Here is a 122,173-nt window from a genome sequence, read left to right as displayed (position 1 = left end):
AGGTACTACGGTTTCCTTGGACTTACTTGTAAGCTTTTGTGATTGCTCAGTACAGAATTAAACATCAGAGGAGGCATGTGTAAGAGCACACTGGCCATGAGGGGTGGCAGTGGTGCCGGACCGAGTGAGTCTGGGGACTCGTCCACGGTCCGGGTGCGCTGGGCTCTACCCGGGCTGGTGTCTGATGGGGGGCGAGGCCGGGCGCCCCAAGAGCCCTGAAAGGTCAGCTGGTGTCCACATCTACCTTGGGCTAGGCAGGTAAAGCAGCCGCCCAGCCCACCTGTGGACTGCAGTCACCCAGATGCCAAGGCCATGCCTATGGCCACCCATGCCACCAGGCCTAGCTGGGTCCCAGACTCGCCAGACTTTCCAAGGGTGTAGGGCAAGGCTGCTGTCCATCAGGTGTGTGCTCCACCCATGGAAGAACCTGGGGCTGGGCCTCCGGAAAACCCACCCTTACAGGCCCTCCTGGGCACAACCACCGGCCTTCAACCCCCAGGTGGGGGCGTCAGTGTGCGAAGAAGACTGCAACACTTGGGGGTCCCAAGATGTCACACACGGGAAGTGGGAAGTATCCAGTATCCAAGGAGTCGCGTCCTGTGTCTGCCCACCCCGCATTCCACTCAGGCTACCTCGACTGCGGGGGCCTCCCCTCCTCGGGCTCCAGTTCCCTCTGGCACTCCTTTGTCTGGTGTGCCCAGGCTGCTTCGTGGGACAGATGGGGAGGGGGCAGAGGCCCCCGTTGGACCTCTGTCCCCGTCCCCCCTTCCTTCTTTCCCACCTTGCAGTCCGCAGGGCGCTGGGGGCACGGCCGAAGTGTTGTGGGGGGAAGTGAGGCGGGGCCTGGGAGCCCCGAGATTTCCAGGGCTTGCCCCCTCAGGGCCGGGCTGCGGGGGAGGGGAAGGGGCGCTCTCAGCCGGCCTGGCGCGGGCTGGGGTGGGGGAGCAGCTTCCAGTTCCGCGGCTGTGTCACCCGGCGCGGTGGGGCGGGGGTCAAGGTGCGGCCGCAGGTGTCCGGGTGCGGGGCGGTGGCGCGCGGCGCGGCCATATTTGGCCATTTCGGCGCCGACGGAGCCCCGCCCGCCGCCCGGGAAGCCGCAGCCTGGGCTGCCCCGTCCCCGCCCGCCGCCGGCCCTGAGTCACCAGCCCGGCGGGGGGCGGAAGTAATGGACTGGGGGCGCCGGGCGCGCTCCTAGCCTTATTTAGTCAAGGAGGCCGCGGATTGGCCGGCCGAACAAAGGGGCGGTGGCGGGGGGGCGGGGCGGCCCCGGCGCCTTCGAGGAGTCGGGGCGGGGAGGGGACCGGCAGCCGCTCCCACCCTCACCGCGGGCCTCCGCGGGTCCGGGAGACCCCGCTGCATCGCGTCTCGCCCGGCCGCGAGAGTGCAGGGTGGGAATGCGCGCGGGCCCAGAGGTTATGTGGCCCGGGCGGGGGGACGCGGAGCTGGAGGCTTGGCGGTGGGGGGGCGGGCAGGGGGCGACGACCCTCCTGGGAAGCACCATCTGGAACCAGGAGTAAGTGGACGCCGTGGGTCCAGGGAACGGGCCCCAGATAGAGCAAGACCTCCAAGCCCCGCACAGGGGGTTGGGGAACGCCGCATTCTGCGCTGAGATTTTTCTGTTTTGCAACCGGGCAGTGCGAAGCCTCGCCCAAGGTCATTTCAGGGCTGTGCTCATGGAAGCGCACGGCCGCCCCCACCCCTCCTGAAGCTGGAGAGGCCCTGGAGCCCCTTGGGAGGGGACCACACGGATGTGGCAGCCCCTGGCTTGGGTGAGCAGGGAGGCCCTGGGAGGAGGGAGAGAGTCAGCAGCTGCACTTCTGCCCAAAAGTGGGTGTGTCCTTCCTATCTTGAGGATGGAGACTTGGGGCTCAGAGAAATATGTGAGTTTTTTAGCCCAGTGCTGGTTTGGTGCATTTATTGTGACTTTGCTGCATCTCGTTTCATCTTCCATCCATTTAAGGGCTGAGAAGACAGTGGTGCAGGGAGGTGGCATCACCTTGCAAGGAAGTCTGGCGTAGCTGAGACTTAGCCCCAGGCCTCCCCAGCCCTGGACACTGCCAGGCAACCTCAGCTCAGGGTCCTTCCCTTGTCCCTCCCTCTGACACCCACACCAGCCTGTCGTCTCCTTGCTCCAGCCTCCAGGGATGCTTCCCGGGATCCAGGTCACCTCTGCACCTGGTAGCCTGACCCCCAGCCCATCACCCCACCCCTGCCTCCTGCCTCTCTCCACCTCCCAACTAGCCAGTTACTTGCCAGGCAGACAGGGTAGGGAACTTGGTAATGAGTACCCCTTCGGGCCTTTGCCTCTGCCAGGAATGTCTTTCCTTCCCCTCCCTCCAAATACAACGTGGGATCCTGGGTTGGATCCTGGAACACAAAAGAAGACGGTAGTGGAAGAACTGGTGAAATCCGAATAAAGTCTGGAGTTTAATTAATTAAGTACCAAAGTCAATCTCTCAGTACAATTGTACCATGACTGTGTAAGATGTTAACATTAGGGGAAACCGGGTAGAGAGTCTGCAGAAATGCTAATACTGTCTTTGCGACATTTGTGTAAATCTAAAATTATCTCCTAATAAAAACTTCATTTTTTAAATGCCAAGGAGGACTTCCCTGGTGGTCCAGTGGTTAAGACTCCGCGCTTCCACTGCTGGGGGTGTGGGTTCAATCCCTGGTCAGGGAAGTTCCACGTGCCAAGCGGTGCAGCCAAAAAAAAAAAGCCAAGGAAAACCAAAGTTTCCCTACCCTCAGCTCACTGTCCTATTCTCTCAGGCTTGTGGATCAAATGCAAGATGAGTGTTCTGCCACCTAAAGCCTTCTCCAGGGCACTGGGCTGGCTCCCACTGGGGCAGGGGCAGCCTCTGGAGTGGCTCTGTCTGCTTGGAACAAGGATCCCCAGGCTGCCCTGGTAGGCAAGGTCAGCTTACTGCTGGCTTGGCCAGCCTGCCTCTGAGTTTCAGGTCAATGAACAGAGTCAGGGCCACACATTTCTGTCTCTGGTCTAAGTGTCCAGTGGGGCTTGTTCTCCTGCCGGCACTTTACAGACAGTCATGGGAGGTCCATATATCCCAAGGCACCCTGGAGGCCAGGGCTCCAGCCCCATGCCCTGCGGAGCCTCCCTGGCGGCCAGCTGCTCGGGCACTTAGGCATTGGTGAGTTGTCAGGTGCTCTGTGCTCAACCCTGCCATTTGTTCTGTGCCAGGATGCACTGGGCCAGGCCTCTTCGTGTGTCATCCAGTCCTCACTGCATAAGGCAGGGAAACTGAGGCTCGCAGTGTGCACCCCCCACATGAAGTTGGGGTGTCAGGTACACAGAGACACCCAGGCCAAGGCTTCACTGCTCCGGCAGTGGAGGGCTCTAGGCATTTTGAAGACAAGCCCCACTGGAGTTTATTGGAGGTTCCCATCTCCCCACTGTGGTGCAGCAGGAACCAAGGAGGCCTTTGGAAGAACACTGGGTTGGGAGTCAGGACCTGAGTTCTGAGCCTCAACTTCTGTAAAGAAGATGGGCCAATGATGTGAGGGGTGTGTGGCCCACCAGAGGCTCTGAAGCTGGTGCCCCTCCTGCACTGGATGATAGGTCTGGGGACAGGAGACCATTGGGTGGCCCAGTGAACTTTCCCCACGCCTCACCACTGAGGTTTTCCAGACCTCTGGCCTCAATGTCCCCAGGCATTCAGGTTTCAATGATGATTAAGCTGTACTCACTCAGCGCCTGTGTGTGTCAGACCTGAGATTACCAGGAGCAGTGGCCTCCTTACTCTGCTTCCATGGGCACACCCCCAGGCCTTGTTCCACTGGGCCTTGGGGGACAGTGACAGCGCTGCCTACACCACGGAGCAGGCTGCCGGACCTGGCACAGTGGTCCAGAAATGGGCACAGTCTGCTCTTCATCTTTGCTGCACACGCTGCCAAGAGCACACATTGCCCACCTGTGTGGGCCCTGCCCCCGGAGGTCACCACTTTTCACCTCTCTCTGCATAGTTCTTACTCTTGGTGAGCTGTGTCCACAGATTGCAAAGGGAAACTAAGGATTAAACCCAGGAGTCCAGGCCTCCAGCTGCTTCATGACAGTTCTACCTCACCATGTGGCTAAAGCCAGAAACCAGGGACTCCCCTGGCGGTCCAGTGGTTAAGGCTTCATACTCCCAATGCAAGGGGCATGGGTTTCATCCCTGGTTGGGGAACTAAGATCCCACATGGCCCACGGTGTGGCCAAAAAAAAAAAGTCAGAAACCAGGGTGCCCACCAGACCATGGCACACTCTGCACATCCCTGACCTGTGTCCAGTCCAGCTGCCAGCCTCCTGCTTCCCCACAATTAATATTACAAATCACATCACCCTGCTCCCCATGCCACCCACTGCCTCAGGATAGAACCTGAGCCCCTTACTTTGTTGCTGGAGGCTTTCATGGCAAGCTCTGCCTGACCCTCCACCCTTTCACCTACTATACCTCTTACTCACTGCCCTCCAGCCCAGGACCAGCACCTGCCCAGAAAGTTTTTCCCGTTGGCCACCTCCTCCCTGCAGGCCTCCAGGTCATCCCCTGGCCTTGGGGCAAGTCCCCACCTCCCACCTGAATGTTGGTTATTCAGTTTGTCCCTGCCCTCTGCCCCAGAGTGTAGGTTCTCTGGACACAAGGTGAAGCTGGTGTCCCCTGGTACCTATACAGGGGAAGGAAGCAAGAATGTAGGCAGAAGGAATGGAGAGAGTAGGGCTCCAGCCCTGAAAGAGGGAAGGGCCTTCCCTGAGAGTCAGAAGGGGGACAGGGGAGCTGCCGAGCTGTTCCCCCAACCCTGACTCCAATATTCAAAGAGAGGATATGGCTCTAGAGCTGAGAGGGAAGGGAGCAGAGGCCTGACTGCCCTCAGGGACCCTCTCCCAGCCCCCAAGCTGGTAAGCTCACGGGGGCTGCAGGGGACAAGGGTGGGGCACCCCTCCTGCACTTCCTGCTCTGGCACGGTGCTGCGGGGAGCTCGCCCGACCAGCCAAACTCTCTTGAGCTGGACAAGGTCAGGGCTGCCACGACAGGTGTCCCCACCCCCGGGACACCTGGCGCCACACGGAAAACCGGGAGGTGGATCCGGGTAAGACACGGACAGGAAGCCGCCGCTCTGGGTGCTCTGTCCTCCCTGCCACTGCTCCAAAGGCTGCAGCTGGAGTGGGCAGAGTAGAAGGAGGTGAGGTCAGGGCTGAGGTCAAGCCCCGGCTCCGTACCGGTCACCCAGGCCTTCCCGGAGCTCTCCTTCCGGGTTTCGGACTTCCCAGGGAAGCGGCGCCCAGAGGGCGGGCCCTGCTGCTCTCAGCCCCGCCCACTCCTGCCGGTTTGGGACGCACAGCCCTAGCGGGCTGGGGGCAGGACTTCGGGTACTCACACCCGGCCTGGGCCCAGGGCCGCATGTCCTTATTTGGTGCCGGGGCGGTTCCCGGGCCACGAGTCCTAGCGTGCATCTTCCCGCGCCCCGGCCCGCCTCCACCTCCGGGAGCCTGACCCCAGCACCAGCTTTCTCTGAGCCCTTTGGTGTCAGCGCGGGAGTCCCAGGGAGATTAGGTCCAGCGGGCGGCCGAGGGAGTGCGGAACAGGCTGCCACCGAAGCAGTGCCAACCAGGGCCGGAGGCCTGGGGCGCCCTGCCACCCGCGGCCATTCTGCGCCCCCTCTGTTAGCTGGTTTCAGACCTGGGGTCAGAGCCCCCTCCCCGGCACCGCACAAGCCGCATCTCCTCTGCCCCGGGGGTTTGCCGGCAGCGCACGGCACCCGGGGCCCTGCGACGCGGGGAGAGCTCGGCGGCCTGGGCCAGGAGATGGCGCTCTGGCCGGCCGCGGCGGCTCCGAGCGCCCAGCTCTGAAGCAGGCTGCTGTCATTCCCAGGTGGGCCGCCAGGTGGGTCCCGCTATCGCGGCTAAGCGCCCCGGGCCGGGAGAGGAGTCGGGGCCGCACCTGCCGCCCCATCCCAACTACCCCGGTCCTCCCCAGCGCCCGGACGACCCCCGCAGCCATTGACTCGGGCTGGGGAAGATGCTGCCAGTGGCCCCTGAGTCACTGCCGCCCGAGGGTGACAGGGAGCGGCTTGGGAGTGGCCGGTGACCTCAGCCGGTGCTGACACAGGGTGACAAGGTGGGATTGGGGTCAGCCAGCACCCAGGGCAACGGAAGAGGGGAGGGCCAGGGCCTCCACTCAGCCAGGCAGGGCCAGCCCACACCTATGTCCCTGTACCTTCCGTTCAGGGAGCAGACAGCACCCACAGAGGGACCCCAAAGCTAGGGCAGACCCTGGACCTGACTGTGTCTGTTGAATACACAGCTGGTTCCCTGGGAGGGTTTAGATGCCAGCTGCCATGCTGTCTGCTCATTGGACACACTGGATTATTTCAGCAGCTAGCCCACCTGGGCAGATGGCCATAGATAACCAATTCAGAGAGGAGAGGGAGGCTCAGAGAGGCTGAGGTTCGTTCCAGGTCACACAGCAGGATTGGAGGGGGTGGGACTGTGAGCCCCCTCCCCCAACTATACACACCCTGCTGGCTGTGGGGAGGCGGAGGTTGGGGGACAAAGGGGTGTGAGTTCATTCCACTTCTCCAGGGGCTGCCCAAGGGCTGTGAGCTGTGGGGCTAGGTCATTTGGGACTGGGCTAGCCCCAGGAAGGTGGGAGAGGGGGGCGGCAAGGATGCAGCCTCCAGGGGACCTGGATTGCCACACCAGGGCAGCAGAGAGACACGGAACACCCTGAAGGTGGATGGGTGGGGGGGCAGAGAGAGCCAGGTTGGGGTTAGGTCATTCCTGGGGAAGGACAGAGGATGCCCATGGGCTGGTGGCCAGAGCTGTACCTCTACCTCCCTGGGTGACAGGTGGGTCGGCCCTACCTGTGTGTCTACCAGGGCCTGTGTGAGTGAATTGTCTCAGGGAGCCAGCCCCCAGGAGCAGCCCTGACCCACAGGAGCCAGCCAAGGTCAGCAGTGCTGAGCAGACTCACAGACCCACTCCTGCTCACAACCCTCTCTTCCCCAGTTTGCCCGGGCACAGACTAAGCATGGGGGGTGGGGCGGGGAGCCACCCAGCTGGGAAGGGACAGGCCTGGGGCCTGTAAGTAGGAGTTGAGTTTGCATATCTGCAGGTGCCTGTGTTTTACCTACCTGGGAACAAGGGGGGGAGTTTAGAGATGATAATATTCCCTCAGATTTTTTTGTGTGTGTGGCCGCACCGTGCAGCATGCAGGATCTTAGTTCCCTGACCGGGGAACAAACCTGTGCCCCACTGCAGTGGAAACAATGAGTCTTAACCACAGGACCACCAGGGAAGTCCCATGTTCCCTCAGACTTTGAAGGCTTGACTCCCTGACTCTTCCTACAGTTGCTCTTGGGAAATGGTTGTCATTTAAGTCCCGATCCAGCGTCCATGGTTTTTTGTGTTTCTCCACAAGCGTTTGGGCGTTTCCCTTTTTTCCAGCCTATCTGAGATTTCTGGGGTACCCGTGCTGAAGACCTCATTCTTGTCTTGGTCACTTCTAGGCCCTAGGCCCTCAATGTCCTTCAGTTCTTGGGAATTTTCTTGTGTTATTTTTTTCATAATTTCCCTCTTTCCTGTTTTATTTTTTTTCTGTTCTTTTGTTTGGGGATTTCTATTAATTGGCTGGTCATATCTCCTAGTTGAATCCTTTAATAGTCTTATTTTTCTTCTATCTATTTATCTTTTTTTAACTTACTGGAATATCTGACTTCTTCTGACCCTGCAGTGGGATTTTAAATTCTAGTTATTATGGTTTTTAAATTTTTTTGAGAACTTAATAAAAACTTAATAAATTTTTACCATTTGTCACACTTGCCTTATTTTCTTTTTATCTTTCCCTTTTCATTTCTAAACCATTTGGGAGTCAGTCTCAGACGTCCTGCCCTTTACTCCTTGATATTTCAGTGTCTTTTTCCTAAGAACAGGGACATTGTCTTATATAACCACAGTACAGCAACCAAAATCAGGCAATTTCACATCAATACGGCACAGTTCATCTAATCTGCAATCTAAATTTCAGTGATGACAGTTGTCCCAATAATGTCCTACATAGCATTTTTCCCTGACCTAATCCAGGATCTGTATTGCATTTAGTTGTCCTAACCTATGACATACTTAATCCCCAGGGCCTCTCTCCTGTTCTCTACACCATTTATAGCATCACCTATAGGTGAGAAGATTTTTATTAGAAGCAGACCAGCAATAATGCCTCGAGCTAAGTGGCATGACACTGTCCCCATGGGAGCCATTTGACAAAGGAAGGTGACCACGTGCAGAGCCTGTTTGACTGTAGAAGGCAACGGTCCATTTCTGTTTTGGCCCAGAAGTCAGAGATGGAGTTTATTCCTTTTTGGATCCCCAGCAAGATTTCTGGCACAGAGTAGGTACTTAATAAGTGCCTGTGATTATTTGACATGAGGAATCTGGTTCTTTCACGATGAGCTGAGCCTCTGCAGATAGATTTGGCATTGTGCATGGGTGTCTCTGTGTGTGTGTCTGTGTGTCTGTGTGTATGCATGTCTGGGCATGTGTGTGAAGGTGCACATAGACAGGGGCTGGGCAGAGGCTGCCATGGTCACCTGTGGAGTTGTGAGCTCCTGATTGTCCATGCCAGGTATTGACACATCTTGGGCACCTGTGTGTCTGCAAGCCCAGGTGGGCGGTAAATATCCATATTTTGATGAAGTTGACCTGGTCCTCACTCAGCCCCATGCAGCCGGGGTTCACTCTCAGATATTGCAACTGGTCCTCTCTTGTCCCAGGAATGTGCAAAGGTCCTAAGGTTTGGGTGCTGGAAGATTGCCCAGTGGTCATGGGACATCTGAGCTTGCTGAGATGCCCTCAATCCTGTCCTTGTGGTCCCTTCGGGAACTTTCGGCCTTGCTGGGTTCCAGAGGCTTCTGGTCTCTCCCTCCCCTCTCCTGCCAGATATAGCCCTCATCTCCCCCTTCTCCCCGCTCCCTGACCTTATGGTTTTACATGAGACAGAAGCCAGGAGACTGCACCAGCTTTGTACCCTGAAAGCCCTAAGTGGGGGCCTCCCCAGCCCAGCCAGCAGCTCTCTGCTTGAAGCGGGAGGGGGACCAGGCAGGAGAGGTTTTCAAGGAGCTGCTTTGCCAAGACAGTGTGTATCTGGGTGCGTGTGTGTGAAGACGAGGGTCTTGAGGGGGGTATAGGGTAGGGGAAGGGAGGGGTCTTGAGAGATGGTGGTGGGTGTGGATTTCCACATGGAGCAAGTGGGAGGCACAGGCTGGGCACCCCCAGTGTTTGCACACACAGTGCAGTCTGAGATGTGCGAGCCCCCTCCCTTCTGCCCTGCTGAGGGGAACTGTCACCCTAAACCGCCTGCAGGCCTCTAGTAAACCAACCTAGGCCCCCGCCCGCCCATGTAAGTGGAACTGTGGGGCAGCGGAGAGCTCTGCCATGAAAAAATCATGAGGACACCAAGCTGTGGGCCCGTTTCAGGCACAATGCAGGAGGCTGGGCCCTGGGTGCCTGCCAAGCTGGACCCCAGGAGAAGGTGATGGGCCCAGGAGTGAAGAAATCAGGGCCTCAGGCTGTGCCCAGCAGCACCTGGACCAGCAGAGTGGCCCTCACCTCCTTGCGGGGCCAAGAAGTCCGGGGGCAGAGGGCCAAAGGGGGATGGCAGAGGCCTGGACATGGGAGGGGCAGAGTACCCGGGATGGGGTGGGACAGGAACGCCAACCAGAGCAGCAGCTGGTCAGGGCCTGGGGCTGAGGCGCAGGCTCTGGAAAGTGGGGTGGGGCGCCGGGGTTTTCCTCTGTGAGGAGTAATTCCCAGAGACTCACTGCCCTGCGGGAAGGGTCTGTCTGGCATTGCTCAGCACAGGGGGCCAAGACTTCAGTCTGGGAAAGGTGTGACCGTGGAGGTCCCTCAGCCGGTGGGGCTGTCCTGGCCTCCATCCTGGGCCATTTCCCAGTTTCCAGGCTCCAGGCCAGCTGAGGCGGGGAGGGCCCCTTCCCCCAGGCTGCACACACACAGCACCTGTGCCAGCTCACACCACCAGCATCAGTGTTGCCCGGGCACTGAGCCTGGTGCACGCGCTGGTCACCATGGCAGCAGGTAGTGTGCTGGCAGGAGCCCAGGCTGGGCTCTAGCATCTAGGGCTGGCCGTCTAGACATGCAGAGGTGGGCGTGCTTTCCCTGGTAGCGCCAGAGGGGCCTGGCTGGGTGGAGTGGGAGGTGGACCCTCCAAATGGCCAAGCCTGCCCATCCCCCAGCACCCCAGGAAAGGAACAGTTTCCTGAGAGCTCCAGGGTGGATGCCAGGGGCCTGGGGGGCTTTAAGGCCCTCTCTGCTCTTGGCCCTAGCTGGACACTAAGAGGGCAAGAGGCTGAGGATCGGCCCCAGCCTTTTCTGCTGGAGCCTCTGACAGCTGAGGCCACCCCTGCCTTCTGGACCCAGCTGTGGCCATAAGGATCCATCTGGCTGTGTCCATCTGCAGACGGCCACTCCCTGAAGTAGGGAGCCGGAGGCGCTGCTCACCTTAGGAAAAGGCGCCCTCCTCAAGTCAAACATATTAAAGTTGGTGTGTCAGGTGGCCTGACATCTGTGCCCAGGCCTGGTCCAGGTTGCAGATGCCAGCCCAGGGTGGTGGGGACACACTGGGTTTGTGCCCCCACCCCTGGGAAGGGACTGTGTCAGGTTCAGAAGTGAGCAGGGGCAGGTGAATGGGGGTCCCAGAGTGGCAGGGACTTTGGATGCCCCAGAGCGTAGGCTGGACAGGGCAGTGGTGGGCACGTTTGTGTGCCCCAAGTGGGTGGCTCTGTGGACAAGTTCTGGCAGGGGGCATGGGGTTCTGTGAGAAGGGTGCTCCCTATTGCCTGAGGATGCTGCCATGGGGCTGCAACACCCAGCCCACCACAGGATCTCGTAAGGAGTGTACATCTGGGGTGTGAGGGGCGCCCCTGAAACAGATTCCCTTATGCTGTGCACAGCCTGGTCGCCCTGCTGGGCAGACACGAGTGGGCTCTGAGGCTGGGATCCAGAGCACCTTCTCCAGACTGGGGCTGACTCAGCAGGTGGCCATGGCTCACTCTGTGAGTTCCTGTCTGTGTGTACTTAAACACACACACACACGCGTGTGCGCACACACACACACGGGGCCCAGACTTCCATGCACACCGCCCCATCTATCAGCAGAGGCTCAGCCCATCACATAAGAACCCCACATCAAACATTCACAGGCACTTATTAAGTACCTACTGTGTGCCAGAATCTTTCAGGGAATCCAGAAAGGAACCATGACCCTAGCAGGCAGCTGGATGAGGGCCTGAGATCCTGAGGGGGAAGGAGGGAGGAGGGACCATCTGTGCAAACTACCTCCCTCCAAGGAAGCCTGGGCTGGAAGGCCCGCCTCTCAGAGTCCCCCTGGGGCCTGAAAGGCCACCCCATGGCTCATGCCCCTGGGTTAGTGCCAGGGAGCCCCACCCCACCCCCACCTGGGGCTGTGGGGCCCTAGAATTGCGAGGCCACAGGCACTTCTTTCTGGCTCTGCTGCTGAGAAGCTGCCTGGAGCCAGGCCCACTTAGCGCCTGGCGGCTGGGCTTCCTCCCGTGGGGCATGTGATGCCCAGGAGCGCCCTGCCAGCACCAGTCAGCGCTAATGAGGCCGTCATGCTAATCGGAACAGGCCAGCTCCTTTGCAGCCTGACTGGGAGTTGGGGGTGCAGAGGAGAGACCAGTGCCCATGCCTGGAGGTGGCCATGGGCACAGCTGCCCCTCAGCCCACCCCCGCCCCTGTACACATGTGACCTGAAGTGTGGACAGCATCACGGCTGTACCTCCAAACCAGGACATTTCCCTGGCATCAAGGCCTGGGCAACCCAGTCCCATAGGAACTTGGGGCAACCCCAGATTGCATCTCCCTACCATGGGGTACCTGGTACACAGCCTAGCCAGGCATGCAGTCAATGCCCCATAAACATGTGTGGGTCACAGAGGTGGACAACACTAGCCCCCAGGGAGAGCCAAGACCAACCCCTCGCTCAGCTGACCTGTGGCGTGCACTATGCTGTCATGGGGATTTGTGTGCAGGCCTATCTCCCTGAACCCCAATCTGAACCCCCGAAGCAAGGGGTCGGGTCTCCTGGTCTCCTCCTCAGTGTCTGCACGTACCTGGAGAGGTCATTGCCCAGGACCTGGAAAATGGAGGAACGACTCCTGACCCATGTGCCCGTCTGCCCCACCCACTCCCTGGGGCCTATGCATGCCCGGCCCAGGGCCCCTTCATTCTGTTGGACCCCCATATGGTCTCGAAAGGGATGGAGGGGTGATGCCTAGAACATCAAGGGCAAGACTCTGGGGGCCGTGGCTGGAAGGGCCCTGTGGCTCCCAGTCCTGGTCCCCAGAGAAGGGAGGCCTGAGGGTCACACGCTGTGATGAGGAAGAGGACACCAAGGCTGGCCCGGGCCCAGGACAGGCAGCTCTGGTTTCACTACTTGGCTCCTGGCCCCTGAGGCAGGTGCAAGAGACAGACAGGCAGGGCAAAGCTGAGCAGGCCCGCTGCAGCTCCCAAACACAAACCCCTCAGGCTCAGCATCGGGGGTGCGGGGAGGTGCAATGGGGCGGCCCCAGAGGCTGGGCTGGGAGATGCCGGGTCAGAGGTAGCCAGCTCTGGCTTCTCCTAGCCTGCTGGCCTCAGCCCTCTGCTGGGAAAGCTTCGCCCTATGTGATCCCCGGACCCAGCCCATAAAGACCCTGCAGTCAGGCCAGTCGCTCTGGCAATGTGAACAGCAGTTCAGGGGTCTCCAAGGCCACCCATCAAGGCTGGCTTCACCAGAGCTTGCCCGTAGAAGACAGAGCAACTTTATGGGCCTGAGAGTTGCTCAGGGTACAGGGGTCAGGTCAGAGCCTGGCCCCGTGACTGACAGCCTGCCGCCTCCTTGTGCTGCCTGGAATCACGTCTGCTCTACGTTCATGCTCCCATGTCACCCTCTCGCTGTGCAACCTGCAAGGCGGGTGTAACTCTCCATCACGCAGCTGCCACCTCAGCCCAAACCAAGGGCCCTTTTCCCGGGGCCCAACACAACCGGGCTCCCTGGCCAGTGTGAATTCGGCCAAGCCACTGCCTCTCCACACCTGGTTTGGATCTGGGTGCCATGGCTGCCAGGATGGGGTGGGGGGCACCTGGCCCCACTCACTGGCACCAACAGCCCTGCCTGCCACTTTCCCAGCCACAGGCCACCGTCGGGAAGCATCAGACTCAGGGCTGCAGGCTGTGACCCAGGGGCCACTGAGGGGGATGGCGCGCGACTCGGCTGCAGCCGCCCGGGTTGGGGGCCTTGCCGCACTCCTGGCAGCAGGAATCAGAGAAGCAGTAACTGGATCTGGTGGCTGAGGGTGGAGGGCTGCGATCGGGTTGCGGCCACATGCAAGTTTTCCACCAGGCGGCTTTCTCTACCTCGGGAAAGAGCTGGGCTGGGCTGGGGAGTCTGTGCAGTGGGTCTGGGGGCCCGGAGGTGGGGGGCAAGGAGAGAGGCCAAGACGTGCAGGGGCCAGAGAGCGGGGCACAGGGCCCGAGTTGGGGCCCGGGCAGCTGCCAGCGAGGACAAGGAGGTGGTCGGCCCTGCGGCGGGTGGCGCTCTCCAGCCCTGCCGGCCCTGGGCTCTGGCCCCTGGGCAGTCCGGGAGTGGCTGAAATCCAAGCTGGGGTAACGAAAGGCTGCTGCTGTTCCTAAGCCGGCACAGCTCTGATCCGCCCTCCCACCCGCCCTCTGCTGCCCGCTGGCCATGTAAGAGCTGCCTGGGCCCGTGACCACTGGTCAGAGGCAGCATCCGATCGGGCAGCAGGTCCATGACGCCGGCTGGGCCTGGGGGCCACAGGCCGACCCCGTCGAGCCAGGCCTCTAGGGGACCTCGGGGGCCGTGAGCACACAGAGAGAGCTTCCCAGGCCCCTCTTGGGGACCTCAGCCAGGCCCGAAGATGCCCACCAATGGCCTGCACCAGGTGCTGAAGATCCAATTTGGCCTCGTCAATGATACTGACCGTTACCTGACGGCTGAGAGCTTTGGCTTCAAGGTCAACGCCTCGGCACCCAGCCTCAAGAGGAAGCAGATGTGGGTGCTGGAGCCAGACCCGGGCCAGGGCACAGCAGTGCTGTTTCGCAGCAGCCACCTGGGCCGCTACCTGTCAGCCGAGGAGGACGGGCGCGTGGCCTGCGAGGCAGAGCGGCCGGGCCGCGACTGCCGCTTCCTGGTCCTGCCGCAGCCTGACGGGCGCTGGGTGCTGCAGTCGGAGCCGCACGGCCGCTTCTTCGGCGGCACTGAGGACCAGCTGTCCTGCTTCGCCACAGCCATCACCCAGGCTGAGCTGTGGACCGTGCACCTGGCCATCCACCCGCAGGCCCACCTGCTGAGTGTGAGCCGGCGGCGCTACGCGCACCTGTGCCCGCAGGAGGACGAGATCGCGGCGGACAGCAACACACCGTGGGGCGTGGACGCGCTCGTCACGCTCATCTTCCAGAACCGGCAGTACTGCCTCAAGTCCTGCGACAGCCGCTACCTTCGCAGCGATGGCCGCCTTGTCTGGGAGCCCGAGGCTCGCGCCCGCTACACACTTGAGTTCAAGGCGGGCAAGCTGGCCTTCAAGGACTGTGACGGCCGCTATCTGGCGCCCGTGGGACCCGCAGGCACGCTCAGGGCTGGCCGCAACACACGGCCCGGCAAGGACGAGCTCTTCGACCTGGAGGAGAGTCACCCGCAGGTGGTGCTGGTGGCCGCCAACCACCGCTACGTGTCCGTGCGGCAAGGTAATGAGGGTGCGGGGCCGGCCGTGCTCTCAGTGTGGGGTTCATGCATCTGATGGGTGGGGACGTGTGTGTGGCAGCACACAGCGTAGGTGGGCAGGCCATGGGCCACGTATGGGGTCCCTGCTGAGCCTTGGGCCCGCTGGACAGCTGCTGGATGCAGGCTGGGCAGCACCCAGCAGGAGGTGGTGGAGGCCCAGGCCAGCTGCTATGAGGCGTAGGAGGGCAGGCCCCGCCCACACTGGGCTGGCCCCCTGCCCGCCCCTCCCCTTCCCTTCCATCACCCCACTTCTGAAATTTAAAGGGTTTGGGAGGCGACTAAGGGCAGGGCAAGGAGACAGCAGGAGTGGAGTGGGGAGGGGCCTTGGGGTTCCTCCAGGCCAGGGGGATGCAAGCGGCCCCTCCAGGGCCTGGACTCCTTGGTGGGGAGACACTGTCTCTACCCAACAGGTGTGGCGTGGCTCCCCCCAAGTCCTGGATCATCGGTCACCTGCTTCATGTGACCGGTGGGCCCTTCCACATGTGATCACATGCCTGTGGGGTGAACGTGGGCAGTTCCTACTTCCCCTCGAAGAAGGTGAGGTCCCAGAGTGGCCCCAAGCTGCTTGGGCTCCTGGCTCTGTGCACCCAGGAGTGGCTGGGCACACCCTGACCCGGCTCACTGTCACCACCTGGTCCAGAAGGCAGAGCCCCGGCCCTGAGCACCTGGAGGGGTGGCCCAGCTGTGGCTCTAGGGGCCCCTGCCTGTAGTCCGGGTCTTCAAGGCCAGTGCAGAGCAGGGACCGGCATTCAGCAAACACCCCCAAGCACTTGCGGCATGTGGTCGGGTCCTGGGGCGTGAGGGAAGACAGACAGCCCTGGTCCTTCCCATGTCAGGTCCTACTGTCTGGCCACACCACTTTCTGGCCTGGGCCAAGGCCCATATGCTTGGCTTGTCAGTAAAAGGTGGGCAGCAGTGTGAAAAAGCTTTCTCTGTGAGTCAAAGGAGATGCTGGATACAAAGTATTTGTCCCTGTTCAGCTTGTGAGTGAGTCTTATGGTGGTGGTAGTGGGGATGGTAGCTGGTGGTGATGGAGGTGATGGTAAGACCGGCTGTGGTAATAGAGACGGTGCTAGTATTCTGCTAGTGATGGTGGTGGTGTTGATAGTGATGGAGATGGTGATGATGGTGGTGATGATGGTGGTGGTGAGGGATGGTAGCTGTATAAACCATTTTTCATTCTCTGGACTACCCTGCATCTGACCCCATCCCTTTAATGGGGGATGTCCCCCACAAAGGACCAGATTTGCCTCCCACTATAGAGGCCAGAGGTACCGCACATTCGCCTCCCTGCTTTCCTTACAATAAGCCTGAGGGCACAGGACCTGGCCCCGAGATATTCAGATGTTGACTTGGCTACCAGTCATTCGAGGAAGTGGAGTGTGGCATCTCAGTGCTGCGGGAGGAGGGGAGCGGTGCCACTAGAGTCCAAGGTAGCTGTAGTGGTGGCTTCTGTGGAGTGGTGGTGCCTCGGTCCCTGTCATTTTGCTGGTCAGGCAGCCCCCAAACCCGTCTCCTTCCCCCTGGAGTGTTTGTAAGCACCCTGGCTTCTCCTGCCAATATTTTTCTTTTGCGGCCTCTATCAGCCAGGCTCTGCTTGTTTCTGCTGTGCCCGCTGCCGGCCCTCACTGATGTGGCATTGCTGCAGGGCCGCCCAGCAGGCAGTGTTCGTTGCTGCAAGTAACAATGGCCGCAAATTGGCTTAAGCCACAAGGACACTGATTATCTCACCTAAACGAAGTCTGGAGGCACGGGGGTGCTGGGATCCCCGGCAGGCACCACTGCCAGCTCAGTGGCATCACCAAAGTCCTCCACTCTTTCCTCTTCGAGGAACCTCTCTCCCAGGACAGCTCTGACCTCAGGCTGGTGCCCTTGTGGTCACAAGACGGCTGCTGCTGTTCCAGGCTCACATCCAGACAGGACAAAGTCCAAAGGAAAGAGGGGCACTGGCTCTTCTGTGTCTTCGCAGGAGTAAGGAAAGTTCTCCTGTAAATGCTCTCAGACACCCCTTCTTGCTCAGACACCCACCACTTGACCAATCCCTCCTGGAACAGTGGGGTCCACACTCTTTGCAGGCAACCAGGACTCCGTGGAGCCTCTCCTGCCTCAAGGTCGGGGCCCCAGGAGCAGCCGGCTGTGTGAGATGGAGCCCCTAGGCTGCGTCCTGTCTGGAAGGGGTGTGTGGGGGGCAATGCTGGGGACACCAATGGCTTGGCCTCAGAGATGGGGGTGGAGGTGCAGCCACAGCCTTAGACCCCTGGCCTCGCTCCCCCCTTAGTTCCTGCACGGATGGCTCCCTCACCTCCTCAGGTCTGCTTCAGTGAGACTGTCCCTGGCCAAAACCCACAGCATTCATGGGCACTGGATGTACCACCATTCTTGCTGTCCGCCGCTCCCCATGGACCAGTGCTAGAAGGGCAAGGGCCGCCGTCTGTTTTGCTACTGCTGATCGCGGGCCCAGGGGCAGCTGGCGCTCACTTTGTTCAGTATTGCTGATGGGACGGTGGGATTGGCATTGAGAATGCTGGGCCACCTTCTTTGGCTCTGAGCAATGATCTGTGTAAGAAGGGAGACAGACCCCAGCCTGGGGGGCTTTGGAGGGCACAGCCATGAAGGGTGACAGGTCCTGACCTCCACAGTCTGGGCTCTACCTACTCGGGGCAGGGCAGGACAGGATGTGGCCCTGACCCTCAGGCTCTGATGGGGGTCTGCCACACTCCCTCCTGCTCCCTCAGCTGGAGCCGCTGGACCCCAGCCTCAGGGGACCTCTGTGATCTGCCATATCTCTTGGAGTGGCCAGTTGCGATGGAACAGGGATGTGGTTTAAGGGAAGATACTGGGGAGGCTCCACTGCCTGCCTGCTGCACCCCACCCTGGTCATGGATGACCCCTTTGTCTCCCTCCCAGGAATCCCAGGCAGAGCCCCAAGTAGCCTTGCCCTCCCTCAGGGCTCTTGGGAGACCACGCACATGTGAGTGAGGGGCTGGGGGGTCCAATCCCTGCTCAGCGCCCAGGAGCAAACCCCAGGCCCCTGCTGTGTCCTGAGCCACAGCTGGGGAAGGACAGGGACCCCACTGTGTCCATCCAGTGGCTTAGGGGAGAGTTATAAATAGAGGCTGGTGTAAGTCCTGGGTCGAGAGAGCAGGAGCAAGCAGATTACCTGATGATTAACAGAGGCAGGGGATTTGCTGGCACGGAAGGGCCTGGTTCCTGGAGCTGTGGTGGGAGCTGGGCAAGTACCTTTAGGGAGCAGTGTATATGGGTCCATGACGCGCCCACATGGCCCTGGGGCAGAGCTCCAAATCTTCTAGAGTCCAGAGGGCTCTAGATGGGACCCCCGCTGACTTCAGGGTTGCCCCAAGAGCATGCCTCCCCATCCCTCTGCTCCCCACCCCACCCAGGGTGAGGCGTGAGGGGCTTCCCATCTCCTCCCTCCAGGGGTCAATGTCTCAGCCAACCAAGACGAAGAACTGGATCATGAGACTTTCCTGATGCAAATTGACCGGGAGACAAAGAAGTGCACCTTCTATTCCAGCACTGGGGGCTACTGGACCCTGGTCACCCACGGGGGGATCCAGGCCACAGCCACACAAGTGTGAGTGCACCATCCCCACCTCTATGACCATCTTCACCTCCACCTCCACCATCACCATCACCGCCTCCACCATCACCATCTCTACCATCACCATCACCACCTCCACCATCACAACCTCCACCATCACCATCACCACCTCCACCATCACCATCACCACCACCTCCAGAATCACCACCATCACCACCACCTCCTCCACCAGCACCAGCACCAGCACCACCATCATCTCTATTACCACTACCACCTGCATCACCACCTCCACCTCAACCACGGGGACCACACAGCAGCCCAGCCAGGGAAGAATGCCCACTGGGGTGAGGGACAGCTCTTAATGGTGGTGGGGGTATCAATGGAAGGCAGGTGCCTGTCCCTCCCCCTGAGGGGGTGGTATTGGACGTGAGGGGGATGGGGAGGCCTGACCCTGAGCCCCCACATCCTGCTCCTCTGAGGGGACCTTGACCTGTCCCTTCCAGTTCTGCAAATACCATGTTTGAGATGGAGTGGCGGGGCCGGCGGGTGGCCCTCAAGGCCAGCAATGGGCGCTATGTGTGCATGAAGAAGAATGGGCAGCTGGCGGCCATCAGCGATTTTGTGGGTGAGCACTTCCCTCATTCCCTGGGGAGACTGGGGCGGGGCCCTCTGCCTGGGAACACGGCCAGTTTGGAGACCCTGTCTCCACAAGGGCTGGCCCCTCTCCCTCCCTGTGAAGCTGCTGCTGTCCACGACAGTAGTCATACTTGCTGGTCCAGATCATTGTTCTTGACGTGGGGGAGCAGATCCAGAGCACCCTGATCACTGCTGCACATTTGGGGAACCGGGGGCTCAACGGCCGCAGGCCCCTGGCTAAGGCCACATAAGGCAATGAAGGTGGCAGATCGAGGCACACAAGCTGAGCAGTGAGTCCAGGCCTGGAGCTCTTCCAGGGGAGCCCCGTTAAGGCCCCTCAACCCCTTTCTCGCCACCAGGTGAGGACGAGGAGTTTATCCTCAAGCTCATCAACCGGCCCATCCTCGTGCTGCGGGGCCTGGACGGCTTCGTCTGCCACCGCCGAGGCTCCAACCAGCTGGACACCAACCGCTCCGTCTACGACGTGTTCCACCTGAGCTTCAGCGACGGCGCCTACCAGATCCGAGGTGCGGGCGTGCGGGATGGGAGTGGGGGGAGCGCGAGGAGCTGGGGCCCAGAGAGAGTGGGGGGCGCCTAGGGGGATGGGGGGAGCGCGGGGCCGGGAGCGAACCGCCCGCCGACCCCGCTCCCCTTAATCCCCAGGCCGCGGCGGCGGGTTCTGGCACACAGGCAGCCACGGCAGCGTGTGCAGCGACGGCGAGCGCGCCGAGGACTTCCTGTTTGAGTTCCGTGAGCGCGGCCGCCTGGCCATCCGCGCCCGGAGCGGAAAGTACCTGCGCGGTGGCGCCTCGGGGCTGCTGCGCGCAGACGCAGACGCGCCGGCCGGGGTTGCGCTCTGGGAGTACTGAGTGCCGCCCTCCTGTCCCCCATTAAACCGTGTCTGTGACCAGCGGCTCGCGGGTCAGTGGCGCCGCTCGGGGTGAGGAAGGGTGTGCGCGGAGGGTCTGCAGGCTCGCTGGTCTCAGAGTGCTGCACAGGAGCGGTCCCTGGCCCCTCCGCCCTGGGGCTCCTGCGATGGCCACTGGACAACTACTCCCCACCCCCCCCAATCCCTCATGCCCAGAAAATCCAAGGTCGGGGCTTGTCCAGGAGGGTCCAGCCGATTGAACGTCCCACAGCCCCATCCTGGACAGCCAGTCCCAGGCCTCCTCTTGTCCACCCCCCCCCCCCCGGGATTGTCTCTCCTTGGTGCACGTCTCCTCCCTAAGCCCGGGAGAGGGGACCCCCCACTCCACTCAGCAGGACCGGGGTGGGGGTGGGGGAGCTGGAAGGAGCCTGATCCCAGGCCCCAGCAAGTCAGGTAGGTCAGAGGGTCTTTGGAGTCTCCATAGCACACATCACTGCTCCCTTCCCCAAGGGCAGGGTCTTAGGGAATCCTGGAAGCACCTGATGGAGAAGTGACACCCACCCGTCCCAAACAGGGCTGTGTGTAGTCAGCCATGGGGGAGAGGGCCCTTCTCAGCCTCTGCACCAGCCTGCTGCCACCCAGCCCCACCTAGCCTAGGAAGGGTGGATGACCGGGACAAGGCCCATGGTTCACCCATGTGCCTCCCCAAACCAGCTGGCACCCAAAACCCCTGGGTCCCCAAGGACCCCCACCCAGGGCAGTGTCTCTTATGGGCTGGGTAACCTTGGACCATTGGAGGTGGGAGTGGGGTGGGAGGCATGCCCCCTGGGATTGGCCTGGACCTTGGGGACTGGGGTGATGGAGGGCTGGGGGTACAGTCTACAGCCTGGAGTAGGGGGAGACCACAGACACAGGTGACCTCACTGACCCTTCCCCTCAACCCATACCCCTCTCCCCACCCTTGCCTGGGGCCTGAAGCCCCACCTCCAGTGAGTCTGGCCAGTGTGAGGCACTTTGGGAAAGGAGGGCAGCAAGGAAGGGGTGCAGAGCTGATTCCAGAGGAGAGTGGACACATTTGGCCAGGGAGGACAGGAAGGGGTGAGGCATCCTGGGGGTGGGGAAGACCAGCTAGGACCCCTCCCCAGGGCCCCCCTTGGCTGGCTCCCTGCCTCGCTGGGCTCCCCTCACCTTAGGGATGAAGAAGGGCTGGAAGCCAAATGGGCCAACACACTTCAAGGTGGGCTCCAACTGACCCTGCAAGTACCAGACGCAGGAGCCTGGCCCCGGAAGGAATGAGTGATTGTCCTGAGCTGTGGTCTGCACTGCCCCCTGGTGGCATATGGGACAGGAGGGTTGGGGGCCCATCTGCGGGGCACTCTTGACCTGAAAGAAGCTGGCACCAGTGTTCAGGTGCTCCACAGGGTGCCAAGGAGGGGTCTCCTGTTTGCTGACCTTGGCCAGTGTACTTGGCTTGAGACAGTTGCTGAGTGGAGCCCGCACAGCCTGGGGCAGCAGCTGGAGAGGGCAGGCAGGGAAGAGTGCTTGGGGGTCCCTTTGGGCTGGACTGGCCACTCCATGCTCCCCCGTGGCACTCAGGGAGGTGACAGAAAGACGACCCTCAGAAACAGCCGGGAACAGGACTAAGGGGGTGCAGGCCCTTCGCTGGCTGGGCCACAGCTCCCCTCCAGGCTGCGTTAAGGACCAGCAGAAGCTGGAGGTGGACTGCTTGCTCATCCTTAGAGAAGGCAGCTGTCACACTGCTCCCAGCAAACTCAGGGACAGAAGGAACAGGACAGTACTGAGTGGGCTGGCCCCCCCCATCCTCCCTCCCACCCTGAAGAACCCTTCAGTGCTGGGTCCATGTGGCGATCAGCCACTCTCCCAGACCCCAACTCAGAGCACCCCACCAGCCCTCTCCCTCCATGGAGGGCGACGAGGAGGTGGCCTTGGTCCTCCTGGGCAGGGACCCTCATGGCCCGAACGGCCCTGCAGAGACCACTTCACCCCAGTGTTGAAGCTTCCTGCTGGCCTGAGGGCCCCCTAGAGGTCAGTTCAAGGCTCATCTGGGCCGTGCAGTGGCCACCAGACTTGTCGGGGGCTTGGAGCTGGGGGTGTGTCCAGGAATCCAGGTCAAAGCTGCCACCAGACTGAAGGGAGAGGGCTAAAAAACAGCCAAGGCCAAGGCAGAGCACCAGAAAGGGTCACTTTTTGAGGCAGGGTGCCTCGCAGGCCCTGCACGCACAGCAGGAAAGCACCGTGTGAAGTCTGGGGGAGAGACACCCTCCCCAAAAGCACCAGAGCCACGCCAGGGCTGCTGTCTGCCCCCAGGGACCCTTGGAAACAATGCACAGTGCTGGGCGCTGGGTGTGGCCCCGCCGGAGGCACCAAGTTGTTGTTTTGGCCACAGGGCACCTGCAGGAATGCCCCCTCCCCCACAGTCGTTGTGCTTTGGTCACAGGGAGCACCCTCCCACCCGGTAACCCCAGCGGCTGCAGAGAAGCGGGGCCGAGGCACCCAGAGCGAGGCAGTTGGACAGGTGTGGACAGTGCTGGACAACAGGTCTGTGGGTGGGCGGGTGGTGCTGCCAAGAGGGGCAGCCCTGGGCTCTGGGCACCACGGTGGGAATGCGACAACCACCAAAACACACCGCCCGAGGCTCAACCCAGAAGCCCTGTCTCTGCGACCTCTGCAGGCCGCTAGGGCAACGGTGCTCCTGCTCTGGAGTCTGGACCCCATGGCCGGGTCCCAGCTTCTGAGTGGAGGGATGTCCGTGATCCAGCCCCGACGTTCTGGGTGGGAGGCGGCGCAGCGGTGTTGAGGTTGAGCGCGGAGGCCGTGGCAGCTGCTGGAGGAAAGGAAGCAGTGATGCCGGAGGACGAGCAGGCCCCTGCCCAGCGGGGTCACGGACCGCCTCGCTACCCTGACACACCTGCTAAACGAGCTGCCTCTTCTGAGCACACCCACCCCGGGGGGGCACCAGGTGGCCATCTGGGGGGCCGGCTGCACTCACCCCAGACCTTCCCCAGCTGTAACCAGGCCCACAGTGCCGCCCAGGTCAGGAGACAGGTTTTCTCCATAAAACCACGAAGGTACTGTGAGTTGTTAGAGGGGCTGGAAGCAGGGACAGAGCCGGGGTGGGGTGGGGTGGGGCCTACCTGGCATCACAGCAGGAGGAGGCTGGGGCTGCGGAGCTGCCTGTACACCTGCAGGAGCCTCTGGGCGGTGGTGCAGGAGCTGGCTTCGTCCTCCGTGCACAGCCGGTCCCGCAGGGTCTGCACCTCCCGCAGCAGCGTCTACAGGAAGGAATGGGCGGCAGCAGCTAGGGCCCCACCTTCCCACTGGGCATGTCAGCGGGTCCCTCTGGGGGACACCCCCCACGTGCAGATCCTACTCGGACTGTAGTAGGTGGCCCAGGAAAAACACTCATCTGTGGCCTTAACGTGATGACCCCTCGGGACAGGAGGCGTGGCTGGGCTGAGGGAAGACCATGTCCCCAGGGGACAGGCGTGTCCTAGCCAATGTGGGACAGGTTGGAGGAGTGGCCGTGCCCACTCTGTCCCCACCTCACCCCTGCAACAGGAGCCCAGACCCGACTCGGTTGTGAGGACTGGGAGGCCCTGCCAAGCTGGGCAATACCCCAGTGCCTGTGTGTGTCCCCAGAGGAGCCCAGGCTGGTGGAAGGTTCAGGGCACGGATCCCTGAAGGACCTCACCTCATGGTTGGCCTGGATCTGGTGGAGATACTGCAGGCGGAGGTCAGGCGGGCTGGAGCCCCGGGCAGCCTGCTCCGTGACCAGCCTCTGGGGGGACACAAGGGGCACACGGCTGGAGAGGGTGCTTCTCCCGTGTGTCCCAAGGTAGCGCCCAGGGCTCCTGGCACCTGTCCTCCAGCCCGCAGAGCCAGGTGGCCCTTCCCCCTCCCCGAACCATCCATCAGGCCTCCCTGCCTTGCCCCCAGTTAACCTTCACCTCAGGCGGCAGGGCACACGAACCCCAGCCTGACGATCATTTACTTGGAAGTAACTTTCTTCTCGGCCCTTTCCCCTTACTACCCACCTCCTACCGCCACCCCTTCCCCATCCTTGGCCTCAGGCCTTGGCACCGCTGTTCCTATCTTGGCCCACGAGAGGGCTGCTTCATGTCCTGCTTTCTGGAGGCAGCCTGGCCAGCTCTCAGGGCTGGACCCAAGCTTGCAGACGGATCCAGGAAGCAAGGCTCCCGCTGGCCTCTGGGGCAGAGCAGAGAAGAGACCCCGACACCCCAAGGGGCAGCAAGAGATGCTGCCAGTGGCAGAAGCTGCACACCTGACAAGGCCGCCCAGATTCCAAGCGGCCAGGTGAATGAACGCCGGTTGTCATGAGAACACTCCCGTTACACAGCATAGTGTCAGCAGACGGAGGACAGAGGTCTGCAGCCCACAAGAAGATTCCCATCAAGGGCGTGTCCCCAGTGTTCCACTGGGGGCTGAATCATGCCTCCCAAATTCACACTTGGAAGCCCCAGCTCCCAGCACCCCCGATGACTGTTTGGAGAGAGGGTCTTCACAGATAATCAAGTTAAAATGAGGTCACGTGGGTTGGCTTTAATCCCACAGGACTGGTGTCCTTCTAAGAAGAGATCAGGACACGGATATGCAGAGGGATGACCATGTGAGGACACAGGGAGGAGTCGGCCATCCATGCGCCCAGAAGAGAGGCCTCAGAAGGAACCACCCTGCGGACACCTGGATCCCTGTCTCCAAAGTGAACGCAGTGTGTCCTGTCTGCGGCACTTTGTTCCGGCAGCCCCAGGACACTAACTCCCCTTCTTGCTGGAAGTCTGGTCCGTACGCTCCTCCCCCAACTTCTCACTAACTGTCCACCTCTCAACTGCCGCGCTCAGCGGGTCTGGAGACAGCCCTGCTTGTTTCAGGCCCGGCAAGAGCAACACGGGGTGCCCTCTGAGGGAGAGAAATGCAGGGGTGGGAGCTCTGCTCTGGGGACGGGGGACTCCTGAGCCCGGGCGTGAAGCCATGGGTGTGCCACAGCGGGGCCGTCACAGCAGTGCCTGAGGGGACCTCTGGTCACGGCTTGGCCGCCAGGCTCGCCTGGGTGCACTGGTAGGTCTAGAACAGCAGCCTCGGATCCCTGGCGGAGCTTGGACTGCAGGTTCTCCGACTCTTGGGGTCTGGGGTGGGGCCTAGGGACGTGCACCAAGTTCCCAGGTGAGGCTGACGCAGAGTCCACGTTTAAGGAAAAGCGTGGGAATCAGTTGACAGCTGCCACCTCGGACCCCTCTGCGCAGCCGAGGCTGCACACACGCAGAACAGGCAGGAGATGGGCCACCTGACCCTGCGCCCAGCCTGCCAAGGGCACCAGCTGACAGGCTTCCCTCCGGAACACAAAGACCTCCCCTCAGGTCCTGGGGTTGCAGCCCCAGTAGCCGCACACGGCAGTGAAGCAGCAGGAAGGGCCCCTGGGGCTGTGTGTATGGGAGGGGCTGGCTACCAACTCCCGCTTTCTTGGCAAAGACGTGGAGGCCCAGACGAGCAGACACCTGGTCCCGGGGCCCGAGCCTGGCCTCTCCATGCAAGTGTAGAAGAAATCTCACGCTGGTCGCCAGTGGACTGTCTCCCTTTAACCACGTGGGCTCACAGGCCACTGGGAGCTACTGCCAGGAGGGTGAGCAGCAAGTCCCCAACCCACCTCCCAACCGCCCACAGCTTACCTGCAACCCCGGGCAGGAAGCCACAGACCACCAGGGTCCTGTGTCCCCGCCACCCCACAGAGACTTCCCAAGCAAGCCCATGATGACCGACAGACCTGCAAACGCCCGACGATGGCGTGGTGTGCCCTGCACATGTTGGCCAGAGAGGAGCTCTCCACCTGGATCTCCATGGCCTGGATGGGCCCTGCTGGGCACAGGTCGGTCACAGCCACCTGCAACACACAAGGAGCCTCACTGGCCATCCACAGCCCTGCCCTGCCCGAGGGCAGCGTGGCCAGCAGGAGTGTCCAAGCTGGCAGGGGCATGTGAAGCCTGGGCTGCCCCTCTACATCCCACTGTGGGCAAAGCTCAGGGGGCTCCCGGGGCTGGATCTCCACACTCAACATGAGTTTTCACCTGAAGAACCAGCTAGCCAAGCAAAAGCAAAGCTGCTCCTTTGGAGTATCTGTCCAGGAAGACCCCTCTTCCCTCAGCATCCAGATCCGTGGCACCCACTCCAGAAAAAGTGCCTGCTGTGGCTGCACGACCACGGACAGCCCACACCCGGACCCACCCCGGCCCACACTGTGCATCTTGAGGCACTGGACAGCAGGGTCAGGGTTGCAGGTGTGAAAACAGGGAGGGGGCTGGGCAAGTGAGGTCAGCCCAGTGCCCTCCAGCCAAAGATGAAATCTGGCAACGATGGGCGAGAGCCAGGACACAAGGCAAGACCCCAGGGGCCTAGAGACCTTAGGAAGGACACTGTCCCTGGCAGCTCTTCCTTCTGGAATCGTGGGATGCACTGGGGCACCCACCCCTCTCTGCCACCTGCAGAACCACCACCAGGCCCCAGGGACACCCGACCTTGACACTGACTAGTCGTGGCCTGACCTGAAAGGGCTGTCCAGTGGGCAGCCTCCACCCACCACCCTCAGCAAGGTGTGCCCGGCCACACGGGATGCTCCGCCAGAGCCTCCAATGCTGTAGCACGAGGGTCTGCTGGACATAACCCCGAGGCTGCCAGGAGGGTCTCGGGAAGGAAGGTTTGTGCGAGGAACGGGGCTAGAGGACTGAGCTCCACCTTGGTGTCTCAGCGGCCCCTGCACATGGGGCGCCTGTGATGGGGCCTGGCACCCTGGTGGTCTAGGGGTTTAGTGGCCTGGAGCCTGGAGTCGCTCGTGCTGCCCCTGGGAGTACAAGTGAGCGACCCGCTCGGGCTGGCTGTGAACTCCAGCAGTACGCAGGGCAGGGGCCACGCGTTGAGAGCGCTGGACAGGGTGGTACTCATGGAGACCTGGCTGGGAGCTGACGCTGCCCCCGGCCCCACGAAGGCCACCCCATCACAGCCCGCCTCTCGAACTCGGATGCGTCGGAATCCTCTGGAGGGTGGGCCCCAGAATCTGATTCCTCTCGAGCAACCCAGGGACCCTACTCAGAACTGCTGCTGTCGAGGCCGATTTCCCCACAGGCAGGACAGCTGACCCCTGCTTGCCTCGCGGATGATGAGGTGGACATCAGTGCCATCTGGGGCCACTCCCTGGACAGAGGACAGTGCTTGGGCCCTCACGACGTCTGCGGCGGCATTCTCGGCAAGGAGCCACTGCAGGGTGGCACAACACAGGGACACGCCTGGAGGAGAGAGGTGCGGCTGTGAGGCTGAGCAGATCCTGGGAGAGAGAGGAAGGGCTCCAGGCCTCAGCGAAGCCAGCTGGTGCCACCAACCTGCGTGACTGTCCCCTAAGGTGGCCCTGAGCAGCTCTGCCGACACCTTGATGGTGGCCACTGACGGGGGCAGGTACTTGGCCCGCAGGGACGCTGGTCCTGCCGGCTGGCTGACTGGCCCGCAGCAAGTTCCCAGGAAGGTGTGGACGGGGTCTCTGGCAGGGCTGAGTGGGCCCAGGGCCTGCGTGTGGGGTGCAGCCAGGCCGGGGAAGCGCAGGCCCTGCAGCATGTCCACTGTGTGCTCGCTCAGGGGCAGGCACACGCCCTCCTGCTCAGGCAGGACGTCAGGGGTGCATTCATTCGAAGGGGGGTCCTTGAAAGGGTCCGTGAGGGCAAGGGCCCCACCCACGACCTCCCTGAGGCTGTAGAAGAGCGCGCAGGACACGGTCACGGGCAGGTCAAGTGCACCGTCCTCTCCCGGGCCCAGAGGCAGCGTCACCTCACGCTGACCGCCAGGGCCAAGCTGGTCCACGGGGATGGTGTAGGTGATGGCTGAGACAGCCGAGTCCAGGTCTAAGGCCCGGGAGCTGCGGAGCACCTGGATGCACAGGGCCCAGCCCCGGTCCAGGCAGAAGCCACTGCTGTTCTCCAGCAGGCACGTAGCTGTCAGCATGTCCTGCAGCTGCAGGCGGCTCCAGGAGGTGCTGATGGTGCAGGAGATGGGCCTAGGACCCTCCCGGCTCGACAGCAGGGCACAGCTCACGTTCATGGCTTCGTTGAGGCAGGTCAAGGCCTTGTCCCGCTGGTCAACCGCCTTCTTCAGAGAAGACACTCTGGAAACAGACATGGCTGCTGAGGGAGGGCCCAGACCTCGTTCTTCCTCCAGCATCAGGTGAAGAGCCCCCACCTCAGGGGCTCCTATCCCCTGTCCTGCCCATGCAATCGTCTGACCCAACCTCCTTCTCTAGCAGCAGAGGATGGAGCTGGGGCAGCCTGTACTTGGCAGCCTGGCCTCGCCCACCGGGCTCACGGAGACTTCACCCCCTTCAGGGCCACTGAGCCAGGGGTGCCCACGGTGGCGCTGGCCACCCCCAACGTGCTCCCCAACGTGTTCCAGGTCGGCTCCTTTGCTCCTCTGTGGTGCCACCGTGACATCCCAGAGGATGGCAGGCACGCTAGAAATGACCCTAAACCACAGGGGCTTGGCGCCCACAGCTGGCCTTTAGTGCCATCTTTGGCCAGGCAACACAACGTTTGGGGCTATCGCGGGGGCCAGAGGCAAAGTAACAGGCCTGTCCCGGACCAGCGCCACCACCCAGGACACCGCCTTCCGTGGACACCATGCCAGCCTCTGCCCGAGCCTCAGCCCACTGGTCACCTCTCAGAGACAGTGCCAATTCCAGACAGCAACTCCTTAATTTTTTGGCCAGCATTCGCCGAGGTCACTCTGGTGGGGTGAGGCGTCTCAGAGTGCGGGTCCAGGCTGCAGGTCATCAGCCGGCCTTTGGCAGACAGGGCCAGGAGCTCAGCACCCCCTGCAGGTGGACACACGTGGGGCCTGGTCAACAGGCAGGGAGGGGCATGCTGCTGGGAACATGCAGCAGTTCCCGGGACTCAGATAACTGTTGGCAAAACACCTGTGCCCAGGTGAGGAAAAGAGGGTTCTGGAGACATCCCCGAAGAGCCTGGGGCGTGTCCTGGGCTGGACACATGCTGTGAAGGCCCCTCCCTGGGACAGGGTGTCAGCACAGCAGAGGCGTCACCTTATACATGGACAGGACTAAAAGGGACCAGACAAGGGCCATCAAATCAGCTGGGTGCATCCCCCCCTCAACAGCCCCCCAACCCCCAGCAAAGCTGCTCTGAGATTTCCTAAGAGAAGCAGGTGCTACACAGGTCCCAGGCCTCCTCCACTGGCCAGTCGGCTCTCACTGGGGCCTTTCTGGAAGCCTGCCGCCTCTCCTCGACATCTTTCTGTCTCCTTTCCCACTCCTGGCCTACCAGGGAGCTCCCCGGGAAACAGGCTCCATCTCCTGTGACCTGCTGGTTCTCCAAGTCCAGTACCACTAGGCCCTGAGACCCGCCCAGTGGCTCCCCCATTCCCTGCCACACGTGTCTCTCTTTCCCTGTGGGAGAGACAGCAGTCTTTTCACTTCAAGAGCATTTCTTTCATATCGAGTATGGTCCACGGTAGGCCTTACAGTGCATTCTTGGGCTGTCTTAAGGGGAATATGCGCTAGGGGGAGGGGGGCTCTTATCCCTCTCCCCTAACATTGGGCAAACATGGCTGAAACTCCCTCCGGTTCTGTCTGGGGAGAACACAAACATCAGAGCTTGGCGATGCCCCCTGCCTTTGGTGCAGGGTGGACTCGTTGGAGGCCACATGGTAAGTAAGTTTCCAAAAAAACATAAAGGTTTGACCTGGACTGATTTGAATTTCCATTGCACTACTGGCCATGGGAAGATGCTCTTGCCCGGGGTCACTCAGGTGCAGACCCTACCCAGGCAGAGTGGCACAGCCCCGCCCCTAAACCCACCCAGGACCCCAAGACAAGGAGCATCAACCACGAGGCTATGCCAGAGGAGGGTGGGCCTGCCCGGGGAGTTTTACGGAGAACAGGAATGAGGCAGGGAGAGGAGGATGGCCAGTTCACAGGGAGGAGACATCAGAGCGGAGGCTCCACCCACCCCATGGCTTTGGTTTTTAGCTTTCAGCCGTGGTTCGTACCTTCAGGCGCCCTAGATGACACAGAGAGGGTGACGACGCTGCAGGCACGCAAGCTGGCTGGACACAGCAAAGAGGGCAGGCCTCCTGGGGCCCTGTCACGCTGTGTGAGGTCCCAGGGGGAGCTCTCCTGAGCCAGGTCCACTACACAGAGGTCCGAGGGGGTGCTGTGGTACACATGGCCGCCCCTGCCGCGGGCCGCACAGAGCACAGGCCCTGGGAGGCTGTACTCCCGCAGCTCTGGCACCAGATGCCCTGCCTCGTCCCAGCTGGCCTTGATGGCCAGTGTCCGGCCATGGTGACCGAGTGCCACCAGGCAGTCACAGTACGCGTCCTCCACGTCCTCGGACGGCAGCTCTGTCCTCAAGGCTCCAATGAAGATGACAGGCTCCTCCAGGTGATGGAGGATCTTGACAAGGGCCTTCGGATCACCAGGGGCAGACCTGGAGGTGACCAGGGTCTTGAGGACCACACAGCAGAGCTGGCCATCGGGGAGACCGCAGAGGATCACGGGCGACTCCAGGAGGGAGGCATCAGATCCAAAGAGTAGCCCAAAGAGAGGCCCCTCCAGCGTGACGCCCCCAGAGCCCCACGGGTGGCCATGTGGGGCCCTGGAGCCTGGTGGTGACGCACAGCACAGCACTGGGAGGAAGCGGGGGGCTGTGGGCTCCCCCAGGCTCCCAGCTGGGGGGGTGCAGGTGGACAACTCCACCTCTCCAATCTGGCCTCCGGGCCTAGGGTCCTCCCCTGGACATGGACGCTCAAACACCTGTACCTTCCACTGGGTGGGGCCCTGTGCCAGGGTGATGAGCACGTCATCGAGCACGGTGAAGGCATGCAGTGTGGCACTGGGGAGCACACAGGTGTCTGGGTGCACGGGGATCACAGGGGCAGGGAGCTCATCGACCTGCCCATCCTCACTGTCCTGGTCGTCCCTGTCATCCTCGTCATCCCGGCTCACAGACCTTTGAGAACACAGGCAAATGTCAGTTACAATGCTCACAAGCTCCCTTCATGACAGCCTACCACTGACATGATGGGCCTGGGGTCTGTACAAGGAGCGATCTCAGTGACTGTTATAGCCACCAGGGAGCAGCTGGCATGCCACAGTGCCTCCCACCTGCTCCACGGACTGCTTTGCTCCCCACCAATCGCCCAGGGACACATGCATAATAGGATCTACCAAGGCTTCCAGAAATGGGGTTTGGACAGAAAATTCTCATCAGTGCAGAACTGTCAGACCCCCAAGGCCTCAGCTGTGAATCACACCTGCTATCTTTTTATCTTCTAAACCAGTAGTGAATAGGTGCCCGAGTCTAGGCTCTAGGCTCTGCACTGGTTAGGCTCTGCACTGGTACTGGGGGGCGGCGGGGGAGGGATGGTGAAACTCCTTTAACCACTGACTCAGGGTTCACAGAGACCCACCTCATAGGTGTGTCATGCCTGACCCACCAAGGCCCATCAAAGCCAAAGGGGCAGCATCCTGCTCCCGGCTGCAGACTCAGCCGCTTGAACCCCGTTTACTAAGAATTCTCTGTGAGCAGGAGCCTGTTAGAGAAGGCAGGTGCTGAGGACAGGGGCCCCCAAGACTTCAGAGCTGGCCCTGAGCCCACCATCCCCACCCTGGAGGCCTGGTGAGTGCTCATTCTGAACCCAGTCCAGGGGTAAGCGGACCGTATAGGTCACAGGGGCAGTGTTTGAGGAGGGCAGGGAAGTACCTACCAGTCAGGGACAGCGAGAAGCCCATCTGAGGCCATGTCCGCCTCAACCCCGGAGAGGCAAGTGTGGACCCGCCCAAAGCAGTGCCGTCCAGCGACCATGCCTCACCTGCTCGCCTGGTCCAAAGACAAGCAATAGATGCCGCTCCGAGCGCACAGGACGTAGAGCGCCCTGCGAAGGGCCAGGAGCTCCAGGTGCCACACCTGACCGGGAAACTTGTACACGGCCTGGACGTCCGGGGAGAAGGCAGAGTGAGACCGGGCGCGTGGGGCCCAGGAGAGGTGGAGTACAAACTCCTCAAATACGCCGGGCCTTCGGTGGATTCCCGCCCGGCCCCGCCCCCTCCAGGTCCCAGGACCCCCGCTCCGCCCTCTCCCCCGGTCCCTGGCCCCTCCCCGGCCTGCCGGGTGCTCACGATCAGCAGCCGCCCCTCCCGGTCGTAGACATAGACCAGCTCGCTCCCGGTGGACAGGAAGACCTCCGCCCCGTGGCACAGCACGCGAGGCTTGCCGGCCGCCAGGCCCCCGAGCGGGCAGCAGAAGCCCGCCAGGTATTCGACCCGCGGCGCGAGGCCAGCCATCGTGGGGTCGCCAGGGAGCCCAGCCACCGGAGGGGTCTCGGCCTCGCAGCGCCGGTGCCGGGGGCAGGGCGGGGCGCGGCGCTTTACGGCCGCCCAGGTCGCAAGCGCGGTCTCCGCCGTACAGCGGCGTGGCGGGGGCGGGGGCGGGGCTGGAGCCGGGGGTGGGGCAGGGCCGGAGCCGGGGGTGGGGCGGGGCGGGGCCGGAGCCGGGGGTGGGGCGGGGCGGGGCGGGGCGGGGCCGGAGCCGGGAGTGGGGCGGCTGCGCGTCAGGTTTTAGAGGCTCCGCGGGAGCCCGGGCCCTAGGGCTGAAGGGGACGCCACTGAGGTAAAGCTAGTGGACACAGAACGGTTTGGCAAAGGGCCAACGTGTTTAAAGCCAAACACGGGAAGCCCAAGGGCCTTGGTCTCTCCACTCGTCCGTCCTCCCCCGGGGCTCCATTGGACCCGCCCGAAGTCGCGCTTTCCTCGTGCGCCCGAGGGCCGGGCCGGCTCCCGGACCCGGGCCAGTACACTGGCTTCCCCAGGGTGGCGGCCCGTCAGAACGCGTCTCCTCCGAGCGGACGGTGCACTCCTAAGTCGACCTTCTAGCGTTTTGCGGGGCGGTTGGATCTGTGAATTCCAGGAGGGGGCGGGCAGCGTCAGGTCTTGCCACTTCCACAGCCGGGGGGGCGGGGCTCTCGGTCTAGGGATGAGTCTCCTACCTCTGAGCTGCGGAGCCACACCCACGCCTACCCCGTCCCCGGGACACTGCCGCGTCTGAGCTTAACATGGACAGAAGTGTCCCTTCTTTCATGCCTGAGCGAACTGTCTGTGGGTGTGTTGGTCTGAACGGACAGTGGGGAAAAAGGGTAAGCCAGAGGAATTCTGGGTTGAGGGCAGAAAACCATGAAGAAAATGACTGGCTGGGCCTTGGTAAGGGGGCCAGCTCACCAGCAATCAGCCTGGAGGGTCAGGGTGAAGACAGGGCAAGACACCTCTCCTTCCCAACCCTGTCCTCCAAGGCTTTGGGGAGAGGTGCTTATCAGAGGGGCCAAGAGTTCTCCGAATGAGACAGACCCAGAGCGACCCTGAAAGATGCCTGCAGGCAGGTCAATCACACCCCTCTCCTTTAAGAAGCCAGTGGGAGAGTCGCCAAGGTCAGATACCCATGAATGAAAGAGGCATCTGGAGGGGTGTGGCCAGACAGGGCAAGTTGAAGGAGCCCAGCTGCCAAGTGTTTTCTGGGCTTGAGTTAAGCTGACCTCACCAAGGCTGGTGTACCTGCCAAAACAAAGAACCAGTAGCAAAAGTTCTAATTCCCCTTGTTGAGGTTGGTGCTCAACCCCCAGGGCAGTGGACAGCTACTGTTCCAGTGTTTCTGGGTTGGACCCAGCATCAGTATGGCATTTGCAGTCTGTCCTCTGCCCTCTCTTTCTTTCTTTTCTTTCTTTCTTTCTTTCTTTCTTTCTTTCTTTCTTTCTTTCTTTCTTTCTTTATGGCTGTGTTGGGTCTTCATTTCTGTGCGAGGGCTTTCTCTAGTTGCGGCAAGCGGGGGCTACTCTTCATCGCGGTGCACGGGCCTTTCACTGTCGCGGCCTCTCTTGTTGCGGAGCACAGGCTCCAGACGCACAGGCTCAGTAGTTGTGGCTCACGGGCCTAGTTGCTCCATGGCATGTGGGATCTTCCCAGACCAGGGCTCGAACCCGTGTCCCCTGCATTGGCAGGCAGATTCTCAACCACTGCGCCACCAGGGAAGCCCTGCCCTCTCTTGAGACCAGCTCCCATGTGACCTTTGGAACTAGAAGTGAGGACATGCTCCTTTCAAGAGACACACCACTCTGAATCCCACCTCCACCCCCCACCCCCCCAACCTGAGTGCACAAATGTTCTTGGCTGGTCTTATGACCACCAATCCTTGTGGGCCACTTGCTCACACCAATTCCCAACCTGGCCCTCTCAGACTATTTTCCAACACCAAGGACTGGGATTGTCCTAGAGAAAATGACTGCATGGGGAAGTGCATCTGGGAGGTGGGCTAAGCTGGCCAGGCCTCACCTCCCAGGTTCAGCCCTGACTGGCCAGGCACTGTAAAGTTGGTCACTCCTCTGTCCCACTCCCTTCTGCTCAGGGGGGCTAGCAGGCTCCTGGCCCCAAGTCCAGGCAAGACCCACACTCTGTGATACAAGGATTTATGACCATCAACAGTCTATCTAAACAGCGAGGGGGCCCTGAACGCTGATCCCCCTGGAGGTTAGAGAGCAAAGGGCTTAGCCAGCTCAGGGGTGATGTGGAGTGAGGGGCCCCTCATGTGGGTGTACATGGAAGGCCTGTGGCAGGAGGCCTGTGAGACAGCAGAGCCTGCTGTGGACAGTCAGTGGTCTCTATGCCACACGTGGGGGCTACATCTTCCCAAGGACAAACTACCACCAGACAGCATTAGGGGTGGGGAGGGACAGGACACAGCACGTGCAGGGAAGCTGCAGGCTGTGCCAGGCACTTATAGCAGCACAGCCTGCCAACATGTTGAACATGCCAGGAAAGGGGGTGGCAGGACCCCGAGTTATTTCCAAGCAGTACACTCCACTTGCTTGATTTCAGGGGCAGGGATGACGTTCCAGAACCTCATCACTTCACAGAACCAACAAGGTCAGCAGCCTGAGCCACAGAGAGGGCAGGACACTGCTGGTAAAAGTAGGCAAGCTCAGGGACAGGACTGGAGCCAGGTGCTGAGGGCCCACCCGCCCCAGTCCAGAAGCTAGGCTGGGCCTGCCTCTCCCCAGGGCCCCTTGGATATCAGTGGGCGGTGTTTCTTATATACTTGTTCAGAAAGCGATAAGCCAGTGGCCAAAGGACAGAGTGGGTTGTAAGGTGCGTGTGAAGGCTGGTAACTGAACATCAGGGGGAGCACCCCCTGGCTGTCACTCGACAAGTGTCCCCTCCAGGCCTTGCTCCCCTTGCATCTGTGCAAGTCTAGGGGCTTCTGGGCATTATCCTTCACCTGCTGCCTGGTGGAGTGCACCTCACCCCCCACGCAGAGGCCAGGAGCAGCCACATGGCTGACGGAAAAGGTGCAGAAAAGGCATGGAGGGAGGCCAGGCTCTGCTCCTCCAGTGGACGTTACACTGGGAGCACAGGGCCGAGGAGCCTGGGCAGGGGGAGTGGGTCTCTACCCTTCAGTACTCTAAACATGTCAGCAGAGAACAGTGATGTGTGGAGGGGAAAGTCATCAAGTCACCTGACAAGGTAGGCAAGTCAAGGCTCAGGGCAGGGAGAGGCCTTGGGGCCCAGGAAGGACAAACAGGGCGCTGGCGGTCGCTTCAGGTGCTTTTATTGGTTCAACTGCAGGGCTGGAGTCCAGGCAACGCTACTGCAAACCCAACTGACACACACCTGCAAGGCCCAAGTGGGAGCACTGGGAGCAGACTGGTTGGTGGAGGCCGGGCACCTAGTCCCCCCTCGCTGAGCTACGGTGCCTGGTGCCTGGTGCCTGGTGCCATGAGAGGGTGTGTCCACACAAGGGCAGGTAGGGTGAAGGTGGAGACGGGGGCCTCTCCCCTATGCAAGAGGAGATGGCTAAGCTGCCTGGGCCCGAGCCTGCTGGCAGGGTACCCCCACTCCTTATGTTGACCCCCGACTCTCTTTGGACAAAATAAAGTGCATTACTGAACAAAGAGTGACTCAAAACCAGAAGCAGAGAAATCACAACACTTTTTCTTTAGCTAAAAGACAAAAGGAAACGAACTATGCAGATGCCAGAACTTCAGGGTGAGTAGGACACTGGTCAAAGAGAAAAGGAAATTAGCTCGGTAGATAAAGACCAGAGCAAGTACAGGAGGAACGGCGGGGGCCGCGAGGTCTGAGGTCAGCGCCCTCCTGCTCCCCCTGCAGACTCACATCTGATCAAAGGAGCAGATGACTTGGGCCAGATGGTCCTCCCAGCTTGCTGGCAGGTGGCCACAGATGAACTGGGGAAACAGGGGGCTCTGCACCTCCTGCCCCCCAGAACAGATCCGCTGTAGCCAGACCCAACCCCACTGGCCACTTGGTGTCCCACGCCAGGTGGACCTGGAGTGCCAGGCACAGCCCTTGCCACAGGTGAACACATGCCCAAGTGCTCTCTGTTCACAGGCCAAAGGCGAGGGAGGGTCACACAGGCTTGCCTCCTGCCCTAGGACAGAGACATGAAGTCCCCAAGCAGCCTGTGTCTGGGTCAGCCTCTCCCATGGGTGGGTGCAGTGCAGCTCAGAGATACGGCTCTTGTTAAGGCAAAGAGGCATCAGGATGTCCATGGCTCCCGGAGAAAGGCCAGACCGGAGCCCAACCACAGAGGAAACGCAGGGACCCCAGAGCACATGCAAAGTCTGACCACAACCTTTGTCCTGGGATAGCCTGGACCCATACCTCAGCACAGTACGTACTTTCCAACGTCCCCGCAGCAGCCCCACAGCTGCTGTACTGTGGCCTGGCCTGTACCGGGGCCACATCACCGTGCCAGAGGCCAGGGCCCGGGCAGGGCAACAGGAAGGAATGGTGTGTGGGGTGAAGGGGACCAGAGCTTCCAGCCCTGCCTGGGCCACCCAGCTCACCCCATGCAGGCCTGGTCAGCAGTGCTGGCCCCCCAGAGAGGCTGCCTGCTCAGTGGGAGCCAGCACTAGGTTCCTGCTTGGACTACCTGGGTCTGCACCTGTCCCAGCCGTGTGGCTTGGCAGGAAAGTCTCAGGCACTGAGGTTCATTTGTGAGAAGACCTGACTGTGGGTCCCCCGTCCACCCATCCAGCCTGCACACACCTCCAGGGACTCATTAAAGGAGGGACGAAGGTGGAAACTAGTCTCTCACTCTCCTTTTATGCAGTTTTTATCTTAAAAAAAATAAATAAAAGTCTTCTTTGCAGGAATTACTGATAACTGTTATTACAACCAAAGCAGACTTTAAAATCCCCCCTGGACGCTGGGTGAGAGCAGGAAAGGGCGGGCAGCAGATTCACCTGCAGACCAAGCGGACGGGAGACCAGCGAGCCCGTGGCCACGCATTTCCACCGCACGATGGCTACTGGAAGGGGAAGAGGTGGCCCTCACAGGCAGGGTCTGCCCCAGAGCAACGGGGTACAGAGGTCACCAAGAGCTCCCAACCAAAAACATGGGAGGGGCAGGAACCAAAAGCATCCAAAAGGAAGGAAAAAAGAAAGCTGGATGGTGCCAGCAAGCCCTCCCACCCCCTCAATTCCAGGTGATGATTTAGAGGCACCTAGTCCTTCTACCACAGTGGGAGCTGCTGCAGGGCATCCGGATGGGGCCATATGGTGCCTCCAGCAAGAGACTGGTTTCAGCCCACAGAGCACCAGCCTGGCTCCCTCCCTCCAGGGAAGCCTGGTGCTGAGAAGCTTCATGGGTCAGAGACCCCCAGGGCAGCCGCCCCCGCCTCGCCTTCAGGGCTGCCTGCGGTGGGGCATGGCTGCAACAACCCTGGCTTCAGAGAGGGCTAGGGTGGGCCCAGTCTGGGCAGCAGGGCCCAGGAGCCCTAGGTCCTGGGGAGGCTGCACATCTCGCAGTGGCCGGTGCCTGGCTGGTTCATGAAGGTGCAGTGCTGACAGGCCCACATGGCGGCCGAGGTGGTGTGTGCAGAGCCCCCGACGGCTCCGTACTCGTGGAGGCCTGGAAGCTGCACACCGACTGTGCCTGTGGAGCAGGAAGAGAAGCCGTGTTCATCATTTCTGTACTGGGAAGCTGTCCCACCCCATCTGAGAGCTCTGCACAGCTGCTTATCAGGGTAGGAGTGGACTCTAAAAGCAATTGCTGCGGGCGTGGACAGATGTGGCTTGAGAGCCCTACCGTGGGTCCCCTGCTCAAACACAGAACCCCGATAAGTAAAGCTGCTGTCTGCAGAGCGGAAAGCTGTCAAGTGTGGCCACTCATGCACCTGCCCACCCTCCTTGCTTGCTGTGTCAGTAGTTCCTTCCTTCTCACTGCTGAGCAGTAGAGCTCGGTGTGAACACCATCCCTGGTTATCTATCCCCCTCCTGATGGACAGATGGGTCATTGCCAGGTTTGAGCCATTGTGAACAAAGCTGCCATGAATATTCTTAAACAAATCTTGGTGTGGATCTGTGTTTGCATGTCTCTTGGGTAGCACTGGGCTTGCTGGGTCATCCTCACTGGGGCGTGTGAGAGCTCCAGCTGCTCTGGGAGCTCGTGAGCACGCGATGCGGCCGGTGTTTGCATCTCAGCCACCCTCAAGACGTGTAGTGGTACCTCGTTTAGTTTTCATTCTTCTGATGACTGATGGTGACCATCACTGTAATTCTTTTTATGGAACATCTTCTGTGGAATATCTTCTCCCAGTCTGTTCCTTGCCTTTTCAAGTTTTTGACAGCATCTCTCAATGAGCCCAAGTGTTTCATTCTGATAAAGTCCAACTGACCAATCTTTTTTTTTTTTTAATAAATTTATTTATTTATGGCTGCACTGGGTCTTTGTTGCTGCGCACAAGCTTTCTCTAGTTGCGGCAAGTGGGGGCTACTCTTCGTTGCGGTGTGTGGGCTTCTCACAGCAGTGGCTTCTCTTGTTGCAGAGCATGGGCTCTAGGCCTGTGGGCTGCAGTAGTTGTGGCACTTGGGCTCAGTAGTTGTGGCTCGTGGGCTCTAGAGCGCAGGCTCAGTAGTTGTGGCGCATAGGCTTAGTTGCTCTGCAGCATGTGGGATCTTCCCGGACCAGGGCTCAAACCTGTGTCCCCTGCATTGGCAGGCGGATTCTTAACCACTGTACCACCAAGGAAGTCCTGAATAATTTTTGTTTGTTTGTTTTAATATTTATTATTTATTTGGTTGCAATGGGTCTTAGTTGAGGCTTGTGGGCTCCTTAGTTGCAGCACGTGGGCTCCTTAGTTGCGGCAAGCGGATTCCTTACTTGTGGCATGCAAACTCTTAGTTGCGTCATGCATGTGGGATCTAGTTCCCCAACCAGAGATCGAACCCAGGCCCCCTGCATTGGGAGCGCGGAGTCTTATCCACTGCACCACCAGGGAAGTCCCCAAATGACCAATCTTTTATGGTCAGTGTTTTTCTCTGTCCTACCTCAAGGTTCTGAATATATTCAACTTGTTTTTTTGTGTTTGTTTTTTTACAGAAATCTTGCTTTATAGTTGTAGCTCTTACCGTTAGAGTCTATGACCCAGCCTGTATTGATTTTATATGTGGGGTGTACTGTAGAAGTCAAGGTTCATTCTGCCCACACAGATATCCAGTTGTTTTGTCACATTTTCCTGAAAAGGGCATCTCCTCATTTAATTGCTCAGGTGCCCCTGTTATCACCCAATTCTCTCCGTCTGGACCATCAGTCTATTTATTCTCATGCCAACAGCATCCAGCCTTAAACACAGCAACCTTTTACTACTGAAAGCAGGCAGTGCACGTCCTCCAGCTTCATTCTTCTTTTTCCACGATTGTCTTCTAGGCCCTCTGCATCCCCAGATAAATTTTAAAACTTCTTCCCCATCCTCCCCCTGCTAGCTAGCTAGCTAGCTAGCCAGCCAGCTAAATAAATAAACAAACAAATAAATGAATGACTGTATGTATGTATGTATGTATGTATATAAAACTGACATGTTAAAAATATCTTGTCTTCCAGTCCAGACAATGGGATTTCTTTCCCATTTGCTTAGCTCTTCTTCTGGCAAAGTGTTAAGTTTTCAGCAAAGAGCTCTTACGTAGCTTCCACTGACTATGTCCCGAGATCTCTCATGGTCTGTGACTCTACATTTGTAAAGGGTACTCTATTGCTAATTTGTGTTACCAACCCTATGCAGTGACTGGAATTCCACGAGTAGTGTTATCTGTTGACAGCATTTGACAATCATGTAGCACTTTTTTAGCAAAGTGAGTGTCGGTGAACACCAGGTGCTCTCCCAACAGAGGCTGCAGGCAGCAGGTCCAGACAGTGTCACCCTGCTGCTGGAGGACTGACGCCTGACTCGGGCTTGGGTTTCCTCCCACCCTGTCTAAGTATGAGGCATGAAGCCAATGGGACCCAGCTCCTATGGGGTCGCTAGCTTTTCATTACTGTCTAATGGGGATGGCAAAAGCAAGCCAAATGCTCAGACTGAAACCTTTCCTGATCTAGTTTTCCTTTCGCTCAACTGGGCCAATGCTTGTCCAGGATAACCTCTTAGCCAACCCGCCCCCTGTCCCGGCTTCCCTGTGTGCACTTTCTGGGCTGTGAGAGAGGGCTCCAAACTCCTAAAGCTGCTGCAGTGAATGTTTGTGTGTGAAGCATCTGAAGAATAACACCAGGGGCTTGGAGAGCCCAGTACGTGGGAGAGTTGGACCAGGTGCTGAGCTCCTGGCCGGCACCTCACCACTGTCCACCCAAGGACACAAGGCCGTGGGCGTCGCTGTGGGGAATTTGGTGGGAACAATGGGTGCTCTGTTTCGGAACGTGAGGGCAAGAAGAGTACCTGGCACGTCCTGCCCTTTTACTGTTTGGTTGTCAGAATCATATAAAAAGAAAACTGAAGAAGAACGACACAGTGAATACCAAAGCTCCTCAACCCCTGAGCTTCTAGGTACTTAATGTCGAGAGAAAATAAGAACCCTGCTGGACTCCCTGTGGCTTGGGTTCCACTGAGGGTTTCCTGGCTAATTTTGGCTCAAGTATCAGCCCACTAGATTGAGAAAATGTTTAAACACTTTTTTATATGTACTGTCATTGTTGTCTTCAGGGGGCGTTACAGTACTTCTCAAAGCCGCAGGGAAAAGGGCCGCCATGGTCACCCTCTCGAGCTCTCAGCTGGGGGGCTTGGTGGCCACGGCGCTGGCAGGGTGGGGGCAGCTCCCAAGGCTGACTGACAGAGGCACTCACCCGGGAGACACAAGATCCCCGAACTCTATTCTCTAACTCTTTTCCTCCTTATCCACCAAGAATGCTCTGAGAACTGATGGGAAAGGGGAAAAGAAAAGCCTGAGGAGTCCAGAAGGTCTCTGCACTCAGCACTTAGGTGAGTCTGAAGTTTCTGTTCATCTAAAACAATGACTTTCAAACTGCTCCTAAAATGCTTGAAGAATAGCATATCTGGTATGTACGTGTACAAAAATCCATGGAACTGTATACCCAAGATCTGTGGCCTTTACGCATATGTTATAGTGATGAAAACATCTGTGGACCCCGGCAGAGGTCTGCTTGTTCCTTTGCCCACGACGCTGTCAGAAGGCATCTGGGGTCAGGTGTCCAGGGCCCGGGAAGAAGTACTGGAGCCCTGAAGGGCAGGAGTTTGGGCCCTGGCAATGGGGACCACAGGAGGGTAAGACACTTACTGCAGAGCTGCTCGATGGTGGCCCACTGCTCAGACTTCTTCCACGTCTGGGCGAGCTCCTCATTTCTGGTCCTCACGGCCTCCAGCAGCAAGCTGATGCTGTCCTGCAAGAAGCCAAAAAAGAAGGTTCCAACTCGCTTCACTGACGGTAGATAGACTTGTTCACAAGTTTCTTTTTCCCCAACATCGAGACACACTTTAGAGGGAATTTCAAAAATCTCACAGGCTGTCACTATGAAATGCAAAACACCACACACTTAGGTTTATAAATACAAGTGCTAAATTCTTCCCAGAGATCCCCAGGTTGGCTGCTGTGCTACTCTGTGTCCCAGGCTGGCTGTGCTCCACCCCCCTAGGTAATCACAGCTCACAGCCCTTCTCCTGAGGGCCTGGGTGGATGGGCAGGAGCCTCATGGCCGTGAGGCCCACCCTCATCCCTCACACCCTCCTTGGCCCTCTGTTTTCTCCATCACGTCTGTATCTCAATACACTCTGCATCCTAGGCCTCCAGGGTCAAAGTGAAGAGAACTAAATAGTTTTTTTTTTTTTAATTACTTTTTTTTTTTTTTAATTATTTATTTATTTATGGCTGTGTTGGGTCTTCGTTTCTGTGCGAGGGCTTTCTCCAGTTGCGGCGAGTGGGGGCCACTCTTCATCGCGGCGCGCGGGCCTCTCACTATCGCGGCCTCTGTTGTTGCGGAGCACAGGCTCCAGACGCGCAGGCTCAGTAGTTGTGGCTCACGGGCCTAGTTGCTCCACGGCATGTGGGATCTTCCCAGACCAGGGCTCGAACCCGTGTGCCCTGCATTGGCAGGCAGATTCTGAACCACTGCGCCACCAGGGAAGCCCCTAAATAGTTTTTATAATGACAGACTTCGAAAGCCTTCCAGGGGCTCTCAGGCAGTATCTACAGAAAATGCTTCCTAACAAGTGACTGCAAAACAGTACACGTTTTCCAGGGAGAAGGCCCTAAGCTTTCACCACCTCCCCAACCGGAGGGGCAGCAGCTGATCCAGGGGCTGGAGGTGCAACTCTCTGCGCTTAACAGGGAAGGCAAAGCCCGTGAAAAGTTTTGCGGTGCCTGGTGTCAAGTATCACAAGTGGGTAGTTTGGACAAAACACAGACACAAGATATAAGAACAGCTACAGGCCACCTGACATAGAAAAGCAGTGGGAGGAAGGAGCCTCTCCTTTCTACTCTGTCACCACGCAGAAATGCATTTCCTTGGGTCCCAGGCAGGAAAAGGGCCAAAGTAAAAGGACAGCCACGACACAACCCATGCAAGGGGCTTCCCGGCTGGACCTGCTGGCCCTGTGCTGCTCAGAGAGCAGCCGCCATCTGTAACACTCGCCCTCATCTCCCCCAGCAGCATGTCTTAAAAACGCCAACTGTGCAGCTGTGTGCCTGGGGCCTGGACGCTGGCCAACCTTCTGGGCCAAGGTGATAAACTGGAGCTGATTCGGGAAGAGGGGAGAGAGATCGGGAAGAAACAGAGGCTGGGATTCTCAAACTGTTCCAACAGGAATTTTTAAATTGTTGGATCCCTCATGTTCCTGCTAGAAGGACACAGAGCTAAGTGGCCTCTGCGTCCCACGTGTTTCTAACAAACGGAAGAACTGTCCTCCATCACAGAGGGCAGACACTTTTGAACAAGCTGTTCCAGTGCAAACGCTAAAAGGGAAAAATTCACCTTTCTATCAAGGCCTTTGTCCAAAGCTGCTGCCCACAGGACAGGTTAAGGGGGACTTAGCTGCTCTGGTGCTGCCCAGCGTGCTCTGGTCTGAGGAGTGGAAGCCCACTTGGCCCGTACCTGCAGAGGCATGACGTCATTGGTGACCAGGAATAGCAGGAGGTGGAAATCCGAGATAGTGTCCAGGAACACGGATGAGGTGTTCTGGGACAGGTAGGTGGCCAGGCTGTGGAAGTCCTGGAGCGCCAGGTATGGGGGGAGACAGACACGAGCACCCGTTAGTCCCAAGCCAGAGTTGCAGGAGAGCCACTGTCCTACAAAGATGGAACTGAACACGTTCGGTGCTGATAGATGGGCCTCCCTGTCTCCTTCCAGAACCACATACTGGGAGCCATGGACAGAGGAATGCACAGTTGCAGAATAAGCTGTGGCCTCATCTCCCAGGAGAACACTCTCAGTACATTTGACTTATGGAAGAGTGTAAGCAACATGTCTGTGAAGCTGACCCAGCTGTGAGACATGTTCAAACTCACCTCTGGGGGCCAGTGGGAGTGGGAAGGGCCACTGCGGGGCTGGGAGAAGCCCCGTCTGTCTAGGTACATTGTTGATCCAGGGCAGCACGGTAGTGAGGAGTAGGAATTGGGGGGCGGTGGGGAGGATTACGTGACACTAACACTTTCAACAGGAGTGAAAGCGGGAGACTCATGAGTGCCACCCCAGTCAGTGGCTCTGCACCTCCACAAGCATCTGGGCAGATGGGCAGTGAGGAAACCAAAGCATCAGAGAGGCCTTGTACACTAATCACAGCTTCAGAAGACAATCTCACTGTACACATTCTTTAACCAGGCCCCTTTCTGTAGTGCCTGTTATCAACCTGGGATGTGTGTTCACAGACCATTGATGTGGCAGGACAAGGCAGTCACAGCAGTTCTGATCGGGCCTGATGTGCAGGTGAGAGCCAAGGTGGCCAGGCCACATGAGGCCCCACGGCTTGGATGGTGCCTGAGAAACATGGCAGGGTGATGAGGTAGGGGGCAGAGCACACAGCAAAGTGAGACACTGTCACAAAAGACAACGCTTACCAACAATCAATAACGTTGTTGGGAGAGGACAAAAACTGACCAATAAAACAGGCCCCCTGAGAATGGTCCTTCCGGCAAATCCATAGGCCTGAGGACTTACAGGGATTTGCCTCTGTGCTCATCCACTGCCCCTGCCCTGGGAGGGCTCATGTGATCAGCACTGTCTTAGAAAAAGGCCTAGCCAGGTTTTGTCACAAAAACAAATCAGGAGAGTCAGAAAGCTTGGTACTTTCGAGAAAAACAATAGTGACACTAGATAAACAAACAGTAGTGACTCTAAATTATGTTTCTAAAGACAAAGAGCTTACCTGTGTCTCACCCAATACATCCCGGTTTTCAATAGGAAATGGATTTTGTGAAATAGAAAAAGTATAAACTGGATCCTTGGGGAAAGTTGTTGTGATCTAATGAACGAAAACACAAATCTGTGATAAATTAATTGTGCTATAAAGAAGGGTGTGGGCCCTGAGCACACCCCTCCCTGGAGCCCTGAGCTGCTCACAGCAGCAAGAGTCCTAACTGTTCTACACTGAAGGGAATGCTTAACTATTAGGACAGCCCCTAAATGAAAACTCTGAAACTGTGACTCTGGAAGGCAAACGGAAGAATCATTTTTCATGACTGGTAAGATCATGGTGCCTGTGGGCAGGTTCCTAACTCCAGCCCCACTAGGACGGCCTCTCACACAGCTGCTCTCCTGCTGCCACGGGTGAACTAGACACTGGGCCACGGGTAAGAGCACAGGTGTGAGCACCATCTCAGGAGCTGACTCTGTTCCTGTCATCGGGTCTGGAGGGCATGTGCAGAACCAGCCCCTGATGGTTTTGAGAGCCACAGTGCCCTCCAGCAAGCTGGCTGAAGCCTTCTGAATTCCCAGGCACCACTCCATGGAGCCAGGGCATATCCAGGCAGGAAGAGAAGCAAGGCTGCTGAGATGCAGGCATGGCTCTCGCCTGAAGATGGCTGGAGTCAGGAGCTTGTGTCCAAAGGGGAGCCTAAGCCCTTCATTTGGCTCAGACATGCTTTAGTAACGACAGAGGGGATTTTAAATCCATCAATCAATAGAAGCTACAGGGACAGTGGCAAATGTGCAAGAATCAATACAAATACAGTTTCTCATTCCTCCTGGCAGATGCCCCTCCCCAAAAACGCACCCAAGTGTAAGCCATCATCAGCCATCTTTTGGTTGACACAGCTTTTCCTCTGCAATATAACACTAGCAGCAGCAGATTATACCTCGTCCAGATTTAGCGTAGCTATTCTGGTTCCTTCGGGACTATTTCTAAAGAATGAAAATGTTGCTCTGGCCTGTTTTCTGCATCAGTGAAGGCAGCGAGCTGTTCCAGGCCTGCTGGCCCAGGACCTGCTGTGACCGTGCCAGCGCTGTGAACGGTTAAGCTGAGCCATCAGCATCTCCCTAAATCGAGCCCCGCTGGCCTTTTATGGACGAGACCCCGTGGCCTCAGGGCACAAGGTGTGGCCTCGAGCACAGTGCCAGGTCCTACTGTGAGGCCTCGCTCTGTTCATCAGAGAGATACGGACGACCAGAGAGCCCATACCTCCTAAGGCCACCGTGAGGATCAAATGCACCCAGACACGTGGAGCCCGCAGAATGGGTGGCACATGTGGGGCTCAGTCTCAGCTGTTGTCATGATTCTAGAGATGGCAGAGGGGCCACTCTGCTGCAGAGGCAAGGCCTGTGGCCTGCTCTCGCCCCTCCCTTTGGAAAGCAGATAAAAGGAGTGGACCAGCAACAATAGTAGACCCACTAGTTAAGTAAATGTGGAATTAAGGGAAGTATCTGTTAGACCTGTAATTGCAACAGACCTTGGAGAGCAACAGAACCAAGGTTCACACGGCAGTCTGTGCACATCCCAGATGCCGGGGGAGAGGATGCAGGGTGGTGAGCACTTTGTTTTGTGCTCAAACCCTCTCCCTACCCAGCCTGCCTCGTCACCTAGCTGACGCCTGGCCACCTGCAGAGCACCTCTGCAGAAGCCTGGAAGAGCCGCCTGGTCATGAGGTTTAGTCATCAGATGCCCTGGTCAGGTGGGGGTCTGGGGCCGGGCGAGGAGCTGAGCACACCTGTCTGGGCACCTGCTCCAACCTCCTTCCACAGTAAGAGAGCGCTTGGGTATCACAGGGTGGAATGCTCTCCCATCAACCAAACACTACGGTGACAACCACTAAGGCAAGAACTTAGCTCCTTCGTGAAAGGAAAGGGATGGGGAGGCCACTGGGAGAGAAGACCTCAGGAAGCTGGCTTTAAATCACGCAGACTCCTCCTAAGTGTATGCTCCATCAATCTGTTTTCATCTTAATTACACCCTAGGTAGTCTAAAAAGCAGATGCCTTTATGGCCTAGGTAATAAATATGTTCTCGGGAGCTGTCAGTTGGAATGGAGCGTTGGCGGGCTCAGCTCACAGGGACCCACTGCTCCAAATGCAATGATACTTCATAGCGTGAATCATATGCCCATCCTAGTCCAAATGCAGCCCGAATTCATCCTGGCAGGCAGCAATTAGGAGATGAGCCGCCTCCCGTACCCTTTGGACAGAGCGCTGACTACTGCAAACGCATCAGGCTCTAGTCCTGCAGCACGCACTCCCCTCTGCACTGTGGCCACGTCTCCGTGAGCAGAGCACACCCCCAGAAAGGAGCCGAGACTTGGGGAAGGCGTGTCGGTACCAGGTACCTTCTTGGCTCCTGGAGTGCCCCCCAGGAGACCATGCTGCCCCCACGAGTGGGCCTCTGAGCTGTGGCAGCTGAGCTGTGGCCAGGGCAGCACCTGTGCACAGAGCCAGGGAGAGGCTCGCTGACCTCCAGGGGCTGCTTGGCCTTGTTGGTGGTCCTTTGCTACACTTTAGGTTGGGAGAAGTTAACCCTTTAAATTGTTTTTAAGGAAATAAAAAACTAAAAGCCCTTAAGGTTTCTAGCTTTTCAGGGATGCCAGGAGCTCAGTGACTCAAAACACCTCTGGATGCCTGTCCTGTGCAGGCAGAGGAGCAGGTATTCAAGCTGCCGCCCTTGCGAGGCCACCCCCCGCCATCCTGACCTCCAGTGGGGAGATGACGCACACTTACGTCTATGATCAGATACTCCACGGGCAGGGGGCGAGCCAGCTGGGTAATCTCGTTGCCAAACTTGTCTATGTCCTGAAACACAAGACAAAGGTCCAGGGCATGAGTGCAGGTGTGCCGACCTGTGACAGGTTTTCCATTCACATGCTTGTCTCACCCCTTAAATTACTACAATTCTTGTTGAAGTGTATGAAAAGCAGAGAGGAAAATGTGCACATTTTTGCAGTGAGCCCACCTTCCATCACTTCTTGGAGCTCTCGATGACGGCCACGACTCAAGAAAGAAGCCTTGGGGGCTTCCCTGGTGGCGCAGTGGTTAAGAATCTGCCTGCCAATGCAGGGTACACAGGTTCGAGGCCTGGTCTGGGAAGATCCCATATGCTGCGGAGCAACTAAGCCCATGCGCCACAACTACTAAGCCTGTGCTCTAGAGTCCGTGAGCCGCAACTACTAAGCCCACGCACCACAACTACTGAAGCCCGCGCGCCTAGAGCCCATGCTCCGCAGCAAGAGAAGCCACTGCAATGAGAGTCCCGCGCACTGCAACGAAGACCCAACGTAGCAACAAACAAACAAGCAAATACATATATATATATGTGTATATATATATATATACACACACACACACACACACACACACACACACACACACACACACACACACACACACACACACACACACACACACACACACACATATATATATATATATATATATATATATATATATATATATATATATATATAAAAGCAGCCTTGCTCTTGACCATGGGGGTCTCCACCCACCAGCCTGGTGCTAAAGCAGTGGAGACACAGACCCTGGGCTCCCATCCCTTCAGGCCACATCTGTGCCCCTCCTCCTCTATAAGCTCTCCTAGTCTCACACCTGAATGCTAACTCTTAACAACCTTACACACACCTCTGAAAACCCAACTTCATGGAAACTTAATCCTTATACATTAATAAAATAAACACACACACAAATCAGTACACATACACACAAATACGCAGACATGGAAAACCTCCACCACCAATTTGTCAAAGTCTAAACTTGTTTTTGCTTTATCAGATGCATGGAACATAAAGTTTAATTATGGGGAAAAATGGCCAGCATATGTTCATTAATCATAAAATGACAATTAGATCTGATTTATGTCAAACTTGCTGAGTTCAAACACAGCTCTAGAAATAAATTCATAAGAACCAACACTTTTCATTAAAGATTCTGCAAGAGGGGGTCATATTTTCTATATAAATCATCACTTAACATTATATAAATCATTCATTGAGTCATATATAAATTATACATCCATAATTTCCAATTATGGGGCCTTACATAAAAGTTTATGTTTATTAAAGCTCTCAGACCCTAATGGATGTCAAGCAGATCTCCCTGAGGCGTGCAGGTGACACAAAGCCACCCCTAGCACATCACACTTTCCGGGGATGTCAGAGGCCCATGCCATCCTTTGAGACAACCTTCTCAGGCTGTCCTACATTAAACCGAGTCCATTATCCAACAGGAATTCCAGAGGCTCCATGTGGCCCTGCTCCTTTTTTTTTTCCCCCAGAAATTAAACTCTCTGGTCCGCAGCACATCTCAGATTATCCACACCTTCCCTACCTTTTCTCTGTTCACAACCCAGAGAGCTGCTAGCAGGAACCTGCCCCTCTGCCCTTCCAGAAAACGGTCCAAATACATCTAACCAAACACATCTAAGCCAGCTACATAGGGAGCAGGAGCACCATCAAAGGACAGGTTCCTGGAAACAATGTCCGTTCTGTCTGTCTGCCTTCCTTTGAGGTTGGAATACTGTCCCTTCCACCTGGGCCAGAGTCCCTGGTCCTTCCACATGCTCGTTGCTGCAGCAGGTAGGCTGGGCCTGGCTTTCCGTGGCTCTACCAGCTTTGACAGTGGCAGCCCAAGGTATGAGGCCTGCTGAGTGGGTCCTGGGGCCCCAGAAGCGGTAGTTTCTCACTGGAAGAAATACGGTAGGAGGCGGGAATCAAACCCAATCAAACTAAATCACCATTTCCAAAAATAAACGCTTGCCCCTACAAGAAACAACCTGCAACAATTCACACATAATTAGCCCGTCTGGAATTCATCTTCAAATCTAATTAAGCTCTAATATGCAGAGACATTTTCCCAGCACCTGTTCGCTTTAATCTTCCCCTCTAGGGATGATTCTTGTTAAATGCCCCCCTCTCTTTTCTGTGTGTCATGCTATTCTCTTTCAAATTTAACTACCCCACTGCATCCTTCTGCTCCCCAAGAAAATAAAGGTGCTGCATCCCCTTCTCTTCCCTGGAGGAAAAGCAGGTACCTTCTATCTCTCCCCCATGCCTTCACTCAAATGTTTTTGCCAACCAAGCCCTAGCCCCATACACCATTTTAAAAGGCAATTATTTTTTATGGGCGTTAGCAAATGTCAGGCAGAATACACTAGAAGGAAGACATCTTAATTCTTAGTTTGGCAGCCGCCAAGTGTCAGCAGTTTTATCTCCACCTGGAGCAAGACACTGGGAGAGTCAGAAATTGAGGTCCCTGGTGCCTCGCTACCTGCTATCGGCCATGCCTGGAAACATCAACAAGAAATCCAGGGATCTCTGTCTTTGTTAGCTCAAAGGCAGGCAGGCTTTGTGCCAGGACAACAGCAAACTCCACTTGCTGGGTGGCACCATCTTGCTTTGGAAAAGGAAAATGAAATCCTTAATGTATTGCTTTTCTTCTTACAAAACTGGCAAGAAGGTAACAAGTGAAACTAGCAGTTTGAGACTTCACAGAATAAAGCAAGAAAAAAAGTTCTCAGGACAAAGTCTCCTAAAGAATCCCATTTAGGACTCCCCTGGTGGCGCAGTGGTTAAGAAGCCACCTGCCAATGCTGGGGACACGGGTTCGAGCCCTGGTCCGAGAACATCCCACATGCCACGGAGTAACTAAGCCCACAACTACGGAGCCTGCGCTCTAGAGCCTGCATGCTGCAACTACTGAGCCCACGTGCTGCAACTACTGAAGCCCACGTGCCTAGAGCCCGTGCTCCGCAACAAGAGAAGCCACCGCAATGAGGAGCCCGCGCACCGCAACAAAGACCCAATGCAGCCAAATAAAAAAAAAATAAAAAATTTAAAAATTAAAAAAAATAAAAGCACTAAAAGGAAATGTAGGTAAATATACAGCTTTGAGGTAAAGAATTACTTCCTAAGTATGATGACAAAGGCAGGAATTACAATGAAAAAGGATTAAGGTACCTTTGAAATCACAAAATGTTACACCTTACTTTGTATGAAAAGTATAAAGAAAATGATATCCTGGCATGTGTCTGCAACATATGACAAAGGGTTAATGTATAAAACTTCACAAACGAATGCGAAAGTGATGAACCACCTTACAAATACCTCAGGGCACACAGAGGCGATTCATAAAGAAAACACCCACACACACAGGAGACTTGGGACAGAGTGAGTGCAGAGCGTGGGGTCCTGAGAGCAGGGCCCAGGCAGGCGAGCAGGCAAGCGCAGGGCTGGCCTGCGGCACAGTCTGAGCATGTAACTGCAGCCTTCTCGGAGGAACTTTGGGAGACCACACGAAACCCTTGAAATATATGCTATCCTTTGACAAAACAACGCTTGGAATGGTTTGCTTGGAATGTCTCAAGTAACTCAGCACACACATGGAGTGAGCTTCTGGATGAGCCACAAAGCACTTCTGGTAAGTGCCAGATGCCGGGACAAACCCGTGTCGGGCTGAGGACAGGTCAGTAAATGATGGCTAGGACAGAGAAGACTCCACAGTCCCCCCCAGAGAGCGCCAGTCCCCTCCACAGCCGCGACGCCACAGCTGCCCGCACGCTCTCTCCTCCCCGCTGCAGCCATCTGTCAACTCTTCCAGCTCCTCAGCACTGAGCCCACAACCACCCTTCATGCCAGGAACCACCCTGCTGCCCCTCCGCCTGGGCAGCTGCCTAAGAGCAGTGTTCCCTGGGGTCTCCAAGACCCTCTTTGTCCATTGAACAGTCTCGGCTTCTCTCCTCTACTTCCAAGGCTTTAATTTGGGGTTTCTGGGCAGATAACTGTGAAAAGGCACCCTCGGTCCGTACCTCTTGACCTCCTTCCAGTCCCACCGCATCAAACTTCAAACACGGGCGCCTGAACTCACCCCACCCACCCCCTGCTCTCACCACTACTCATCTAGGTTTACAACTCCAGCACCCACCACTCACCCAAACCAGAGACCCAGTCCCATCCTGGCCTCGCTGGGACCGTGCAAGGCCCATGGGGCTCTTGGCTCCAGGACACCCTCTCCATCCCCAAACTCCGTGGGGAGCAGACACATGTCACCTGGACTGTGGCACCAGCCTTCTCACTGGCCACCGGACTCTGTACCCAGAAAGAATCTTCCACACCGGGGAGCTCCCTCCCCACAGCCTGGCCTTCAGCTCCTCCAGCCGCACCTCACACTGGACGGTAGGCCCACCGCACATCTCTCTCCTGCTGCCCCTCCTGGATCGGCCCTGGCATTTGATACTCACGTTGCTGCAAAAGCTTCCTGCCTCCAGACCCCTCTTCACGCCACATCCAGCAAGATCGTTCCAGAATCACCTTCCATCTTTCTTTCTTTGGCTTCTCACTGCCCACCACCCCCATCACATGCACACTCCAGCTAGACTGAGCCTGGGCCCCCTAGATGCCCCATGCCCTCTGGACGTGTGGCCCCCAGATGGGCTTCCTCCCCACCTGGCTAACTTCCACGCCGCACTGGACACCTCAACAGCCACCAACAGACCACCTGGGAAGAGAGGACGATTGTGACTTGCTCATCACTGTAGCCCCGGGGTCTGGCGAGGGACCCGGCACCGTATCCACAGCTGGACTGAGTGCAGAGGCTGCGGTCCCAGGGGCAAGGCCTTGTCAACGTCCACGTGTCCATGCATGCACGTGGGGTGCTAGAAGGACAGGTGAAGGCGGGTGTTGGGGTGTCTATTTGCTTATTAACCTGTAATGCAGGATTTCCCATAATAAATATACATTTGATTTCACATTAATAAAATGTTCTGAGTTAATATTTAGAAGGCTTGCACTCCTAATGCACACGGAACCATCCACCTCACTGTCCTGCTGCCCACCCCCAAGCATCCCCCCGCTGGCTGCCTAGATCCTCGCTCCAAAACCCTCCTCTGTGTGCACCTCTCCCCACCTTTACAGGAGATGCTCCCCGGCCATTCTTTCACTGGCTGCACGGAACTTCCCAGGACAGACAGATCAGAGCTGTAGACAAGGGTGGACCCTCAAGCTTTCCACCCCCGTCTCCTATGTGAACGCACACACAAACGTGTATACGTACAGGCATCAACATCTACAGGTGTGCCTTTAAAAAACAAAAACTTAATTGGGATTTTACTGTATATAGATACATTTACAATTTTACATCATGAGTTTTATCCCATATCTTCAAGTAATTTTCAAACACACACCTTTAGTGATCACAGAATATCCCACCGTATAGATGTATTATAATTTAATGCCCCTGTTACTAGACATTTAGATTGCTTTAAGTTTTTGTTACCACAGATAACACCATGATGAACAGCCTTAGACAAATATGGGTACGTGTCCTGTTTACAAGGTATATTTTAAATCCAACCCCAAAGCCCACAGGAGGACTAAAAGGATTACTTAAATGTTTGCTTTCATAGGTCTCTTTGCTCAAACTGATATTTTCCTGAAACGTATGAGAAATGAGTGTCTCAAATCCTACAGGGCTATAAACAATCCTGGGAAGCCCTTCTAGCCTGCTCTCACTAACGGGCAAGTGAGCAATCTAAGAAAACAGCAGCATGATTAAGGAAATGACGTGTTCCATGACAAAAGGGAGCTCTCTTCTTAAGGGCAAGAAGCTTACAAGACATGGAAATAAAAAGCAAATTTCCAACCTGATAAAAGGCTACTACAAAAAAACCCACAGCAAACTCACAGTTTATGATGAAATCCCGAAAGCACCTCCTTTACAATTAAAAACGAGACAAAAGTGCTGATCACTGGACATTGTTCCAGAAGCCCTAGCCAGCATGAGGAGTGAAAATGAAGGGAAGGGAGAAAAAGAACTGTCACTCTTGGATAATACACTCATCTGTGTAGAGAACCCAGAACACACATACAAATTAGAGGAACAAGTAACAGACAGCTGAGCTGCCAAATGGTAGTTTTTATAATACGTAGAAACTATAAAGTACCTAGAAACAATCTAACAAACGATGGACAAGACTTTCAAGGAGAAAAATCCTAACTTTCTGAGAGACGTCAAAGAATAAGAAACAAAGGGCAGCATCACACACATTTCGGGGAGTGGGGTGGGGTGGGTGGGCGATGACCTCTGGGCGTGACCTATTTGTTTTGTGCAACCTGCAGGCAAGTCTCCATGAAGGAGTGGAGGGTCAGGAACAGTCAGAGCTAGGGAAGAAAAGCAGGGAAGGGCTGTGATGGATCAGGGACGAAGAGTAAAGTTACAGTGACTCGGACAGTGCGACGTTGGTGCTGGCTGAGAACACCGGCCAGTGGACAGAAGGGAGGACAGAGACACAGCCACGATCACAGAGACGACTGGTAATGGAAAGGCACCTCAGATCAACAGAGAAAGAAGAGGGTTTTTCCCAATAAATGGTGTTCAGACAGTATATGACTAAAAAAAATTAAGAAGGAAACTGGGGGGCTTCCCTGGTGGCGCAGTGGTTGAGAATCTGCCTGCTAATGCAGGGGAGACAGGTTCGAGCCCTGGTCTGGGAGGATCCCACGTGCCACGGAGCAGCTGGGCCTGTGAGCTGCAGCTGCTGAGCCTGCGCGTCTGGAGCCTGTGCTCCGCAACAAGAGAGGCCGCAGCAGTGAGAGGCCCACGCACTGCGATGAAGAGCGGCCCCCGCTTGCCGCAACTAGAGAAAGCCCTCGCACAGAAACGAAGGCCCAACACAGCCAAATAAATAAATAAATAAATAATAATTAAAGGTGCTAATAATTTAAAAAAAAAAAAAAAAAGAAGGAAACTGGGCCCCTATCTCACACCACACATCTGAAATAATCCCAGGTGGAAGAAGAACCCAAAACCATCAACCTTAGAGAAGACAAGATAACAGACTTTCTTTGTCATTCAAAATGCCAACCATAAAGACAAGATTCAGAAAGCTGACCACATGGAAACCTTCTGCCTCAATGACACCATGGGAGTGGAGAGGCAGAGGTGTCACAGCCCTGACTGACAGGGTTAGAGGCAGGGAGAAAAAGACTGAACCACCCAGGGAAGAAGAGGAAACAGACACAACAAGCAAGTCACAGGAGACAGGACGAGCCAACAAACGAAGAAAAAGGAGCCTGGCCTCACTTATGATCAGGACGGCACAGTTACAGCTCAAGGAAATGTCCCATGGGTGTCTGAGAGGGGAGTGGGACTCGGGCCCAAGGCTGCAGAGCGTGGTGGTTCGCACAGCATTCTGCTCGCAGTGGGCACATGCCAAGGTGACATGATGGCCACATGCAGGCAGGTCTCAGGCCACACCGGGATAAGTGAACATGGCCCATCTCCAAGGACAGAAGAACACAGTTTTGGGTCTACAGTGTGCAGCAACATATAAAACTCACAACACCTGGTTTAGGAAAACACACAAAGGAGGTAAAACTAGAAGAAAAGCAAGCAAGTCATAGTGCACCCCCCGAAGGTAGTGCTCCCTCTGGAGGGGGGAGAAAAGGAGACAGAAGCAGAGAGAAGGATCCAGCAGCTTCAGAGGCCACAGGAACGTTCTGGTCCTTAACTCTGGGGTAGAGACTCGGGATTGGTATTTCTGCTTTTTTTATTCCTTAAACATGTTTTATAAATAATCTTTCATATCTACTCAATATTTAATTTTTTAAAATTAATTTATTTATTTATTTTTGGCTGTGTTGGGTCTTCGTTGCTGTGTGTGGGCTTTCTCAGTTGCGGCGAGCAGCGGCTACTCTTTGTCGTGGTGTGCAGGCTTCTCACTGCAGTGGCTTCTTATTGCGGAGCACGGACTCTAGGCGCACAGGCTTCAGTAGTTGTGGCACGCGGGCTCAGTAGTTGTGGCTCGCAGGCTCTAGAGAGCAGGCTCAGTAGTTGTGGCGCATGGGCTTAGCTGCTCTGCAGCATGTGGGATCTTCCTGGACCAGGGCTCGAACCCTGGTCCCCTGCATTGGCAGGCGGATTCTTAACCACTGTGCCACTAGGGAAGTCCCTATGTTTAACTTTTAAAACTCTGAAAAGAGAAAGAAATGGCAGCCTGATGACCCTGGAGCAATGTATTCATGCACACTGAGCGTACCGGGACTGCACAGACCTCTGTGGCTAAAGCGGAGGGGCTCTCCACAAGGACAACAGGCCCCGTTACAGCCCCCAGACCAGTGAGCTGTGCCAAAAGGCTCAGGACGGCAGCCAGCAGGACCACCAGGTCTCAGGGTCTAAAAATGAGTCAAAACGTAGATTCGGCATTCCAAAACAGTGCCATACAAATGCATCTTATAAAATAGAAACTTGTGGGAAAGACTGAACCCTCACATTGGTTCCCAGCGTGGTGTGACTTGATGTGTGAATGTTTAATAATGGTTTAAAACTAATGATTCTTCAAAGTACCTGATGCCTACACAGGATTTGTGTAAGGGTGAGATCTGTGTTATCAAGCCAGGTAATTGCTATTAAACACCACAGGAGGGAAGAGACAATGGGAGTTCCTAAACAAGGCTCTTTGGAAATATTTTCTTTCAAGAATGATATGGAGAACACTTTCCCAGGGCTCCTTACTGTCCCCAAATCTGAGGGGTCATCTAAGCAAGTTGTCACAGGCCAGCCTCACTTTGTCCCTCCACTGCCACCACCTGAAAGGAGCAGATACAACAGTGAGGCCTGCCTGCTGCAGAGGAAAGACAGACTGCTCACTACCTGCTGGCCCGGCCTTCCTGGCTCAGTGACAGTCCCCGCCCCCACAGCCCTCGGACCACGCAGCAGCGCTAATTCAGAAGCAGAATGAAGACCTTCATTCCAAAGAGCTGAGGAGGAGACCAGGAGCAGGGACAAGACTCTCAGGCCCTTGTGCCCTTCCTTTGCACATCACCCGCTGCCACAGACGCCCACAGCACGGACGAGCCGGCTCCAGACGGGGTCTCGGCCCCACTTCTGATCCCTGAAGAGGTGAAGTCTTTGTCACAATCAGGTAGTCTCCGGTCTCCAAATCACCACCAGGAGGAGGCCCCGGAGCCCCTCAGCTTCTAGGCGCGCTCCCGGGTGTTTGATGCATCCCGCAGGTAGTAAGCTGCGCCCGTACCACCGAACGCTATTCGGCAATGAAAAGAATGAAGTACTGCAGGCTGCAGGCATGGAGGAACCTTGAGACATTACGGTAAGTGGTGAAAAGTCAGTCACAGAAGACCACACACTGTAGGATTCCGTCAGGGAAACCTCAGAGAAAGCAGATCAGTGGTTGCCAGGAGTTGGGAGGATTGGGGCGTAACTGCTAAAGGATGTAGGGCTTCTTTTTGGGGGACAAAAATGTTCTAAAATTAGATTGTGGTGATGGCTACACAACCCTGCAAACATCCTAAGAGCCCCTGAGCCGGGCACATTAAATGAGTGAATTGTGTGGTATGTGAATTGCATCTCAATAAAGCTGTTTAAAAATGCAGACTTAGGGACTTCCCTGGTCCAGTGGCTAAGACTCCGTGCTCCCAATGAAGGGGGCCTGGGTTTGATCCCTGGTCAGGGAACTAGATCCCACATGCTGCAACTAAAAGATCCCGCATGCCGCAACGAAGATCCTGCATGTGGCAACTAAGACCTGGTGCAGCCAAATAAATAAATATTTTTTAGAGAGAATTTTTAAAAATTAAACTAAATAAAATTTAAAAAAATAAATAAGTAAAAATGCAGACTTGCTGGAACAATAAAAACAATGACTAGACATGCACACACTGATATAAAAAAATTGCTGAAAGATATCAAATCATTTTAAAGAAATTAGATCATCACTCTTTCTGGGTTTTCATTGCTTGCCTATTTTATTTCCAGGCCCCTTCTGCCAGCAGGTCTTTGTGGCCTAAGTGCAGTGAGATTGTGAGCAGACCTGTCAACCTAGAACTCCTTACACAGTGAAAATATCCTTCAGAAATGGAGAACAACATACTTCTCAGACACACAAAAGCAGCCCTGGACTACAAGAAATATTAAAGAGGTCCTCCAGACAGAGCGGTGCCAGATGGAAACCAAAGTCTGCCCAGGATGCGGAACAGGCAAGGTGCCTGCCTGTGACCAGAGCAACTCCCATGAGGAGGATGGGAGCCGTGTTGCTAATCCCCAGGGAAGCACCCAACTCCGACTTGTTCAAACCAGATCACAGTTTTCAAAAAAGTCGTTTTTATAGCTTTCACAGGAAACAAAGGTTTAGAAATGGACAACTGCTCGTCTAAGCGGTTAACCTAAACTTGGGTCCCGTAAGGAGAGCCTAACTTCTGCCGAGCAGCTCCAACCTTCACTCCTGCTGAGGCCCTGTTAGGCACCAATTCTCCTTTTCAGAAACTGAAACGGTCTGTGTTGCAGTGGTTTCACTTCTATTATGTACCCCTAAACCCAGTGCGTGTCACCCCCACTTCTGCTTATAAGCCCTAACACTACAGAAGCCTGCCTGAGTAGCTAACAAAAGCCCTGGAAATGCCACAGAGTCCCTTATCCACAAGCTAGGCTCTAGACGACCACGGCTGACCAACAGCTCCCATGGCCAGAATGCACCAAAATTAGCAACGTCCAGGACAGGTCAGCGTCCATGCTGCTCTCTATCCACTTCTCTCTTTCGGTACCATTGCATTTTTACCTTATAAAACACATCAGGCACGTACTGCTCGCTGCTGGACTCCTTGGCGTAGCCGAGCTCAGGGGCGTCCTTGCAGGGCAGCAGGCACTCATCTCGGACCAGCGCCATGCACTGATTGGACACCTGGTACCCTTCAAAGTGCACCTGGTTGTCGGGGCCACCTGCAAGAGAGAGACCTTCAGCGAGAATCCTCCAAAGGACGTTCAAAACAAGTGTCATCCTTTACCTTGGACCTGCAGAACCAACTTTCATGAGTGTGTCTTGGGTAAGAATCAAAAATGTTTGACAGCAGTTTTACAACAGCCTTGGGCACAAGGCCTTGAACACAGGGTGTGCAGATGCCACTGCATCTCCTCAAACAGGCCCCACCAGCGACACGCTCTCTCAGAAGCGGGAAGCAAGACTGTTAAACCTTCTCCAACACCCACCCAAAAGCATACTTGGGCTCCTGGTTTTTAGTTTCACAGAGATGTGAACAACAGACAGAGCCCTATGTTCCAGCAAATTCTGTTCTTGAGTGAATGCAGGGAGACGAACGGGAGGGGATGGGAGAAAACAGAAACCCTTCCCAGCACAGTGTCAGTACCTGCAGAGCATGGAGAGCAGCCCTGACCTCAGACACCTGTGCAGCTGGCACATCAAGGAGGCGTGGACCCCACCACAGTGCCTAGGAGGTTGCTCTCCCTGCACCGAGCCCTGCCCTCCACGCCTTCCACCCTAACCTCTCTCAGGCCCTGCTCCAAAGAAACCCACAGTAGGGCTTACAGTTCGGGACAAGGGTAAAACCCATCCCAAACGGGTCAGGAGGTCAGGCAGTACCGAGCATGCAGCCGTCTTCCTCTCCTGCAGAATCAGGGTTACACTCTTACAACTATAACAGCCATCATTTTTATGGCTTTGGAGAATTTAAAAAAACCTTCAATATCTCTTAGTTTCTTTGACAAAAACAGAATAAGTTACTGATCAGGGAACAGAAATTTTACCTGTCTGGCTCTCAAACATTTACCAGAAAGCAGATCTGATGGCCAAGCAATCAAAAATGTGAAGGACAGGGCAGAGCCAGCCTCCAAGGGACAAACAGGGGCCTGTGTCTGCTCGACTCCGCACACCAGAGGCCAACAGCAGCTGGCTTCCAAATGCTGCATCACGCTGGACTCCAAAGGCCCGGTGGACAGTCAAGCCTAGCATCTTCTCTCTGGCCCTCAACTCACACACTCGGGGGAGGTGGCCGGGCCTGGACAATGACCGCTAAGGTCAAGGCAGCAAACACAGGGCATGTGACCCTCTGGTGCAATCTGGGGAATGAACGTCACAGCACAATGAGTGTGCAGTTCACAAGGAGCAGAGAAGGTCGGGAGGGAACATGGAGGAGCCGCCCTTGGTGTGTGTCCTGTAAACCTGTGCTGGTTGTGAGACAGATCTGGCCTGTGAGAACCAGGGAAAAATGGAAAGCAGTATTTGTAAAACGGAAGGTTCTTAAAAAAAGCAAACTCAGTCCATATGCATAGTCTCCAAAGGCAGAGTCACTGACAGGAACCGCAAGCTCCCCTTTCCATGTGGAAAAGCAAGAAACCAGGTCCTGAGGGGTTCTCTGAACCTTGCTGGAAACCTGGTACTGTCCCAGAGACGAAGCAGGCCAGGCCAGTTAACTCTCATTCCCTTCCCAAATCAGTCCATCAGGAAGTCCACCGTGTGATGGAAAGGGGCGGTGATAAAGGACAGCTGCTACTGAGTCTGAGACGCAGCCCAGAAAGTAACACACACAGCTGAGAAATGGGTGTGAGTGTGCCAGGTGACCGAGACACAGAAACCAGCATCATGGCAGGGAGTTTAAACTTGGGCTCTGTGATGATTCTCCTTCCACAAGCTCCGTCATGTGCACATGGGCAACCCCACATGTAATCATCACTCTTTTCCCCTAAAGGTTTCAAGCTAGAGAAGTTCTTAGAAGGGATCCGCAGACACAAGGCCAAATGGTAAGGCCCCCACACCCCAGCCAGCACCTGGGCCTGCAGCATCAGCAGCAGCTGTAGGGAGCTGACAGCAGCGTGACCGTGGAAGCACCACGAACCCCGGGACACACCAGCCAGTCTCCCGGGAGACGGCCACAAACACACAGGACTGCTCCTTCCTGTCCCATCAGGGTCTTAAGAATGGGACTTCGGCAAGGGCGTTTCAAACAGCTCCCCAGGGTACCAACACGTCCCTGGTCAAGAACCACTGATGCGGAGGAAAAGAACAATCTGTCTGGAGTCAGAAGATCTCTGACACTTTGGATAACCACCTTCCATCGCTGCCCCCTGGGAAAGGGAGAGGAATTACGAGTCTGAGCATCTCACAGCATTACCAAGAGGGACAAATCAGCACAGATGTGAAAGGACTCTAACTGCAGATCTTATTGTAAGTTAAGTGATTTTCTGCCTTATAGTTCTAAAACGCTAGTAAAGTGCCAATTTCGGAGGCAAAAATTCCAAGGACAATCTATAATTTCCAAATTCCCAACAAGAGGTATGAGTCAATAACTGAAAGTACAGGCAGCCCCCAAGTTGGAAACTATTTATAATTCTAAACATGTACCAGTTCTTTGGGCCCACTGAATAATTCCCCACAGAAACAGTAATTAAAGGGGTGAGGTTACCATGGGAGCCCACGGAAGCCTAAAACAGCAGTTCTCACAAGGAGCAGTTCTGGAAATCTGTGGAGGTGATTTTTGGTTGTCTCAACGAAGTGGGGCAGTGGGGGGGCAGGGGCTGCCAGTTTTAGCAGGCTAGAGTCAAAGGTACCAGACATCCTGCTGTGTTCAGGGGAGTCCCACACAATAAAGAACTGTTCCACATCCCACATGGCCTTGAAATGTCCCCCGAACACTCCTGTAGGCAAAACCCCTATTTGTGATGATCTAGGATTAGAATCAATTGTATTTTATACACAGCCACAGAAACAAACATGCCCAGCTTTAACACACAGCGAATCCTCTAGAAGCATGATACCACATAAGCTGAGGAAGGGCCCTGCTTGGCTCAGAGCTCCGTGGAGAGCTGCTGAGTGTCTAGGAACCACGTCGCTGATGCCTGTGCAGGCCCCGCCCCACAAGGTTGGCAGCTCCGGCTCCTCCACTGTGCTATCCTCAGCAGGTACCAGTCCCCAAGCACTGGCACGCAGAATGTACTGTCTTATTACATGCTCCTTCACTATTATTTCTCCTTAATGTTTTAGTCAGCCTACCACTCTGCTTTCTTTTTTAGAATCAGCTGTGTGGGCAGGTATATTATCTATGAATTTTACTTTCTGGATAGTAAAGAGGTGTCACAAATGTTCTAAAGAGCAGGTGTCCAGTCTGATAGGCTTGAGAACCACCAGCCTAAATGCCTGGACCCAGAATCTCAGCCTAAATGAAGGGGGCACGGGTTTATGTGATGCAGGGAGTAGAAAGAGAATACTTTCCTCCCCTTCATCAAACAGAAAGCTGGCTTGGCAAAATTCTGATTATGTAAAACGTGTCTCTTCTCTGCTCTCCTCCTTGGCTCCTGCTATCCTGAGTGCTCTCATCACGACAGGCCCCCTGCCCCATCTGCCCCCGTGGAAGGACTCTATGCTACAGAATTACTGCTTCTGCAAATCCCAGTCCAAACTCCCATCCACTTCCTTAAGCATCTGACCCCATTAATTTATGCTAACATGTGAACAATGCAGCCATGGCCTCTCATGCCCCCAAAGTACATTCATTTCAAAAAGGTGCTGGTCACTCTAAATGGATCTCAAATCAAATGGATCTTAAAAATTCAGACAGTATGAAAGATGTTTCCCTTCCCATGGCAGTGGTAACAGGCTCAGCTGGGATTAGTAAGGCATCTAGTTACTTACATGCTTGGGCTGTTTGTAAACTGGTATTTTGAACTAGAGGAAGCATGGTTACCATGAACAAACTGGATTATCATCTCTGTGATGGTAGAACCCAACTCTTCACAGGATAGAGGTTAGTGTTTACTTTAAAAAACTGACCAAAGAGATTGTTTTTATTAGTTGGTTCTCCAAGTTTCAAATTCCTACTTCTTTTAAATCATATGGTCTTATACCTGGCTTTTCTCTAGGACAGCATCTCAAGTATGTTATAAAAGATTTGGTGGCACTTTTTTACAGGCCAGTCTTTTATTATTATATATTCATGCTGTACATAACATGTAGTATGATGTGCACAACACCTCACACACACACACTCATCACTCCCAAAAAAAGCTTTATGGAAATGGTTTCTTAAAATGACACTCCCACTCATAAATAAAAAAGTAACAGGAACAGTAAATCACTCTTCTCCTGTACAGCTAGACAGAGTCATCCTTGGTTACTGGAAAGGGGCAAAGATAGCCCAGAACTCAGATCCAGAACCAAGTGAACTTGGACTGAGGCCAAGAGAATGGACTAGAGGAGGGCTACACTGAGGCCGCAATTCTAGTAGTTTTGTGTGATGCTGAGTAGTTCAAGATTTTTGCCGCAAACCAAAAAAGAAGAATCTTATGTCTCACAGGCCCATTAAGAAAATCTATTGTAGGGACTTCCCTGGCAGTCCAGTGGTTAAGACTCCACACTTCCACTGCAGGAGGCATGGGTTCAATCCCTGGTCAGGGAACTAAGATCCCACATGCCGCGTGGTGCAGCCAAAAAAAAAAAAAAAAAAAAGAAGGAAAGAAAGAAAATCTATTGTAACTAAGTTAAGAATGCAAAGCTACTGAAAGAGGAACAAAATATATTAACAAGGTAGTAATATTTACAATATAAATGCCCCCATTTATACCTGTAGCCACTGCAGTAACAAACTTGGATCCAAAATGTCCATCTGGAGAGAGTCGACATATGTTGGGATGCTTATTTTGAAAGTCTCCTGCAGTGATACATTCTTCTGAACTCAGGAAATAGGTGTCCTAAGAAAAGAGAACCAGCATACCAAGTTTTATAGCATCATGTCAAAATATGCTTCTATTTCTTCTTTAGAAAATATTAAGAACTAAACTATGACACGTCACAAACTACGGTGAAGCAAGTACCTATAATTCCTGACTGTTACCAACTCCTCACAGAAAAACACGTGTAACCAGTAACGCCAGAAGCACAGGCAATCCACCTCATGGGCTGACCTCCAAAAAGCAGTGGTTTATAAAGGTAAAGTCTCTCTGATCTCCGAGACAGAATGAACAGACCCAGCCTTAATTTATCAAGAACACTGTGTTGAAAATAACGTGGTCTAAAAGCCAGGGTGAGCTGTGCAGAGACACTGGAGAGTGCAGCCCAGAGCTGGTCCATAACAAGCTCTGGCCAAGCGAGCATCCCTGCCCCATCTCACCTTATTTCGACTATATCGAACTGTACCCTTTCGGGTATCTTCCGAGACAAGGTCTGTAAATATCCAGCCAACCTGCATAAAAGAGAAGAATACCTTCTGAGTCTCTCCCTGAAACAGGTGATGAATGTCTTCTAGCTTCTGCCCAGAGAGGAGACTCCTGGAAGCCAGTTCTTTCTTTCTAGGTGAGTCAGCTCCTCAGCTAAGCCACTGTCCACACCAGGGCTCTCAAACTCTACTCGGCTGACACTGGCCGTCCTCCCCCTGGTGCTGCCGGGTGGAGATGAGGGCAAACGAGCACATCTCATTTATTTGTTAGAAAAAGTCTTCTCAGCACCACCTCTGTGCCCTGCACTATGCTACGTGCAGGGGACCTCTGGGTGGATAAAATTAACAGAACGTCAGTGAAAAGGGAATTTACACTCCAGAGAGGAAGACAGATAACGAGCAAGCAAATAAGACAATGCCACTTCAGATGCTAGGGCTTTCTCTGTAAGACAGGAAAACATACTCCCCAGAGAATGCACGTAACATAAAAAAGAATGATAGAACAGAGACTTCGCACAGCTGCTCCTCTGAGCTCCGGTGTGGCGCTAAGGGAAGCATCTGAGGGTACAGGGATCTGAAACGCCAGTCCCAGGGCTTGGGGCAGGGTCGGCCTCCCTGGCACGTCCTGCTACAGCAACAGTGCCTGTCTGTGTGCTCTGTGATCCCTGGCCTTCCTGTGCCCACGAACCTCAGAGCTGATTACCATTCCTGAACCAGAACCTGGCTGGGAGGTCTAAGAGCGGGGCTGGAATCCAGGCACACACCTACTGTCCTTCGGAGAAGTGATCTGCTGCTTGTGACCCTCTCTAGCACAACCCTGACATGAAACTCTTCAATTCCATCTCCTGCAGACACGACCAGGCAAATCTGGAGACTTTCATTTTCTTTAAAAATGCCCAAAACCCCCCGAGGAGGATGGCAATGGAGAAAATGAGACTTAAAAGGATAAATGTAACTCAGCAGTAAATAAAGCAGAACCAAAATCAAGCTAAATTAGGGCTAAGGAACCAGTGTTTGGAGAAAGGCATTTAAGTAACTTCAAGATCTTCTAATTATGACTATCATGACCAAACGTTTATAACAAACATAGGTAAAAAAAATTACACTGATTTTTCTTTTGAACAAGAGAAACTTCCAGAATTTAAACCAAAATATGCCCCTAAATCATGATGCTGACCCCTTGTTAGAAACAACAAGACTTTTTTGTTCTTAAAACGATACAGTGACTTTGTTCCATAGCATTCCTGGGTTATAAGGCACATTTCCAGTCTTCCCTGTTTATCTGTAGGGAGTTTATTTCTCATTGTCTAAATTGATTAGGAAATAAAGGATAAAACTTACATAGCTATTAAGAGTGAATTCCTAAGATGTGTTCAAATTCACAGTTCAACATTATCTATAAAACGCCATCTTTATAGTTCCTGGGAACTTAACCAAAGATGTGAGATAAACCAGATAATCAGACTCAAAAAGAAAATTCTCCTCTGTCTTCTAACTGCCCAGGAAAACTAAGCAGGCTTACACGCTCAGATGCCTCAATTATAAACAGGAGGTTCAATGAGGATTGAAGAGGGACCACCAGAAGCTCCAAGTGTGGGGGACAGAAAACGATGAGCGCAAACAGACGCGCGAAGGGAGAGCTCACACCTAGGAGGATGTGCCTTAAGAGCCTGGCGTCAAGGTCCCCTCCGGCAGGAAGTAGGGGTCTTGCTCCTGCTGCTTCTTTCCTCCCCCACTTTGAGGCAATCCTTAAGAAGTATGTCTGGCGGATTTAAATATAACAGTCCCTGCACTGGGATCCTTTTTTGGGTGCCCAATAAACACAAGCGAGGTTTCAAAATGTGCCAGGCCTGCACCTGACCTTGTGCAGTTGGGAGTTCAGTCCCAGAGCAGGCCTGGCCATACCACCCACCTAGACATCCCCAACACAGAGCCGGGGCCCCCCCTCAAGGCCAACAGAATACTTCAGTACCTTCCTCAGGCCAAGTTTGGCAGCAATTTCATCAACCACCTCAGCCTTTGGGTCTTCAAGAAGCTCCAAGCTATTCTGTGTACCAATCTGTGGGGGTATTAAAGAGAGAAGATGGATTTAGAGGAGGGGTTCAGAGAAGCAGCACAGCAGCTCTGTTCCATTTCTGGCTCAGGTGTCACAAAGGAGCACCGGTCTCCCCCTTGCCAAAAAGGAGAGTTAAGGCAGCAGGAAAAGCTCAACCAGATAACACAGGCCAAGCCCTCCAGGCTCTTCCCTTCTAGGGCTGTGCTTTGCTTTTAATCAAGATTCAGAGAACATGAAGAGGCGATATTCAGGCTGGTTCAAGTTAGCAGCTCCGCATGAAACGTGGTTGTTTAGGACTAGGGAAGGCTCTCTACACCTTAAGGTTCCTTCGTTGGGAATAGAAGTTAGTTTCAAAACTCTCTTGGATAAATAGTTTTCACTCCAAATAGGCTTGGCTAGATTAGGTAAGATTAGAGCTGTAAGGTAACGTTCGTTCCCAGAAAACAGCCTTGGAAAATTCGTATGCAGCTCCTGCAGGGACAGTGCTTAGCTTCACAGGCAAGGCAGAGTGAGAGAGGACAACAGATACACACACCCTAAGCCAAGGATAGGACACCTGAAATAGGTAACCTGCTGACCGGTGGGCAGAGCCCTCAGCTTGGGGCAGTGGCGGGGGGCTTGGGCTGGCTCACATGCAACCTACACCGGCCACAGGATCCCACTTCCTGCAGTGGACAAAGCTTGCTGAAATCTTTAATCTGCACTGAAATGCAGCTCATAACGCTAAGCATCGTACCGAGCAGAAGACCTGGCTATAGAATATGAAAGTGAAGGTAATTCCAAATTGAGCTATATTAATTGGGTATATCCTTGCAAATTAGTCAAATCCTGGCAAAACAACAAAAGAACTTTATGTTGCTGGGTATGACCCATATGGAGATCATTAATACCTCCAGAGCACAGGTCAAAGCACAAACTCAGAACAAACCTAAGGATTTTGTTTCATGACATGTAGCAGCATAAGCTTCAACTTCTAATGAGCTGGAGGTTATTAGAGGTCAAGTGTTTCAACCTCCAAGATCCCCAATTTGGGAGCTCTGATGATGTTGTTAGTAGTCTGGACACCAGAGGCTTCTGTTCTAATTTTTGTTCAATCATACTCTTAACAGAACTGTTGAAATGCTTCATGAAAGGACCCTCCTCAAAACTGAATTGGAACGTCTTGTGCTTCCAAAAGCAGCTCCCGCTGACAGAGCACACTCAGTGCCCAAAGGGTCAGACAAGCAGAGTCTCTGGGTGAGCATCTACTGCCATCTCATGTCTCCCTGGAAGTGAACCATCACAAAAGGCCTGGTCAAACATTTCATCTGTAGCTCTCAGTAAATAATGAGAATATCCAAGGGAGCAGACAACACACAATCTGTATAAACACAGCCAGGGAAGAAACGGCATCTGTGCAGGAGCCACGCACCTGCCCAACAACCAGTGGCCACAAGGCCTGCAGTTTCAGACCCTGGTTTATTTAAAAAGTAGACCAGTCACGGTGAGATCTCCAGAACACGGCACAGGTGACACACTTGTGTCTGGCGTGGTGCCCACCCAGAGACAAAGGAGGGGATACTGTGAAATATCTGTGTATCTGCTTATACTAAAAAAATCAAACTTTAGAGATCTAAGCCAAAAACTGCTTAAAGTGGGGGCTACCTGTAGGAGAGGGAGGAAATTAGATAAAGGGGAAGACGTTGTTTGTGGATCTCACTTTGCAAATGTGCAAATTTTTTTTACTTTTCCAACATTTTTTTAAATAAAAAATTTCAGACATACAGCAAAGGTTAAAGAATTTACAGTGAACAATGATATCCCACCACCTAATTCAGCCACTAACATTTACTATGTTCCATTCACCCCTCTGGCCATGCCTCAGTGCACCACGTTTTTGTGTTTATACATCACACAGTCACCTGCAGGCACAAGACCCTCCCCCGACTACCTCAGCACATCATGAACCAGGATGCAATACGGTTCCAATCTTCACTTTTGTAGTAAACTTATATACAATAAAACAAAATAAATATTTTATATAATATATACTATACAACCATATAAACATTTTACATAATTGTACAAATTAAAAAATATATACGGGCTTCCCTGGTGGCACAGTGGTTAAGAATCCACCTGCCAATGCAGGGGACACAGGTTCGAGCCCTGGTCCGGGAAGATCCCACATGCCACGGAGCAACTAAGCCTGTGTGCCACAACTACTTAGCCTGCGCTCTAGAGCCCACGAGCCACAACTACTGAGCCCACACGCCACAACTATTGAAGCCCGCACGCCTAGAGCCCATGCTCCGCAACAAGAGAGGCCACCGCAGTGAGAAGCCCACGCATCGCAACAAAGGGCAGCCCCCGCTCACTGCAACTAGAGAAAGCCAGCGGGCAGCAACGAAGACCCAACGCAGCCAAAAATAAATAAATAAATAAATAAATCTATTTTTAAAATAAATAAATAAAAAATATATACATTAAACCAATCCCTAAATACTGAAAATAAAACAAATGAACATAAATGTGTAACTCATTGGTGATGTAATCATACAGGGAAGATCTTCCAAGTGACTTTAAAACACAGTAACCAACTGCTGGTCCCTAGTGGGATATACCCTAGGGGCCCTCCCCTCCCACCAAAATAATCTTCAACTGTTTTCAGTCCTACACTGGTGGTAATTTTGATATTGTTATTAAGACAGTTACATGTGTGGCATAAGATAAAGAACTTGAGTAATTTTGTGACTCTAATTCCATAAATCCTGGGACAGCTGATTGTAGGCATAGACAGAGGAGATACAGAAGCAGAAGAGAGAGGGCAACTGTATGACACTTTTGGGGGAACTGACAAAAGTTGAATAAGACGGCAGATTAGATACAAATATTGTATCGAAGTTCAATTTACTTAAGTTGCTCAATGTACTTGTTATATGAGAACGTGTCCTTATTCTTTGGAAATATACACTGAAATATTTAGGGGCCATGATCTTACTCTCCAATAATTCAGAAAATAAATACTGTGTGTGTGTGTGTATAGAGAAAGAGATAGACTGGGCAAATGATACAGTAAGAGAAGCAGCATGCAACCTGAAAAGGGCTCCCATACAGCCTTCAAAACAAAGCAATACAGGGACCCGTAGACTGCAAATCCTGTTCACATCTACCTGAGGAGGTTCATAAATCGCAGCCACTTCAGCCCTGATACCAAGAGGAATGTCTTTGTGCTCTGTGTACCGTCCATACAAGTACCCGAAGTGCTGGTTCCCTGTCTTCCTCCAGAAGTCAAGGAAGCGGTCAGCAACTGTATGATTCTCAAACATGATGTTGTCCACATGTCTGTATTTCTGTAGAGTTAACAACAATGGGCTAAATTAAAACACTCCATCAAAAATAAATAAGTTACTATTTTATCACAAACCGTTCACAAGTATCTTTTACCTAGCTTTTTAAAACACAGACACACACACACACACACACACACACACACTTTAAGAATGTACTCTCGGGGCTTCCCTGACGGCACAGTGGTTACGAATCCGCCTGCCAATGCAGGGGACATGGCTTCGAGCCCTGGTCAGGGAAGGTCCCACATGCCGCGGACCAACTTAAGCCCGTGCACCACAACTACTGAAGCCCACGTGCCTAGAGCCCGTGCTCCACAACAAGAGAAGCCACCGCAACGAGAAGCCCGCGCACCTCAATGAAGAGTAGTCCCCATTCTCTGCAACGAGAGAAAGCCTGCGCACAGCAACGAAGACCTGACACAGCCAATCAATCAATCAATCCATCAATAGATAGATAGATAAATAAATAAATAAATAAATAGAATGTACTCTCGGGACTTCCTTGGCGGTCCAGTGGTTAAGACTCTGCGCTCCCAATTCAGTGGGCACAGGTTCAATTCCTGGTTGGAGAACTAAGATCCTGCATGCCACACGGGGCAGCCAAAATAAGAAAAAAAGAATGTGCTATGTATGCCCTTAAGACCACTTCAGGTTCTAGTGGGTGGGAGGGGTAGGGGGGTGGGACTCTCATTAAATTAATTCAAATTAATCTTACTGGGATTTTGCCTAAAATGCAGGTTTTCACAATCTCTAGGTCAAAAAAAGTTTTCAAAAAGAAATTAAGACAGAAAGAAAGAGAGAAGGGGAATTCCCTGGCGGTCCAGCGGTTAAGACTCCGCGCTTGCACTGCAGGGAGCGAGGGTTCGATCCTAGTTGGGGAACTGAGATCCTGCATGCTGCACAGCGCGGCCAAAAAAAATAAAAACAAAATTTTTTTTAAAATGGAGGGGAGTTCCCTGATGGTGCAGTGGTTAAGAATCCACCTGCCAATGCAGGGGACAGGGGTTCAATCTCTGGTCCAGGAAGATCCCACATGCCACGGAGCAACTAAGCCCGTGCGCCACAACTACTGAGCCCGCGCAGCCTAGAGCCCAAGGACCACAACTACTGAAGCCCACGTGCTGCAACTACTGAAGCCCGCGTGCCTAGAGCCCGTGCTCCGCAACAAGAGAAGCCACCGCAATGAGAAGCCCACATACGGCAACGAAGAGTAGCCCCCACTGGCCGCAACTAGAGAAAGCCCGTGCACAGCAACGAAGACCCAATGCAGACAAAATAAACAGGAAGGAAGGAAGGAAGGGAGGGAGGGAGGAAGGAAGGGAGGAAGGAAGGAAGGAAGGAAGGAAGGAAGGAAGAGAATGAGAGGGAGGGAGGGATGGAGGGAAGGAGAGAAAGAAAGGGAAGAAAGGTTCTCAAACAGTTAAGGAGGCGTGGAATTCTAAGGAGCTAAGAAACACGGGCTGGCAGCGGCAGGGGAAAGATGAGGAGGGCTATTCTTGGAGGGCTGGACAGTAAGAGTGGAAAAAGCCAGAATAACTGCACACAGTTTTCCCTGATTCTTTTTTCACTCCTTCCTGAGCCCAGCTCCCTTCTTAACCTGGCCTGGACAGATGCCCTGAGCTGGTCCCAGGGCAGTTCTGTTCAACTACCAACTTCCAGAGCCACAGTTTCTTAAAAGGTAAAGTCACAACCACTGAGCATTTTAAACAGTCACCAAGAAAATTCTGCCTCCACACAAGCCAACAAAACAGAAAACTGAAGGCTCCCCTCTATGCTTGAAAGAGCTAGAGATCTTACAAATAATGTCCTCAGTGTATGATTTCCATAAAAGGGTCAATCAATCAGCCCCAAAATACCCAAGACTCTGCCCCATGTAACTCACACTGCTACCGGCAGCTCCTTTCCAAGGAGGGGCTTTTCCAGACATTTTCACTCCTCAGTCATGAACACAAATCTACTGCTTTCTGCGTCTAGATGGATACAGCGAACTTCTCACCTGTCTATTCAGCGTGATGGCACTTGGCTGGCACTTAGTACAGATGCCATTAGGCCACGGAAGGTGTCCCTCACACCCTGATTTAATCTTGCAACTGATGTTCTCCAGGGCAACAAATTTCCCCCTGAAAAAGAAAAGGCAACTTAATTAATTAAACATTACAATGGTGAAAAGTGTAGCAGGAAGCTGGAAATAAAATGTCAGGTATCTCACACTTCCTGAAGGGAGTTCTCAGGAGCTAAGCACGTGGTATCCACAGCAGGGAAAATGTGCTAAAACTTATTCTAATGGAGTTGTAGCTTCTGTCCTGTACACCAGACTGTACAGGAATACAGAACTATTTTCTGATAAAAACAGTTTTAATTTTCACTATCACTAACATCTTTTTTTTTTTTACTTTTTTTTTTAATTGGAGTATAGTTGCTTTACAATGTTGTGTTAGTTTCTGCTGTACAATGAAGTCAATGTGTGTATATATATATGTATACATATATATGTATACATATATATACCACACATATATGTATATGTATACCTATATCCCCTCCCTCTTGGACCTCCCTCCCACACCCCCATTCCACCCATCTAGGTCATCACAGAGAACTGAGCTGAGCTCCCTGTGCTATACGGCAGGTTCCCACTAGCTATCTATTTTACACGTGGTAGTGTATTTATGTCAAAACTAATCTCCCAATTTGTCCCACACTCCCCGTCCCCCCGTGTCCACATGTCTGTTCTCTACGTCTACGTCTCTATTCCTGCCCTGCAAATAGGTTCATCTGTACCATTTTTCTAGATTCCACATATATGCGTTAATATATGATATTTGTTTTTCTCTTTCTGGCTTACTTCACTCTGTATGACACTTTAAGGTCCATCCACATCTCTACAAATGACCCAATTCCGTTCCTTTCTATGGCTGAGTAATATTCCATTGTATATATGTACCACATAAGATTTTCAAGAGTACTGCTAAATATCTAGATCTAACCTATGCCACTGACAGAAAATGAAGTTCTTTTTAAGTTCCATCAATTTATCAGAAACATTTATGAGTCTAGTACTTAGACTTCTGTATAAAATTCTTATTCATAGAAAAAACCTGATTAGGATACATAACAAAGATATCTTCACTCTGCTTTTGGTCAGTGAGGATGTCCTGGGCCCCACTGTGAACTTTGGGTGAGTCTGCACAAGTGACTTTACCCTCTGCCACTTTCCCATTCACAAATGGTCCAGTGATCAGTCCTGTCCTCACAAGCCAGCAGCATGCTGGAACGATGGCACCTGGGAAGCAATGATTGCCACCTAGGCTGCATGTTAACAACAGCAACAAGTGAGCCCTTGACCTAGACTGACAAAAGGCAGACAGGTCCCAGCACACTCATGCTCTGGTCAAGACAGCTCCAGAGCTTACCCCACAGATGGGCAAAAATGGGCTTCTGGTGGGATTTTTTTTTTTCCTGGTCTAACTTGTTTTAAAAGTCATTTTACGGGCTTCCCTGGTGGCGCAGTGGTTGAGAATCTGCCTGCTAATGCAGGGGACACGGGTTCGAGCCCTGGTCTGGGAAGATCCCACATGCCACGGAGCAGCTGGGCCCGTGAGCCACAACTACTGAGCCTGCGCGTCTGGAGCCTGAGCCCCGCAACGGGAGGGGCCGCGATAGTGAAAGGCCCGCGCACCGCGATGAAGAGCGGTCCCCGCACCGCGATGAAGAGTGGCCCCCACTTGCCGTAACCAGAGAAAGCCCTCGCACGAACCGAAGACCCAACACAGCCAAAAATAAATAAATAAATAAATAAAGTAGCTATAAAAAAAAAAAAAAAAAAGTCATTTTAGGATGTCAGTGGGTTGTCAGAGAAAAACTACGAGCAGGCCAACATGACATTCTTCACAAAACGTTGCTGACTCAGGTTCAGCCACCGTCTCCTCTCCCTGCACGGATAGGAATCATAAAATCACAGTAAGAAGTCTGTTACTTTCTGGTGAGGTAAGCATATCAACAGAAGGGGGTTGCACAGGCAAGTACCTGACATAGTTTAAAAGAAATCAAACTGCTCTCAGCTTGCCACTGTCACAGCGTGCTCTCTAAGAGCCAAGGGACAGCTGCCCCCATTGCCCAACCCCACCCACGCTGCCCGTCTGGCCAAGCCTGCAGACAGCAATGCTGAGGCACCAGAGGCCAAGCCATGGACAGCGCCACTGCCTCAGCCCCACTACAGCTATGAAATTGAGCTGATAAAGAGGCAGCCTCCAGGGCAAAGGGCAGACTCCACAGACACAGGACAGGCCACCATCACGCCTTATCTCATCCAGGTTCAGAAACAAGTAAGTTGCCAGGGTACTGCATACCCGAGGGAAGGTCAGCGGGGTGCCCCCGGACCTCCACAGCCTGGCCTCTGCCCGCTTGGCCTCTGCCCATGCTCTGGGCACTGTGGATTACAGCAGGCACCAGAGTCTCCCCCCACTTGTTTCTCTTTTAGAATAAGGACAAGATTCACGAATACAAACACTTCATACCCAGACTTTGATCTTTACTTTTCTCACTCATATGCCCAGGGGCTTTATGCAACACGTGCCAGAGACAGAAAATGAACTCTGCGCCCCAAAGCCACATGGGTGCCGCCCCCTGCATTCAGGCTGCTTACTTGTCGGCCCCTCCAGTCAGCTTCCGGATGTAGGCGTGGAAGGACATGTGCTTCACGGGAGGCTCCAGGTGATTTAGGTAGTCCTCGTCGAAAGGCTGCCAAAACACACAGTCAACACAGTCATGCACTCGCCGCTGGGGTCGCGGTCTCGGTCGCAGCCTCCACCCACCAAGCCCCGAGGCGGGCGGGCAGGCAGTGAGGGAGAACTGGCGATGGGTCCTCACTATCGTTCTAAGTCAAAACCAAGTTCTTCTCTGTGTACCAGTTATCTTTTCAAGATTGAAATGAATCTCTATTAAACACAAAATGCTCTAAGTCAAATAAATATCAGGTAAATTTTGCACACACACACACAAAAAAGCCACACGATGAAGCAAGAGGAGCCTCATGAAGAAAACCAGGTTGGCCTTCCTGCCGTAAATTCAGTGTTAACCAGTCACCAGTCGGCACTATCATGGTAACTCTCAATCTCACCACGACAAATCAGTAGAGGAGACGTGAGATTCAGGGTAGAGTAAATCAAAACGATGAGCACGAAAACCGCCAGGCCCGGCTTTGTGTCAGGTTTTAAAAGGACTGTCCAGGGAGCCCAGTGTAAACGCTGCCCCTTTATCACAGCAATACCCATGCCCCAGCCATTCATAATCCACCCAGAAGGTCACTCCCATAAATAAAGGCTCGTCCTCTCAGTGTAGCCTGCACTAGTGGGAATACGAGGCCCAGGGCAATAAATAGGTTAAGTTCCTTGAACTACTCCGACCCAGCCCAGGGACTTAGGGGAAGTGTCAAGACGGCTCTGGGAACTCACTCTACTCGGACTCTCACCTCTAGAGGAACGCAGTGCACGCACTTCCCCAGAGGCCCATGTCGGCACCTAGAGCACAGGGAAGAGAAACGCACGGCGTCAGCATGCTGCTCTTCTGCTGCTGCCTCCCTGCATGCTGATACTTAAAAGGCACATCATACCTAATAACGTACTTCCCCATCCACATAAAATTATCTGAAATGGTATGTGGTTTTTTTTTTTTTTAAAGGGAACGCTATTTATTTATTTTGGCTGTGTTGGGTCTTCATTTCTGTGCAAGGGCTTCCTCTAGTTGCGGCGAGCGGGGGCCACTCTTCATCGTGGTGTGCGGGCCTCTCACTGTCGCGGCCTCTCTTGTTGCGGAGCACAGGCTCCAGACGCACAGGCTCAGTAGTTGTGGCTCATGGGTCTAGTTGCTCCGCGGCATGTGGGATCTTCCCAGACCAGGGCTCGAACCCGTGTCCCCTGCATTGGCAGGCAGATTCTCAACCACTGTGCCACCAGGGAAGCCCCAAGTGAACAGTTTTTAATGGTTTAATATTTTGGTGTGTATTAGAAAATACCGACCAGCACACCAAACCTGTGATTTCATGGCTATTAACTGATTTCATGGATATTAACACAAACTAAAAGCAAAAGTGAATGGATTTAAAGTCAATTTAAATAAAAATGTTTGGTAAATACTAAGAAAGTTGGTACATGGACATGGCAAAAACCCTGAGAATGGTACATAAATAGCTAAAGTGTGGAAAACACCCACTTCATGCATATTTTGGAAAAAAGCAGGAAAAGAACGCTTGGCTCTGTGGGTTTCAGTCTGCACACAGTAGGACGGTGGAGATGCGTTCGGGCGCCAACAGGCTCAGTCACAGCACTGTCCACATGGGGTCGGAACTCCTAGGTGCATCGCATTCTATATCTCAGAGCAGAAAGGGCCTGAGTCTCCCAACAGGCAGACTCTTGCAGGTGATGCATGCACAGGCACATGCACACTCAAAAAGATTCCTAATGAGGCCTCACAAACACGGATCGGGGTAGGAGCGGCACTGGGTCCCTGGGGGGAACACAAATGGGGGCAGAGAGCCAGTTGATGGCCACGGCCACAGAGTAGCTCCACGCCAACTGCAGCTCAGCACCATCTGGGGCCCTTTGATCTGAGACATACAAGTCACTAATGCAGCATGTGGAATCCCAATATCTCAATGTCTTGCTTACAGGGTGATGCAGTTACAAAGACTCCACTGAAGAGACAATTTTCGCTCAGACAATTTTACATCATTGAGTGTGAACTCAGATGTTTCTAAATAGTCTCCTTAAAAAGAACTGCAAAAAATCTAAAATAAACAAATGTACACAAGCATAAGCATTTTATACAATCCTTGGTGAAAAGTGAATATTCAAAGAAGGAGCAGCACCTTCAGCAAATGAAGTGTTCCCTAGAAGAACGGAAAGAGTGTACTGAATATGGAAGGTTGAGATTCCTCCACTAAAATTAAATGAGACAACGTGAACAAGGACCTACACCAGCAGGTGCCCAGGTACCACCCCCTCCACCCTGTCACACTTGCTAAAGCCCACTCTGCACATGCATTCAGGTGTCTCAGGGGCACACCACGGTGAGGACTTCTTAGAACTCTTAGTTGTCAACACTTAGAAAATTTTAAACTACATGTGGGGCTTCCCTGGTGGTGCAGTGGTTAAGAACCCACCTGCCAGTGCAAGGGACACAGGTTCGAGCCCTGGTCCGGGATGCCACGAAGCAACTAAGCCCTGACGCCACAACTACTGAACCTGTGCTCTAGAGCCCGCGAGCCACAACTACTGAGCCCGCGTGCCACAATTACTGAAGCCCGTGCACCTAGAGCCTGTGCTCCGCAACAAGAGAGGCCACTGCAGTGAGAAGCCTGCGCACGGCAACAAAGAGGAGCCCCCGCTCGTCACAACTAGAGAAAGCCCACATGCAGCAACGAAGACCCAACGCAGCCAAAAGTAAAAATTGATTAATTAATTTTAAAAAAAGACAATCACAGTGTATTTTAAAAAATAATAATAATAAAGTACACGTGGAGCATACTCTGAGATTCAAACAATGAGAAAAAGCTCACAGAGTAACTTGAAGTGAGATGTAATCTGAAAATAGATGGTCTAACTCAAAACTTACATTTCTTTATCAGGACCCGTTACAGACATTTCACTTCACTGACACTGTGGCCCCGCAGGCACTTACAGCTGTGGGTCACGGCTCCTGTAGATCTTCCCGTCCTGCCTGCTGAGGTACTGGTCGATCTCATCTTCCACCACGCTGGGAGCACCAGAGGCCTTTAACCCCAGTGGAGCCGATGTCTCCATCTCAGACGACGGTCCAGCAAGGCTCGAGGGAAACAGGAACAACAAATCTCCATGCCTGTTCAAATGACATATGTTAAGTAGAGGCCGCCTTCCTTTCTTCACAGCCTGAGCTGCACAGAAGATCAACTCAGGTGTGAGAACCTCTGACACCTGCAAACAGCAACATCAACCACCCTGCAGGCCTAAACAATGAGGCTTCCCATTTTAAGAGACCAGAGTTCTCTTTTCCCACCTCCCCTATGCCTCTTCCCCTTATGAAGGTCAGCAGCAGGCTCTCTGGACTGTAACATAACTTCCCTACAACCACACTGCGCAATCTATGCTGCACATGCATACACGCACCTGATTCCACAAAGAAGACACAAAATCACAGCTGACACTGGAGCTGCACGGCCCCCTCCCTCCTCCTTCTCTGCTTAGCTCCCACTTGCCCTCATTCGTTCCTTGGCCTTCTCTTCAGCTGCCCCCCATTTACTTGCTTGGGACATATCCTTCCACTGCTTTCTCTACATTCACAAATACATGTGTACATAACACATGTCACTGATATACAAACCTGAGATGATAAGAGACACACTTTCTGCATTTGCTGTTCTCTCATAATCCCTCCAAACATGGTCTACGTCTGATCAACGTTCCGCAGTGAAGTTGCCTCACAATACGCTTTGCTGCTCCCTGCATGACGGACATGGCTCCCTGTGGGACCTGCCACCAAGGGCCCCACTGCGGAAACGCCCAGAGACAGGCAGCTGCACGGTCTCCCAGCCATAGGGCGGATTTCCGGGAGAGGGCCCGTTAGACTTCAGGAGTTTTGTTTGTTCCTAAAGCCGCTGACGTACTGCTTTCCACAAAGGCTGCCATGATTCACAGTGCAAAGGACAATATTTGGTTTTCGATCATTTTCAACGTGAACAGCGTCCTTCCACCGTCAGACCCGCCGCTGACTTCACCAGAGCCTGACTGCCACCCCGCAGGTATGGGTGAACAAGTCCCCACCCGGGAGCGCTGCGGGTCCCGAGACACTCAGCATGTTCAACACCAGTCCAGGAGGAAAAGCTGTAGCACCACCACCAGGCAAGTATTTCACTGCTCTCAACAAGATGCACACACAGGAAGAAAGACTGAAAGAACTGCCTGCAGTCCCCAACCAACAAACGGAGAGAATAGGAGCAGGCGCCACAGCTGGGACGGCAGGAGGCTGGGCTGCAGCTCTTCAACGGGTCTGCTCGCCCCTCTTTTCCCTCCCATAATTTAGGGTGATAAAATCACCAACTTGTAATTGAAGATTTGTTTCTAACAGCAAATGAGATATTCCTAAACACCCTCCAGCTTCAGGATACATGGCTCAAATGCTACTCAGTTTTAACAAATATCCTCTAAAATGCGCTGTGGAGCTCTAAAGAAAGGAGTTTCCCCAAGGGTCCAAAAACCCACAGCAGCTCAAATAAGAATAGTGAAGGAACCTCCGGCCAGCCCATTATGGGAACCCTGAGCTTGGCTTATAGCCATTGTCTGGGCCACGAGAGACGAGGCCTTGAGCCTGCCTGCCCAAAGAGAGCTGCTGAACTTGAAACGCCACACAAAGCCAGATGTCTAAAGGATGTCTTGACCGCTGGGAAAAACCCACCAGCTGAAAACAGGAACCAAGGAGGAATCCTGTCTGCCTCCATCCACTATATATGCTGTAGGGGAAAAAGTCACTGCTGAGAAGTCTGTAACCAAAGGCCTGCTCTGCCATGTGTCCGGGGTAGAATCAGGGATGCTTCTTGGTTCAGGAAACCAAAGACAGAAATTAACTCAAGTGCTGGGCCCATGACGCCCCCTTGTGCCGACAGAAGCAAATGGCTTCTCCGTAGAAAAGCCACCAACCCCAGATCTTTCAGGGCCCCCTAAGACCAAGATTGGCCAAATATAAGCTCTCAAAAAAAGGTCACCAAATATACAAGAGAAACAAGCCACCATGAGCAAGAGAGGGCAGACAACAATCAACAGATTTAGACAGCCAAGGACTTCAGGTGTGGAATTCAAGACAAAGAATATAAACTTACGTATAGAATGTTAGCTGGAAACGGAACAAAAAGAGTACAAGCAACAAGAGACTATCCGCAATGACCAGGGGCTCAGAGAGTGGGCGGAGGGGCTGCAGACTCAGCAGCTCTTCCCAAATCCCCCGCTTAGGGACAGGCTAGACAACAGCAACAGTGTGACAGGATCCTCACAAACCCTGAATTCACTTGGGGGAGATAGACCCCAGACACCTCAAGACCCGAGAGGGAAGCATCAGGTGTGTGACAGGCCAAGGCAGAGCCACCAGGGAACCCAGCAGTCTTCACTGGAAGCCTGGGGGTCAGTGTGAGAGCACAGCAGGAGCTGGGAAGGAGCCCCTGTGAGCACATGACCTAACAGCCAGGGCTGAAAGGAATCAAACAGAATTAAATAGAAAAAAGTAAAAAATGTAATCACCAATATAATAGAGAGAATGGGGGAGAGGTAATATTTAGATATAATGTGGACTTTCCTGGTGGTCCAGTGGTTAAGAATCCACCTCCCAATACAGGGGACGCAGGTTCGATCCGTGGTTGGGGAACTAAGATCCCACATGCTGCGGGGCAACTAATAAGCCGACGTGCTCTAGAGCCCATGCACCGCAACTACTGAGCTTGCGTGCCACAACTAGAGAGAGAAGCCTGTGTGCTGCAGTGAAGATCCCCTGTGTCGCAGCTAAGACCTGACACAGCCAAATAAATAAATAAACAAAATACAAAAATAAATAAAATATCTTTTAAAAAATAAAGAGATAATGGCCAAGAATTTTCTAGACCTAACCTGCAGATACAGGAAACACATTTTACATCAGGTAGCATTAAACCAACCAACCAACCAACTAGGAATCCACACCTGGACAGGTCAAACAGAAACCGCAGGACCCCAAGACAAACAGAAGACCTTAAAAGCAGCCAGAGGGGAAAAAAAGAACCTACAAATGAACAAGAGAATTGTAACAGCCAGCTGAACGGCGACAATGGAAGCAGAGGCAGTGGAGTGAAACCCACAAGGAGCTCAGGGTGACCACACTCTTACAGACATGGTCAGATAACTCTCGAGTGGTGACAGGACGAGGTTCTCAAGTTTGGGCTTGTGTTGCTCAACAAGCATCATAACTATCACTGGAAAGACATGCTCTAGGATAATCCAGAAAGACATGCCATCCAGCTGTGACCACACCTCAGGTAGACAGGGTGTTTCACTCTGCAGCCCCCGTTTCTGGCATCCAGTCATCAGAATAGCTTAGACACACAGCTGCCACCCCTGCAGTGCTCGTCACGTGCAGGCACCGGACAACCATGTGGAAGAGGCATCGCCACCCCCTTGCAGACAAGGGTGATGGGGCCCAGTGAGGTTAGGTGACTTCCCAGGCACACAGCCAGTGAGTGTTGGGTGTGAGTCCAAACCCGAGTAACGCCCATAGGAAGTGATTCTCAAGATGCGAAAACCCTTTGCAAGCTGGGAGGAAAGATGACCCTCACCCACTGGAAACGAACGTAAACAGGGAAAGGCTTTACATCATCACAGCAGCAGGCAAAGAGCAGGTGCCGAGCGAGTATTTTTTTTTTTTTTTTGGTAAATATTTATTTATTTATTTGGTTGTGCCGGGTCTTAGTTGCTGCATGTGGGCTCCTTAGTTGTGTCATGTGAACTCTTAGTTGCAGCATGCATGTGGGATCTAGTTCCCTGGCCAGGGATCGAACCCCGGCCCCCTGCATTGGGAGCACGGAGTCTTAGCCACTGTGCCACCAGGGAAGTCCCCGAGCGAGTATTTTTTGAAGAACAAATAAATTAATGCTAAAATTGTATTTCTCCCCCCTAGATATACTAGTTGTGAATCTAAAAATGACCACACAAACTGCCAAAATAGCCTATTATTCTGACTGGTAAAAGGCACACAGCCAAGTGCCAGCAAAGCCCAGCCCAACCCTCAGCCAGTGGCTACAGCAGCCAGGCTGCCTGTAGCCCCGATGGGAGAATTCCTTGCCCTCTGTCTGAGGATAAAGATGACTTGAAGGGTTCTGCTCACTGATACGTGAGGTGTGCCCAGGCAGTTCAGACAGGAGTCAGCAAACCTCTTCTGTAAACGGCCAAACAGTAAACATTTTCGGCTTTGCAGACCATACAGTCTCTGTCACAATCACTCAGCCCTGCCCTTGTAGCGTGAAAACACATAAACGAATGAATGTGGCTGTGCTCCCATAAAACTAGAAAAACAAGCAGTGGGCTGCAGGAAGAGGTCTCTGCACCCTAGAAACTCCTTCTGACATTACCCATCAATTCTAAGGCACTCCAGGGTGTCCTGCCAGCAAGAAATACAGCGTGGGCAACAGGCCACTGTACTGCCAGCCCCCCCAACCTACCAAGCAGGTCCCGAGGCAGAACGAACGCACAGAGCTACATTCAAGGTCCTTCTCCGCAGTGAAGCAGCTGAGTGTGCAGGTGCACACACAACCCAGGACCATAACTCCTTCTCTGTGACATACATCCCCGAATTCCGCAAGTCAATCAAACCGGCTCAACAGTAACTGCAGATTCAGTGTGGCTGCCAAACACCTGGCAAGAAGCACAGTCACCTGCACTTTGGTCTGCGTTCGGGACCGTAATCACAGTAGCATGAGAAGGAAAAAGGTGAGAACTGAGCGGCCTCAGGCGGGTAACTGGTGCCAGCATGCCCTCCCCACTCCCCACCTTCTCCCCTCGGGCACTCACTTGATCTTCAGCAGGTTGAGGGATTTGTTAGATGACGCTGTTATTTCTCCAGTCTTGTTTCTATTGATGTAAACTGAGAAGCCGTTATTTTGGAAGCCAAACTCCTTTGCGACCTAAAACAAGACCCAAACAACAGAGATTTAATAAAATATTGAAGTCTCACTACTCTGACCACATATACATCAGACATTACTAGTGAGTTTAGAAACTGCTCCTCATTAACCAAATTTCTCTTGTTATTTTGCTCTCTCGTGAGGAAATTTGAGTCTGGGGCCAAGAGAGGGGTCAGATCTGGAGCTTGACTTTTAGGGTCATCAGAGTAGAGTTAAACAAAGAAGAGACAGGGAATCTTGGCAGAGAAACAGAAATGATAAAATAGAATCAAACAAAAATTCTACAACTGAAAAACACAATAACTGAAATAGAAAATTCACTGGGTGGGCTTATCATCAGAAGGGGGATGACAAAAACAAAGTCAATTAAAGATGGGTTAACAGAAACCAGACAATCTGAAGACAGAGATTTGAAAGAAAAATGAACAGAGTCTTAGGAACCCCTGGAACAATATCAAATGATCCTCAGGAGAAGAGAATAAGGCTAGGACTGAAAAATATTTGAAGAAAGAATGGCCAAAACCCTCAAATTTGATGAAAAACATAAAAGTAACAAATCCAGGAAGTTCAGCAAAACCAAAGTAGGATAAATAAAGAGAAAACTATGCCTGGGCACGTCATCATCATACTGCTAAAATCCAAAGATCAATGGAGACCAGAAGACAATGGAACAACATCTTTAAAGTGCTGAGGCAGGAATAAACATCTGTCAACTCAGAATTCTCCATCTGGAGAATATACCCTTCAAATACAAGGGCAAAATGAAAACGTTCTCAGGTCAACAAGACCCAAGGGCACCTGTTGCCTGTAGCCTCCACCACAATAAATGCCAGAGGATATCCTTCAGGCTGAACAACACCAGACAGAAACTCCGACGCAGAGGACACACGAAGATAAGAACTCCAAATCACACAGTAGGAAACCATCACAGAATTGCCAGGAGAATCCTGACAGAGCAACAACCACAGGTCAGGAACAGGACCAGGGAGGAGCCGCATGTCCCTGAGTCACCCAAAGGCTCACCCCCTCCCCCCATTTTATACCTTGTTCTACCTGCTGCTTTTTACCTATGATTGATTTGCCCTTTAACATGGAATTATTGATAAAACCTAGAATTTATTTACTGTAAGGAAAACAAGAGTTTAAAGATTAACTTTATGTACTAACAGTATTTTCTGCTGACTAAAAAAAATGATTGAAAGTAACTCTAGGGCCTTTCCTGGTGGCGCAGTGGTTAAGAATCCACCTGCCAATGCAGGGGACACGGGTTCGAGCCCTGGTCCGGGAAGATCCCACATGCTGCGGAACAACTAAGCCTGTGTGCCACAACTACTGGGTCTGCGCTCTAGAGCCTGCGAGCCACAACTACTAAAGCCCGCGCGCCTAGAGCCCGTGCTCCGCAACAGGAGAAGCCACCACAATGAGAAGCCCACGCACCACAACAAAGAGTAGCCCCTGCTTGCTGCAACAAGAGAAATCCCGTGTGCAGCAATGAAGACCGAACGCAGCCAAAAATAAATAAATTAATTAATTAATTAATTTTTAAAAAGGTAACTCTGAATCACCTTGTCGTTCTGAAATTCTGAAAATGATAACAAGAAATGGCCTTTAAGACTAAGTTAAGACTTTGTATCAAATGTATTACAAGTATTTGATACCATGTGATTTTTTCTCTCCAAGGTAAAAGTGGCATTAATAAATAAAGCACCAGGAAATTAAGACCATGAAATTTGTATTCCCAAGAGCAAAAAAGGTAAAAATAAAGACTAAAAATAATGACTCTTTTTTCTGAAACAGATATAAACTGAAATTAACAAATTGTGGCACTTTATCTATTCTGCAAAACCATTCTGTTTTTCTGTAGACAAAGCACTGCAATTATTGCCAAGAATGAGAAAGAACTCTTGTACCAGGAATGTCGGCTGTGTGAGTTAGCACAGCACTCTTGGGATGTAAGGCAATCTCCAGAGTGGAGCAGGGTGCTACGTGGGCAGTCCTATGGGCAGAGGGAACTTCCCTGTGACCACATGACTGAGCTCTGTACTTTATACCAGGACTGAGATTCAGCTGCATTTTCAAATACGATACGAACAACATTACTTCACATATGTTGAATCCCACTTTTGGGAGATGAAGAAATACATGTATTAGGTTTTATATGATGCTCCTGTGAAAATAACTGCTTCTCTGAACTCTGTAAATTCTCTATCTAAAGATAAAGAAATCTAACATAAGGTACTGGGCATTAAAAAAAATCTTAGCAGAGTCTTGTAAGAGCACGATTAAAATCTTAAAAACTTTATTTCACACCTGAGGTAATCTTGATGTGTAACTACTGTAATAAAACCAGAAACATGATATGGAGTAAAATTAATACAAATGTTTATAATTGAAGGTAACAGAAAAGAATACATGGCATGATTCCAGTTATCTTAAGTTCAAAATAGGCAAAACTAAAATTTAGGGTTTAGGAATGCATACTGTGTGGTAAAACACAGAAAAGGGGGGGAGCAACCCCCGTCAAGTCAGGAGAGGGGTGACAGGGTGAGGGAGTAGGAAGGCTGACCTATGGTTGCTGGAGACCGGCACTGCCCCCCACCCGGACCTGGGTATTTGCTTCATCATCAATCATTTTGGCTGTTCATATTTTTCAAGCATTTCTTAGCAAGTATTTTATTTCACAGTTAAAAAAAAAATTTAAGTATTATAAGGGAAAACGTCACTTGCTGCTGAGAGGTCAGTTAAGATAGGACTGAGGGGAATTCCCTGGAGGTCCAGTGGTTAGGACTCAGCACTTTCACTGCCGAGGGCACAGGTTCAATCCCTGGTTGGGGAACTAAGATCCCACAAGCCACACAGTGTGGCCAAAAGAAAAAAAAAAGATAGAGGTAGGATCTGGGGTGACTCAGTAAGGGCCAATTCAGGGGAGTGACAGCAGCAGAAGCAAACTCTTGGGTCGTGGAGGTGAGGGAAGACGCCGGCGAGCGAGATAGCCAGAAGAACTTGTCCTGGAGGGGTTTATGGTCTGGTGATTCACAGAGAGGGAATTCTTGAGTGAGAAGCATTAGATGGTCTCAAAGGAACCAGTAACTCAAGATTCTATGAGAGATTTTCAATGCAAGCCATCTCATCACACTTGCAAAACCAATTTCCTTAGAGGGCATAATGCCACATATTAAATCAGGATTAAGGCTGTCAAGTATGGGGACAGCAAGCTGGAGCCAACAATGTTCACAGTGGTCAACATACACTTCTCAGGCAAGTCTGTGAGGGCACAGGAAGGCCATTTCAAAGCCCACTTATAGAGCACAAATGCACAAATTATTAATTATTAAAAATCAAGGGGGGCTTCCCTGGTGGCGCAGTGGTTAAGAATCCACCTGCCAATGCAGGAGACATGGGTTCGAGCCCTCCAGGAAGATCCCACATACCGCGGAGTAACTAAGCCCGTGCACCACAACTACTGAGCCTGCGCTCTACAGCCTGCGAGCCACAACTACTGAGCCCCTGTGCCACAACTACTGAAGCTCGCCCGCCTAGAGCCCATGCTCCGCAACAAGAGAAGCCACTGAAATAAGAAGCCTGTGCACCGCAACGAAGAGTAGCCCCTGCTCACCGCAACTAGAGAAAGCCCGTGCACAGCAACAAAGACCCAATGCAGCCAAAAATAAGTAAAGAAAAAAAAAATTTTTTTTTTAAATAAAAAAAAAAAAAATCAAGGGACTTCCCCAGCAGTCCAGTGGTTAGGATTTTGCTTTCCAATGCAGGGGGTGCGGGTTTGATCCCTGGTCGGGGGGCTAAGATTCTGCATGCCTCTCAGCCAAAAAACCAAAACATAACACAGAAGCAGTATTGTAACAAATTCAATAAAGACTTTAAGAAAATGGTCCACATCAAAAAAATCTTAAAAAAAAAAAATCAGTATGAGTCCACTTATGTGAGATACCTGGAGTCAGATTCATAGAGACAGAAAGTAGAGTGATTACCAAGGGCTGGGGGAGGGGGAGAGGGAGTTAGTGTTTAATGGGGACATAGTTTCAGTTTGGGAAGATGAAAAAGTTCTGGAGATGGACAGTGGTGATGGCTGCACAGCACTGTGAATGTACTTAACGCTACTGACCTGTACACTTAAACATGGTTTACACAGCAAATTTTATGTTATTTTTCTTACCACAGAAAAAAAAAGACGTAAAACTACATTTATTGACATAGAACTATGTCCATAACCTATTGTCAAGTGAAAAAAAGCAGGATACAAATGATCACAAGGTGAGATTTGAACTTCGCTAGAACGGGTGCATCTTACAGCAAGAGGCTTACAACTCTTGCCTGCAGGGCAGCAGGGCTGACATACGGGTCACTGCCTGGGCTCATGCAAACCTGTCACCCAGTTAGCTAAACAACTGTCACCCCTCAACATTTCTATCAAACAATCCATTTAATGATCAATCAAGGAAGGAACAGGGATCTCAGTTTTTGAGCACTGCTCGTAAGCACTCTAGCACCAGCACCTGCAGAACAGCTGTCAGCAGCTGGCACACCGACCCTCCTGAGAGGGCAGACAGTGACCCCTTCAGCAAGCATGACATTGACAGCTGAGTCAAAAAAAAGGTTCAGGAGGGCTGGACTCTGAATATGAGTTCATAGGGAGAGCCTACCCAATTAATTTCAATTGGATTTTCCTCCTTACAAATACATAATACATGATTAAAATACATTATTTTCCAAATCAGTCTAAAAAAGCACTTTACATATAAAATAAAATGCTACAAGTAGGTGTGACAGCATTTTTTTCTTTCTTAGTGATACATAAATGTTTCTCCTTGGATTTCCCTGGTGGCGCAGTGGTTTAAAATCCTCCTGCCAATGCAGGTGACACGGGTTTGAGCCCTGGTCTGGGAAGATCCCACATGCCGCGGAGCAACTAAGCCTGTGCGCCACAACTACTGGGCCTGCGCTCTAGAGCCCGCGAGCCACAACTACTGAAGCCTGCGCACCTAGAGCCCGTGCTCCGCAACAAAAGAAGCCACAGCAATGAGAAGACCGTGCACCGCAACGAAGAGTAGCCCCTGCTCGCCGCAACTAGAGAAAGCCCGCGTGCAGCAACGAAGACCCAACAGAGACAAAAATTAATTAATTATTAATTAATTAATTAATTAAAAAATAAATAAGTAAATGTTTCTCCTTAAACTCAGTCTTAGATTTGATGAAAATACAGCAGTAGTATAGTACAATCCCATTTTGGTGAAAGTATGTGTACATGCACATGCAGAGAGGTGTGTGTGTGTGTCTGTGTGTCTGCACATGTGTACACATAAAGACGTTACATTAACAGTTATTTCTGGCTAATAAAATCTTGAGTTATTCTTACTTTATACTTTCCTGTATTGTTTTTGAGCCTTTTATAATTAACCCATATTATTTGTATAATCAGAGAAAACGATTTTCACTTGAGGGGAAACATTACTTCAGAGTAATAAATGTGTTTATTTTTGAGTATTCCCAAGAAAATTTCTCCTAAACAATGACTACCGAGTTGATGATGGCTTCAGCGATTAATCAGTCAACACTAAACTGTACCTCCCTGACTCCACCCACATCCAATGACAGCTATTGTGTCTATATTCCCTATGCAAGACAACAATTAACTACCAGAGGAAACACCAGGATTTTAGGAATACTTCTGAGGCAAATAAAAGTCAGAACTACAATCCTGAATTTTTAGGTTTCTCTGAAATCATCTGAATTTAACCTGTCCAACAACTCTACATTTGATGCCAAGCACAAAAGTCTCAAGTTAAAAACAAAATCATATCTCTACATGAATACTAGATTTTTTTTTTTTTTTTTTAGGTTTTTCTTTTGGGCACACTGCGCAGCATGAGGGATCTCAGTTCCCCAACCAGGGATCAAACCCGTAACCCCTGCAGTGGAAGCACGGAGTCTTCATCACTGGACCACCAGGGAAGTCCCCTGGTTACTACAGATTTAAGTTTAAGAAATTTCCGTATCACAAAGACTCAGAAAAGTAAAGAACAACTGTATGCAGTCCTCTTACATCTCATGTTTATCCCCACAACTGTCCAAGCAATAGTTACTTAATACTTAATCTTTGTCTCAGACAATCTCTCAAGAACTCGAGCATTTAGTGTATCTCAGCATCATCTCCAGGAGCGAGCTGACAATGGTCAGCTGTTACTAAAAAAGCAAAGAGTAAGATATTAAAAAGTCCTTAAAGACATAGAGATTCTCTTCTCTGCTGTCTATTGCACCTGATTCTTTTTCCTTTTATTCTTGTAAATATGGTCACTTAAGCAGCACTGTTGGAATCAGGATAGCAACTACCTTTCAGAAGCCAAACTTCCCAGTAAGTGCTGTGGCTTCCCTAACAGAACACAGTGTGATCCTCAGCAAATCTCTTTATTCCCTGGACTTCAGTTTCCACCTTTGTGAAAATAAAAAGATCAGACTACATGACACCTAAGATTCCCTCTGGCTCTAACAGTCTGTGACCTGACAATTTATTTTGCTTATGAACAGTGAAAAATGATATATTTTTTTTAAAATAAATTTATTCATTTATTTATTGGCTGTGTTTGGTTTTCCTTGCTGCACGTGGGCTTTCTCTAGTTGCAGAGAGCGGGGGCTACTCTTCGTTGTGGTGCGTGGGCTTCTCATCGCGGTGGCTTCTCTTGTTGCAGAGCACGGGCTCTAGGCATGCAGGCTTCAGTAGTTGCAGCACGTGGACTCAGTAGTTGTGGCTCACGGGCTCTAGAGCACAGGCTCAGTAGTTGTGGGGCATGGGCTTAGTTGCTCCGCGCATGTGGGATTTTCCCGGACCAGGGCTTGAACCCGTGTCCCCTGCATTGGCAGGTGGGTTCTTAACCACTGCGCCACCAGGGAAGCCCGAAAAATGATATTTTTTATCATTACAAAGGTAATAGCTGCCTGCAACAAATTCAAACAGTAAAGAATGTATAAAGTAGAGGCTGGCAAACTTTTTCTGTAAAGGGCCATACAGTCTGTCACAACTACTCAGCTCTGCTGCTGGAGCTCAAAAGCAGCCAAACAGTGCATAAACCAATGAGTGTGGCTGTGTCCCAATGAAAACAGGCAGCCAGCCACGAGCCATGCTTTGCCTACCTCTGGTACGAAGTATAAAGCAAAAGCCACTCTCCTTACTTTAGCCTCCCCTTCTGGGGTTGCCCCTTTTAGGTCTGGCTTATGCTCTTTCTAACCATATTCTCACACAACAATTTGTGTATGTGGCTTTAACTTTTTAAGAACAAAGAGGGATCATTCTATACATGTTAGTAATTCCCCTTTGATGGACAATTCAAGTTTCTCATTCTCTGATTTTTTCACTCATAAATATTCCTCTCGTGAAATCCTTTTACACTGACCTTTGGGCCCTTGGTCCTGCAATGGTTAGCAGTGGTCAGCTGTGACACGTCTGATCCTGTATCAGTCCCACCAATCATGACAGAGAAAAGCAATACAAGAGACTGAACTTGGGAGGGGGCGGACTCAGGAAATGAGGAAAAGAGAAAAGGTACACAACAGGAAGGGAATAACAGTAGAGGATGAAGAAAGGTCGATACCCAAGCCACAAGTACCTTTTTCAAAAATGTTGCAGCTGTTTCTCTCTTTGTTGCTGTGATCCGCTTCACCCCATCTGGGGACTGAACACGAATTATCTGTGGTAAATGAAACAAGTTGGTTACTGCACAGACTAGGAAGGTCCTGACCTATTACTGAAACTAACCTCTGCAGTCTTTCAGCATCTGGGTCACCGAAACTTAGAGCCAAACCTCACCCTTCCCCTTGCCAACACCCAACCCAATGTTTCTAGAAAATGAAGCAGAGGTCTGAGAGACATCAGCACATGGGAGGACATCCTAAGAGGACTGCCCTAATTCTCAACTCTTATCGTTTCACTCAGAAAAATACGACTTCAATTTTTAACCATTATTTATAAAGAATATATCTGAAACACTAACATTTTCCTCTTCCGATTTACAAAAAAAATTTTTTTTTTAATCAGCAGGAAAAAACCCACCATGAATCATGAATAACTGAGTTCTTTAAAAAATATCTCACTTTGTTCCAGGATCCATACACAGACTAGACTAACTTAAAAGGATCACAGGGAATTCCCTGGTGGTCCAGTGGTTAGGACTCCACAGTGAAAGCCGAGGGCACACGGGTTAGATACCTGGTCGGGATCCTGCAAGCCACGCGGCCAAAACAAACAGACAAACAAAAAACAATTAAAAACATAAAAAGGATCACAGGAAATCTTCTAATCTGTTATTTACTTTCAATAAAAAGAATAAAAGAAAAGAAAAAAGGTGTTTAATACCACAGTAAAACTTGGCAGGGTTTTAAAAAAAAATATTTTCATGGCAAGCCTGAAATGGTTGCTAGGCCTGGAAGACAACTGGATGGAGCATCACTTTCTAGACTTGATTTTCATGCTGATCGAAGCCCAGTGAAAGTGTGCTATTATGCCCGGGCCAACCATCCAAGGTCCTGCCTCAGTGGGTAGCATGAACCGGCATGCCCTGCCTCCAGAAAGACAGAGGATGTTCCAACCACCTGAGGGATGGGAGGAACAATGAACAGAATGTGCCAGAAAGTACTCATGTTGTAGTTACTCCTCTCAGCAACTACTGCACTGTACATTGTATTCAAAACAACACTATACAGACAAGAAATGTCACAAGCAGTTGTTTTTAAAAAGACTTCCACTGATACAGAACAAAATGCCACAATGGCTTTCGATGAGCATTTGTGGACAGGACAAAATTTGTCCACCTTTACCAAACAAGTTAAGAATAATCTAGATTTTGCTGAAATAGCGTGACTATGTCTTTCTCATTTTCTAATAACTTTTGCTTAACTGAAAAGCCTTTGTCCCCATATTGTTCTCAGTTTTTAAGATTTTGTTTTGAACAATCCTTATGAAATCCCAATTGTTAAGAGCATAAAATATTTTCTTTTTGCTTCCCAACATCTGTTAAACTTTCTCAACTCATCTGTGTGCACTCAAATTATTTTGACTTTTGATTTCTAGTATGCTTTACTCTGGATTCAACAACTAGAAAAATGTTTTCTTAATACACAGCATGGGGCTTCCCTGGTGGTGCAGTGGTTGAGAATCTGCCTGCCAATGCAGGGGACACGGGTTCGAGCCCTGGTCTAGGAAGATCCCACATGCCGCGGAGCAACTAGGCCCGTGAGCCACAATTGCAGAGCCTGCGCGTCTGGAGCCTGTGCTCCGCAAAAAGAGAGGCCTCAATAGTGAGAGGCCCGCGCACCGCGATGAAGAGTGGCCCCCACTTGCTGCAAATAGAGAAAGCCCTCGCACAGAAACGAAGACCCAACACAGCCAAAAATAAATAAATAAAATTAAATTAAAAAAAAAAATACACAGCCTGGGCATTAGGTAAACTCCCATTTATTTCTTTCTGAAATCTGTCTCCAACACTGAGGCAGGTTAAAAAGAGCTCTGCTTCTCTTTGAGGGATTGTGACTGTTGCTTTGACTGTTCACTTAGGACCAAGAGCATGACACTCCACACCTTGAGAAGCTAAAGGTCAGGATTACACATTTCTGGAGAGTTCTAAAGCTTAAGAACTTATTCTGCTTAAGAACTTATTCTACTTGTTCATTTACAACAGGGCATGGCAGTCCAGGTTTCCAAGCTAAGCTCAGTACTTAACTCCAAGAGACAAAGATAATTCATACTGAGGGAAGGTATGACTTGGCCTTTGACACATGGTATAAAGTAAAATACACAAGAGACAGACCAGACAACATGGACACATAGCTTCTTGGTAACTAAGTTTCCCTATTTATAAGAAAATGAGCCCAAAATATTTCTTGGGGGAGTCAAAGAATTGGTGAGATAAAAATTAGTTATCCCATAGAAATTTTTAGAAGACTTCTTTCTAAATAAATAAATAAAAACTTTTGAAATAAATTTCAGAAGAATCATCTGTTTTAATTCCTCACAATCTGAGAAATTCGACAAGAGATCCATACTATCAATGAGACCCTTGCCTTATATACACTAGTAGAAAAGTGGCCTTCTCTGAAACAACTCACATGTCCATGGTTACTTCAATTTGGTTAAAAATATTACAGTAAAAAGAAAGTCTGGAAGCAGATTTAAGTGCTAATTCTTAGCCTATTTCTAGAATGAGTCACCAAAGACTAGTAAATCTTATTTTAAAAGGAATCAAAAAAAAAAAAAAAGGAATCAGTTGCTCGTTTCTCTTGGGGCATTCCTGCCCTCTGCTCATCTCCAGGCTGGGAAACACAGAGCAGACGCCAGGGCCCCTGAGTGGAGAGCTGCATTAGGAGGAGTCACTGGATGAAAGCCTGAAAGTCCAGAGCTGGAGGTTCCTGCAGCCCAGAGCATCCAGAGAGGAGGATGAATGCCATTCCCGACACCTGACAAAACTGCAGAGGCCCTCCCATGGCCAAACTCTGAACATGACTTGCCACCCCATACTGCTTCTGCTTCCTCCAGGAAATTCCAAGTGGTCCTTAACGTTAACCAAAAATTTTTCTGTCCAGCTGGTCTGTTGGGTTTTTTCCGGCCATACTGACTTCTGAGAGGAAACGTTCCACAAGTTAAGGGATGGCCAGTTTTTTCTGATTTTCACTTTTTTTTTTTTTTTTTTTAACTTTAAGCGGGGAAAAGGAGTGTCAATCCCTGACTTCGGGTACAAAATGACATCAACCTTTATAACATCCCTTTACAGACAGGTAGCTGTCAAGGTCTCCTTGCCATCCACCAGGCCACCGTCTCCCTTCTTAGCAGCTTCCTCTCGTGGGAGGGAGTCCCCGTTTGTAGAAAGTGCTCTCCTTTTAAGGGACCCATGACAAGGCACTCACTGGGGCGACGGAAGGAGGCAGGACAGGAGGCGAGAAGGGATCGTAGCCCTGGCCCCGAGGAACTGCAGCCCCTCCAAGCGCGACCCCCGCGACCAGGAATGGAACGGCCGACACAACCCACGCCCCGCGGACGGCCCGGCCTCCCCCGTCGGCCGGGGACGGGAGGAGCTGAAGAGAGGAGGTCGGGAGCCCAGCCACCCGGCCGGCCCATGAAGAGGAGGGCGGGCCGTTGGGCCTCTCCGCAGGCCGCGCCGGCAAATCTGCTGCCTCATCCCGGCGCCCTCCCGCCCGGCCGCCCCACTCACGATGCTCTCGGCCATGGTGGCCGCTCCCGTATCCGGGCTTGAGCCCCGGGCCGCCGCCGCCTGCCGCCCCGCGGGCCTTGCAGCCCCGACCCCCGCCTCAGCCCCAGCCCCGGCCTCCGGCCGCCGCCGCCACCGCCGCTCCAGCTTCACCGCCCGGCCGCCACCGCCGCGACGTCCGGTGCCTCGCCCGACGCGCTCCCCCGGCCGCGCGACCGCGCAACCGGGTTCCGGCCGCGCAATCGGGTTCCGGCCGCGCAATCGGGTTCCGGCCGCGCAACCAGGTTCCGGCCCTACCAACGGCCTGCGCTTGCGCAGGGCGGCCCCGCGCCGGGCTCCCCGCGGAGAGGCATCCCACCCACCCCCACCCCCACCCCCACCCCCACCCCCACGCTGGCCACGCGGTGGAGGGACGCTGCGGAGAAGCCGGGAGGGAAGCGCAAACGCGCGTGTCGCCCAGGACAGCGAGACAGCGGTCAGCGGTCGGTGGGCTCGAATTGGACATTCCCAGCGCCTCGCTGGTGCCACGGAAATGGAGAAATAGCTTCGGGAAGGTGACATCATACCTTCATGATATGTATTTTTTAAGAAGGCATTTTCCCTGAATCTAACATAAGAGAAACGAATGAATTTCGACCACATTTTAGATAAATGCTTCTTTGCAACGGAGATACAGTATCCTAAAATTGCCCCCAGGGCCAGCTTCATGCGCACCCACGTGTGTGGCTCCGAAGGGCCTCACACTTGATTCAATGCTCTGCCGTCACCGTCTTGCAATATTTAATAGTTTTCAGCAAGGAGCTCCACATTTTTGTTTTGCACTGGGCCCTGCACATTTGGTAGCTGACCTTGCCTATGGTTATGAAAAAAAAGTTACGAAAACCTCTAAGAGGCTAAACTGTTTTTTAATCCCATGATTCAATTTCAGATTGTGTTTATTTGTCTCCTGTGCTGAAAACAGTTAGGAGGTTGTTACTCTCATTTCCTCTCCCTGCAGGAAGTCTGAGATCAGAGGGACAGCCGGTTTGGTTTCTTCTGAGGCCTCTCTCCTTGGCTTGCAGACAGCTGCCTTCCTCCTGTGTCTTTCCTCTGTACAGGTGCATCCCTGGTGTCTCTCTGAGTCCCATTTTCCTTTTCTTATAAGGTCATTGGAGGATGGCCCACCCTAATGGCCTGATTTTAAGTTGATTACCTCTTTAAAGGCCCTACTTCTAAGTCTCATTCTTAGGTGCTGGGGTTGGAACTTCAATATATAAATTTGGGGGGATGCAGTTCGGCCCATAACAGTAGTGGTAACTATGATTTCATCCGAAGGCTACTCTGTATCAGAACAAGGCTGAGATGGGGCCTGAAAGGTGATGACCGTCTCTCAGAGAGCCTGGCTTTGGAGCCTGATTGCAGTAACTGATGAGGCTGGGAGTGTCCCCTTTGAGGAAGAGACAGTTTGGCTGCACAAGGCCTGACCTCCAGCTCCCGTCCTTGCCCTGACCTGCCTGCAGCACAGCAGCCTGAGTGGTCCTTTTAAAGCATGAGTCAGGTTGGGATGCACATTACTCAACACCTGTCATCTCCCCATCTCACTTGGAGCAAAATTCGAACAGCCATCCTTCTTCGAACTTTCCAGGCTTGCTCCCACCTAAGGTACTTTACAGGGCCTGAAACGCTCTTCCTGCACACATCAGCCTAGTGTTGAAACAGAACAGGACCCTATGGTCTATGCCCCCATGTCTTCCGCCTGCCTTTTGTGTGTGGAAAAACTTTAGCCGAAAAATAAGTTTAATCAGAGAAATGAGAAAATACAAAAACAAAGGAAAATAGTCAAAGGGGACAAAACAATAATAGTTTAAGTCAGTAAGCAAAGTCAAGGACCTTTAGTTCCTCCTCAAGGGCTATAGATAGTATTCTGAGCCGTGTCCTGTGAGCTGTTTTATAGATACTGAAACCCCCACCAGGTGGAAGAAGTTAACTACATGATGTCCAGACTGTAGCCATGACAGAAGCTGCCACAATTCTGAGAATTGGCCTCATGGAAATGGGAACAAACTGACCCTGGAACTGAAGATTAACTATACTTAAAACAATCGAGATGATGCTGGTCAGACCACCGATGACCAATTTCAAGATGACCATCAGAGCTGACTGTGCTGTCTCTGCATGTAGCCCCCTCTCTCCGTCTATAAAAGCTCTTGCCCACTGGTTGTCAGTGGAGGGGAGTCGGCCTTTGGACAAGAGTCTGCCCTTCCCCTTCCCTAGACCCCACAATTGCCAGCCTCAGAAATAAAGCAAACTTTCCTTTCCACCAGCCTTGCCTCTTTATTGGCTTTTGAGCAGCGAGCAGCTGGACCCCACATTCAGTTACAGTGTGTGCCAAGTGCACTGCCCTCAGACTGAAGTTGCTGGCAGCACTGGCTGAGCTCCCCTTCGGGGACTGTGCTCACCCCAGATCACGGTCCCTTCCCCAGGCAGCTCATGCCCAATAACAGTGGATGGCTATCAAGGCCCAGCCCCATGTCTCAATATGGGACAACTCTGCAGGCCATCCGAGCTGTGGGGATCACCGAGGACTTTGTTGAGATTGCCTGACAGCTCGCCTTCTCCCTCCAGCAGCACAATGCTGCTTCCTTCCCGGGTCTGGATCCTGAGACACTCCGCAGTGACCAGGGTTGGCCTCGCAGGGACCTTGACCTGAGAAAATCCACGAGGTTCGTTCCCTCTTTTCTTTTTTTTTTTCTTCTTGGCCACGCCATGTGGCACGTGGGATCGTAGTTCCTTGACTGGGGATTGAACCCGCGCCGCTTGCATTGGAAGTGAGGAGTCTTAACCACTGGGCCACCAGGGAAGTCCCTCGTTCCTTTTCCTTCGGCTTCTTCTCAGCCCTCTTCTTTTCCTTTTTTAAATTGATATGAAATAAATAAAAATAAATAAATTAAAAAATTGGGCTTCCCTGGTGGCGCAGTGGTTGGGAGTCTGCCTGCCAATGCAGGGGACACGGGTTCGTGCCCTGGTCTGGGAGGATCCCACATGCTGCGGAGCAACTGGGCCCGTGAGCCGCAATTACTGAGCCTGCGCGTCTGGAGCCTGTGCTCCGCAACAAGAGAGGTCGCGATAGTGAGAGGCCCGTGCACCGCGACGAAGAGTGGCCTCAGCTTGCCACAACTGGAGAAAGCCCTCGCACAGAAACGAAGACCCAACACAGCCATAAATAAATAAAAATAAATAAATAAATTGATATGAAATTCACAGAACATACAGTTAACCATTTTAAAGGGAAAAACTCAGTATCATGTAGTACATTCCCAGTGTCGTACAACCACCTCCTCTACCTCGTCCTAAAGTATTTTCATCACTCCCGGAGGGAAACCCTACACTCCTTCAGCAGTAGCAGCCATTTCCCCCTCCCCCAGCCACTGGCAACCACTAATCTACCTTCTGTCTCTATGGCTTCACCTATTCTGAATATTTTATATAAGTGGAATCGTACTGTATGTGGACTTTTGTGTCTGGCTTCTTTCACTGAGCACCATGTTTTCAAGGTTCATCCATGTTGTAGCCTGTGTTAGAACTTCTTTCCATTTTATGGCTGAATAATCCACGGTACGGATGGAGCACATTTTGTTTATCCATTCTTCATTGATGGACACCTGGGTTGTTTCCACCTTTTGGCTGCTGTGAACGTGTATATCCATGTATTTGTGTGAGTCTCTGTTTTCAGTCCTTTTGGGTGTATACCCAGGAACCAAACATTTTCCTACAGTGAGGCCTCTCTGATCACCTGGTATAAGACAACACCCTCCCCCAGCCATTTCCTTTCCTTGCTTCATAACACTCATGACCTTATAAAATAGCATATATTTAGTTGTTTCTTTGCTTACTCTGTGACTTCCCCTGTACTCAAATGTAAGCGCCTGAGGACGGGGGATTGTCAGGTTTCCTCGCTGTTGTACTGCAGGGCTCAGAACAGTCCCTGACAGAGAATAAACCCTGTGTCAGTCATCTGTGCTCACAATAATGCTGTGTTAACGAACTCTCCTCATTCAGTGGCTTAAAACTCAGCTGGCCCTCTGCCAGAGTGTAGGCTGGGCTCTGTGGGGTGGTCGTTCTGGGAGAAGCTAGTGGGGGACCCAAAGGAAGAACACAGACAAATGAAGCAAATAAAAATGAAAAGTGCTCCCTCGGCCGTACTACTCTGGAACTGAACACCAGGAGGAGATTTCAGGGGATGGCATAGGTCAGGGCACACGAGTGCCAGGCGTTTCAGGCCCAGCAAGCAGCCCGTGTGGCTGGACTGTAAAGTGGTGAGTAAATGGAGGAAAAGAGGCTGGGCTTAAACATCAAATGGAAGAAGCTGAGAAAGGGAGTGGGGAGGATGGTGGAGATGGGACGGGGCACATACCCTGGAGGCCACCCTGTTTCCTGCCACGCACACGTGTTTGCAGAGGGGCCCCTGGCAGCCTCTGCCCCCACCACGGCCTCCGGCCCCAGCAGCCAACAGCAGCGTCGACGCACGTCATAGCCTCACGCGCTCCACAGGCAGGACTCAGGAGGCGTGGGGGTGCATACCCAAGGTCTTCCAGAGTTGGTGGTGGGTAGGGGTTTGCTCTGAGCCAGTCTTTCCACCGCATCCAAGCCGGGGTGAGAGGGCCGACAATGCAGGGTCAGGGAGCCTGGAGCACATCTCTGCCTGCAGAGGTGGCAGCTGCACGGCTGGGGTCCCTCCAAGCACTAGGGCACAATAGTAACCGTGACAAAGTCCTACTCCTGAGAAGCTCAGAGGGTGGGGGATCCCAGCCACCTCAAAACCAGGAAGGATGTGATCTAGCCAGTGATTAAAAAATAAATAAATAAATAAAGGGGGACTTCCCTGGTGGTCCAGTGGTAAAGAATCCGCCTTACGATGCAGGGGATGCGGGTTCAATCCCTGGTCGGCGAACTAAGATCCCACATGCTGTGGGGCAACTAAGCCCACGCCACGGCTACTGAGCTCGTGCACCTCAGCTAGAGAGCCTACGTGCCGCCAACTACAGAGCCCACACACCCTGGAGCCTGCGGGCCACAACTAAGACCCGATGCAGCCAAAAATAAAATAAATAATAAATCTTTAAAAAGATAAAAAATAAAGGCACTTCAAATATACACATATAGGGACTTCCCTGGTGGCGCAGTAGTTAAGAATCCGCCTGCCAATGCAGGGAACACAGGTTCGATCCCTGGTCCGGGAAGATCCCACATGCTGCGGATCAACTAAGCCCGTGCACCACAACTACTGAGCCTGCGCTCTAGAGCCCATGAGCAACAACTGCTGAAGCCCGCACGCCTAGAGCCCATGCTCCACAACAAGAGAAGCCACTGAAATGACAAGCCTGCGCACCGCAACGAGCAGTAGCCCCTGCTCGCCACAACTAGAGAAAGCCTGTGCGCAACAACGAAGACCCAATGCAGCCAAAAATAAAATTAAAATAAATAAATAAATAAAAATTTAAAAATATATATACACACATATATATACATACTATATATGTATGTATATGCATATATATACATAAAACTTCTTTCTTGCAGTGAATAAATCAGGGGATAAACTGGCATTTAGCTGTGGGCAGGTCTCCCGGGCTGTTATTGGGAGCCAGGGTCTGATCTTTGGGCTGAGCTGAGGGGCAGCGCTGAACCCGCCAGGCTGAGGCCCGCACTGGGGCCCTGTGGTGATGACCATGAGGCCTGCCCCCTGACAGCCCCACCCCCGTCATGCCTGCACAGAGCGAGGCCAAGAACCTGGGCTCAAGAAGAAGGATCCTTTGCATCTCAACAAGCAGAGGCTGTCTTAAGCCCTAAACTGTGACTCCTCACATGATCCGATCGTGACTGCGAAGTCCCGGTGGGGCTCACACAGCTCACAGAGCAGCCGGGGGCACAGGCAGCACCAGCCCTGGTGTCCCAGCCAGAGAGGCCGGTGGGGGACCAGCACACCTGTCCTGGTGGAGGATGGAGGAGGGGGAAAGGAGCCCCCTGCTGTCCCAGGTAAGCAGTGCCCGGAGGCCTGCCGGGGTTGGAGGTGTCCCCGGCTGGGTTCTCCCCACCCTGGCCCACCAGAGCCATGTTGTGTGCTGGGGCTAGCCAGGAGGTGGGTGCTCAGGAGGAGCTGCTAAGATTGGGGTGGGGCTTTATTAGTCAGGTGCCTTAACCTCCCCCAGCGCCCTGTTCAGACTGTGAAAGGTGATCTGCCCTTGCCCTTGTGTTTGACACGGCATGGGGTGCGTCCACACCCCAAGGAAAGCACACACCCAGGGGATGGTGCCCACCAGGGCCATCAGGCCACCCTCACATTTTCCCTGTTCCCCACCCACCTGTGACCTGCCCCGCCTTCTCACCTCCCTGTTGCCCCCTCCTCAAGGCTGCCATCCGCTCAGCCCGGTATGGCCCCTGCACAAGAGATCTGGCAGGTCTCCCCATGGATCTGGCAGGTCGGAGGGTGGGCTCTGGCTCAGGGTGCAGAAGGGGCTGAAGGCCAATGCCGGCAGCCTGTCCTTTTGCTCTTACTGACTTGTTGAGTTCTGGGGGGGCTGATCAATAACCCTCCTTTCCTCTGCTCTGATGCAGTCAGACAGGTGGGGAGTGAAGGGCCAGCTTCTTCCTGGTAAACTGGGAGCCCTGCCCAGGCCTGGGGCCTTAGCTTTCTCATTCTTCCCCCACAACCAAACTCAAGGGCCTGCTGCCCCTCCCCCTGCAGAGAGGGGGCAGAAGCCCTCCCATACCTGCCTGCCAGTGGAGGGGCTGCGGAGGCAGGCATATCTGAAGTGGAGACTGTCCATCAAGGGGCCAAATGGAACTGGCTTTGCAGCTTCTCCCAACCTCATGATCAGTGAGCCAGTCCTCTGTTGGGGAACCAAGAGGAGGGTGGGGGGAACCGAGAGAGGGGGTGGGCCCCCGCAACCATCAGCACCCTGTTAATTTTCTCCGTGGTAAGGCCAGGGCCCCCGAGCTTGGCTGAGCGTCCTTCTGGAGGGCAAGGTGGGGTCCTTGGGAGGCCCTGCAACCCACAGAGCCCCAGTCTCCTGGCTTCTCCTCTCCCTGCCCCCAGAGCCCCTCACCGTCCCCTCTGCTGCTTGGCCGAGCAGGACAAGCCTTAAGTCTCCCACGTCCCTGGCCTTCTAGGGTGTTTGAGCACCCCCTTCCGCCTTCACCGTCCAGCTTCCTCCCCGCTGCAGGCTCTGACCCTGCTCCCAGCTGAGTGTCACAGGGTCTGAGTGAAGAGGGTTGCCCTGGTGAGACCTCCCTCTTCTTCCTCCCTCTGCAGGATGCTGGGGGTCAGGAACCACCCCTCGCCGGGAGCAGCCCCCTCACTTCACGTCACCCAGGGCCAGCACCCTGGGAGGACCAGGCCCGGAGGGCAGGCCTTGGGGGGGTCCTGGCCTGCTGCTTCCCCTGGGGAAGCAGCTGCCTCAAGTGCCTGATCTTCCTGTCCAACTTCATCTTCTCTCTGCTCAGCCTGCTGGCCCTGGCCATCGGGCTCTGGGGCCTGGCCGTCAAGGGGTCTCTGGGGAGTAGTTGGGGGCACCCCCTGCCCGCAGACCCCATGCTGGGGCTGGTGCTGGGCGGGCTGGCGTTCAGTGCGGTGAGCCTGGCAGGCTGCCTGGGCGCCCTCTGCGAGAACGCCTTTCTGCTGCGCTGCTTCTCTGGGGGCATCCTCGCCTTTCTGGTGCTAGAGGCCGTGGCAGGGGCCCTGGTGGTGACCTTCTGGGGCCAGTTACAGGATGACCTGGAGCACGTCCTACGTATGGCCATCACCCACTACCAAGACGACCCAGACTTGTGCTTCCTCATTGACCAAGTTCAGCTCGGGCTGCAGTGCTGCGGGGTGGCCTCCTACCAGGACTGGCAGTGGAACCTGTGAGTCCTAGAGCCTGCAAGGGCGGAGGGCAGCCCCGTGGTGGCCGGCAGGGTCCCTGGGGCTGGAGAGGAGGCGGGCCACACACACACTCACGTGCACAGACTCACCCATACACAAAGTCACCTGTACAGGCTCCTCACCCGTACGCATACGTGCACACACGCGCATGTGGGCACACGTGCGCATGTACACACTCAGGCCCAGCCAGGGCCACATGGTCATGCAGGGATGTTAATAGAGAAGCTCAGCCAGTAGACCTAGAAAGTCACTTTTGGGGGTTGTTTTTTTTTTCTTTTTCAGTAAGGACATCGTACATCTCAATGTCAATTGAAAATAACTTTTAGTTTAATTCAGGACATCATTTTGGACTATGACTCCACAGTTCTCCGTCCACTGCGTGTGTGTGTGTGTGTGTGTGTGTGTGTGTGTGTTTGTGCGTGTGTACATGTGTGTGTTTAGAGCCATATGGAGACTCTTGAAAACCAGCCATTTGTACCTAACAGTCCCTGAGACATGCTGGGCCCTTCTTTCTGGGCAACTTAGAAGCACCCATCTGGATTGTTCTCATTTGGTGGCTGAGTGTGACTTTGGGTCGGTGGCAGCCCTTTCTGGTGTTGTGATGCCACCCAGCCTGCCGACCTCCAAGCCCCTGCCTTAGTGAAGCCCATTCTTCAAGGAGATGAGACTGCCTGTGAGGGAGGGCGAGGGAGCCTGCTGGTCACAGGGCCCTGGCCGCCAGTCAAAGGCCAAGGGCACCTGAGGGCTGCCTGAAGTGGGTGACAAGAGCAATAGTCTCTCGAGGCCCTGTGAGCTCCTCCCAAGACTCCCGTCCCTTGTTGCTGCCCAGTGTGGCCCCTCATGCCCCCACCATGACCCAGTGACCACTACAGAAGCCTCTACCAGTCCTCAACCCACCTTCTCCCACTCCAGCTCTGCTGCTCAGACCAACTCAGCAGCATCTGTGGAGCGAGGCCATCTTACTTCCAGCCCCCATAAAGCCCTTGCCTCCCTTCAACTGTCTTACGCAGTGTGTGCCTTCTAACCAAGAAGCATGTGCAGAGGGCTACCCAGTGCTGGGATGAATTATAGAGAGCTGGGTATTGTGTGTGTGTCTGTGTGTACACAAGTGTGTGTGAGTGTGCATGTGTGTGTGTACATGCCTGCCAGTGTGGATTCCTGCTGTGTGCATGTGTGTGTGCATTCATGCCTGTGTGCTTGCATGCATGCACATGTGCATGCCTGCGTGCCTATGTGTGTGTGTGGCCATGGAAGTTTGAAGGTGGGTAGGAGACATTCCACACAGCGCTGGGGTCCTGGACCAGGGGCCCTGCCCTCCAGACTGATGCTTCCTTACGCCCTTGCAGGTACTTTAACTGCAGCTCCCCTGGGGTCCAGGCCTGCAGCCTTCCTGCCTCCTGCTGTATCGACCCCTGGGAAGATGGAGCCTCAGTCAATGACCAGTGTGGCTTCGGGGCCCTGGGCCTGGATGAGGACGCGGCCCAGAGGGTGGTGCACTTGGAGGGCTGCGGCCCCCCACTCCTCCAGTGGCTGCACAGCAACATCTGGGCTGCAGGTGGCTATGCCATCGTGGTCGTGGTGGTCCAGGGGGCAGAGCTCCTGCTGGCCACCCAGCTGGTGAGGGCCCTGGCTGTCCACAAGAGGGCAGCAGAGAGTGAGGGCTTGTCCACAGGACCCCCAGACTCAGTGCCCTCCCCTCTGCCAAACTGGTCCCGGGCTGACTGGCAGGTGAGACGAAAGACCAGGGCACCGGGATGGGGTCTGGGGCTGCAGGCCTCCCCTCCCCTCCCAGGGAAGGTGTCAGAATAACCCGCTTTGGTGCTTGTGGACATGCACCTTGGGCCCCCAGGCCTCCTCCACCTGCTGGCCTCTGGCGCCCCAGGGTCCCCTTTCCCCCACACTGCCCACTTGCTTGCAAACGCTGCCATGGTCCGAGTGTAAGCTGACCCCAACGACTGCCTGGCCAGCGTCTGCCTCCCACAGAGGGTGCTTGCAAAGCCTGGCTGGCAGGGAGAGTGGGGGGCGAGCGAGACTGGATGAAATCCTGCCACCGAGCCCCAACTCGGACCCTCACCCCAACCCTCACTTCCGATCTCCACATCTGACCACTTTTGACCCTCACCACTGACCCTCCACTTCCAACACCTCCAAGCCCAGTCTATGAGTCCCCATGTCCTCACCATAGCCTGGCCCCTGCTCTCCTCTGGGGCCACCTCCCCCTTTCCTGTCCATTGCGGTGGTTGAGGATGAGACCCAGGCCTCTCCCTCCAGAGTGCTTTTTTATTGGAGGGGGTTAGTTTTATTGAGATGTATCACTCATACAGTAAATTGCACCAACCTTAAGTGGGCAGCCTGAGGGTTCTTACTTATCCACACACCTGTGGACCCACTACCAGGTCTAGATCCAGCCCCAGCAGGGCCCTTCGTCTCCTCCTCGAGGTCACCCCTGTTGGAACTTTGTCGCCTTTGGTTAGCATGGCTTTTTCTGGCCTTCACATAAACGCGGTCACAGGGGCCCCCTTCCTGAAAGTCATTCTCTGGTCACTGCTGTGTGAACAGACCCCCCGACGTCCTTGTGGCGCTTGGGCAGCTTCCCGAAGATGACTGCCACTGGGGGCAGTTTCCCGCAGGTTTGTGTGTGGCAGCGTGCCCTGCTTCCCCTGGGTGTGGTGTCAGGAGTGGAATTGCAGGGTTACTGGTGGGCGTCTGTCCAGCTTTAGTGGACAGTAAGGATGGGCTGGCTGGGCCCAATCTCCCTGCACCTGTCTCCTCACCTGTGGGGAGCAGATAGGCGTTCCCTCCCCCTGACCTGAGCTCTGGCCCCTGGAGTACGTGGGGCTGCCTGCCTTGCCCCAATCCAGCCATGAAGAGCCTGGCTCAGCGCCCGATTTGCTTCCTTCCCCCAGCCTGGCCAGGCCCCTGCCATCCCTGCCACCTGTGCCCACATCCGTCCACTCTTGCTGAAGAGACTCCACCCTTGGGCCTTGCCCCCACTGACAACACATCCCAGACAAGTGGTGGAGGACACGCTAATTTTATTTGAAACAGGACAGCAAGCATGGGCCATGTTGGAAAGGACAAGCATCCTGCTGGTGTGACAGGTCCAGAGGGGTCTTGCTCTCTCACTGACGCCCGCAGGACTCCTGCCACCCACTCCGCCAGTGCAAGGGCCTCAGCTGGGAAGGGCTAGTGGGGGGAGCTTGTCCTCACCCCCAGACAGGCAGGACAGGGGACACTCCTGGGAGGCCTGCCCTAGCTTTCCAGCCATGGGAGGAGAGGGTCTGTGGACCAGTGTCTCCAGAAGTTAAGCCGGGCCTGGCTGGCCGGAGAGGATATCCTACAGGGAGTTGGTGGGCTCCTGGCAACTAGCTTCCGTAGGCCTGAGGTCGCTGCCCTGCGGGGATCTCCAGACACAATCTCTGGACACTCTGGAACCCCCAGGCGGGGGGGGGGCGGCGGCCCTGCTCACAGGAATCCTGAGCAGGGGTCAGAGAGGGCAGCAGCATGGAGGGGCCAAGGGCCGGGGTCCAGTGCTAGATGATGCCGTACTGGGCCAGCTCATGCAGCTCCAGGTGGTTGAAAGCCTCCCATGGGCAGATGACAGTGATGTCTGCAGGACAAGGGGGCCAGTTGGTCCAGGAGGGTCCCAAGGCCCCAGGAGCCACCATCCCCTCTGGGCCCTGTTGTCCACACCCCAATGGTGAGAGTATAAGTCCAGGGTGTAGAGCCCTCCTTTCAGGACATACCACCTTTGGGGTGTGTCGAATGGGCGCCCTGCCCAGGAAGAGAGTGGGTGCAGCAGGCCCAGGGAGGGGGCCAGAGGAAGGTGGGCCTTGCTGCTGGGGGGAGGGGACAGCAAGAGCTTTGTTCTTTTCCAGCCCCTCCAAGCACTCGGTGGACCCGCTGAGTAGGAACAACCCCACTCGGGTGGTGTCTGAAGCTTGAAGTTGGGAAAAAAAAAGGAAGGACAGCTGGGGCTGGTGCCCTAAGTGAGCCTCTGCCTGAGGAAGCAGAGGCAGGGGTGATGGGGCCCCAGGCACACTGGGGGGTGGGCAAGTGGGGGGGACCTGGGTGGACGCTAGTCACCGTCATACCTGTTCCCAGGCCTTCCATACCGGGGATGTCGTCACCAAACCTACAAGAACAGAGCGGTCAGGGCCAGGAGAGCGGAGAGGGGGCGTGCATACACTTGAGTGCAGGTTTCTGGAAACGTGGTGTGTCTGAGTGTGTCCTGGGTGTGTACACGTGGGGCTCTTTGGGTGCAGGGAGACATATCAGTTGGTGGGGCTGTGGCTGAGTGTCTGGGTGGCCGCGGGTGGTTGTGCTTTCCAGACAAGAACAGCTAGAGAGGGTGACGGGAGCCCCTGCCCTCCCAGTCTCCTCCACCCCCCCGCCCCCCGTGCCAGGGAATGGGGCACCCTGAGACAGGCCGGCTCAGGCCCTCAAGACTCACACCACCTGCTTAAGAGGATGGGACCACCTTCCACTAGCAAAGGGTGGCTGAGGCCCCACCCAGCCCCCCAACCTGAAGTGCAGCCCCATCTCCCTCCTGTGCAGCAGGGGGGCCCTCCACCCCCATCAGGACCAGCCCTCCCACAGCTCTGCTTACCCTTGGACGCCTTTCTTGGGGGGCTTGCTCTTGAACTGCCTGGTTTGCCGCTGCTTAAATTTGGGGGGCCCTTTCCTGGGAGTGACGGGCCCCCCAATCACCCTGGTGGCCGACCGGATCTCGGCCTTGGGCGGCTCCAGGTTCATGGCCAGGCTGGCAGAGACCCCGCGGCGACCTTCGGCTTCTGGACTCCCCCACGCTGTGGGCCCTCCTGCTTCCGACCTGCCTCTCAGGTCTCAACCCACCAGAGCAGAGGAAACCCTGAAACATGAGACCCACCGGTCCCCAGTGTGACCCAAACAGCAGCCCCCTGTCCCAGGGAGCCCCAGGCAGGGGGTGAGAGTGCTGGGTGCCCCCCCGGTGTGCCCCTCCTCACTGCCTCCCCCTTCTCCTGCATTCCCCATCCCAATCCCTGGGGTGGAACACTTGGTCTCATTCATGGTGGCATGTTAGGCACCTAGTGGTGCCAATAATGGTAACCCGAGAAATGGGAGGGCAGGGTGCCCGGGCAGGGGAGGGGCCTGTGTCACAATGAAACGCCCAGGCGAGCTGTGTAGCCCTAGCCCCAGCAGCATCTTCCCTCTGCTGGTAAATACCCTGCCTCCCCCCCCACCGCCCCCCGCCCCAGCCACTCACTGGGCACCAGAATCACCTGCTGGTGTCCTTGAACCCACTGCACAGGGTGACCTCCCCTCCTCCTCTCCCCCGGAGTCTCCCCCTGGATGCCCTAAGCTCTGGTGACCTAGGCCAGGGGCAGATCACCTTCCTCTAAGCCTATTAGCACCAGAGGGAGACCCTAATTCCTCAGAGTCCAGTATAAGCCCAGAAAGTTCTGGGGCTAAGTACATGATGCAGAGAGGAGCCCCTGCCCTGGCACTGGATGCCTCAGGCACCACCTCTTGGGTCCCGTTTCTTGCCCCCACCCCCACTTGTGGGCTGCAATGCCTGACTCCAGCCTGTGGCCACCGCTGGCTGCCTGCTAGAGTATTAGGGCTGAGATCAACCGGGAGGCAAGAACAGGTGGTTCTACCAGCGAGGAAGGCCTGGTTGTAGGTGCCGGGGCACCTGGGATTGGGTGGACCCCACTGTGGACCTTCCTTCCCTAAGGTTCGGTCTCTGTGCCAGGACCAGCACCAGACTGAGAGGAACCAGGGGACAGGAGCTGGATCTACACGGGGTCCAAGTTGGACAGCAGCAGTTCTGGTGGCCCCGGCTGCTCAAACCCCACGACACCCACTCCTCACAGCCTAGGTAGTGTAGGCCCAGCTGGACCCCTTCTGTAGTCCCAGGCCATTGGCCTGGCGTGGGCAGCTCTGAGCCCTGATAGAGCGCCAACTATCAGATGCTGTCCCCATGGAAACCGCTGCCCAAGTTGCCCTGGCCCTAGCCCAGCCTGTGGCTGGTGTCCACTCAGGTTGGCTGACTGTGTGTGGCCTGAGGCTCCGAGACCATTGCTAGCCTGTGGGACAGCCTGCACCACTATTTGGCATGAGGAACAGAGGAGGTGCTGGGCTGGGTGTCCTCAGTGAACAGGGCAGTAGGTGGCCTCCCCCAGACCCACACCTCAGGGTGGTGGTGAAAATCCCGCCCACTCCCCACCCTCTGGGCAGATACCCACTAACGCCCTTGGGTAAGTGGCCACCAGGAAAAGCAACCTGGGAAGGTCATTACTCACCAAGTACTGGGGCAGGTCTCAGGGGACCATGGGTGTGAGTAGCAGGCCTCCCTTAGGCAGGGTGCCGGCTGGGCATTTATCCTGCATCTGGCTAATCTGATTAGGATTGTGCCTTGACACCACACTAATGAGATTGTGGGGTGGGTAGCAGCACCGAGGATTCCCCGAGATGGGGGAAGGGGCTCAGGTGCCGTCAAGGGCCTGAAGGAAGGATGAGCCAGGGACAGGGTCAAGGCAGGAACGGGATGTGTGACCATGAACAGCCAGACTCTCCTGAAGCTGCTCATTTTTGAAGCAAGGATGAGAAGGCACTGGCTGCTGTCTTAGGCCTCCCCACCCTTACTGTCCTGACTGCTGAGGAACCCGCCTTTGTGGCCCCCAAAGCCCTGTATAGCCTGTCCCGATCCACTTTTTTGGCCTCACCTCTCATCCTTTCCTCTTGCTCTCTGTGCTCCAAGGAGCCTCTTCCACCCCAGGGCCTTTGCACCTGCTGCTCACGCCATGTGGTGCATTTTCTATTGTACATCTCTCCCCTTCCCCTCGTTCCCTCCTCCTGGGACTTCAAAGATCTGCCCCAGTATCATATACACATAGAAAATCTTTCACAAATATGTGTTTTTGAGAAAAATACAGTAAACCTCTTCCAACATCTCTGAGATAAACCACCTCCATGTTGTAGACCCCTTCAGGGGCCCCAAGCCCACCAGGCTCTGCTGTGCTTTTGTCTCCAGGGAAATCTTTCTCTTCCTGGGCCATTTTCAAATCTGTAGGACAGGGTTGGAGTAGATGCTCTCTGTCAAAGTGTAACAAACATGTATTGCTATAATCATGTTTCTCTGAACCAACCAAAACTGCTTCTGGATGACATCACTAGCTGGCCAAGACAGCCCACACTACCGGGTGTATCCCCAGGCATTAGCACAGCAGCACATTTTGTGGCTGTGTGGTTTCATTCTCTGGTCCACAGATCTGTCTCTGTGGGAAACTCTGGTTTTACATTGAAGGCCCCTACCTGGGAATGCCTGCTTATCAGCTCAAATTCTTTGTGAAGCCTTATAACAACCCAAGCTTTTCCCTTAAATGAGAGAAGATAAAACAGGCATAAATTCATTTAACCCTGTCCGTCCAGGCCACTGGTATCAGAGCTTGAAAGCCTGCAGCTGGATGAATGGGGCACATTCCAGGCCACCTGCGGGCATGTGTGCCTGCCAGAGCTTTGCTAACAGCAACCTCTCAGGACCGGATGGTCCTCCCTCTGCCGCACCACTGAGAATAACCAGAGCTGACCTTTGGGACTTCTGGGATGCTGGGACATAGAAGGGGGCCCCTGGGGTCACTGTCACTTGAATAGTCAAGGAAACAGGTTTAGCCAACCTCACAGGTTGGTGAAGCCTGTAGGTGCCCAGTGGACATACAATGACATCTGCACGTGCTTTCTTTGAGGTGATACACGCCTATGGATGACAACACAAAAGCCTCCTGTCTAACCACCACACAGAGCTTATTTATTCTCAGGCAAAGTCAATAGACAACTCTTCCTGTTCCCGTCGACACCAGCTGCACAAAGGGGCCGTGGATAAAGGAGGCTGCGCTGCATCCTGACGAGGAGTCTGTCGAGGTGAGGCTGTCCGGCCAGGCGGCTCAGCTCCCACTCCTCACACGGAGCCGGATCTCCATCCGGAGGAAGGCCTTGAGGTTCTCATCAGCCACGTGTTCCTCCAGGGCGGCCAGGGCCCGCTCCCCGCCATCCTGGTAGTGCTGCAGCAGTGCGTCTGCGTATTCCACCCACACGCAGTTGGGGCAGCCGCTCATGCAGCAGTTGGTGGGGGGCTGGAGCTCAGGGGGTGGCGGGTACAGGGGCTCTGAGGGGTCCCCACCAGGCAGGGAGGTCTCGGGCTGCCCAGTGCCTGCTGCACCTGCTTGGGAGCCCACCTCCACATGGTCCTTCCTGAACTCTCTGTGGCCTTCACGGACTCGGATCCTGTGAAGAATGCTGCCACCTCCAGGAAGCCTTTGGCCCCAGTCCCAGCTGGATAGTGGCCCCTAAGGATTCAGATAAGCACATGAGTCTCCAGGAAGCTGGTAAGTCTCCGCCTGCCTCCAGCTCTGGGGAAATTTCGGCCTCCTGTCACTGGCAGGGGGCTCCATGTCTTTCTCAGCTTCCTCACTTCCTGCGTAACCTTAAACAAGTTACTTCACCCATAGACTCAGTTTCCCATTTGTAAAATGGATGTAACACTTGGTACGAGGATGAGCCACAGGTTCATGAGAAATGCTGGGTTCAAGGCCTCGCACTAGGCGTGCCCTCCAGCATGTGGTGGGGGTTGAGACTGCACCTCCAGCTAAGATGGCTCTGCCTGGTGGACAGGAGTACGGCGGGGGCAGAAGCCTGTGAGCTCCAGCCCACACAGCCACCTCTCCCTCTCAACCAGTACTGCCACGTCCCTCCCCCGTGAGCATCCTGACTAATCGCATCACCCCTTCATCCCTGTTTCTCTCTGTCACATGAGAAGACCAAGTCATTCCCAAAGGCCAGTAGGCAGCCCTCTCCCCACCTCCGGCCCCCACCCCGGCCCCCGGGTCCCCTTCCCTGCGCTGTCTCCAGGGCACTGAACACAGGCGCAACCTTTACTTATTTCTCTAACTCCTCTTGCGAGGAGCACCAACTCCTTGTTCACTGAGGTCTCCCCAAAGGCTTCGCATACAGCCGGTGTTCAACAGGTACTAGACGAGGGAACGAGCTCAGAACCCGCCGGCACTACCCTGGGCTCTGCCCGGATGCCGGGAGAGCGGGGCTTCTCGGCCCCTGCGGGGCCCGGCCTCCCGAACTCATCCCGTCCCCGTCCCCGCCGGTACTTGCCAGGCCGCGGGCACCGACTGACACCGCCAGACCTCCCCGGGCCACACTCCACAGCAGCATCGCCCACGGCCTGGCCCACGGCGCAGGCACCCCCCAGTCGGCCCCGCCCGAGATGTGAATGGCGGCCCCTCTGGCCAATCCCGGCCCGTCAGGGAGCTGCACAGCTCCAGTGAGCGCAGGAAGCGGAAATGGCGGGCATGGGGCCGGACCGTGCGGGAGTGCGGAAGTGGCTTCTTCTTTGAGTGCAGGGCGTGCAGATGGCGGGGGCCCGGCCCCGAGCTGCGGCGCCAGCGGGGACGGTGGGGACGGCGGGGCTAGGGAGCCCAGGGCGACCGCAGGGCCGGAGGCAGCAGGAGCCGGGGAAGCAGCATTGGACGCCACGGCCGGGGCCGCGCAGGTGGGTGCCGGTCTTATCGTCCTGAAGACTCCCCGGCACCCCTCCCCGCGCCGGGCCCAGCGCGCTGCGGGGTCCGTGCGGTGGGCGGCCCGGAGGGTCAGCCGGGTGGGCGGAGGCGTGAGGGAGTCTCCGGTGTGGCACTTGTCACCTTCCGGGGCGCCGTCTTTGCTATCCTGGACGAGGTCAGGGAGCGACGGGCCTCCCTGGGGCTCTCGGAGCGCCCCCCACCCAGCGTCCTGTGAGAAACCGGTCCAGGGACAGCCTCTGGGCGGGCGAGGACGAGGCCGTGTTCCCTTGACCGGCACGCACTATAGCGGCCAGGGTGGCCTGCGAAGTTTCTTTTTCCAGGCTCAGCTTCGGTTTCTCTGATTCTGCTTATGCTTGATTGGAGACGTGTCTCACCCCCGTGTTCTCCTTCCCAGCAAAGAAAAGAAGAAAGTGAATTGCAAGCCTAAGAACCAGGATGAACAGGAAATCCCTTTTCGGCTCCGAGAGATCATGAGGAGCCGCCAGGAGATGAAAAACCCCATCAGTAACAAGAAGAGGAAGAAAGAGGGTAACTGCAGGCCCATGCTGGGTGGCCATAAAGCCTTGCGTGTTTGAATCTACTTAATTGCACAAGTATTCAGTGGCGTTTCAGGCAGAAGAAATCTGCCAGACCCCAGCAGTCAGACGGTGCAGGAGCATGTGGAGGACTGACCAAAGACTGGTGTCACCAGGGCCAGAGCGGTGGCTGGCAGCAGGTGGCAGTGTGGTTTCAGGTGAGGCTCCAAAAGGAGCCCCTGGGGCCTCATGGGCCAAGGTAGAAGTGTTGATTTTCCCTTCCCAGGAGTAGTGGAGATCCATCAGAGGGGACGGTCAGTTCAGATTTACTTGAAGGAAAGGTCACTGTGTAACAATCAAGGGGGCGAGAGGACCCTGCAGGCCAGCGAGGCTCTTGAAAGTAAGAAATGATGATGGTTCCTTGGACCTGAGTGCAGAAATCATGGTGGAGAGAAGTGGATGGTTTCTAGAGGTTACGGAGGGAATTGATCAGACCCCCTGAGAAACTCATCCCTCCCACCCTTCCCCCAAGGTCAGGTAGGGTGCCCACCTGTCAGCCTCTGCCAGAGATAACACTCCAGATGCGGGGGAATGGGGTCCAGGGTGTTTGTGTCTTGTGTACACATACAGGTATTTGTTTTCCCAAACATGGGACTGATTTTGCAGCAATGCTGTTTTGTAATTTCTTTGTAAACCTTAGGCTTTTTATTGGAGGTTAGATGGCTACCAAAGTGATAGTGAGATAAAGAGTTGAGGAAGGGGAGGGGTAGAGGAGGGCACTGGCCCAGATGGAAGATGGCACATTCTGAACCATGCTCTATTGAATCAGCTCTTTTTGGGGTTTAATTTATTTAAAAGACATAAACTTACACATGTGGTGAAATCAAACAGTACTGAAAGGTATGAGGTGAGGGGTAGCCTCCTTCCCTGTCTTTGAATCCTGCTCCCTCCCCCTAAAAGAAACCACTGTTGTTTGTTTACCTTCCCAGGGGAAATACGCATATTTTCTCATATTTATGAGGTGAAAGCTATACCTTCATTCTCTATATTGTTTGGTGTCCTGGGTTTTCGCTACCAGTGGATTTTGTAGGTCTTTCCACGTCCTTACCGTAGCTCTGCCGAGCTCTCAGCAGCTGTGCAGTGACGTCTCTGGATGAACATAGGGGGATTCATTCAGCCAGTCAGCTAGTGACGGATACTTAGGTCGTTTCCTGTTTCCTTTTTCAACCGAGCTGCAGAGGACATCTTTGGCGTGTACCAGTGGGCTGTGGGGGTCCCACCCCAGGTTACCCCCAGCTGGCATCTTAGATCCTCTTTAGCTCCCACGTGAGCCTGGTCTTCCCTTCCTGTGGCCTGGGGAGGGGAGAGGAACATGGGCGACCAGCCCAGCACCACCTGCTCCCTCCTGCCTTCACTTCACGACTTTCCCCTCTGAGGTCTCCCTTTGTCCTCAGCCCAGGTGGCCTTCAGTAAGACATTGGAGAAGGAAGCAAAGGGAGTGGAGCCGGACATTGCTGTACCCAAGTTCAAGCAGAAGAAGTGGGAGTGCGACAGGGCCTATGTCCAGCGCATGGGGCAGGAGGCGCAGCATGTGCTGTTCCTCAGCAAGAACCAGGCCAACCGGCAGCCTGAGGTGCAGGCGGCGCCCAAGAAGGAGAAGTCGGAGAGGAAGAAAGCGTGAGTGGGGGCTGCAGGGGCTGGGAGGCAGGGCTGTGGGGTCCCACAGATTTCTTCTGCATTGACAGCTTCTTGTCGCCAAGGGGCACCCCACCTACCCCGTGATTCAGGCCGAGCAGGACCTGGAGTCAGTGGGTGTTTTTCTCTGTACCGCAGCCACTTAACCTCAGCGCTTCTGGGAGGCTCTGGACCCATAGAACTCTGAAGGCCTAGCTCTGTCTGTGCTTCTCTCTGGAAAGCATCAAGGCGTCCAAGAGCTAAGTGAGGTTGAGGGCCAGCTGTCCACCCCGGGCCAGTTGTTATAGGGAAGGAGAAAAACAGTGAGGCTCAGTGTCCTCCCAGGAGGGCCTGCAGGCCGTCAGGGGACTATGCCTGCCCCACGGAAACTGGTTTCCAGGGTTCACCTTTCCAGCCCAAAAGAGATTTGAGAGCCTCTAGCTATGTCATTTGTACAAGTTCTGTGACCTCTCAGACTCAGCTTTCTGGTGGCTAAAGTGGTGAAATTGGCACCAGGAGGAAGCCCACCGCCAGCTGCGGCTCCCCTGCCCATCCCTACCCTCAGCCCTGGAGAAGTCTGGGATGCAAGCTGCGTGCCACCTCCCTGAGCCTGTGGGTGGGAGCTGGGGCAGTGGTTTCAGCAAACAAATGCTTTTTTTTTTTTTTTAAGATTTCTTTATTGACTGATTGATTGCTATGTTGGGTCTTCGTTTTTGTGCTATGGCTTTCTCCAGTTGTGGCAAGTGGGGGCCACTCTTCATCGCGGTGCGCGGGCCTCTCACTATTGTGGCCTCTCTTGTTGCGGAGCACAGGCTCCAGACGCGCAGGCTCAGTAGTTGTGGCTCACGGGCCTAGTTGCTCCGCGGCATGTGGGATCTTCCCAGACCAGGGCTCGAACCCGTGTTTCCTGCATTAGCAGGCAGATTCTCAACCACTGCGCCACCAGGGAAGCCCAAACAAATGCTTTTTGAGATGTGTTTCTGCCTTTACTGCAACTTTTGTCATGAATCAAGCCAGGCTTTCATCAGAAATTTCTCTAAAAGTGGGCACTTTCTTGATGGTCCAGTGGCTAAGACTCCAAGTTTCTGCTTCATGGGGCACAGATTCGATCCCTGGTTGGGGAACTAAGATCCCGCATGCCATGCGGTGTGGCCTAAATTAAAAAAAAAAAAAAAAGAAATTTTTTTAAAAGCTGTGAAAATTAGATTGTTTTCAGCTTTGTAGAGTTTCCCTACGTCCAGATTCTTATCATACATGTACTTACGTTAGCCAGTGAAAATTGCATCACACAAAACATATCCCAGATACCACCTAAAGCCACAGTGATCTCCAAAACTGTCATTGAACGTTGATTCCAGTAACAATAAGGGACCATGTCACACATGCTGTGCAGGGCCGTTTACACACAGCAGCACAGTTGACACTTGGGACTGATGATTCTCTGGGCTGGGGGCCATTCCTTGTACTGTAGGGCATTGAGCAGCATTCCTGGCCTCCACCCATGAGGTGCCAGGAGCACCCCTCTCCCCACAACGTTGTGACAACACAGAACATCTCCAGACATTGTCCGATGGGCTGTAGAGGTACAGCCGCAGCCGCTGAGGACCCCTGACTTGGAACTTTGGAGGGGCCTCCTAGGTTCGGAGCGCTCTCTGTGGGTCCTGGGGTTCAGAGGCAGCCACCTGGGGTCTTTCATGACGCATCCCTCGTGGGCAGGGGTGACCTCTGCCTCTTCCTGAGTCCAGTGAAATGAGAGTTTAGGAAAATGAACCGCACTGTGCTCTCTTCCCAGGTTCCAGAAGCGACGGCTGGATAAGGTCCAGCAGAGGAGGGAGGAAAAGGCAGCAGAAAGGCTGGAGCAGGAACTGCTCCGAGGTAGCTCTTCACAAAGCAGTTGTGTCAGCCCTGGTTCTGGGGCAGCTTTGTCTCCCCAGGGTCGGTGGGTGGGTGGACAGTGGCTCCGGGTGCCAGGGCTGCAGTGGTTGTGTGGGCAGCAGGCCTCAGTTGTTCTTCTCTGCCCCTCCAGACACGGTGAAGTTTGGTGAGGTGGCCCTGCAGCCCCCAGAGCTGACTGCCAAGCCCAGGATGAGCACAAGTAGGGACCAGGTAAGCAGGGGTCGGGGAGTTACCCTTCTTGCCCCTTGGGCTGCCTGGTTCAGGGCACACAGGTGGAGAGCACCATGTTCTCACTGGGCTTAAGCTATTGGACTGACCTAGGCTCTTTGTTACCTCCCCTCCTTCCTGAATCCGTGCCTCAACCTCCCTCTCTCTCTTCCTCAGCCTGGCAAGAAATCGCTGATGCTGAAGATGCTTTTAAGCCCTGGCGGTGTGTCCCAGCCTCTGACCATCTCTCTGGCCAGACAGCGGATCGTGGCGGAGGAGAGAGAGCGGGCTGTGAACGCCTATAGGGCGCTAAAGAAACTGCAGCAGCAGCGGCAGGGGACTCAGTCACCACAGCCACCCCACCTCCCTTCTGGGAAGAAGCCAAAGACACAGCTGTGATGGTGAGGGACCAGAGACGCTGCACCTGGGTTGGGGCTAGATGGGCAGATGGCCTGCAGTCAAGAGTCCTCTCCCTGGCACACATCCTGAGACTCAAGTGGGGGAGAGGGCTCCTGTTTTTTCTCCCTAAAGGCTGCTGTTTCATGAGTGACCACCCGCCAGCCCCACGTTGCACACAGAGCGTCGTCTGTCTCCTGAGCCCCCGTAGATGGGGCCAGCGCCTGGGTGAGATGCAGCCAGCATCATTCCATTGAGCCTAGCGTCACATACAGCTTTGTTCTGAAACAGAGGTCCAGGCTGAGACACAACCCAGGGCCACTTTACAGAGGGCCAATCCCATAGTCCTGTCCCTAAATACCAGTTAGTTGTAGACACTGCTGATTTAGGTTAACTAAATCAATAAGCGAGGCTCTGCTGCATTCGACAGAGCAGTACAGCTAGAGCGAGAGGCAGGCAGCAGGCCAGTGTGGGGAAAGGGCGGGGGTCAGCATCTAGGCCACCTAGACCAGCTCACGGCACTGCTGTCACGTCCTCGCAGGGCAGGTGGAGCCACCCCAGCTCATGTTTGGGTGTGGAGACTGAGCCACCCACATCGAGGTTTGGGGAGGCCGGGTCCTTGTGTCATCAAGGTCCCTGGGGAGGACAGGGCAGGGCTCTCCAGCAGGTCTAGAGTGGCTTGACAGCAAGGACAGGAGCCCAGCCCAGGACTTTCTTGTGGTCAGAGGGGCCATGTGAGCTCCTGCCAAGGGCAGGGCCCGGCAAGGTTTGACTCTCCCACAGGTGCCAAAGGAGGGGGCACCTGGGTTTATCATCCTGCTCAGGTGTGGGATACAAGTGAGAGGATGGGGATGGGGCTTACAGACTTAGCAATTGAACATGGAGGGACAGGGGCAGGCCACTCATAGCCCCGTTGGAGAAGGACAGCTGCCGGGCTCCCTCACTCTCTCCAGCTTGGGCTTCTCTAGCCAGCAGAGACGGCCTGGACAGCTCAGTCAGCGCCAGGCCTCAGCACTGGCAATCCTAGAGAATGAGTGTGGAGTTGTGTGGGATCTGTTTTGCTCTTCCCCAAGTTTGCATTTTATGTAATGAAGTTTTTTTTTTGAATTAAAAAATTTAAGTTGTGGAAGCTCTACCTGGAATCAGGGCTGTCACTCTTTCAGGGGCGTGTTTCTGCATGGCAGGTGGCCCCGGCCCCTGCGTGGGGTGACCAGGCACTGGTTGCCATGCAGTAGCCAGGACTTGCCCCCATCACATGGCAGTTGGGGCAGGCAGCACATCTCTCATTCAATGTTGGCATCCTTCTGACAATAGGGTCCCGAGACAGGCAGGGCAGCAAGAGCAAGGGGTGAGGTGGGGTCGCTGAGAAACACCGGTGTTTCTTGGATATGGTGCAAGTACAGTATGAACGTGGCAATGAGAAAACAGGTCGTGGTGAGGGAAGTTTGCCTTTGGTCACATGAAATGTGGAAATTACATTCCCTCAGGCCCTTGTCAGAGTGCCCCTAAAACTGGTCAACTTAGCTCAGGCTGGCTTTACCATCAGGGATGTCACCAGGCCCAATCTCACCCATCAGAGATGGTGACTAGGCCAGAGGTCACCCCTCAGAGATGGACCCACAAGCTGGGTATCACCCCTCAGAAATGGAGCCCACACTCGGGTCATCCCTAGAGACAGAAGCCAGGTAAGATCAGCCATCAAGACACTCAGTCCGGGTTAAAGGTGTTGACCTTAAGAATGGCATAAGGTCTTTAGCCAAAATGAGTTTATTTGGAATCAGAAGAATTTCAGTTCAGGACAAGCAAACTGGCAAGTTGGAGGAGACAAAGGGAAGGTCAGCTTTTATTAGGTTTTAGGAGGAAATTAGGAGGGCCCTGGTGGTTTTCCATTGGCTGCAATCAGTGGGTAGCTTGTTGCTGGGCTAGAAGGAGACCTTCCTTCCTGCTGGGTCTGTGAGCTGTGGTGAGGGATGCATGCTTGAGAGCCCTCCCGTCATAGCTTCTCTACCCCATTCTGATTGAGCTTTCCTTTGCTCATTTCCACATTCCCCCCTTTAGATGAAGATCTTTCCTTGAGAACATCACTGATCAGTTTTAGTGGAATTGTGTTTTGTCCCTCAGCACCAGGACCTTTCCTGGACGTCATGTCTCACATCAGAGGAAAAGTGCATAGTGATTGAAACCAAATGAGCCCACATTAGAGTAACAAAGAAAGGAAAAGGAGGAACTCTTAACCATTTTCACTCTTAAAATCGTGTCTTATGAAGGTACAGGCATCGGCAGTCATCTCAAGGCATTGAGCCAACATCATTCTATTCATTGTGTCATTTCTACAGGGGGTTGACAGGCAACATGTACAAAGTTTAAAAATGGGGAATTCCCTGGCGGTCCAATGGTTAGGGCTCTGTGCTTTCACTGACAAAGGCCCAGGTTCAATCCCTGGTTGGGGAACTAAGACCCCACAAGCCATGAGGTGTGTCCAAAACAAAAACAAAAACAAAACAAAACCATAAAAAATATGCAAAGCAGAATGAAAAATAATACGACATTTAGTTTGTATGACGGTTCTAAACCATGACCCTAGACCTGAAGGTAACCAGCTGAACAAATCAAAGGACCAGAGAGAGTCAGGTGAAATTTGGGCTTGTGTCCTCATTTTGTGTAATTGAGTTTCTACTTCTCCAGAAGTGTTTATCCAGGTAGTATTTGTGATCATACAAATGTCTCCTTATTCAGCAAGTAGGAAATCGAAGGCTATGTGGTTGTCTAAAAGTATTTTAGCCAGTGAGTCGAGTGATAATTGTTGGGCTGCAGCATCAGCCAGCTCTCCTGATACTAGGGGGAGATTTCCAATCACGTTCTCATTGGCATTTACTCCGACCCAAGGGGGTTTTGATGAGAACTGGCCAAATGGCACAGACTCGTAGCACTTGACCAATAAAGTGGGTTCCCCAATCACTATGAAGTTCAAGAAGCCTTCCTCTCCAATGGGATCTTAGCCACAGAGGAGGCAGTGGCTTGTCTACATGGAAAAGCTTCAGTCCACTGAGGAAACATGCAAATCGTTACCAGGAATTATTTATACCCATGAGATGGTGGGCAGCTCTGTGAAACCCACTTGTGAAACCTCGAATGGTCCATCAGGCAATTTGGAGCGCCTGGGAGGGAGCAGTGTGGACAGTTTTTCTGGATTGTATTTTGGGAATGTGACACCAACCCTGGATCCAACAGCTTCCCACAAAATGCTGCATAATATTTGATATCATCGGGCTTCCCTGGTGGTGCAGTGGTTAAGAATCCGCCTGCCAATGCAGGGGACACGGGTTCGAGCCCTGGTCCGGGAAGATCCCACATGCCGCGGAGCAACTAAGCCCGTGCGCCACAACTACTGAGCCTGTACTCTAGAGCCCACGAGCCACAACTACTGAGCCTGCGTGCTGCAACTACTGAAGCCCGCAAGCCTAGAGCCTGTGCTCTGCAACGAGAGAAGCCACCGCAGTGAGAAGCCCACGCACCACAACGAAGCGTAGCCCCCGCTCGCCGCAACCAGAGGAAGCCCGTGCGCAGCAACGAAGACCCAATGCGGCCAAAAATAAAACAAAAAATTTAAAAAAAATTGATATCGTCTGCTGAGAATTCATTACTTGGAAAAGCAACATTGAAGCCTGCACACTGGTATTAAAATTCACAATATGCAACACTTTAAACAGCAATGTCAACCAGCCCCCTCACTTTATTACCACCAGTCTGGTGTAAGGGGCATGATATGTTCACTCCTGTTGGAAGAGCACTAAGTGCTGTGGATTCATGTCTTTTTTCATGACTTGCTGAGGTTTATTGGAGACCTCCACTATTGGAATTGTGCTCCGAGGCACGGGCTGTTCAGTAGTAATGGGGTTGAGCACTGAGAGTGTAGCTCCAGTATAGAAATTCATTCCCAGTCTGGAGAGTTGTTTCTCTGAGCTGATTAAGAGGGAGGCTTGGAAAAGCTCCAGATTCCTTGGAGTCTCATCACTGAGAAGTGGGAGGACATTGGAAAGATGAGTTGACTGAAGATGCCTGGAGCGTTTTGGTTTCTAGAAGTCTTTCTTCCAATGTCCTGGCTTCTTACAGTAATGATGGAGGCTGGGAGGACTTTGCTTAGGGAACTCCATCTGTTGAAGTTGGATATTAAGGATTTTAATGGGTTTTTTCTTAGTAGAATCATCTAGGGTGCAGGTTTGCCAAATAAAGTCTGGAGAGGACATAGTTTCCCATTCTATTCTAGTTCTCTTAACCAAGAAAGTCTTGGTTTAGCCCATTAATGAACACAAGAGTTGATGGCTACTGCAGTAGATTCGACATCCATAGGGAGACGAGAATTCTGAAAAATAATTTGGAATCAACGTGTGATAGTGTGCTTTATGTATAAATGTATATGTGGTCTTCATCCCCATTTCTGGCACAGAGCTCTTAAAACCCTTGGAATTTTCTTATTAGAGCAACAAAGGTGTCTCTTATGAGGTGAATGAATTGGCTTTTGGAGCTCACCTAAGGATGGGAGCTGGCTGCCAGGAGAAACAACCTTGTGATTAGAGGGTTAGAACCTTTGAGTTCCAATTACCCCCTACTACCCAACCTACGGGGAGGGGAGAGGGCCTAGAAGTTGAATTAATGATTCAATCAATTATAAAACCCAAAGGACAGGGTTTAGAGAGCTTCCAGGTTGGTGAACATATGGAGATATGGGGAGAGTGGTGCACTGGAGAGGACATGAGAGCTCTGCCCTTTCCCCATACCTTGCGCTATGCATCTTCCATCTGGCTGAGTTATTTTCTTTTATAACAAACTGGTGATCTAGTAAGTAAACTGTGTCTCTGAGTTCTGTGAGCCGCTCTAGCAAACTAAGGAGGAGGAGGGGGTCCTGGGAACCTCTGATTTATAGCTGGTCGGTCAAAAACAGAGGTAACAACTCAGGCTTGTGATTGGCCTCTGAAGGGGGGGGCAGTTTTACAGTTTTGTAAGACTGTGCTGTTAACCTGTGGAATCTGTATCTCGGGGTGGATTGTGTCAGAATTGAGTTGAGGCTCCAGAAGGACCATCCTGCAGGGTTGCGACCCCATCGGGCACTTGGCTGAACAAGTCTCCCTAGTGTGGAAAACTGTCCTCAACTTGTCACGTGTTTGACATCATTACACGCTGTCAGCGTCTACCCAGTGGAGGGAGGCGTGGTGCTGCCACGGACAACACAGCCAACCGCACAGTGGGAAGAGGACCCCAGACCACCAGGAGAATCGTGTCCTGTGGGAGTCCTGAAAGTGCAAAAACTTGCCTGAGAAAAATGGGATTGGTAAAACTAGTCAACAGAAAAACTGGTCACGCTACCAAGTTCTAGCTCATACTGCTCGCCACATGATAGGCCAATAAATTGAGAGACGAGGTGTTGGGACAAGGAATAACAACTTTTTCCAGAAAGCCAGCAGACTGAGACGGTGGTGGACTAGCGTCCCAAAGAACCATCTTCCCAAGTTAGAATTCAGGCTGCTTTTATACTGAAGGGAAAGGGGGTAAAAGTCCTGGTTCCAGCCAGACACTGGAGGGGAGTGTTACTTTCTGCCTGCACCCATTCACAGGTGCAGCTGTGAAGAACTTTAAAATTCTAAAAAAGAATTTTAGCTTCATGCTCATTACCTGGGAGGCAGGGTTCCCAGAGATGGGCCATTATGTGTAATTTAAGCTAACAGGCAACATCCCTTTAGTGATTAACTTGTCATAGAATACAAGGTTCTTCCCTATTACAGTCAGAACAGTAAAATTCATTCCTGACTTTAAAAAATGAAGACTTAAAGAAGAAATCAAATGTTCTTAAAGTTTTTTAAGCCTGTGAAATTTGGCCCAGGAAGACTGATTTTAATGGAGGAAGAATGGCCGCAGAAGAATTTTCAGTAAGTAGAAACGAAATATGAATATATGGTTATATCTCTTATCTAAACATATTACTCCCCCTGTAAATGCCACGTGGAACACCCCAGATGAAGCCACTGATATGCTTTGTATGCAAGCCAGTGGGACTGGCTTTATGATGACCGGGATATTCAGCTGCTGAATATGCCTGTTACCCAGGTCACTGTAAATGCTGTGATTAAGGGGGCCCCTTTCACCTGGGCACCCTCTTACTGCAAAATCGAAAAATAATTTGGGAAGCCTTAGGGAATTTGCTATCTCAGCTTGCCCTGAAGGGTCTTGCAGATGCTAATAAGAACAATATGTTAGCTAACAAGAGAATGGAGAGAGGCCCAGGGGAGAGTGAAGGGACTCTTCCCAACAAGGTGGAAATTTTTAAAGGCTTATGAGAAGATGAATAGAGCAAATACTGAAAGAGACAGAAAAAAGGAATCAGGAGGGATGAGCAGGATAGCAGTCTTTAGATGGTTATTTATTTATTTTTATTGAAGTATAGTTGATTTACAATGTTGTGTTAATTTCTGCTGTATAGCAAAGTGATTGTTATACATATATACACACACATTCTTTTTCATATTTTCCATTATAGTTTATCACAGGATATTGAATATAGTTCCCTGTGCTTATACAGTAGAACCTTGTTTATCCATCCTATATATAATAGTTTGCATCTGCTAACCCCAAACTTCCCCCTTCCCCCACCCCCTTTTAGATGGTTATTAAGAAATGGGATGGGGAATTCCCTGGTGGTCCAGTGGTTAGGACTCTGAGCTGCCACTGCAGAGGGCACAGGTTTGATCCCTGGTCAGAGAACTAAGATCTTGCAAGCCGCGCGGTGCGGCCAAAAAAAAAAAAAAGAAATGGGATGAATAAAACAGACATTGATGGGGTTAAAACAAAGGTTTTAATACAGTGCTACCTAAGTTGGGCAGACCAAAGGGACCCTCTACTGGGCCCCAACATTAAAGGGCCCCAAACAAGTCTGCTCTGTTTACCCCAGTTTGGAGACATTTAACAGCCGGAAGGCAGAGATTACACTGAGAATCCCAACCAGCAATCACTTGGGTCAACAGTTTGGTCAATTAACCAAGATAAAAATTTTTTTTTTTTTTCCACACACACACACTGTATTTTATTTTTTTTTTTATTTTTATTTTTTTAAGTCCTTTTTAATTTTT

General features: G+C 53.3%; 7 protein-coding genes and 1 long non-coding RNA gene across 8 annotated transcripts; 4 read left to right on the top strand and 4 right to left on the bottom strand.

The window, feature by feature from the left end:
* Positions 1-13,947: 13,947 nt before the first annotated feature.
* On the top strand, positions 13,948-19,877 carry FSCN2 (fascin actin-bundling protein 2, retinal). The gene is made up of 5 exons (XM_007185982.2): positions 13,948-14,773; positions 18,249-18,405; positions 18,876-18,997; positions 19,368-19,535; positions 19,672-19,877. Exons 1-5 carry the CDS (start codon positions 13,948-13,950, stop codon positions 19,875-19,877), a joined length of 1,479 nt encoding a protein of 492 aa, XP_007186044.2.
* A 2,188-nt stretch (positions 19,878-22,065) lies between these two features.
* Positions 22,066-32,366, bottom strand: FAAP100 (FA core complex associated protein 100). Its single transcript, XM_007185852.2, has 10 exons — positions 32,082-32,366; positions 31,775-31,893; positions 29,951-30,912; positions 28,601-28,757; positions 27,283-28,055; positions 27,053-27,189; positions 25,677-25,793; positions 23,589-23,675; positions 23,032-23,169; positions 22,066-22,718 (listed from the first exon to the last, which is right to left on the bottom strand). Exons 1-9 carry the CDS (start codon positions 32,244-32,246, stop codon positions 23,038-23,040), a joined length of 2,649 nt encoding a protein of 882 aa, XP_007185914.2. The 5' UTR covers positions 32,247-32,366; the 3' UTR covers positions 22,066-22,718; positions 23,032-23,037.
* Positions 32,367-36,474: 4,108 nt separating this feature from the next.
* Positions 36,475-93,099, bottom strand: NPLOC4 (NPL4 homolog, ubiquitin recognition factor). Its single transcript, XM_007185858.2, has 17 exons — positions 92,896-93,099; positions 89,302-89,382; positions 81,573-81,685; positions 76,693-76,869; positions 74,486-74,534; positions 73,661-73,755; positions 71,012-71,135; positions 68,836-69,015; positions 65,600-65,686; positions 63,583-63,654; positions 63,037-63,163; positions 58,245-58,405; positions 47,387-47,458; positions 44,611-44,706; positions 43,341-43,457; positions 41,531-41,633; positions 36,475-37,901 (listed from the first exon to the last, which is right to left on the bottom strand). Exons 1-17 carry the CDS (start codon positions 92,908-92,910, stop codon positions 37,744-37,746), a joined length of 1,827 nt encoding a protein of 608 aa, XP_007185920.1. The 5' UTR covers positions 92,911-93,099; the 3' UTR covers positions 36,475-37,743.
* Positions 93,100-93,253: 154 nt separating this feature from the next.
* Positions 93,254-95,194, top strand: LOC103006809 (uncharacterized). Its single transcript, XR_003623699.2, has 3 exons — positions 93,254-93,446; positions 93,890-93,989; positions 94,845-95,194. It is a non-coding gene; the product is annotated as an uncharacterized LOC103006809 (long non-coding RNA).
* Positions 95,195-98,871: 3,677 nt separating this feature from the next.
* On the top strand, positions 98,872-102,736 carry TSPAN10 (tetraspanin 10). Its single transcript, XM_028167371.2, has 4 exons — positions 98,872-98,907; positions 100,184-100,776; positions 102,142-102,449; positions 102,645-102,736. Exons 1-4 carry the CDS (start codon positions 98,872-98,874, stop codon positions 102,734-102,736), a joined length of 1,029 nt encoding a protein of 342 aa, XP_028023172.2.
* Positions 102,737-103,914: 1,178 nt separating this feature from the next.
* On the bottom strand, positions 103,915-105,649 carry PDE6G (phosphodiesterase 6G). The gene is made up of 3 exons (XM_007185860.3): positions 105,405-105,649; positions 104,890-104,930; positions 103,915-104,405 (listed from the first exon to the last, which is right to left on the bottom strand). The coding sequence occupies exons 1-3, from the start codon at positions 105,548-105,550 to the stop codon at positions 104,329-104,331; spliced, it is 264 nt and encodes an 87-aa protein (XP_007185922.1). The 5' UTR covers positions 105,551-105,649; the 3' UTR covers positions 103,915-104,328.
* A 2,912-nt stretch (positions 105,650-108,561) lies between these two features.
* OXLD1 (oxidoreductase like domain containing 1) lies at positions 108,562-110,052 on the bottom strand. Its single transcript, XM_007185859.2, has 2 exons — positions 109,940-110,052; positions 108,562-109,122 (listed from the first exon to the last, which is right to left on the bottom strand). The coding sequence occupies exons 1-2, from the start codon at positions 109,997-109,999 to the stop codon at positions 108,721-108,723; spliced, it is 462 nt and encodes a 153-aa protein (XP_007185921.1). The 5' UTR covers positions 110,000-110,052; the 3' UTR covers positions 108,562-108,720.
* A 75-nt stretch (positions 110,053-110,127) lies between these two features.
* Positions 110,128-116,187, top strand: CCDC137 (coiled-coil domain containing 137). The gene is made up of 7 exons (XM_057535193.1): positions 110,128-110,157; positions 110,188-110,336; positions 110,759-110,892; positions 112,334-112,556; positions 114,346-114,428; positions 114,580-114,659; positions 114,834-116,187. Exons 1-7 carry the CDS (start codon positions 110,128-110,130, stop codon positions 115,053-115,055), a joined length of 921 nt encoding a protein of 306 aa, XP_057391176.1. The 3' UTR covers positions 115,056-116,187.
* The last annotated feature ends 5,986 nt before the right edge of the window (positions 116,188-122,173 follow it).

This window comes from Balaenoptera acutorostrata, chromosome 20 (assembly GCF_949987535.1).
Source record: "Balaenoptera acutorostrata chromosome 20, mBalAcu1.1, whole genome shotgun sequence".
Lineage (NCBI taxonomy): Eukaryota > Metazoa > Chordata > Mammalia > Artiodactyla > Balaenopteridae > Balaenoptera > Balaenoptera acutorostrata.
This window is presented reverse-complemented; position numbering and strand designations above follow the sequence as displayed.

Bases quoted from the DNA above. Each gene is read 5' to 3' on its own strand.
- FAAP100 (XM_007185852.2), bottom strand. From the start codon at position 32,246: ATGGCTGGCCTCGCGCCGCGGGTCGAATACCTGGCGGGCTTCTGCTGC. The intron at 28,056-28,600 runs GTGACCAGTGGG...GTCTGTTTCCAG, and splicing joins ATTGGCACTGTCTCTGAGAG to AGTGTCTTCTCTGAAGAAGG. The intron at 23,170-23,588 runs GTGAGGTCCTTC...TCCTTCCTGTAG, and splicing joins AGATCCAGGCCAACCATGAG to ACGCTGCTGCGGGAGGTGCA.
- CCDC137 (XM_057535193.1), top strand. From the start codon at position 110,128: ATGGCGGGCATGGGGCCGGACCGTGCGGGA. The intron at 110,158-110,187 runs GTGCGGAAGTGG...CTTTGAGTGCAG, and splicing joins TGGGGCCGGACCGTGCGGGA to GGCGTGCAGATGGCGGGGGC. The intron at 110,893-112,333 runs GTAACTGCAGGC...CTTTGTCCTCAG, and splicing joins CAAGAAGAGGAAGAAAGAGG to CCCAGGTGGCCTTCAGTAAG.
- FSCN2 (XM_007185982.2), top strand. From the start codon at position 13,948: ATGCCCACCAATGGCCTGCACCAGGTGCTGAAGATCCAATTTGGCCTC. The intron at 18,998-19,367 runs GTGAGCACTTCC...TCTCGCCACCAG, and splicing joins GGCCATCAGCGATTTTGTGG to GTGAGGACGAGGAGTTTATC. The intron at 19,536-19,671 runs GTGCGGGCGTGC...CTTAATCCCCAG, and splicing joins CGGCGCCTACCAGATCCGAG to GCCGCGGCGGCGGGTTCTGG.
- TSPAN10 (XM_028167371.2), top strand. From the start codon at position 98,872: ATGGAGGAGGGGGAAAGGAGCCCCCTGCTGTCCCAG. The intron at 100,777-102,141 runs GTGAGTCCTAGA...ACGCCCTTGCAG, and splicing joins CAGGACTGGCAGTGGAACCT to GTACTTTAACTGCAGCTCCC. The intron at 102,450-102,644 runs GTGAGGGCTTGT...TTGGGCCCCCAG, and splicing joins CCACAAGAGGGCAGCAGAGA to GCCTCCTCCACCTGCTGGCC.
- PDE6G (XM_007185860.3), bottom strand. From the start codon at position 105,550: ATGAACCTGGAGCCGCCCAAGGCCGAGATCCGGTCGGCCACCAGGGTG. The intron at 104,931-105,404 runs GTAAGCAGAGCT...CTGTTCTTGTAG, and splicing joins CCCAAGAAAGGCGTCCAAGG to GTTTGGTGACGACATCCCCG. The intron at 104,406-104,889 runs GTATGACGGTGA...CTTGTCCTGCAG, and splicing joins TATGGAAGGCCTGGGAACAG to ACATCACTGTCATCTGCCCA.
- NPLOC4 (XM_007185858.2), bottom strand. The intron at 69,016-71,011 runs GTGAGAAGTTCG...TTAACTCTACAG, and splicing joins CCATCACGCTGAATAGACAG to AAATACAGACATGTGGACAA. The intron at 63,655-65,599 runs GTACTGAAGTAT...TCTTTTATGCAG, and splicing joins CCAAACTTGGCCTGAGGAAG to GTTGGCTGGATATTTACAGA.
- OXLD1 (XM_007185859.2), bottom strand. From the start codon at position 109,999: ATGCTGCTGTGGAGTGTGGCCCGGGGAGGTCTGGCGGTGTCAGTCGGT. The intron at 109,123-109,939 runs GCAAGTACCGGC...CTGAATCCTTAG, and splicing joins CAGTCGGTGCCCGCGGCCTG to GGGCCACTATCCAGCTGGGA.